Genomic DNA, 102,035 nt, shown 5'->3' with positions numbered 1-102,035 from the left:
GACCAGGGCACCTTAGTCCCCGTTCAAAAGTGGGATCTGACAACCTTCGCGCGCAATGGAAAAAGGGGGAGAGAAAGCTCAGACAACGGAACCGCCTCCCTCCTAGCGTGCGCGCGCGTTGGGGAGGAGCTTGGCAACTTTTCTAGGCTAGGCGGCCACGGGCTGACTAATTACGAGGCTGCAAGCGATCAGTGGCTGCCTGGAGTAATGCCAACTCCAGGCCGGGAAATTCCTGAAGATTTGGGTTGACACCAGGGAGAGCAAGGGGGGGTGCTCAGCAGGGACTCCATAGCTGCCTGTGGACAGCTCCTTGCTGAGAGTAATAATAAAAACAGCCACAACCACCTTCATCTCCATCACACAGGCTGATTTCTCCACATTCACACGTCCCCAAGATGGATTCTGTTTTCATCTCTCCTCAGCCTCACAATGTAACACATCAATGCTACGGACCAAGTACAATTCTGAAACGTGTTTATTATCACTTGTGGAAGATGCACAAAACACAGCAGTGATGCTCATTCTGCCCCAGGGCTTACAATTGCTGCCAGCAGACAGAACAGGGTTTTGCAAATTAGGCAGAGGTAATCTTCCTGACAATGTCAGGATTCCTCGCTGGCTCTCCTCCATAACCCACTCTATAAACACTGCACCCAGCTGGCTCTTTCATACAGTGGGCCTTTGGGGGAAACCGGTCGCAGGGTGCACCTGCCTCAGTCCATATGGAAAGAGTCAGTGAAGGCCCAGGACTCGTGCAGTGTTCTCAGCAGTCAGGGGAAGGGTCATACACAAGCAGGAGACTGCCCCTGATCACCCCCAAGAAGATCAGTGAAGAAGCCCTCCATCCCACGCACAGTTCCTACTCCTGCTGTGGTCAGAACAGAGGAAGAAATGGCAGGGCAGCTGTGTGTTAGGGAAGAATCACTCCCTTTCCTTTTGCAGAGCCAGCGCGCCAATTCCCCTCCTGCAACCCACGGTCTTCTGCAAGGAATATGTAGCACGGCCCAATGGATTTCTTCGGTCTTCTACACAAAGTCTTCTACACGGAGGCCAAATATCCTGTTATATAACCACTGCCCTTCACCAGAGACTCCCCGAACAGAGGCAGCAATTGGGGTGGAGGGATAGGATGAGGAACAGACATACAAAAACAGTCTTTCAGTAGAGCGTGACCATCCCTGAGTCCAACCCACTCCCATTATAGCACTACACACAACAGAGTCTCGAGCACCCCACCCCGCAGGGCAGGGGTACTATCACACATAGCATGGGATTGGGGGGGGCAGGGAGCCTTTTCATCTGTGACCAGTTTTAACTCTATCCTCTCTTCAAAGGGATCTGAGGCCAGACCCCAAAAAAACGCGGCTGCAGCAGTCCCAGTTTACTCCAGTTTCTGTGGGGAGAAGAGAGGCCTGTGAGGCTCAGTTGATGTTGTAAGAAGAACAAAGCAGAATGTCTCCCTGGTTTTCTGAAAAGGGGTCTGGCTGTATCCCAACCCATCAATCAAAGCCTATGGTACTGGACACATCTGACACATAGACAGAAGCCCCCTGGATTCAGACAACCACTGGGGAGACACACAGAAAAGCTGCCTGGCCTCTGGTCTGAGGGGCTGGGACCATTCAGGAACTGCAGCAATAGACAGGAACTCCTGGCCACCCAACTGCTCCCCCTGGAGCCACCAAGAGGGATTGGCCTGTGAAGAGGCAAAGCTACCTCACAGCAACAGCTTAGGGTGGCCTCCTCTAACCACCAGCAGCTCTTTCGGGCCTTTCCCATCCCAGGGCCATTGGAGATGCCACCGGAACAGATGTAAGGGCCTTCTGTGCCCAAAGCAGGGTCCCCCCCCCACCACCATGAAGCTGGGCCCAGATCTCTAAAACACCTCTCTTTCATCCCAGAAAACCTTCTGGAGAATTTGTAGGAGGGATTCTAAGAGCTAGGCTTCAAGAGCTGGACCAAAGGAAGACGGCAGACTGGTCAGGCACGAAGGCTTAACTGCGGGCCCCGGGGCTGACCCAAGAACTTACCTGAGTTTTGGTTGTGTCGACAGCGACTGTAAAAGGAAAAAAAAGGGAAAGATTAAACGGGCCCAATGGGAGTTGGGGAACCGATGAACGGAACCTGTCTGCAAGGGAATAGCTTACTGCGCCTGAAGATCAGCCTCAGAATCCCGTACAGCACAAAGGCCACCAAGAAGAGCCCTATCGCGTCTTCCACAGAGGGTCCAGAGGAGCCTTGAGAGAAGGGAGAAACAGAGGGGAAATGTGAGAGGCAGCCAGCACGCCCCTCCCCCCACACACATACTTACCCCTTCCCTCCCTATGACAGCTCTGTGAGGATGGTTCAGCTGAGAGACAGTGCCTGGCCCAATGCTCACACTGTAAGGTGGGGCTTTGGACTGGTTCTCCCCAGTCCCGGCCCAACCTTTAGCCCTTCCATCACACTGCCTCCTTTTAAAGCCAATAATGCTTTCAATGCTCCCCCTGGGACCTCTGAACTGCTTTCCTCTGCTTCTGACTGACCTCTGGCCAGCTGTACCTCACCCCACCTTTGTGCTTATTCCTTTGCTTGCTCTCCCTAAGGCCTCCCTCAGCAACTGAAAGCAGAAAATCACAGCTGAGCTGGACTCAGCGGAGATCTCAGCTGATCTGCCGCACCACTTGTTAGGTTCAAATTATGTCTTCCCAGAAAGACAGACTGCGATGGTACCAAAACCCAAACGATGCTAATTTTGCACAAGTGTGTGTAAGCAAACAAAATACCTAAATGCAACCCCAAAAGCCTGCCAGGGAAGGTCACATCTTGCAGCAATGCCTAAGCATCTGTGCACATGGGCTAAAAAGAGTTCTGTGACCACTCAAATGATGACCCTGTCATACCTCCCCAAGCCACTGAACTGCAAGTCAAGACCCCCCAAGACAGCACCCCTTCTTTCTTTCTTTATTACTTTTATCCACTCTTTCTGCAAGCGAACTCAGAGCAGAGCACAACATGACAGTAAACATAAAGAGAAAAACAGTGGTAGCAGTTACAATTATATTAAAACATCGTAAAACAGCCACTCAGTGCAGGAAGCGAGGGTCATGACTTTTTGTAATTTATTTACATTTACATGACCCTCACTCCCTGCACCCTCTCCCCCCTCCCCTCACCACCTATATATCTCTGGTCAGTTTCTTCATACCATCCATGCATCTGACGAAGAGAGCTGTGGCTCTCGAAAGCTTAAGGTACAATAAAGTTGGTTAGTCTTAAAGCTGCTACTGGACTCTTCAGAATTTCTCATGTCTCCTCCTAAGTGAGGCTGAGCCATGAACAAAGGATTTCGCACTGGAACCTTGAGTTCTCCACCATTCAGCCCCCTGCTTAGCACAAGCTTGGGGGCTTCAGCCACTTGCAGGTATAGCCACCTCTCCCCACAGCAGCACTTACCTGCCACATGGAGCTTCACGGCCTTTTGCAACCCAGCAGCCCCCAGCCCAATGTGGGCCACATGACAGCTGTAAGAGGCACCATGGTCTTCGGGCTGAACAGCTCCCAGGCGGGCAAAACTGGTGAGGCTGAAGGTGCCATCAGGTGACTGCCTGTGCCCAGACTCCCAGGTGTCAAGGAGCACTTCTTGAAGAGTCCCTGGGCTCTGTCGCTTCCAGCTCACAGACACCCCCAGTGGGTAATAGCCAGATATCTCACAGGCCAGCTCGGCCTGGCTGCTGGGGGACACCAAGAGGGGGATGGGGCGGAGGGTCACCAGCGGAGGCTCTGTGGGGAGAAAGACTGGTGTTACCAGAAAGCAGAGCTAGCCCTCCCCCACCCCCCTTCATGTGAAAAAGAAAGAACTGGTAAGCCCAGCACTCAGTCCTGGGGGTTCCCACGTGGCCGAGCCATCCCTACACCAGCCACAGAGCAGAGGTGGGGCTGACTTGAGGGCACCATCGAGGTCAGGGGCTGACTGGTCAGTGGAGCCCCTGCCTTGGAAGGGGCCACCCGTTGAACATTTGATCTCAGCAGAAGACAGAGCCAAGCAGAGGGCTGTTAGAAAATGTGGCTTATTCACATGAACGCATAGGCTTGTGTGGTTCCTTCTGCTGCTGCTGAAGCTACCAATACAGCGCAGCTGCAATGGGGCTTCCACCTGGCAGGTTTCCCCATTATTTTCCTGCCCCCTTCCCATGGAAGAGGACAACCCCCCCCCCACAGGACTTTTTTTTAAAAAAAACAGCCAGCTGGGTGGCCATGGGTTAGTCACAGCTCTCTTAGAGCTCTCTCAGCCCCACCCACCTCACCGGGTGATTGTTGTGGGGATAATAATAACATACTTCATAAACTGCTCTGAGTTGGCGTTGTTCTGAAAAGCGCTATATAATTCAAATGTTATTATTATTATTCTATCACTATAACAGTGTAATAATCTCTGTTCCGGGACAGGGAAAATCCAAATTTTTCCATTCACGTGGCAGCCATCCAGGCTTTGCCAAAATCTTTCCCAACATGTGGCAGCGAAGCAGAACTGGGAAAGATCAGGGGAAAGTCAGGGAAGCCTTGGGAGCTGCATAAATGCACCATGATGCTGTGGAGAAGAGGGACAACCTGCCCCCCACCATCCAAACTGCACTGAACCCAGGGGAAATCACCAGTGTGGAAACCACCACAGGAAAACTCCCTTCTTCTGAGCCACAACACTGGTCTCTGAAGGTCAGGGCTGCCTCTTGTGTGTGGCTCTCCAGGGCCTCAGGCAGCAAAGCGAGGGGGTCACTTTCCCTCCTAACTGAGCTGGAAATGTTGTGGGTTGAACTCAGAACCGTCTGCAGGCAAAGCACTGCTGAGCCACGGCCTCTCTCTAGTGTCTACTTCAGAGCATTTCTGCTTTCGAAGAACAGCAATTTCCAACTCAAAGCCCCATAGAAAAGGCAGCTGCCTCCCGGGGAAGCCCTCTCAACCTTGCCCGAACCTCTGGCTCTGGCCATGCAGAGCTGGCACATCAAGTTTCAGCAGCAGATCTTCCTCACATCTGAGAAAAGTAAACTGCAGCCTTACCCTGCCCCTTCTTTACTTACGCAGCTGTGTGTGAAAAGAGGCTCACTATGCGGACGGGTCAGTTTCAAATCACATTAAATCAGTGAAGCTGCAGTCCACCGAATCAGACCCCCAAGTCCACCCTTCTCAGGTTTTTCTCCTCAGATTGGCAGTGGCTTCCCGCAGATCTTTCCTAGCATCCACTGACTGCCTGAGACATGATGATGAGGCTGGCCTGAACTGGGGAGTTTCTGGCTTTTTTCAGGGGTAGGGGTATGGGGTTTCCCCATGGCTTCAAAGTTTCCAGAAATGTGACATTTTTATGCACAGCAGAGCAGCAGCCAATAAACCTCCTTTGATTCTCGCAAGGGGGACGCTGGCACCAGTCACTCACCCACCGTCTTCAGCTCCAAGGCCTGCTGGGCGTGCAAGTGGGGCAGGTAGACAGTGCAGATGTAGGTGCCCTCCCGGTGGACCCCAACGTTGCGCAGGCACAGGGAGATGTTGTTACTCTCGGGGTCCAGGAACAGCTCCACCCCCTTCTCCGACACAGAGATCCGCTCAGCAGCCCCGTCATATGCCAGTATCACTCGTCCTGCCCCGCGGTGCTGATGGCGCCACTCCACCGAGAAGGGGGCAGCTGGTGCAGAGAATCCGCAATCCAGAACTACATCCTGACCCAGGCGGGACTGCACTTGCGGGGTCCGAGTGAACACAGACAGGACTGCTGGCAAAAGGAGAGGGAAAGAGATGAGGAAGCAGTGGTTGGAACGTGAAAACTGGCCTCTTCCCACAAACATCTGACCACACCGGGCGAGGGCCAGAAACTGGCCAATCTCCTCACCATTGCCCAGAGAGATTTCTGCTACACATGGCACTTGCGGGCACCCCTGTCTTGCAGGCCACATTTCCTTATATGAGCATGTATGCCATCTTGGAAACACATTGGTCATGGGTGGGGTGGGGGGCTCATAACCCCCACACACAGCAGGCTCAGTGTAATGGCTTACATACCGGGGGGGGGGGAGATGCAGCTGGCCTACTACATATTTGAATAGAGTGTGGTTGCTCCAGGCTTCAACTCCCCCTTGTCCCCAAATTCCAGAATCCCCCCCTCATACATATTTGCCTCAAGGAGGAGTCACAAGCTGTAGCTTCCACCAAACTTGTTACTACAGAAGGTCAGAAAAAAACCCTCCGCTCAGCCATCTGGTGGTTCCTTCGAGGCCTTTGGTGTGATTGGCTCCAGCAGCCCTCCACCGTCGCCTCTGGACCTGTTGAAAGGGCCCAACCCAACAGGTAGTGCTGTCAATGCAAGAAAAATCTTGGTGCTTGCCTAGGCATGGTTACTTAAGAGCAAATCCCACAAGGGCTCACTCCCGGGTGAGCTTGCCTCAGATTGCAGCATGCCTCTCTTAACTATCATCCGAGTGCTACTGGGGCTGGCCCCTGTACTGTTGATGGGCGCATGCAACAGAGGAAGTAAATAGCACACTCCTCCAGAGATGAGAAACAGGCACAGCCATGGCAGAGACCAGATCTCCTCCTGCTATTGTGTTTGCATGCAAGGGAGGAGGGGGAAGCTCTATTCAGTGGGTACCCTGCCAGAGACAGTTTTTGGTAACATTTGTCATTTACATGCAAAAAGAAAGTCATTTTTTAAGTGTTGTCTAATGAGTGGTGGCACCTTTTTTGTAGGTCAAAAGGCTTTCAAGTGATCAATCCACCTGCTTCTTTGACTTCAAGCACAATCCTGTGCATATTCACTCAGAAGTAAAACTCACAACATTCAGTTGAGTTTATTCTGGGCACCAAATGGTCCAGGTAGCCTGCTCTCGTCAGATTTTGGAAGCTTAGCAAGGTTGGCCCTAATCAGTATTTGGATGGGAGATGATCAAGGAAGCCAGAGTTGCTACACAGAGGCAGGCAATGGCAAACCCCCTCTGAATGTCTCTTGACTTGAAATCCCTGTGGGGTTACGGAAAGTTAATGGTAAAAAAAAGAGCATGCTTAGAATTGCAACCTAAATTGTGGTTGTTGTGGGTTTTCTGGGCTGTATTGCCGTGGTCTTGGCATTGTAGTTCCTGACGTGACACTGAGAGATCTCTGTCTTTTGGTGCTACACCTCTGAAGATGCCAGCCACAGCTGCTGGCGAAACGTCAGGAACTACAAAGCCAAGACAACGGCAATACAGCCCGGAAAACCCACAACAACCATCGTTCTCCGGCCGTGAAAGCCTTCGACAATACAACCTAAATTGTATTCATTTTACCAGCCTTTTCTAAAAAACTGGAAACAAGTGTTTACATTTCCATTGCTTGTAGGCTGATGAAGATTTTGAGAGAGGCTGTCCCTTTGGGTACCTGCTGCCGTAGTGATGCTGCTGGCTGCCGCCTCCTGTTTCCAAGGCAACTGCTCTTCTTCATGAAGGATGCTGCTGACCCCATAACCTGCTTCTGGGTTCTGGATGGTTGTGATGAACCATTTTCCTTTCTCCAAGGAGCGAGGGCAGCCCTCCTCGCCCACCAGCCCTGCCGCCCAGGAGACGTGAGCCTCTTGTGGAGAGTAAGCGTTGATCTCGCAGGAGACTTGGTCAGGGTCTGCCCCTAGCCAGAGTGGGGCAGTGCTGGATTCGCTCCCTCCCCAGAGGATCCCAGAGGGATCTGCAGAGACAGAAATTGGGAAAAGATGGACTGATGAGACCGTCATAGGGGTGATCAGAACCAGATCTGCCTTTGTCTGGTGCCTGAAGTCCCACTCCTGGCCCTTGCTGAGGGCAGCCTCTGTTCCCTCCTGAATTTGCCATCCCCTTCTCCCCCCCCACCCCCCGCCACTCCGCCTGGAATGGCCTGTCTATTGAGGTCAGGAAAAGTCTCTCAACCTCTTGGCTTTCCATAAATTATGCAAAATTCATGAGGGCTTTTAACACAAACAACAGGGCTATTCATTCAGAACAAAGCTTGGGGTAAACAGGGACTGTGGGTTATACAGCTGTATACAGTTAGTACTATCTGTTGCTGTCAGTAGGTTTTCTGCTATGTAACTGCTGCATCATTTAATGTGTCACGTTAAAACTTATGCTTCGCTTCACCACTGTTTCTGCTCCCCAGGAGGTTCCAGATTTCCTCCAGCCCAGATGTATTGCACTGTCTATTGGATGCCCCACCCTGTTGATTGTATTGTTGTATTCTGTGAAATCTGCCTGTGTGACTGGCCCAAGTTCACCCAGCGAGCTTCCATGGCAGAGTGCGGATTCGGACCTGGTTCTTCCAAGCCCCTAACCTGACGCTCTAACCACTTCGCAACACTGCCAAGAAGCAACGAGGGATACCCACATGTATGTGTGGGTGGTGGGGGAGGGTACCAAGGAGGGGGGGGGGAAAGAGTACCAAGGATCTGGAAGGCCAAGCCCGGCTCCACCTCGACTGGCACCTCTGGCTCCAGCCTTTCGTCCATTCGTCTCCCCGGCGGGGGTAGGAGCAACAGGGCCCGGCGCTGGCTCAAGGCGCTGGGCATCACCGAGCCGCCACCTCCGGTTTCCTCCACGAACCAGCAGGCCACCCTTGCCGCGGGGGGGCCCGGAGAAGAAGCGGAGCTCAGCGCCACACCTAGACAACCGAGAGAACTGCGGGTGAGGGGGAAGGCAAGCTGGGCCCGCCCGATGCCCCCTCTGCAAGGTGCCCCGAGCACCCTGGGCATTTTTGCATTTATTTATACCCCGCCAAACTGGAGGAGGCCCGGAGGCGCCGATCCCCACCCCCACCCCGGCACTCGCGGCCTGTGCAACAGGCAAAGCTCCCCTCCCTCCCCCCCGCAGAACCCAGGCGTCCGGGGGGCCTCCATCTCCGCCCCTTCGCGGGACACTGCGCGAGTGCCGGACAAGGACCCGGGCCTCTGGGGGACCCAGGCATCCGGCTCACCCAGGAGGAGAAGAGTAGGGGGGCCCATCGTCTTCGGAAAGCCCAGCGGCCGCCTCGCTTCCACTTTTGCTTTCGGACCGGAGGAGGAAGCGGGGCGGGCTGTCTGGTGGGTGCGCCTCTAGGCATGCGGAGCGGGGCCGGGGCGGGCGCCTCCTCCTGGCCCGCAAAGCCGTCCCGCCGTGGTTCCGAGACTCCCACCGGGCCGTAGGCGAGGAAGGGGAGCCCGGCCGGGGGTCGCTGGTGGTACGGGGGTAGGTGGCTGAGAACCCAGCGAAGAAGACCCCTGGCAAGGCCCCGGTGCATGTCTTTGGCTGCCGCGCGCTCACACGGGCCGTTTCCCGGTTCCGATCCCGCTCCAGCACCGCAGCCTCCGAGCCCAGCCAGTCGTTCGTCCTGCCTTGTGCGTTTGCCGGGAGGGAGGGAGGGAAAGGCGTGGAGCTCCGAGCCCTCCTGACGGCTCTTGTCAGGTCCTTCCTGTCGTCTGTGACCAGTCTCTTCGCAGTGCCCGGGAATTGACTAATTGTTCCAATTTTACGCTGTCCGCTCCGCCTTGAGTCTCGGTGAGAAAGGCGGACTGTAAATCAAGCAAATTGACCTCATATATGTTTCTCCCTGTGGATGCTCCTCTGCCTCTTGTAATGGCTGGACCGTTTCCAAGCATTGTGATTTGCAGAAAGGCTTGGCCAGCTGCTATAAGCAGAAAAGGTGTTGTGAGTGGAGGCTTCCTGAGGGCATCTGGCCAGCTGCTGCTGGCCAGTGAGGGCTGAGCCAGGTGGCCCTTTGGGGCTTGTTCTAGCCAGGTGAATCCTCTCTCTGCCTGCCCCCCTGTTACCTTTTTGGTACCCCCTGGATAAAGCCATGTGCTTCCAACACTCCCTTCGCCTGACACCCCCCTCAAGGAAAGCGGCCACTGGGATGGGGAAGGGCCTGGAAGTCCCACATATTCCTCATATCCCACCCGCCCCATCGCAGAGCTCAAATAGCCAAGGGGCTTGATTGTTCCTAGGCGTCTTGAGTCTCATCTCTGTTCCATGGACCAGGGATCAGCATCAACAGCATCTCTAGCAGGATCAGGCCAGGCCCCATGGAAAACCTGCTTCCATCCCCAAATGGAACGAGGGAGGAAAAGGACTTTGCCTCTTCTTCAGACCTGAGGAGTGGGCTAGGCACAGGCTCAGAGGAACACCAGGAAAAATTCATTCTGAGGCAGCATCAGCTGTCCCTGGACAGAAGCAATAACGACTGGTCCCTTTTGGAAAGATGTTCTTTCAGGTCAGAGCCTGAAAGAAAGTGCAACAGTTTGCAAGCATTGGGTATATTTGTAATTTTTTCCTATAGAAAACTAAGCAATCTAAGTAAGTTACAGACTTATGCATTTTATGGTTCCATGTGGCTAAAGATGCCATGTTAATTAATCACACTTTATTTCAGAAAAGTTTGTTTGGTATAGTGGTTAAGAGCGTGGGACTCTAATCTGGAGAAACAGGTTTGATTCCTTATTCCTCCACTTGAAGCCAGCTGGGTGACCTTGGGTCAGTCACAGCTTCTAGGTGCTCTCTCCCACCCACCTCGCAGGGTGTTTGTTGTTGTGGGGATAATAATGGCATACATTGTAAACTGCTCTGAGTGGGTGTTAAGTCATCCTGAAGGGCGGTATATAAATCAAATATTGTTGTCGTCACCACCACCTGTGTTCAGCTTTATGCCAGTTGTCAAATTTTCTGCTACCATACTCTATTGCATCTGTTTTCTCTGAAAGTTCTGTTGATCATACTGTATTTTGCTCAGTGAATGCCCTAGCTATTGATTATATTGTATTCACTTGCAATGTGTAATCCGCCTTGGAGCTCAGTGAGAAAGGCCTTTAATAATCTGGATGTCTCAGACAGAGAGGGTTATAGGAAGGTGAAGGCAGCCATCTTGAGAGGGGATGTCCTGAGCCGGGAGAAGCAGCGTCAGCAGTTCAGGCATTTATGCTACCAGGAGGCCGAGGGCCCACGGGGGCGCTTACAGCTGATTGCGGAAGATGTGCCGTGGGTAGCTGAGAATAGAGAACCACAGCAAGGAGCAGATCCTGAAGCTCTTGATCCTGGAGCAGCTGCTGACTGTCCTGCCCCCGGAGATCCAGAGGCATGTGAGGAAAAATGGCCCTGAGAGCTGCTTCCAGGCAGTGGCCCTTGTAGAAGAGTTCCTGCTAAGGCAGCGAGAGTCTGAGAGACAGGAGTAAAGCAACCCTATAAAACTGCACAAAAGTGACAGTGAAAAGCTTCTTCGAGGAAGTATATTCTGTGATTTTGTGGCTACAACTGAAAAGGCCCTGCTCTTGATCAAAACTAGCACTTTAAAGTATGGTCAACAATAAACTTGTATACGGTGTAGACATTTCACAACGTTTTACAGAGAATGAGACTGTGAATGTTTGGTTGAGAGGCAGTGAGGTTGGGCTTCTGTCTCTGACAGTGTCCTTCTCAAGAACTACCACTCCCAGAGTTCTTTGTGCCTAGGTTATTGATTCCCAGGGAGTGTGGGGGCAAGTGTGAACTGTGAGTAGGATAACAAGTCCAGGGGCACCTAGAGAGGGAATGCCATAAATAGGGTGCATCACGACGGCACTTTCCACCACCACAAAAACGACACACTAGACAAGTTTACCAGTCAAGAAGTCTACAAACAGTATCAAGGACATTTCCATACAGTGTCAAAAAATTTCCATAAACAATGTCATAGGATTTTACAAAGACATAGCATTAGCAAGGATCCAATACAAAGTCAAAGACTTGCCGAAACATAGCGTAATCAGTTCTAGGACTGACATAGATAACATGAAGCATAGGTAGAAATACATATTCAGAGCAACAAATAATATGCAAGGCAACATAGTGGTGAAGTCTATGGACCCTAACTGATTAGCGAAGCATGGGAGACCCCCTCCCTATAATACTTCCCTCCTATCTGAGTAAAAAGCCTTTTTGAATAATTCAGTTTCACATTGTTTGCGGAAAGCCAGGAGAGTGGGCAGACTGCTGTTGATTTTGCCCATGTGTAGGCTGGCAGCTACAAGAGACCCTGTTCAGATGAGCAAAGCTGCTGAGGAGGGACATAGGGAGGGAGGCGGTCCCAGAGGTATGCTGGGCCAAGGCCATGAAGAGCTTTGTATGTAATAACCAATACCTTGAATTGAGCACAGTAACTGATAGGTAGTGACTGTAGGATGGGAGTGATTTTCTTCCCAACTTTGACTGAGTCACAGCATATTTATAACCTCTTAACACTCAAAATATCGTAAGTTAGAGAGGCCATGTGAAGATAGGTGCTGAAATGGGGGCAGGCAGTGTTTCTGCATATTTGGTGGCCTCTTGTGGTACGCAGAAGAATGTTTGTGAGATGAATGAAAAGATACCCTCACCCCATAGAAGAACCTAATGGGGGCTGAGTTTAGTTGAGCATTGTTTAAGGGAATAAATGGAAACAGAAAAAGAGAGGTTGCCCAGCCCTGATTCCTGTTCGCACACACATGCATACACGCTCTAACCCAGGATATTACAAGCATTTCAGGGCTTTCACAACTTTGTCCTCATGATTCCTTCCCCTCCCTGTCCCAGGACTCTTCCTGGTAAAGTGGACAGAGACACTTGTTATCCTTAGCTGGAGGGAGGTAACTTTTAAAGTTTTAGGGGAAATGAACCCCACCACAACACTCATACCTCCTGGGCAGACAGATGGCATTTAAAAAAACCCTCTAAACCCAGCATTTTCATCTGTTTCATTGTCCATTTGTGTAGAGGGATTTTCCCTCCTAACTTCCCCTCAGGCCCTCTCAGCTGCACCTTCCTCACAGAGTTGTTGTTAAGAGGCTGAAATGGAGGGTGGGAAACTTTTATCTCTACATCTCATTGCCAGTTTGAGGACCTGAGAAGATAACAGGCTCAGCGGAGAGTGGTTTATAGATTGTTAAATAATAATCCTGCTTCTTTTTCTTTATTTCCCAAATAATTAGAGATTTTTAAAGAGTTGTATTGTCGAAGGCTTTCACGGCCGGAGAACGATGGTTGTTGTGGGTTTTCCGGGCTGTATTGCCGTGGTCTTGGCTTTGTAGTTCCTGACGTTTCGCCAGCAGCTGTGGCTGGCATCTTCAGAGGTGTAGCACCAAAAGACAGAGATCTCTCAGTGTCACAGTGTGGAAAAGATGTAGGTCATTTGTATCTACTCAGGAGGGGTGGGGTTGAGCTGAGTCATCCTGTGAGAGTTTCCCAGGGTGTGGAAATATACGGTATACTCCTGCAGCTGTGGACAAGTTTACATCGGGACCACAAAGCGTAGCATCCAGACAAGAATAAAAGAACATGAAAGACACTACAGACTTGGACAACCTGAAAAATCAGCAGTGGCTGAACATAGCCTAACTCAAACAGGGCACAGTATCTTATTCCAGGACACCAAAATACTGGACAACACTTCCAACTACTTTGTCAGACTGCACAGGGAAGCCATTGAAATTCACAAGCATAAGCAAAACTTCAACAGGAAAGAAGAAACCTTAAGAATGAACAGAGCATGGTTTCCAGTTCTGAAAAACACCAGGCCAACAAAACATTCTATCCCCGACAATAGCCCTGCAGAGAAGATTAGCACATCAAGCACCTATCCAGATGCAAAAGAACCTCCTCAGGATACAGTGACGCCTCCCTCCATTAGCATTCCACACCCTGGGAAACTCTCACAGGATGACTCCGCTCAACCCCACCCCTCCTGAGTAGATAAAAATGACCTACATCTTTTCCACACTGTGACACTGAGAGATCTCTGTCTTTTGGTGCTACACCTCTGAAGATGCCAGCCACAGCTGCTGGCGAAACGTCAGGAACTACAATGCCAAGACCACGGCAATACAGCCCGGAAAACCCACAACAACCATCATTTTAAAGAGTTAATTCAATGAGCAAAGGATTATTCCAGTGTAAGTGTGCTGTGTATTTTTTTTCCATTTTGTTCGAAACAACAGAAATGCCACACCACTCAACCAAGGCCATTCTCATAAGAGACTGTGTGGAGCAGTGGCTTAGGGCTGCAGACGCCCCGATTCAGGTGCGCCACTTGCTTTCTTGAAGCCTAACTTACCTTGGAGCGCTGCTGCAAAAATAAATGAAGCATCAGACAGCCATATGTCCTTCCCTGAGCTTCTTGGAGAAAAGTAGGATAAAATATAATTAGCTGATAACTCTTAATAAATATTTCCTATTAGAACTTGATTTTTAATAACTAAGTATATAATGAGTTTTTGGAAGCTAGTTTTGTGCTCCATTGCAGCCTGCAATAGGGAGAGGCATCCCTTTTTCTGCGTCCTCCAAGCAATGCCTCTGAGCATGAACAGACTTCCTTGCTACTGAGTAACCACAAGAAGACCTTTCACCGCTGGGATTAGAAAGCAGAGTTTCCTAGTGGGGGCGGAAAGAAAGGTGCCTTTCCCCCAGCTTCCTTTAAAAAATTAAGCCATATTCATTAAAATAGGATTTCTTTTTGCCTTCAAGGATTAGAAAGGGTTAAAGTGACAGAGTTGCGTCTTCTGGACGGAATGCATTAGAAGGGTGGGGGTGGGGAAATACTGACTTCCTTCGCCTTTGGGGATCGAGGTTTGCTTGCAGGAGAGCTGAAAGACTGAGGCTGGAACCGAACTGGGGGACGCCTGGAAAGGTAAAGAGCGGCAGGGAAGGGATGGAGAAGCTCCCACAGGCAGGGGATTTCTTGGTGTCTCGAGGGCAGAGCAGGGCCGAGAAGGAGTGGGTCGGGCTGGCAGCGTCTCTCTTTCTCGATGAAGGCTTTTAAAAAATCATTTATTTATACCACAGCCTGTCTATCTGTCACCCTGCCTGACTTGGAGGGGGGGATGATAGGGGGGTGTTATTTGTTTTAATTTTTATAGTCTGTCTCACAGACTCAAGGCAAGTTCCATAATGTAGGTCACTGCCACCAATATTTCTTTCTGTCAATCAAGAAACTCCCTCACCCAGCTTGTTTCTTGATCTTTTCAACCACTTTGGTTCTGGGTCTCGCTAATTTATTTATGTCATTTATAATCTGTGGAGACTCAGGGCAGATTACATGCTGTGAGATTAGTACAGTCGATACTCCATGCTGCAGGACATTGCAATAAACAATGCAATATTCTCTGGGGGGAAATGCAAATTTGCAAAGATATAACATCAGTAAAAATCCAATATAGAGTAGAAGAAATGCTGAAACAGCATAAGCAATTCTGTGACATGTTAAACAACATAGAACTACCCAGAGGGACTATATTTAAAGTAACAGATAGTACATTGTATCACATCCTTAAAGCAACAGATAGGACATGAGACAACAGAGAGATGCAGGTAGATAAACTCCCACTTAACGTGGGGGAAAGAGAACACTTTTTTTCTTATAGGAGGCTGAGGAAGGGATAGTACTGTCAGTTCCCAGCCAGATTAGAGGAGGAGTTGGTGCCACAGGTGTTAAATCTTAACGGTTTCAGGAAAAGGCCGTTAGGGATGCTTGCATTGGCATTCCATCTCATTAATGCATGGCATTATAGGAGTAGCGTGATTGATTCTTCCTCCACCTGTGAAGTCAGGCAGCTGCAATGCATGTTGCCACAGGTTAAGCCCTTTTCTGATTGGTCTAGCTGGTGAGGCCACATTGCTGGAGGTGATGGTGAGTGCGCATAGCTGTTGGCCTTAAAAAGTTGTGTCTGAGGGCCAAACTACAAGTGACGAATGACACAGTTTGGACACTTGTCAGCTTCCCTCAAGTTTTGATGGGAAATGTAGGCAGCTTGGCGGAATGTTGGACAAGTGACAGTTGAAAAGTCCATTGGACAGCAGTCAGAGAGCCAAGCTGCAAGACCAGGACGCCTACATTTCCCATCAAAACTTGAGGGAAGCTGACAAGTGTCCAACCTGTGTAATTTGTCACTTGCAGCTTGGCTCTGAGTCTAACTTTGAGGCCTGTTTGGATTACAACATTGTTTTGCTGCCTTGGACTCTGAAACTTGTTGCTGTCCAAGAATGCTGTGTAACACTGGCAAGGTATTGTCATGGCAAAGGCTCTGCCTTTTATGTGTAGGGCTAACGCTAGTTAAATCTTCATGGTTTTATCTGTTCTTTTTGTACACTTTCCAATTATAATCTTTCATGCACAAATGTAAATAAAATATTCTTCATATCTGTATGATGTTTCCTTGGTCCTTAGTTTCAACCTAAACCAGTGCTCAAGCCACATTTGGCTCAGCTACCTTCATAATGTTTTGGGTGGCAACTCAGCAGTGCTGATTCTCGTGTAAAGTCCAGTAAACCAAAGGGCTTGTTTTCACCAGCCTCTGTGCCAGGGCTTACTGGGGGGGGGGGGGGAAATGGTGGCATCTTATTAACTCTCCCTCCCCTTGTAGGATTGGGATTTTAACCCCGTTTTGCTGAATTTCCTGGACCTACTTGGCCCCCTTTTACTTTGTTTTCTCTATACCATGTAAGCATTTTCAACTTTGCTTTGTGAATGTTGGGTTTATACTCTGTGAATACTCAGGGTCTAAGCTCAAAGTGCCTTTACCTAGTCAAAAGAAAGTGCCAGCTCTCCCCCCGCCCCTTCCTCAATTCAATTCCTTCCAAGTTCCAGTTAGCAAAGTCTTGTGGCTGGAGAGAACAGCAAGAAGGTGGCAACTCAGTATGCATAATGGGCCCTTCAACCTCAAAGTGACCAAATGATTTTAGTTTTTTTTCTTTTCCTGCCTCAACATGTTTGCTGAGTTGACATCTCGCTCCCTTGGAAATCCACCTCAAAGATTCTGTGACAATTTCATGAGACCTCTTTTTCGTCTGTGACAATTTCAAATTAAATCCCCTCAAGGATATAATCTTCTGCTGCCCACTTATAAGGTGCTCTGTGTCCTCTCCCACAAAATGGAAGAGTCGTCTTGGGTCATTGAAAGATCTTTTGGAGGGTTGGTAGAGCTCTTGAGAAGGGCCTTTGGTTGCCTTGAAAGATAGTTGTGGAAGTTTTGTGCTCCCCCCACCCCCAATTTAATTTAATTCTGTCATTTTTCAACCTGTGAGGATTTTTAAAATTGTTGTTTACCCATCTTTGGCCCCAGTTACCTGGGAGAAAGGAGGGCTTAAAAATCATGTGTGCGTGCACATGCGCACGGACATACATGCTTTGTTTAAGTCTAGTATAGATGATGCAGCCATCATGAGCAGCTTTCTGTGTTATAAATGAGGAGTGAGCACAAGTGTTCTGGCACCTCCCCTGCCTGGGCACAGTCACCAGAGGGTGAGCCCAACATCCACACAGAAATCCTTCTCCATGACTAAGAATGTATTTAAAAAGCAGTGGGGACAGAAGAACTTATGTGCTCACCCTTGCTATGAACTGATTCAAGGAAGGTGAGGAGTGGGGTCAGTGCACTGAAGCCTGCTGACTAGGCAAATATTGGCATATGTAGAAGTCTCATCTCCTGAAGGATCGGCAGCTTCAGGCTACATGTGGCACCTTCTTCAGTGCTGTTATCTCTGCTGGAGGTGGATGGATTGTGATGAAGGAATTTATAGCTCAATGGCAGAGCCCATGGATTGCATGCAGGAGGTCCTAAGTCCCTGGCATCTGCACCCAAAGCCAACCCTAATAACATGTTCAGGAAAAGCTCCAGAGAACCAGTGCCAGTTGGAGTAGATAGCCCAAAGGTCTGAATAATAATAATACTTGCTTTATATACCGCCCTTCAGGATGACTTAACACCCACATAGAGCAGTTTACAAAGTATGTTACTGTTCTCTCTCTTTTTCTGTTTTTTTCCAGGGAGACTCCAAGTATAGAACATAATTTTCTATAGGAAAAACATCACTGAACAATCGCCAGGAACAAAAATGTATGGGCAGAACACCATTATACAGAAGGCGTCAGAGGGGATGTCTGTTCTCCAGGCTGGGAGTATTGAGAAATGCCTATAAAGGAGACCAGGAGATCCAATGGATCAGCAAACAGAAAAAGGTTCCCTTTCCCTTGCACGGTGGGAAGCTCAGTGGCAGGAGTTCCTCAGAACAGTGGAAAACCCTCACTCTGGATGGGGAATCCCACATTTGCCAGGTAAACCTTCACCGTGGGAGGATGCTAAGGCCTTTCTGGTCTCCTTTGAGCAAGTAGCCGAAGCCTGTGAGTGGCCCAAGGAAGAGTGGGTGAACCGACTCCTGCCAGCCCTCAGCGGAGAAGCCGAGCAGGCCTTTAATAGTCTGGATGGCAAAGACAGAGAGGATTATGGGAAGGTGAAGGCAGCCATTTTGCGAGGGGATGCCCTGAGCCGAGAGAAGCAGCGTGAAGCATTTAGGCATTTCTGCTATCAGGAAGCCGAGGGGCCAAGAGGGGCTTACAGCCAACTCCAAGAAATGTGCCGTGGGTGGCTGAGAGTGGAGAAGCACAGCAAGGAGCAGATCCTGGAGCTCTTGATCCTGGAACAGCTGCTGAACATCCTACCCCTGGAGATCCAGCGCTGGGTGAGGGAAACCGGCCCTGAGAGCTGCTCCCAGGCCGTGGCCCTGGCCGAGGAGTTCCTCTTAAGGCAGCAAGAGGCCAAGAGGCAGGAGAAGCAGGTGAGGCCCTTTTGCTGTGTGGGTCCTGAGTGTGGGAGGGCCTGGGGTGGAACAGGGGTGAGAACTCTTTCCATTTAGAGATGCGAAGGGGAATGCCATGGGATAATGTGTTGATCTATTCCCTCCTTTTCTTGGATGCTCAGCCTAGATAAGAATAAATTGAGGGAACAGTCTAGGAGTAGGAGAACCCGTTGCCTTGAATGGGGCCCAACCTCCACTAAAAGAGCAGGTCCTTAGATTGTTTTGTACTGCAGTTATTTTTTTGAAGTTAGAGGAAGCTAGGGAAACACATGATAAATTAACCAGACAGAAAAATAGTTTGCAGTATCTTTCTCCTTAGCTTGTGGATTAGGCCAATTCCTAGTTTCTTTATCGTCTTTTTGTTTTACAACTATGGGCCCCAATATGAGAGCCAGTTTGGTGTAGTGGTTAAGAGCACGGGACTCTAATCTGAAGAGCCGGGTTTGATTCCCCACTCCTCCACTTGAAGCCAGCTGGGTGACCTTGGGCTAGTCACAGCTGTCTGGAGCTCTCTCAGCCCCACCCACCTTGTTGTGGGGATAATAATGACATACTTTATAAGCCGCTCTGAGTGGGCATTAAGTTGTCCTGAAGGGTGGTATGTAAATCCAACGTTATTATTATTGTTAATATGTGTTCCGTAACAGTTTTGTTCATTAAGGAAACCTTGTCCTCCTTTCTCTTTCTTACGTAGCAGTGGGCTGCTAAGCTCAAGCTGGAGTAGAGAACCCTCCTCTCTATTTTGTGTGTGTGTGTGTGTGTGTGTGCGCGCGCGCGTACGTACGTATGTAATTTATATTCTGCTTTTATCACTGAGACTCAAGGCGGATTATGTAGTGTGAGATTAGTATAATCAGCAGCAAGGACAAGGGCAGGCATTTCCATACAGTGTCAAGAACATTTCCATAAATAATGTCATAGGGTAAACGAATACAAGTTTGCAAAGACATAGTATTAGCAAGAATCCACTATGGGGTTGAAGAATTGCTGAAACAGAACCTAATCAATTCTAGGACTAACATTAAACAACATAATGCACAGGTAGTATATAGGAGTACATATTTAAAGCAACAGATAATATGTAAGGCAACATAATGGTGAAATCTATGGTTCTTAACTCATTAGTGAAACATCTGGGACCACTTTCCTACAATATTCCTCTATTAGTTGAGAAAAAAATCTTTTTGAATAATTCAGTTTTGCATTGCTTGCAGAAAGCCAGGTGTGTGGGGGCTCTCCTGACGTCCTCAGGCAGGCAGATCCATAGGGTAGGGGCCACTACAGAGAAAGCCCGTGTATGGGCTGCTATTGATTTTGCCCATGTACTGGCTGGCAGCTGCAAGAGACCCTGTTCAGATGAGCGAAACTGCTGTGGAGGGACATAGGGAGGGAGGCAGTCCTGTAGGTATGCTGGACCGAGGCTGTGAAGAGCATTGTATGTAATAACCAATACCTTTCCTGTTCATCTCTGTCACTCTACCCTGAAAGGGTCCCTCTCTGCTATTGCAGGTGCCCTTGGAGGAGGCATCTGGGAGTGTCTCTGAAGCAGGCCAGGATCTGTCTGAGATCGAGTGGAGGCATCTGTTGAGGGGCATCAAGGAAGAGGAAGAGGAGACAAGCCTACTAGGTCAGGAGAGAGGGAGGTCTTCTGGGGCCTGAAATCTGGGAGGTTTGGAAGCTCCTTCTGTGGCTGAGCTCAACTGTGGCTCCTGAACTCCCTTCTGGGGCTACTTTGCCCTTAGATTGTCCCGACTGTTACACGTTCTGGGGAAAAGACTTTGAATAGAAAGATCAAGGAAAGAACCCTCCCAAAGTTAGGTATTCAGAAGAGCCATCCTGGATGAGATCTGAGGCTCATCCACTCTCACATCCTTTTTCCCACACTGGTCAGGAAGATGCCTCCTGGTGGAAGCTGTGAAGCCGAGCTAGAAGGCTGCAGCCCTTCTGGCTTGTTTTTTTTACCTCCTGCTCCCAAACCCTACATCTGGTATTTGTTGTCATTCTGCTGCTGAACATGTAGGTTCCATTCAGGCATCATCTGCTCAACTCCGTCACTTCTAAGCAAGACTGGCAGCTGCTCTGGTGGCTGGGAGGAGTGATGTCCTGACTTCCTCAGGAGCTGACCTGGACCATCAGGCATGCTGACACCCCCTCCCCACACACACACACATGGGGACTGTGAGACGGGTCAGGATCCACCCAGGTCCCTGATGCTGATTGGACCCACCACAGTACTGAAATGGCCATTGGTGGGTACATGGGGGCTGATGAGGTCATGCTGGCCAATCTCTCCCCAACCTGGAGGATGCTGAACCCCACCCCTTCTCCCTTTCAAGGCCCTGAAAGCTTGCAGAGTGCAGCATGGGCCAGCACGGTAGCAGGACACACATCTCCCACCACCGCGTCCTTCACAGTTAGAATGTTGGACAACATTCTGTGGCCCCACCCTGGCAGTGATCATTTGCCAGGCAAGACCACGTATCTTCTCCCCCATAAGGTGGCCTGCTTGAGAAGACACAGATAGGCTTCTAGTCCAGAAGTGGGCACCCCACCCCTGGTTCAGACAGAGGGAGAGGAAATTCCATGAGATGGAACTGGACCCTTCTCACAGGATAGGGAATTTGGTGGGGGTAGGGAACCAGCAGCCTGAGACTGAAAAAGAACACTTTAGGGCTCCTTCTGTCCACTGAGGAAGTCATACCAAGACATAGTTAAAACAACCTGTAGAGAAGATGAAGACATGACCTTCCTTCCTTTCCAACATGAGGCCTCAGAAGTGTGTAATTCTTCCCCCCTCCCCCAGGTACAGGATTCCAAGTCCCTCAACAGCTGGCGTCAACATATTGACTTTGTGCCATTCTGTCTCTCTCTGCACAATTTGATAGTCTTAGACTATAATTTATTTATTTATATTTTATTTATATTTAATGTATACTCCGCCCTCCCCACATCAGTGGGCTCAGGGCATATTACATCATATACATTATAAAAAACGTTAACATTTCAACTTTAAAAACAATAGACAATAATATATAATTTAAAATCTAAAATACAGAGTACAAAAAGCAGCAGCACAGAAACTATACATATAATCCTTCATCCAACTGCCCCTAAAAGAATATCACAAAAGGTCGGGTGGTAGCTATTTCCTGATAGGGAGGGACAGTCCCCTCTGTTCAACCAGTGGGAGGCCCTGCCCAGCGTCAACCATACGCCTGGTGGAACAGCTCTGTCTTACAGGCCCTGCGAAAGGATAGCAAGTTCTGCCGGGCCCTGGTCTCATCAGACAGAGCATTCCACCAGGTTGGAGCCAGGACCGAAAAGGCCCTGGCTCTGGTCGACGCTAGGCAGGCCTCCCTGGGACCAGAGACCACTAATAGCTGTTTTTCACTGGCACAAAAGATCCTCCAGGGCTCATATGGGGAGAGGCGGTCCCGCAGATATGCTAGTCCCAGTCCGCATAGGGCTTTATAGGTTAAAACCAGAAACTTGAATCTGATTTGGTACTCAACCGGTAACCAATGCAGCTGGCACAATACTGGTGTTATATGTGCATTTCCCGGCACTCCAGTGATGTCCTGCGCCGCCACATTTTGGACCAGTTACAACCGCCGGATCAGACTCAAGGGAAGCCCTGCATAGAGCGTGTTACAGTAGTCTAACCTAGAGGTGACCATTGCTTGGACCACTGTAGTTAAATCACAGGTCGACAGATAGGGAGCAAACTGCCTGGTCTGACAAAGATGGACAAACAAGGACCTGGCAACTGCAGCAACATGGGCCTCCATTCCCAGGGAGGCATCCAGGATCACCCCCAGACTCTTCACCCTCGGGGTTGGTGTAAGCACCGCCCCATCAAGAGTAGGAAGTTGGAGTCGCAAATCCATGTTCCCATGACTCAAGTACAGGGTCTCCGTCTTTGTGGGATTTAACTTCATCTGACTCTGCTTCAACCATCCAGTCCATCAGCAGGTATAACTGGTGTCATCTGCATACTAATGACACCCAAGTCCAAAACTTCGCACCAACTGGGCGAGGGGGCACATATAAATGTTAAACAATAACGGGGAAAGCACTGCCCCCTGCGGCACACCACAGACCAGTGGGTGCCAGGATGACAGTTCTTCCCCTAGTGCCACCCTCTGTCCCCGACCATGGAGAAAGGAGACAAGCCACTGTAGTGCCATCCCCTGTATCCCCACGTCGGCAAGGCAGTGGGTCAGAAGACCGTGGTCAACCGCATTGAACGCTGCTGAAAGGTCTAATAATATCAGCAGTGCTAATCCGCCTCGATCCAGGTGTCTGCAAAGATCGTCCGTGAGGACAACCAGCAATGTCTCCGTCCTGTGGCCCGGGCAAAAACCGGACTGGAAGGGATCTAAGGCTGAGGTCTCCTTCAGGAAACTGCAGCTATTTTTCCACCGCTCACTCAATCACTTTACCCAGAAACGGAAGATTTGAAACTGGGCGGTAACAGAGCGGGTCCACGGGATCTAATGTAGGTTTCTTTAAAAGGGGCCTCACCCCCTTTTGAAGTGTTGTATTTTAATACATGTTTGAAGTGTTGTATTTTAATAAATAATAATACAAATGTGTGGTTGCCCTTTGAATTGTGGGTTCATTAGAGGGAAGTACCCTCTTACGATCATGTATGTCTTGTTCAAAGACTTGAAAAAAATGCTACTCGTGGTTTGTATCTAAGGTTTGGGGAAAAATTGTGTCAGCTGCAGGTCCTGATCAGGCTGCAGTTTATGACAATGTTTCGTATTGAACCATGAACACCAGAGAACAAAACCATGCATGACATCTCAGGTGTGGAGGGTGGAAAGAGGAATCTTTACCATCACCCCATTTTACCATCACCCCATATTTGTTTTAAATAAATATGGGAGTGTTCTCAGATCAAGGAGGGGAAAGAAAGGGAGAGTTTACAGCTTGTTCCTTGGTAGGGCATAGTTGGGTAAAAAGTGTGACCACCCACACACTTGATGCAGGGGACAAGTTCTCCCAAAGGAAATAAAATGCATACAGATCAGTTAAGAGGGAGCAATTTGGGACTTGGCTTCTTGCAAGGGAGGTAACTGGGGATCTCTGTGCCTTTGTTCAAGCAGGTGATGTGAAACAGAATGAAAATGATGAGAGACTCCAGGCATTGTCATTGGACGACGTCAAGAATGAAAACTTAAAAGAAAATGTCCAGAATCAAGATGGACAAAAGAGGCAAGAAGGAAGCCACATGGTGGAGGGGAGGAATAAACCTATTCCTTGCCAAGGTGGGGAATTCCAGGAAATCTCAGCCCAAGGAGAAAAGGCAGCTGGAGAGAGGAGAAATAAGGGCCCCAGTGCTCAGGTGAGAATCCATACTGGGGAAAAACAAAAAGATAATGTGGAGTTTGAGAAGAGCTTCAGTCAGAGCATGAACCTTACTTCTCATCAACAAATTCACCCGGTAGGGAAAGCATATAGTTGCTCAGAGTGCAGAGAGAGCTTCAGTAGGAAAACAACTCTTACTTCCCATCAAAGAATTCATGCAAGGGAAGAGCTAAAAAAAAATCCAGAGAACAGCTACAGTTGGAGATCACAGCAACGACACCAGATGACCCATACAGGAGAGAAACTAGATCCACGCTCAGAGGTTGAACAGACTGTCAGTAGCCATGTAAGCCTTACTGTGCAACAAAAAAAACACACAGAAGAGAAACGGTATAAGTGCTCAGAGTGTGGAAAGAGGTTTAGGAGCGCATCACACCTTCGGCAGCATCAGACACTCCACACCGGGGAGAAACCATATCAGTGCTCAGAGTGCGGTAAGAAGTTTACTCGAACATCATCCCTGCGCCAGCATCAGAGAATCCACACTGGAGAGAAACCTTATGAGTGTTCGGAGTGTGGACAGAGATTTGGTTTCAGTTCCCTCCTTCAACGACACGAAAAGATCCACACAGGAGAGAAACCATATCGATGCGCAGAGTGTGGGAAGGCTTTCCGTCTCCGCTTAAGCCTCATTGTGCATCAAAGAGCACACACAGGGGAGAGACCTTACAAATGCTCAGAGTGTGGAAAGACATTTAGCCAGACATCATCTTTGCAAAAACATCAAAGAACACACACAGGGGAAAAACCTTATGAGTGCCCTGAGTGTGGGAAGAGATACAGTTGCCAATCCCACCTTCAGCGGCATCAGAAGATCCACACAGGGGAGAAACCATATCAGTGTTTAGAGTGTGGAAAGAAATTCAGTTTAAGTTCCCATCTTCTACGCCATCAAACAATTCACACAGGGGAGAAACCGTATCAGTGTTTAGAGTGTGGAAAGAAATTCAGTTTAAATTCCCTTCTTCTACGCCATCAAATGATTCACACAGGGGAGAAACCGTATCAGTGTTTAGAGTGTGGAAAGAAATTCAGTTTAAATTCCCTTCTTCTACGCCATCAAAGGATCCACACAGGGGAGAAACCATATCAGTGTTCAGAATGTGGAAAGAGGTATATTCAGACATCAGATCTTCGGCAGCATCAAAGAATCCATGCGCCAAAAACCACATAGCTGCTCAGTTTTCAAAACTGGCTGACAGCTTCAGGATTAGTAGCAGTGCCAAAAAAACAAACAACCTGGACCAGGTTCTCTCCAGGACATTCTTGTGTTATTTGCAGGGGAAGTGACAGTTTACACACTAAAAGCCAGGAAGGTGGAGGCAACACCACCTGAGAGCGTGGAAAATATCCCCTCCTTTACAAAACAAACATTCAGACAAGTTTACCAGTCAAGAAGTCTTCTTAAGGATAATACTAACTGGAATAAAACTCCAGAGGAAGCCGTGGTTGTGCAGTCATCTTAAACATTATGAAATCTCTTTGCTACAAGTGTTTGTGGTTATCCTCTGTGGAACGTAGTTAAGGAGCACCTCTCAAAAGGTGTTTTGAAACAAGCCAGAATAAAAAATCTAGCTATGAAAATGACACATAATGATGTAATAGAGCACTTGCCATGATTGACAATTGTACAGTAACCGCAGGTGGCCCGCATTTGAAAACAATTGGTCTTCCTGAACCACAGAGGGATGATGGTTGTATCCCATGCCACTTGCTGAGACGTTTGCCAAGTATATGCAGGGTTTAAGGGATGCGCTTTGGACTGGTTTAAATAATTTCTTACAGGCAGGACTCAAAGGGTTGCTGCTGGTGACCAGTTGTCATCAGTATGGGACTTGCCTTGTGGGATTCTTCAAGGCTCCATTTAGACCCCCGTGCTATTCATCTGCCCTGATCTGGATGGCCCAGGCTCGGTCTTAGAAGCTCACTGTAAGCTAATGCACTCTTATGTCATCTATGTTGGTCTTTTCTGTAGGATGCATACTAGTTAATAAACATCGTTTCTTCTAAGGTGGTTTGGCTGAAGAAGGCCCTTATTCATTTGCCTAATTTTTCGGATATGCTTAAACACGTGCACATATATGCCACCGAGGCTCAAGCACTAGTTGGGACGGTTGGGGAAGCAGAGATTTCAGGGTACCATGAACGGTGGCCATTTCTATCAGGGATCCCAAAACCTGAGGAGGGGGCTTGGAGAGGGTTTTCCAAATAGGGATTGGGGTTTCTGACAAGCTCGCACCTCAACCACTCACTGACTTAAAGCAAGTGATGCGGGGGGGGGGGGGGCGGGGGGGAACAACACCTCCAAGGGGAACATGATAACTCCAATCTGATGGAGGTGTTCAGGAGGGCCCCCATATTTCTATCATTTTCGCAGAATATGCAAAACGAAATGTTCAGGAGGGCATTTTTAAAGTAGGAATTTGAACGATAATATAATGGAACAGCTCAGGAGTTCACTTTCTCTAAGGGATAGTGTTGGGGTCTATTGCAGTGTTTATTTTACGTATCACTATCCCCTTTATTGCCTTATACATTTGTAACCCACTTTCTTCATTATGATCTGTCATAGTCTGGTTTTTGTTCGCTACAGTGCTCTTTATTGGAAGTCCTTGCTGTCTGATTGAACTGGATTTTATATTTTGTAGCCGATGTTGAGCCTCCGTGAGAAAGGCAGGGAATAACTATAGTTAAATAACAATAACGACAGAATAGGATTGCTAACTCCAGTTTGGGAAATTCCTGGAGATTTAGAGATGTGCCTGGAGAGGGACCCCAGAGGAGATGTCATGTCATGGAGTTGAGGGAGTGGGGCTTGTGGATTTCATTAAAGGCTCTCCTTTTCCCTCAAGAGACAGAAAATCCCAAGGGCTGAGGCACTGAGTGAAGAGTTTTTCCCTGACAAGCAGGATGTCCTGCACTAGTCCAGGGTCGGGGGTTAGGGAGATTTTCCAGGGGAGCAATCAAAGTGGTTTCACCTGGAACAGAATGGATTACACACTATCGATACCTTGAATTCTGAGGGAAAGAAGTTGGTGGTTACGTTTGTATCATCTTCAACTGAAGTATGGTGCACTAAAAACCTTCATGGTCCAAATCCTATCCATTTGGCGCTGAAAGGGGTGGGGGTGGGGTATTTCTGCATATTTGGTGGTCTCTTGCAAGAAAATGTTGTTGGCTAAAAAGGATCCCAAATGAGAGCAGTTGATCATTGAGGAAACGAAGAAGAGAGGGTGCCCTGAATGAGCATCCTCTGGCCCTTTCACCCCTTTCAGAGCTAGGATTTTATGATCTTTTCAGGTCCTTTTCTGGTCCTATCTGGCTGATCAGTCCCAGAAGTGGGTCTAGGGGACCCCTGTTTGACACATGTCACATCTCTCCCTCCCTCAAACAAGAGCCTAGCGCCATGGTTTAGCCCAGATCTGGAAAAATTACCGAGAAAGACTAAGCAGAGGCACACACTTCTAAACCTTTGGAAGCGCACGCTGGGTTGGATTGCCAGGTTTAAAGGGCACATTTAATATTTTCCTCAATTCGAAAAAAAAAATCTTTTTTTTGCTCTCTGTCTTCAAGTGCTAGGAAAGGGTTAAGAGGCAGAAAGCGAGATAGTTCCTAGAGAGGATATCAAGGGAGAAATAGTAAAGACCTCCAACTTCCTGTTTGGGGGGGGAATCGTTCTTTGCTTGCAGGAGAGCGGGAGGACTGAGGCTGGAGGCGGACTGGGGGATTCCTGGAAGGGTAAAGAGCGGCGGGGAGGGGAGGGAGAAGCTCCCCAAGGCTGGGAGGCCTGCAGGGGATATCGCTGTCTGGGCCCTACGAACAGTGCAGGGCCAGTGACGGAAAGGAGGGGGTCCGGTTGCTCCTTTCTTTCCCGAGGAGGATTGCCGTCTCTGATGAATATGCAGCTGGGAGCAGAAGGGGATCCGGTTTCCACCCAGGATGGGAACAGATTCCTGTATGGATCTCTGCAGATCGAAATCCTCTGCTAATAGCTCTGCGGTGTGGTGGGCTGGTTTGGTTGACAGCTCTCGTGCAAAGAGCGTTTGGGAAGGCACCAAATCTGGCATGTCGGGCATTGGACTTTGACAGGTGTGTGTAGAGCTCCCCTCCGAGTCTGAAAGAGAGGAGGGCGCCTGAACTTCTCAGGTCTGCATTTTTACTGAGATCCTGCAAGTGACTAAAAGCAAATTAAAAGCCCCATGGAGTCCAGAGGCAGGTATCACACTTGTTGGTTCCATCGTCTTCCGCTCTCTGTTATGGCAAATGGGATTCATTAGAGCAGCAGCAGGGAGGTGTGGAAAGGCAACCCAGGTGTTCGAGACACAGCACACTTTGGCCAGGTGCATGTGTGTGCACGTGCATGTGTTTATTTCAACGAGATTCCTGCCCAGCGCCGTTTTCCCAGCCAACCCTGGCCCTCCAGTTTAGCAGGGGCTTGCTCATCTTTCCCCCTCCGTCTGAGCAATTCTTAGCCTTCTACATGTGGCCCTAAGCATGCTGGATCAACATACCTCATAACAGAAGCACATGAGCGTGCTGGCTCCTGCCTCACCTATGCAAAACCATGTCCTGAGCACCTTGCGCCTCTACTGTAGGATCCTTCTTTGAGTGAGAAAGTTAAAAAGCAGAGTTCCCAATTACAGGGAGGGAATCTACATGTGTGTATTTGTTATGCGCATAGACATTGTGTTCAGGAACCAATGATGGCGAGAGGTGAGGCCAGCACAGTTACATGATGCTTGGATGGGAATGAAAAGGGTTCTGTGGGGTGGAGGTGAGGCTGGCTCACAGTTCTGTGGTTAAAAACACGTATTGAATCCAAGAGCTCCCTCATTCCATCCCAGGCACATCAACATCCAAAGCCAGCCCAAATAAGATGGTTGGAAAAGGCTCCAGAAACCATTGCAGACCGAGGGTGGAGTAGGTTGCCCAAAGGTCTGACTCGATATAAGGCAGCTGCATGCGAATCTCCGTGGAGAGAGAATGTGCTTATTGATATGACGACTTCACTGCACTTCAGAAGAGCAATGTGGTCATACAGGAGAGACCAGGTGTGAAAGTTCGGAATCCAATCTTTAAAAGAAATTCTGTACATTTTAATAAGAATGTCAATGTATGCATTTAATAAAGAACTAGCAACAAAGCCCGTCGTGGGGGAAAAATACAACGGGCTCTAGAATGGGGAGGGCGGGCAGGCAGGCAGGCAGGCATTTGCTCCTCCTCCATCACTGATTCTAGATAGTGAAGGGGGGGCATCTGCTCCATGCCTGATTTGCCTGATCTTGGCTATGTGACGGGGTGGTGGGCTTTGCTACCTGCTCAATGCTTGATACCTGCCGGGTAAAGGGGGAACATTGCCTCCTGTTCTGTGCCTAACTGGGTGAAGGGGGCAAGGCATTGCCGCCTGCTCTGAGCCTGATCCCAGCTGAGTGAAGGGAGGAACAGGCATTGCCTCCTGCTCCGTGCCTGATGCTGACAGGTGATGGTGGGTGACGGGCTTTACTACCTGCTCTGCTCCTGATCCCTGTTGGGTGAAGGGGTGCGGGCATTGCCACCTGCTCTGCTCCTGATTCTGGCACGTTGAAGGGGGGGGCAGGCATTGCTGCATGCTTGGCTCCTGACTCCGGCAGGGTGAAGACAGGGTGGGCATTGCCACCTGTTCAGTAGCTTATTCCAATAGGTTGAAGAGGGTGTGCATTGCCACCTGCTCTGCTCCTTATCCCGGCTGGGTGAAGGGAAGGAAGGCATTGCCTCCTGCTCTGCGCCTGATCCCAAATGGGTGATGGCGGGAGGCGGGCATTGCCATCTGCTCCACCACTAACACCAGCTGGGTTAAGACAGGGGAGGGCATTGCCACCTGCTCCATTTCTAATACCAGCTGTGTTAAGGTGGGGGTGGACATTACCATCTGCTCCGTTCCTAATACCAGCTGGGTTAAGGCAGGGGAAGGCATTGCCACCAGCTCCATTCCTAATACCAGCTGTGTTAAGGTGGGGGTGGACATTACCACCTGCTCCGTTCCTAATACCAGCTGCTTTAAGGCACAGGTGGACATTGCCACCTGCTCCACCACTAGTACCAGCTGGGTTAAGGCAGGGGAGGGCATTGCCACCTGCTCCACTCCTAATATTGTCTGGGTTAAGCGGGGGATGGGCATTGCCATCAGATCAGCTCCTAATACCAGCTGGGTTAAGGCAGGGGGCAGGCATTGCCTCCGGCTCTGCTCCTGTCCTGATCCCAGCTGGGTGAAGGTGGGATGCGGGCATTGCCATCTACTCCCATCCTGATCCTGGCCTGGGCTTCCCACCACCATGGCACGTTTTCTGGAGGGACATGGTGACTTGCCTAGGCTTCCCTCCATGGCAGTGCCCTCTGGTTGTCTGAAATACGCTTACTCAATTATATAGTAAGATTCTGTATATAAAATCATAGGAGTTAGCCGTGTTAGTCTGTAGTTGCAAAATATTAAAGTCCAGTAGCACCTTTAAGACTAACCAACTTTATTGTAGCATAAGCTTTTGAGAACAGCAGCTCTCTTCATCTGACGTATGGAGTATATGAAGAAACGGGCCAGAGATCTCTGGCCCATTTTTTCATACCTTCCATGCATCTGACGAAGAAGGCTGTAGTTCTCGAAAGCTTATGCTACAATAAAATTGATTAACCTTAAAGGTGCTACTGTATATAAAATCACACTGATGTCTTTTAACCTGTAACTTACGTATCTGACTAGAAATTCTAATAGAGGATAAAATATCACTTTTATCTGTTCTTTTTCCTGTTTCTGTCTCTTTTCTCCAGGGAGAAACCGAATCTAGAACATTGTAAATCATGGCCACAGTTTTCCATCGGAACAATATCACGGAGCGATCACCCCATATGAAAATGGAGGGGCAAAGCACCACAGCAGGGGAAGCACCAGAGGGGATAGCAAAATCTCTTCGCATCCTCTGGGACGGGAGCATCGGGAAATTCCTTCAGAGGAGACCAGGAGTTCAGGCACATCAGGAAGCAGGGGACGGTTCCCTTTCCCTTGCCCAGTGGGAAGCCCAGTGGGAGGAGTTCCTCAGGACAATGGAAAACCCTCACTCAGGATGGGGAATCCCACATTTGTCGGGTAAGCCATCACCCTGGGAGGATGCCAAGGCCTTCCTGGCCTCCTTCGAGCAAGTGGCTGAAGCCTGTCAGTGGCGCAAGGAAGAGTGGGTGACCCGACTCCGGCCAGCCCTTAGTGGAGAAGCTGAGCAGGCCTTAAACAGTCTGGATGTCAGAGACAGAGAGGATTATGGGAAGGTGAAGGCAGCCATCTTGAGAGGGGATGCCCTAAGCCGGGAGAAGCAGCGTCAGCAGTTCAGGCGTTTCTGCTACCAGGAGGCTGAGGGCCCACGGGGGGCTTACAGCCAACTCCAAGAAATGTGCCGTGCGTGGCTGAGAGTGGAGAACCACAGCAAGGAGCAGATCCTGGAGCTCTTGATCCTGGAGCAGCTGCTGATCATCTTACCCCAAGAGATCCAGAGCTGGGTGAGGGAAAACAGCCCTGAGAGCTGCTCCCAGGCAGTGGCCCTGGCCGAGGAGTTCCTCTTAAGGCAGGAAAAGCAGGTGAGGCTCTTCTGCTATGTGGGTCTTGAGTGTGGGAGGGCCTGGTGTGGAGGAAGGGCTGAGATTTCTCTTCATCTCAGAAGGGCAAAGGAGATCACTGTAGAGCGCTATGCTGGGTCTGGGACCTCCATTATCTGGAAACTCAAATGTGGTTAAGCTTGGATTTTCTTTGGGGTGGAGATCCATCTTTTAATCTAGGCGTCAGTTGGTTTGTCCTGGAGGGGTCCCCCTGCTTATCAAAGGGCACTTCTGGAGTTTCTGGATGCTCCTGTTTGTAGTGTTCCCTGTATTTTTCAGCAAATTCCCCATTTCCTAGATGATAGAGAGCTTGTCTCCATCATGCATGCTTTGGTGACCTATAGACTGGACTGCTGTCATGCACTCTCTATGGAGCTGCCCTTGGAAAGTATTTGCAGATTTGAGTGTTGATTTGAAGTCTAAGGATAGATGTTTTATACACACCCTGGGTGTGTATAAAACATTGATACTTACACAGTTGCTTGGGAGCCAGATGTGGCTCTTTGCCATACCACCAGTTGCTCTTCTGAACACTATGCCCCCGCGTGGTAGCTGCCCTGTTACAGGAAAGTGGGCAAGGTCCTTGGCCGGTGAGTCTTGTGGTTGGCACGTGGCTCTCACCATGAAACATCTGCCACTGGAGTAATGGGTAAGCTTCGAATCTCCCTGGGGTGCTGGCCTCATGCCAGGAATGGAAGTAAATGCGGCTCTTTTGGTTGAAGGTCATTAGTTCAAACATTACGCGTTTTTGGTATAGAGTATTGGTAACAATTCAGTTTAGCAATCTATTAAATTACTAGAGGTGTGCCCACTTGCTCTACTCAAGATACCTAATTGTCATCTGAATACCGAATGAACAAATGCACCTACTTTTGCCATCCTCCAGGTGGGGGCTGGAGATGTCCCAAATTACAACTGATTTCTGTTCCCTTGAAGGAGATGGATGAACACCATGGCATTATATTCTACTGAGGTCACTCGCGTCCCCAAACGCTGCCCTCCCTAGGCTCCACCTCAACATCTCCAAGAATTTTCTAACCTGGAGTTGACAACCTTAACTCTGCCTCATGACAAAAGAGTTGCAGCAATACTGGATGAAGCAACAGCTGCAGAGGTCATCCTTTCCTAGCAAACCGTAGAAAAATCTAAATTGATAATGAATGTCATACCCCGCCTTTCTCTCCCATGGGAGCCCAAAATGGGTTTACACGGTTCCATCTTCCATTTATCCCTACAACAACCCTGTCAGGTAGGTTAGGCTGAAAATGTGTGCCTGGCCCAAGGTCAGCCAGCAATCTTCTGTGGCAGAGTGGTGATTAGAACCTGGACCTCCTAGATCCTTCTCAGACACTCTACCTACTAAGCCACAGAAGCGACGTTATCTCAAGAGGCTCTTAAACCCCCTTGGTTTTGTAAAAGGGGATATTTTCCACCCTCCCTGTCTGTGTTGCCTTTCTCCCCAACGGGGACACAAAGTGGCTTATACTGTTCTCCTCCATTTTATCTTCACAAAAACCCTGTTAGGTACGCCTGGCTGGGCATGTGAGACTGCACCAGCTTTCTTCCATGGCAGAGTGGGGATTCGAACCTGTACGTCCTTGGTCCTAGTCCTGCATTCTAACTACTACCCCACACAGGCTCTGACATGACAGCAGAATTGTTAACCCCTGTGTGTGTTTTACAGAGGGGATATCCATTATAACTACATAGATCATTAAAGGAGAGCAATTACGTGAGTCCAAGAAAGTATCTTACCCAAAGATTAGCAGGTTACAGGCAAAGGACCCCCTTCTAGGAAGATGCTTCTGATTAATTCAGCTTCTCGTATTTATACGGTTTCAGAACCGTCTCTTAACAATAACCAGCTGTCCCACTTCAAAGGGCTCACATTCTTGGCTCCCTGATTATCTGACAACTTCAAACACCCAACAAGGTTATCTATATTTGAAACAGAGGAGTTAGCCGTGTTAGTCTAGTAGCAAAATCAAAAAGAGTCCAGTAGCATTTTTAAGACTAACCAACTTTATTGTAGCATAAGTTTTCGAGAATCACAGTTCTCTTCGTCAGATGCATGGAGGGCAAGAAGAAACTGGTCAGATATATAGGTGGAGAGGGGAGGGAGGAGTAGATGCAAACAGTAGCTTCTGATATGGAGATCAGTTTGCTTCTGTTAAGGAAGCCAGTTACTTCTGATAATGAGATAACCATTCATAGTCTCTATTCAATCCCAGCCTGACTAAGTCAAATTTACATATTGAAACATCTTCTTAAAGTATATACAAGTTGATACTTATTTTTGCTGCACATTAACTTAACAAAGCCTATGGAAAATTAGTGATTACAAGTTTTTCACACAAATGAATATCAGCCAATACACCCGTCCTTGATTCTGTCTCCAGCTTCTGTAAAGTCAGACACTCCTGTCATTCTCAGACACTCTCTGCACCTCGGCCTCAATACATAATATCTATTAGGATGGGTTAGACTGCTCTTCAGAACTACACAAGGCCACTGTGCCCCTTTTCTCTTTCATGCCCCTCTCCAAGGATGGTTTTAGGCCTCTAAACTTCCTCTGTGACGTGTCTAGCTATGGAGCAAAGCTAGGCCTGTTCCTGTGTACAAAAACATTTTCTATCATTTACCTCATCAAATCGAGCCACAGTTCTATATTTCTGTCTGTTGCACATTGCTCCTTATGGGTGTTCTGAGTCCTTTCATGTTTAGCAGAGCAACTCCCACAAGCATCCTGAAGCCAGTGAACAATTTTGAGGCTCCTAGGTTAATTTTTGGAGGAGTGACAATTGTGACAGTGTATTAAAGAGGCATTTGTACCCAAATGGGGACCATGCTTAGTGTACATCATCATTCTCTTCTGTTTTGCCCTCACAACAACCCTGTGAGATATGTTTGGCTGAGTGTGTGTGGCCCAAAGTCACCCAGTGAGCTTCCATGGCCTACTGGGGGTTTGAACCTGGGCCTCCCAGATCTTAGTCCGGCACTCTAACCACTGTGGCATGCTACCTTTTGTATTATATATATATATAATTTATATAATAATGTAGTTTATAAAATATGTCTGGAGAAAGTTTGGAAACCTGGATATAAATTACCCAAAGAGATTGCCCTGTGTGTGAACTGCCTACCAAACCCTTTTTCCTCCTGGGTTGTCTAATTCCTGGTTTATTTTTGTTTCTTGCGATTTAAAATTCTGTCCACAAGAAGATGTTCCTCAAAAGTGTCCACATTCCTTTAGGAAAGTCTGTACTAATTTTCCCTAATCCTACTATATAAAAGATTGTGTCCAGACAACTTACTTCCTAACCTGGTGTGCCACCAGAGGGTGCTGCTATGGCAGGATACCCAGGTCAGGATCAGGAGCAGAGTAGATGACAATGACCATCCTCTGCTTTCACCTGGCAGGGATTAGGAGCGGAGCAGGAGGCAATGCCCGCCTGCCACCTTCACCCACCCGGGATCATAAGCGGAGCAGGTGGCAATGCCCACCTGCTGCCTTCACATGGCCAGGACGAAGAACAGAGCAGATGGCAATGTCAGCCCCCCCCCCCCCGTCTTCACCCGGCCGGAATTGAAGCAGAGCAGGTGCCAATGCCAGTCCCCTGCGTTCAGCCAGCCGAGATCAGGAGCGGAGCATGTGGCAATACCCATCCCCTGACCTTCACCCAGCTGTGACCAGGAGCGGAGCCAGTGGCAATGCCTGCTCCCCTCCCACCTTCACCCGGCCAGGATCAGAAGCAGAGAAGGTAGCATTGCCCTCCCTCCCTCCCTCCCTGGCCGAGATCATGCATGAAGCAGATGGCAATGCCCTGCCACTGCCTTCATCAGGCCAGGAGCAGAAGAGGAGCAGGTGGCAATGCCCACCCCCACCTTCATCTGGCAGGGATCAGGAGCACAGCAGGTGCTATGCCAGCTCCCCTGCCTTCACCCAGCAGGGATCAAGAGCAGAGTAGGTGGCAATGCCTGCCACCTGCCTTTACCAGGGTGGGATCAGGAGTGTAGCAGGTAGCAATGCCCGCCTTCCCTTCACCCAGCCGAAATTGCGTTGAGCAGGTGGCAATGCCCACCCCCACCTTCATCTGGCCGGGATCAGGAGTGCAGCAGGTGTCAATGCCTGCCATCCACCAGCTCATTGACTGAGGAAAGAACTTGGTTGTGATTATATGCTGGATAAAAACTGAAATGATTATTATCCCCCGAGAAAGTGGTTACATGAAACAGGCAAGAAGCTAGCATCCTGTCAGTATGAATCGGTTTGATTGGATCACTCCATAATACTTCAGGTCCAGAGGAATGACTTTTCTACAGTACCTTGGAGTCACAATTGGTGTTGCCTGTGGAGTAGGAGAAATATGTTGTAACAGCAGTGAAATCCTCATTGGTGAGATAAGATATCCTTCTCTTGATATATTGAAGAAATTTATCTGAAGAGATATTCCCACTACTCACCACTACCGTTCTGCCGTGGTTGAACTTTGATATACAGAGTGCAGCCTTGTGCCATAAATATCTATTTTTGTAACACTGTCTTAGGATATTGGTTATTCTTACATTGACAGTCAATGAGTTTTGAGAATGCGATTTATTGTATGGTTCATTTATTGTCACTTGACAAATCTTCTCTGGCACGTAGGATTATTGGTTGATGCCAGTGGCTGTAATTTATATGCCAGTTATTTAAGTTATATATTCATTGATATTCATGCACTGACCACTTTAACATAAAATTATAAAAAGTATAAAAATTACATTTGAATTTGTTTTTGTGTATTGTAGGACAACTGGTATATTGCAGGGACTTTTTTCTGTATTGTTGCACTGATTACCTGTGATTAGCCTTTTTTGTTGTTAGGGATCAAGTGGCAATGCCCGCCCCCCACCTTCCTCATGTCATGATCAGGAGCGGAGCAGGTGGCAATGCCCGCCCCTTGCCTTCATCCGACCGGGATCAGGAGGCAATGCCTGCCCCAGCCTTCACCTGACCAGGATCAGGAGTGGAGCAGGTGGCAATGCCTTCCCCCCACCTTCCTCACGTTATGATCAGGAGTGGAGCAGGTGGCAATGCCCGCCACCCACTTTCACCTAGTCGGGATCAGGAGCAGAGCAGGTGCCAATGCCAGCTCCCCGCCTTCATCTGGTCAGGATCAAGAGTCAAGTAGGTGGCCATGCCCACCTCTCTGCCTTCACCCAGCCAGGATCAGGAGAGGAGCAGGTAGCAATGCCGCCCCCTGCCTTCACGCAGTGGATATCAGGTGCAGAGCAGGTGGCAACGCCCGCCCTTTGCCTTCACCTGACTGGAATCAGGAGTGGATCAGGTGCCTGCCCCAGCCTTCACCTGACCGGGATCAGGAGTGGAGCAGGAGGCAATACCCTCCCCCCTTTCACATGGCAGGGATCAGGTGGCAATGCCGCCCCTCATCTTCATCTTGCCAGGATCCAGAGTGCAGCTGGCAGCAATGCCCACCTCTTCTTCACTCGGCCAGGATCAAGTACAGAGCAAGTGGCAATGCCTGTCCCTTCACCTGATCAGGATCAAGAGGGGATCAGGTGGCAATGCCCACCCCTTGCCTTCACCTGGCTGGGATCAGGTGCCAAGGAGAAGGCAATGCCCCCCTGCCCCCCTCCCCTTTCTAGAGTCCATTGTATTTCCCCCCACAACAGGCTTTGTTGCTAGGACATATCAATAAATTTGCTAAGTTCAGGATGGAACACAGAATACTCCCCTTCCACCCACCCATCTTTGTTGCTCTGGCCTGAAAGAATCCCTCTCTGCTGTTGCAGGTGCTCTTGGAGGACGCATCTGGGAGTACCTGTGAGGCAGGACAAGATCTGCCTGAAAGCAAGTGGAGGCAGTTCTTGATGGGCATCAAGGAAGAGGATGATGGAGAAGCCAGCTTGCTGGGTAAGAAGGGAAGGTGCGAGGCCTTTTGGAGCCTGAGATCTGGGAGACTCAGAAGCTCTTTCTAGGGCTGAGCCCATTGGTAGTTTTTTAATCTCTTTAGTGGCTGCAATATTCTTAGATGCCAGATGTTACAGGGGAAAGGACTGGTAAGTGAAGAATAAACCTGCCAGAGCTGGCTAATGGCCCATCGACTGTTCCTACAGTGGTCACCGAGATGCCTCCATGACATGCCTCCTTCCCTCAACAAACCATGGAGGTCTGCTTTGAACTCTGGGGTTCGCTTGGCAAGCTCCTGGCTCCATACACACGCACACAAGTAAACTTGAGGTTTCGAAATGCTGAAAACCAACTCCGTATAGCTCTTATCTCAACTAGAAGGAAACTCTCTGGTCATTGCCGGATTGAGTATTTTGATAATTTATCGTATATAATCATCAATACCAGAGAATCAAAAGACCTGCAGAGCAAATCAAATGTGAAGAATGAAGGAAGGATTCTTTTTGAATTTTTCCCATAAGGTACATGTGAGGAGGGGGAGGGATAGGCAGAATATAAAAATCACTCACCTGGAGAGCCTGGCCAAGGAACTGGGTCAACCAGCTGCTCGGTTTAGGATAAAAGTTCTGTCAAAGGAAATGCATACCCATTGATTAGAAATAACTGATAGGTGGCTTGGCTTCCTGCCTGTGTGCTGATTGTGTCTCTCTCTTTTCATTCCATCAGGAGATGTAGAGGAGACGGCTAGGAAATTCCAGGGGTTTTCACTGGAAAAAATCAAGAGCAAAGAAGCTGAACAAATCTGTAGAGATCAAGACAGATGAGGGAGGCAGGAGGGAAGCCATGCAGAAAAGATGAGGGAAAACCCCATTCCTTGCAAAGGAGAGGGCTTGCATGAAACCCCAGTCGAAGAAGAAAGCTCAGCCCAAGAAAGAAGGAATAAAGGCCTCTGTGCTAACCAGAGAATCCAGTCCAAGAAAAATAAAAATGAAAGTGTGGCATTTGGAAGGACTTTCAGTCAGAGCATGAATGTTATTTTTCAGCAAAAGGTTTGCACAGGACAGAAAGTCTATAATTACTTAGAGTGTGGAAAGAGACAATTTGGTGTAGTGGTTAAGAGCGTAGGACTCTAATCTGGAGAGCTGGGTTGGATTCCCCACTCCTACACTTGAAGCCAGCTGGGTAACCTTGGGTCAGTTACAGCTTCCAGAAGCTCTCTCAGCCCCACCCACCTCACAGGGTGATTATTGTTGTGGAGATAATGATAACATACTTTGTAAACCACTCTGAGTGGGCCTTAAGTTGTTCTGAAGGGTAGTATATAAATCGAATGTTGTTGTTGTTGTTATTACTATTACTTCCCACCAAAGATTTCACTCAGGTGAGGAGCTGTATAGATGTGCAAGTTACTCTGATACAGCAGGCTTTGATGAACATTTAAATGGTCCATTAATGAACACATCAAAGTACAGCAGGAAGAACCCACTGAAAGGTTCTGAGTGTAGAGAGAACTTCCTGTGCAGGTGAGGCCTCTTTTCGTGGGTGCTAATGGGGGTCTCTCTCTTTATTCCCACAGGGGTTGATCAGGAGAATGAGGAGGACAAGGAACAGCATCAGGTATCACCAGATGAAGCCAAGAATCAAGAGATGAAAGGAAGTTTCATGACTCTCAGTGGACCCAAGAAGCAGAAAGGAAGCCAGATAGTGGAGAAGGGGGATGAACCCATTGCTTGCCAAGGAGGGAATTTACATGAAGAAATTCACATGTATGAATGCTTGGAGTGTGGAATGAACTTTTCAGATCAATCCCATTATAATATCCATTTGCAAAAGCACAGTGGAAGGAAGACCCGTCAATACTCAGAAGGGGGAAGGAGCTTCATTCGCACATCAGAGCTCCTTAGACATGAAAGAATCCATACAGGAGAGAAACCATATAGCTGCTCAGACTGTGGAAAGAGCTTCTTACAGAAAGCAAATCTTATTCAGCATCAAAAGATTCATTCAGAAGAGAAACCATTGATCTGTTCAGAGGTGGGAAATACTTCCTCTGAGGGAAAAAAGGCCAATGTACACTTTCCCAAGCATAGTGTGATAGAGCCACATAAATGTTTTCTATGTGGAAAGTGTTTCAGATACAAATCAAAGCTCCTTGCACACCAAAGAATCCACACAGGTGAGAAACCTTTTGAATGTTCTGAGTGTGGAAAGAAATTCAGTCGGAGATGCCATCTTCAGCAGCATCAGAGAATCCATACAGGAGAAAAACCTTTTCAATGCTCCGAGTGTGGAAAGAAATTCAGTCAGATTATGAATCTTCAACAGCATCAGAGAATCCACACAGGAGAGAAACCTTTTGAATGCTCTGAGTGTGGAAAGAAGTTCAATCAGATGACAAATCGTAAGCAGCATGAAAGAATCCACACAGGGGAGAAACCATTTGAATGTTCTGAGTGTGGAAAGAAATTCAGTCGGAGTTGCCATCTCCAACAGCATCAAAGAACTCACTCAAGGGAGAAACCTTTCAAATGCTCAGAGTGTGGGAAAAGCTTCAAGTGGAGTGTCAGTCTTCAGTGGCATCAGAGAATCCATACAGGTGAGAAACCTTTTGAATGCTCAGAGTGTGGAAAGAGCTTCAATTGCAGTCGTGACATTCAACGGCATCTAAGAACCCACACAGGTGAGAAACCATTTGAATGCTCGAACTGTGGAAAGAATTTCAGTCAGAAATCCTCCCTTCGAAAGCATCAAAGAATTCACATAAGGGGAAACCATGTAACTGATTAGCCTATGACCAGAGCTCGTCTTGTATTTCAGACTTTAAAAACCACAGAGAGAGACACAGTTGAAATCATATAAATCTTTGTAAAGATCTTGCGTCTGCACCGAAACATTACTGTAACCATAGAAGGCAAACAAAGAAAAATCATTTTGAGGAGAAACAGTATAAATGCTCAGAATGTGGAAAGAGGTTAAATTGGAGTAGTACTGTTCAACAGCATCAGATAATATACATAGGAGAGAAAAAGTATAAATGTTCTGATTATGAGAAGAGCTTTAATCCTGATTGACACCTCAAATACATTTCACAGGGAAGAAAGCAAAGATTTCACAGGGAAGAAAGCAAACATGACTCTGCCTTCCTCAGAGTCATGTTTCACAAGTTGCTGTGTAACAAAGAGAAGAATCTAGAAGAATACTTGTATACAAACAACATATTTTGCAAAAGAGAACATCCTGTACACAGCAAACATATGACTTGTAAGCCTGCCTTTGAATTAAGTTAGAGCGTTCCACTTCTCCTTTCCTTTCATGCGGCTCAGTCTCCCTGGGTAACTCCAGAGATATGCATGTCTTTACTTCTATCGTCCCGGTTAAATCCTCATTCAGATCAATTACACTTGTTGCTTAAAGCAACCAATACCTTTAAATGAAGGGTGTATAATCTACCTCACTATTGAGACCATAAGGTGCATAAGTTTTATACTCATGTATAAATTGCATTTCTTTTTGTAACAATACCTTTTTATATCCTTTAGATTGTAGGGATCAGGGTCATATTTGTAAATTACAAAATATCTCACGTCTTCAGAAACGTGTTGCTTGTCTAAGAAATGCTGAACCAAGGGAGCCTCTCAAACTTGATTTTTTTAAAACCTGGATGCCTGTTCCAACATCCTCACTTTAATTTTTCTAGTACTGTTGCCTAAATAATGGAGGCTCCCTGCTGGGCCATCCTGCCCCTTGTTGGGTGCTGGGGACAGATGACAGGCGGGTGCCCTTCCTAATTTCGGTGGTGAGCATCAGGGAAGCGCGCCCTCCCTCCCTCCAGCCTGGCCAGGGCTTGACAGGCATGAAGGTACCTGGCTGCAGCCGATCTGCAGTGAACAACAGAGAAGCACCCGCCCTCCCTTCAGCCCAGCTGGGGCTTGACAGGCACAAAGGGGTCTCGCAGCCGCGGAGCCCAGCAGTGAACAACAGGGAAGCGCCCCCGCCCTTCCTGCAGCCCGGCTGGGGTTTGACAGGCGCCGGGGGCACATCGCCACCACCGATCCCAGCAGCGAGCAGCAGGGAAGTGTGTCCGTCCCTCCTGTAGCCTGGCAGCGGTTTGGGGGCTTGACAGGCACGGGCGAACCTCGCCACCACCGATCCTGACAGCGAGCAGCAAGGAAGCATGCCTGCCCCTCTGCAACCCAGCCAGGACTTGACAGGCCATGGGGCCCCTCGCCGCTGCTGGTCCCACCTACGAGCAGCAGGGTAGTGCACCTGTCCCTCCTGTAGCCCAGCAGGGGCTTGGGGGCTTGACAGGTGTGAGGGTGCCTCGCTGCTCAGGTCCCAACAGCAAACAGCAAGGAAGCCGCCCTCCCTCCCTCCCTGTAGCCTCTTTTCCCTCCTAGGGGTGCACGAGAGCACACCTGTGCAGTGGAATCAATCTGAGTTGTCACTTGTCAGCAATATGCTTTCTCAATTATGTTACAGGATAGTGCAGAGTGGTAAGCTGCAGTACTGCAGCCCAAGCTCTGCTCAGGACCTGAGTTCAATCTTGACAAAGCTGGGTTCAAGTAGCCAGCTCAAGATTGACTCAGCGTTCCATCCTTCCAAGGTCGGTAAAATGAGTTGGGTTCAGTGAGGCTCCTCTTTGCCCAGGCGTCAAAGATTGTGAAAGTTCTTACACAAAGAAATTGCCCTTCTATGTGAAACTCACTACTTAAGGCCACCTGTCAACTTAACGCTTTCTGATATTTGGAAAACTGGCAAAAACATTTATATTTTCTAAATCCTGTGAAGAAACAGACAAGATGGGGAGAGTAAATATCTACAGTTTTTCTGCTAGAGGTGTAAATGTAAGAGGAATAGCCAACATCTCTAATTTACAAACAGTTTTATCTGACCAGAAGTTCTAAAGAGGTATCACCCACCAACCCTAAGTCTCCCCCACCAGCCCTTTCTGCTGCAAGCTTTCCAGGGTCTCCCCATTGTGAAGCCCAAAAGTTCTGGCAGTAGAATTGACTGCCTCCAAATTCAAAGTGGTCAGACCCCCTAACACCATACAATGTTGTGGAAATGGGTGGATATCCTTGGAAATGGTAGGTGAACATTGTGAGACACTAATTCCCCAATTCCATTTGACCCTCATCCCCATATTCTCCTCGAGAGCATCAGGAAGGAGAATTAAAACTCCCTCCTGCTCTGTACCCCCCCCCGGACTCCATACGTGGGAAATTACTGGGTGTTAACCCTGGGGGAGGAGGCCAGCTTTCTCACCTGGTGATTTATTTTAGGGCCAGGATTTTCCCACCTCTGACTTCTCACCTGACCCTTGAATTCCTCTATGGAGATTGTGCCTTTGTTGAATCGACTGAGCAAATTCTCTTTTCATCTCTCTAGTTTAGTTTGGAAAGGTATCTAGCTGAGGGTTGCTAAGGATTCAGAGGGTGGGGGGAATATATCCTGCCCCTTTCATAGAGGCTTAGTATGTGGAAATGGACAGCTGAACTTTTCCTGGCCTGGAGGTAAATAACGTCCCATGAATCCTCTTTTTTCTCTCCAAGCAGTTGGTGAAACCTTCATCGGGTGTTTTACCGTCTGAGAAAACAAAAGTCAGCTAATGAAGGGTTACATTGAGGCAATCAAAGTTTTTATAAATTACTCCAGATTGTGTGTTTTCTTCTTTGTGCTTTGTGGGATTTTTATTAGTTGGACTTAATTAAATGTTTAAAAGGTTAGTCTAATGTAAGTCAGTGGTGAATCTTTTTAAATGTATATAAATATGTAGAATTAAATCATCTTGCATAAACTAGAGAAGGGCAACTTGTATTACGACAGATCTCTGGGACCGAACACTTTACCCATATTCATGATGTGAGTCAGCTACGTTCAAGAGCCAAAGTGTTGGGTTATGACTGTGTGGATCTGGGTTCAAATCCACAGTTGGCCTGTAAACTCATTGGATGACTCTCAGCCAATCACATTTTCAGACTAACATACTTAGCAGGACTGTTGGAAAGATTATATCTTAGGATGGAGATGAGAAACCTTCTTGGAAGAAATGTATTTGATAGGTACAGAAATCTCACTACTTTGTTGCAGGGTGGATTTGATTTAAATCAAACTGATTTAAATCACGATTTAAATCACTAGTCATTAAGGCTTGATTTAAATCATAGTTTTCTACATAAAGACTAATTCTTGCTGGTATAACTTTAATATGCAAGTAGATGCCTGCCTTACGGATAGGTAAAGAAACTTCATTAAAGTATTCCCAAACTGGGTCTCTTTTACGGCCTGCTGCCATTATAGGTTTTTTCCTCCAAGGAAAGAATGTGATAAACCTCAGGTCATACACACAAAAGATCCAAAGACTTGTGCAGTATTGTGCTCAAAAAGTTTCAATTTCATTTTGTACTGCTTGCCCCTCCCTCCTCACACTTAGTTTCTTCTTGTGCAGATCTATTCCACTCCAAACAATCAGAAAAATAATTGTTTCTGTTCACTGAACTTCTTGAAACTTAGCACTGGAGGGGCTGATTCTGTCTTCATAGGTTTGTAGAACAATAGGATTAAGGTCTTTTTCTCAACTCTGTTCATGTTATAACATTTTTGCTGTGAAGAAGAGGCATGTGATCTCTGCTGAGCTGACACATATTCAGTTTTGAGAACTGCAAAACCAAGCATCTGTGATAATATCTTGTAGGCAGAGAAACTGCCCAATAATCTTACAAAAACCTCTGGAAGAGCATGACATTGTGAATGGATTAATGGAATTTATTTACCAAAAAAATTAAACATATACAGCCTTATTCTACATAATTAAAAACTAATCTTTATTTCATGATGGAATAACCTCAAAAAGCATTTTATTTAAAAAAATCCAATTTAAATAAAAAAAATCCGATTTAAATTTAAAAAATCCGATTTTTAAATTTTTTTTAAAAAAATCATTGATTTTTATCCACCCTGCTTTGTTGGTAAATGGTACCTCTTGGATCGGTTCTGTGCCAAGTACTAATTGTTATTGTGAGAACACCAAAGTCAAACTTCTGAATTGTTTTTATAGAGAGGTGTATAAATCTCCCATTTATAAGATTAAAAAAATATATTAAAGAGATAACTGGCATCAACTACTAGGCTTAAAACCCTGGATGCGGCTTCCTTACCAACCTATAATTCAGGCAGGATTTGAGAACTGTAAACATGAAATTCCTCCGTCCCTCATTCTGTGCATGCCTAAATTGAACTTTTTTTTAGGAGGCTCTTACAGGGGTTCTAAAAGATGACAGTCGGTCACCTTTGTTGATGTCATTGTTCAGGCAGCCACCCCTCCACATGGTAATCTCCCAAAGAGAGTTTCCCCCTCTGTGCCAAGACTTTTTAAAAATCTTTTTGCTTACCCCCCCACCCCCGGTCAAAGAAGTCTTTCCTGACATCTCCAGGAGGATACATGATAGCCTCTTTCACCTCCTGTCCTTTTCTAGCTGTCAGGTTCTAGGTGGAGGTGTGAGATGATTAGCATTTCTAGAGCATTACTGGGTACAGCTAGAGACCAATTGCCTTCCCCTCCTCCTGTCTTTTCTCTGCTATGAGACAGGAAATCTTTTTGAAATTAAAGGGGAAAGTTTTGTATAGGCCAGACTTCTAAATTACAACTTATCTTTCCACAGCCTGTAAGGAAGACCCTCTGAGAAAGAAAGAGGGGTTGGAGAGTGTCCCAGCTTGCTCTCCATCAGTAGCTTAGATGGCAGCATCCTCTGTCAAATAACAAAGATGGTAGTTGGGGGCATCACCCTCTGGTGATTCTGGTCTTATTTGGCTGAGCAGCCTCAGAAGTAGGGCTGAGGCATCCCTGCTTGACATCAACCATGTCGTCGCAGAGAGCTCCATCTTGTCTTCCATGCTTTGGATTCTGGAAAATTCTGGGGGACTTCGAGAATCCCAGAGTTATATCTGCTGGAGTCTCTGTTCCAGTCTAGAATGAGAGACTTTTTGAGGTATTGGATGGGATTTCTCTCCAGGGTCCTCTTCCTCCTTCAAACAAGAGCCTGGCTCCTTGGTTTACTCCAGACATGGAAAAATTACTGAGCAACAGTAATTGCACAGTTCAAGAAAGTTGAGAGCAAAGTGGTGGAGTGGGCAAATTTCCGGTGCTTTATTTTTCTGCTAGAAAGCTTCAGTTTCTAAAGATTTCTTGTTTCATAAAGGGAATAGTGAATGAGTGCTAATACAATATTAAGTCAGTCTGGAAATTCCAAAATTATAATGACAGGGCACATTTTGAGGGGGAACGTGCAGGAACCCAGTTCCGGCAGTTCCCCAAAGAGGTCACGTGACAGGTGGCCCTGCCATTTTGTGCCCGTTTCAGCCTGAATTGGGGCTGAAATGGCCCGGATTGGGCCTCTGATGGTTGGTTGTAATTTGAGAGTTGCTCGGGAACCCCAAAGAACAGTGCTAAGACATTCATACCTTAGTTCATTCACTGCTATTTTATGGAGGGATTGGTATCTTTCATAAGCAGTGGGTGAATGTTACTCATTTTACAGGGCAAATTGTTTTACTCCCTTTTGTTTTCAGCCTATTTTTCCATTGGCTGACAATGCCTCTGAGCATAAGCAGAGTGCCTTGCTGGTCCCACTGAGCTACCACAGCCAGACTTTTTATGCCTGTGGAATTCGAAAAGATTTTCCTGGCCAGGTTTAAAAGGCACATTTAATATTTTCCTGAATTCGGGAAAAAATCATTAGAATGGTCTTTTCTTCGCTTTCTGTCCTCAAGAGCTAGGAAAGGGTTAAAAAGAAGACAGAGATGGGGTTCCTAGAGAGGATATCAAGCGAGGAATAGTAAAGTCCTCCAGTTTCCTGGTTTTTTGGGCTCCCTTGCTTGCCCGAGAGCAGGAGGACTGAAGCTGGAGGCGGACTGGGGGACGGGTAAAGAGCGGCGGAGGGAGGGGCGGGGGGCAGAAGCTCTCCAAGTCTAAGCCGCCCTGCAAGAGGGTCTCTCTGGACCTCAGGAACAGAGCAGGGCCGGAAAGGAGGAATCCGGTTGTCCCCTTCTCTCTTTCCCGAAGAGTGCAGCAGGGAGCAGGGGGGCATCCGGTTTCCCCCCTGGGCGGGAACAGATTCCAGTATGGATCTCTGCATATCGAAGTCCCCTGCTAAAAGCTCTGGGTCGTAGCGGGCTGCATTGGTTGGCAGCTCTCGTGCAAAGAGCGTTTGGGATGGACGAAATCTGGTGTATTGGGGAATGTACTTTGACGGGGGCTTAGAGCTCTCGCCCCATTCTGAAAGAGAGGAGAGCGCCTGAAACTCCCCGAGTTCCACTTTGACTGATCCTGCAGGTGTCTAAAAGCAAATCAAAACCCCAGCGGAGTCCAGAGGCTGTATCATACTTGCTGTTTTCATGGTCTAGAGCAGAACCACAAGTGACAAAAGGCACAGATTGGACACTTGTCAGCTTCCCTCAAGTTTTGATGGGAAATGTAGGCAGCTTGGCGGAATGTTGGACAAGTGACAGTTGAAAAGTCCATTGGACAGCAGTTAGAGAGCCAAGCTTCAAGACTAGGATGCCTACATTTCCCATCAAAACTTGAGGGAAGCTGACAAGTGTCCAATCTGTGCCTTTTGTCACTTGTGGATCTGCTAATCTATGTTACGGGATTCCTTTGAAGCAGCAGTAGGGAGGCGTGGGAAGGCAGCCGAGGTGTGCAAGACACAGTAGCCCCTTCCTTGCCCAGATGCGTGTGCGTACAGGCATCCGCGTGCTATTAGAGGAGATTGCTGTATAGAGGGAAGAGAAGTTTTCCCAGCTAATCGTGGCCCACGTCCGCATCCATCTGAGCAATTCTAAGCCTTCTACCCGTGGTCCTAAGCATGCTGGATCAACATGCCTCGAGGGAGAAGTGGGCACGACTGGGCTGGCTTCTGCCCCACCTGTGCATCATCATGTGGCTGTGAGCACAGTGCCTCGACTGCAAGATCCTCTCTGTGATTGAGAAAATTAAAAAAGCAGAGTTTCCAATTACAGGGAGGGAATCTGCATTTGATATGCACATAGACATTGTGCTCATGAACCAGCGATGTCAAGAGGTGAGACCAGAACAGACACGTGGTGCTTCAGTAGGGATGAAGGGGTTTCTGAGGAGTGGAAGTGAGGCTGAGCCACAGTTCTGTGGTTAAGAACTCTCCTTAAGACCAGGAATTTGCCTGTTCCATCCCAGGTGCCACCATCCAAAGCCAGCCAAATAAGATGGTTAGAAATGGCTCCAGAAATCTTTTCAGATAACAGAGGAGTAGGAGACCCAAAGGTGTGACTTGATACAAGAATGATGAGGTCATGCAGGAGAGACCAGGCATGAAATCCTGATTTCAACCTTTTAAAGAAATTCTAAACATTTTAATGAGAATGTCAATGTATGCATTTAATAAACAATTCTGTATAGAAAATCATACTGACGTCATTTAACCTGTAACTTATGTATCTGATCAGTAGAAAGCCAAATAAAGGACACTCACTTTTATCTGTTCTTTCCCTCTCTTGTTTCTATCTATTACTTCTAGGGTGAAGCCGAACCTAGAACATTGTAAAACATGGCCACAGTTTTCCATCGGAACAATATCACGGAGCGATCACCCCATATGAAAACGGAGGGGCAAAGCACCACAGCAGGGGAGGCACCAGAGGGGACAGCAAAATCTCTTCGCGTCCTCCAGGACGGGAGCATCAGGAAATTCCTTCAGAGGAGACCAGGAGTTCAGGCGCATCAGGAAGCAGGGGACGGTCCCCTTTCCCTTGCCCAGTGGGAAGCCCAGTGGCAGGAGTTCCTCAGAACAATGGAAAACCCTCACTCTGGATGGGGAATCCCACATTTGTCGGGTAAGCCATCACCCTGGGAGGATGCCAAGGCCTTCCTGGCCTCCTTTGAGCAAGTGGCTGAAGCCTGTCAGTGGCGCAAGGAAGAGTGGGTGACCCGACTCCTGCCAGCCCTCAGCGGAGAAGCCCAAGAGGCCTTTAACAGTCTGGATCTTAGAGACAGAGAGGATTATGGGAAGGTAAAAACAGCCATCTTGCGAGCTGATGCAATGAGCCAGGAGAAGCAACGCCAGCAGTTCAGGCATTACTGTTATCAGGAGGCTGAAGGGCCACGGGGGGCTTACAGCCACCTCCAGGAAATGTGCCGTGGGTGGCTGAGAGTGGAGAATCACAACAAGGAGCAGATCCTGGAGCTCTTGATCCTTGAGCAGCTGCTGACCATCCTACCCCCAGAGATCCAGAGCTGGGTGAGGGAAAACAATCCCGAGAATTGCTCCCAGGCAGTGGCCCTGGCCGAGGAGTTCCTCTTAAGGCAGGAGAAGCAGGTGAGGCCCTTCTGTTATGTGGTTCCTGAGTGTGCGAGGGCCTGGTGTGGAGCAGGGGCTGAGATCCCTCTCTATCTCAAGAGGCCAAAGGGGATGACCGTAGGGTGATAGGCAGGGTCAGTTGTCTCCATTACCTGGAAAACCAAAAGTTGGCAAAGTTGGATTTTCTTTTGGGCGAGGATTGTCTTTCAAACTGGGCATCAGTTGGTTTGTCCGAGATAATTACCCCTTTCCGTCAAAGAGCACTGTTGGACGTTCTGGATACTTCTGTTTCCTACCCTGTTTGCAATGTTCTCCGTGGTTTTCTGCAGCTTTTCCATTTCCTAGATGATAGACAGCTTGTCTCCATCATACACGCTTCAGTAACCTGTAGATTGGACTGCTCTCACATGCTCTCAGTGGTGCAGCCCTTGGAAACTATTTGCAGATTTGAGTGTTGACTTGAAGTTACTGCAGGGTGTGTCTAAAACAGTGATAGTAGCTTGGGAGCTGCATATGCTCTCTGCCATCCCACCTGTAGGTTTTCAGAACACTGTTCCACAGAGTGGCATGTGTCTCATATTTCAGGAAAGTGAGCAAGGCCTGTGACCAGTGGGCTTGTGGTTGGCAGGTGGCTGCCATCTTGAACCAGCCACCACTGGAACTCTGGGTAAGTTGCAAGCCTCCCTCAAATTTCACCATGAGACAACAGACATTACAATCCCCACATTGAAAATGGCCTGTGGGAGCCAATCTAGGTAGACTACTAGCGGAATTCTCCTGTCTAAATTCCGAGCGGGTTAGTATATCTTTAAGGCACCTGGTCCGGCGAAAACCGATAGCAGAACTATCCTCACACCCCAATGTTTCCATACAATCTTACAAATTGGAGTAGCAAGGGCAGTGTAATCTATAGCCCATTTCATTTGACTACCCCCCGTGTGAGCTTTAAGCATAAGTAGTTCTTCACGTGGGGTCCTGGCTGCTCTGTTTCTAGCCGAAGAAATGGCTAGCGAAAGCTCCCCCGGGTCGGGTACAGCTTGCCCAAAAGTCCCCATCACTAAAGGAGTTCCGCTTGAGCCTAAGAAACTGACCTACTGGGATATTATATTTCAGCCGTCTCGGATGAAAGGAGGTGAAATGGAGGTAGGAGCATCTATCCGTTGTCTTTTTAAAGGGGCGCACTCCTAATTTTTTATCATTAAGTCTATAGCTGGTCACATCCAAGTAGTTGATACATTCACTACTCCCCTGCCATGTAAATTTGATGTCCATGCTGATCCTGTTAATCCACTGGCCAAATGGTTCAGCTATGTCTTGGGTCCTAAGAATCGTGATGACATCATCTATGTAGTGACGGTAGTATACAATGTCATCAGTGAAGGGATTCTGATCCCCATTCAAGATGTATTCCCTTTCCAGTTGCACCATAAAGAGATTGGCGATACTGGGGGCGGCGGCGCAACCCATCGCCACCCCTTTCGTTTAGTAATAATAGTCACCATCAAATTTGAAATAATTGCGCTCTAATATAATATCTAGGATATTAAGAAGGAACGGAGTGGAGGGGCACTGAAACCTTCTAGTCAATAGGGCTGATTCCAAATATTGCAAGAATCCAAATATTGCAATAATAGTTGTAAAAAGGAATTTGTACCTGAGATAATGGATCTACCTGGTGATGGGAAGCATTATTTGTATATTTTAGACAGCACATAAAACACAAGGATCCTAGGATACTGACTTATTAGCCCCTTGAGGAATACTGATATGTTCAGACAAGAACTCTCTATACTGTCATGACTTATCAAAAACTTAGAGGCAGGTTCATCAATCCAGACGAGTTAGCCATGTTAGTATGTAGTCGCAAAATAGTAGCGTCCAATAGCACCTTTAAGACTAACCAACTTTATTGTAGCGTACAATATGACCCAAAATACAATATGACCCAAAATGCAAACTTCATCAACTACCATATGTATTAAACATAAAATAAGTTTCATAGGATCCTTTGCAATGGCAACAACAGGTATGGCAACAACAGGTATGCTGAACCGCTCTATAATAATCCTCTGTATCTGTTAAGACTATATCCCCACCCTTATTAGCCTCTTTAATTACAATGGATTCATCCCCAGCCAAATCTTCATAATTTCACATTGACAATTTATTCCATCAATGCTTTAAGGAATTCTCAGGTCTAATTAAGTCTCATATAGCTAATTGTTCAAATACTTGTATGGATGGGCTGTTAGACACAAGTATAAACATTGATTTTGGACAAAATTTATTTCTTTTTTGGGTTTCAGTATTAGCAAAAGAGGGTCATAATTTCAATTGTCCAAGCAGTCGAAATAAGTCAGTATGAGTTTGGAAGGAATCATATTTTGGGGTGCGTATAAAGCTCAAACCCAAATTCTGTATTGATTAACTGTGTGTGTGTTATGTGCCATCAAGTTGCCTCCGACCTAAGGTGACCCCATGAATAAAAAACCTCCAAAACGTCCTACCATTAACAGGCTTGCTCAGATCCTGCAAACTGGAGGACATGGCTTCTTTTATTGAGTCCAGTCATCTTGTTTTTCGTCTTCCTCTTTTCCTAGTATTATTGACTTTTCCAGAGGATCTTATCTTCTCATGATGTGACCAAAGTACGGTAGCCTCAGTTTTGTCATTTTAGCTTCTAGGGAGAAGATTGCCTAACTAGAGTAATATTATTACATCATCTGGAGATAATGTGTGCTTGACCACTGAAGAAAGCCATAGGGCTGAAACATGTTCGGTTAGAGTCGCCTAAGGTTTTTGTTTGAGATTTCTGTAAGATTTTAATCTGTACATAGCCCGAAATATTTTTAAACTCTTTTGTAATAAGTACATGTATTTTTGTATATTGATATACATTTATGTTTTTATATTGAGCCCTACAATCTGGATTTATTTAACGTTTGAGGTTCTTAACTCATTTTGCAGAGTTAAGTTTCCTTCCCCGCTTTTTTGTCTTTTTCTGATTTTCTTTATTACATACCAATAAATCCAGAGGAGTTAGCCGTATTAGTCTGTAGTAGCAAAATCAAAAAGAGTCCAGTAGCACCTTTAAGACTAACCAATTTTATTGTAGCATGAGCTTTCGAGAATCAAGTTCTCTTCGTCAGATGCATAGTACCAGTTTCTGTACTATGCATCTGACGAAGAGAACTTGATTCTCGAAAGCTTATGCTACAATAAAATTGGTTAGTCTTAAAGGTGCTACTGGACTCTTTTTGATTTTGATACCAATAAATGTCTAAGTTCAGGATGGGGCACAGAATCCTCCCCTCTGTACCTCCCCCTGACTGCCTCAATAGGATCCCTCTCTCTGCTGTTGCAGGTGCTCTTGGAGGATGCATCTGGGGGACAAGATCTACCTGAGAGCAAGTGGAGGCTGGTGTTGATGGGCATCAAGGAAGAAGAGAACACAGAGACCAGCCTGCTGGGTGAGAAAGGAGGGTGGAAGACCTTCTGGAGCCTGAGATCTGGGAGGCTTGGAAGCTCCTTCTGGAGCTGAGCTCACCTTGGCTGCAGTATCCTTAGATATCCGGTATTACAGGGAAAGGGGCTGGTCACTGAAGAATAACCCTGCTGGATCAGACCAAAGACCCATTGACTATTTCCTATAGTGGTAACCTACGTGCCTCCAGACATGCCTCTACTGCAACAAACCATGGAGGTCCTCTTTGAGCAAGGGAGTTCACTTGATGAGGTCCTCTCCTCAAAAAACCCTATATTAAATTAACACTAGATTAAATTTGTTTGTATTCTAAAAGGTTCTCCTTGTCTTCTAGTCTGGAAGTATAGCTAAGATATCTCTGGGCTTCTTAGTTTCTGATTTTTTGTGTGCTCCCACTTGGAAAGCCGTGGTGATCAAGGGGGCTTCTCCCTTTTTGAGTTGCAAGTGCTGTGCTAGCCATGACGCTAGAAAAGAGGGAAGATCTGCATTTAAAGTTGTTCGCTCTTCAGAATTTCTAAATTTAAGCGTTGATTGTTTTGTCGAGATCTCCATGTTTAAAATTCTTTGTTGAAGTTATTTGTTCTCCTGTTGTAACTCAGATAGAAAAGACTGCAGCAACATGCTTAATTCCAGTGTTCGTTTAGTGTTTTGTGCTGCTTTATCTGAAGTTGTTTCTATTTCTGTTAGTTCTATTATCAGCTGGAGCAAGATTGACATTTTGTGTATTATTTTTTGTCCCTTATGGGCTAGTAATTTGATAAGCGTCAGATCGGCAGTGATCTTACCCCTGCTGTTTTCATCCGCCATTTTGATCACTTCGCATTCTCTCTCTGCTGCTTGCTGCAAGATCGGGAAGAAGTCCTGCGGTCCTTTAGAGACATTTGACTTTGTTTTTCCCCCCTTTTTTGTGTTTTGTTTGCCCATAGTCTTTTCTTTAGTTTCTTTTTATTTTCATTTCTGTTACGACTATTTACAATGAGGAATTAGGGTGGGGAGGAACAGAGCTCTCTTCCCAAGCATGCTTCCCAAGCATCACTTTTCCTCATAAAATACCGATGGGGAGGGGACGGGTAGGCAGAATATAGAAACCGCTCACCTGGAGGGCCTGGCAAAGAAATTGGGTCAACCAGCTACCGAGTTTAGGAGGAGATGTTCTGAAAAAGAAACTGCATACCCTATGATTAGAATTGCCTGATAGGTGGCTTGGCTTCTTGCCCGTGTGGTGATTGCATCTCTCTTTATTCCAGCAGAAGATGTAGAGGAGACGGCCAGGGAATTCCGGGGGTTCTCACTGGAAAAAACAAAGGGCAAAGAGTCTGAAGAAATCTTTAGGGATCAAGACAGACCAGAGAAGAAGGAGGGAAGTCATGCAGAAAAGATAAGGGAAAAATTCAAAGGAGAGGGCTTGAATGAAATCTCAGTCCAAGAAGAAAGCTCAGCCCAAGACAGAAAGAACAAAGTCCTCTGTGATAACCAGAGGAGCCAGTGCTGGGAAAATGAAAATGAAACTGTGGCATTTGGAAGCACCTTCAGTCAGAGCATGAACGTTATTTTCCAGGAAAAAGTTGACTCAGGGGAGAATGTGTATAATTACTTGGAGTGTGAAAATACCCTTCCTTCCCAGCAAAGATTTCACTCAGGTGAGGAGCTGTATAGATGTGCAAGAGTTGAATGTTTTTCTCTGATGGATCAGGCTTTGATTAACATTTAAACGGTCCATTAATGGACACCTCAAGTTAAAGCAGGAAAAACCCACTGAAAGGTTCTGAGTGTAGAGAGAACTTCCTGTGCAGGTGAGGCCTCTTTTCGTGGGTGCTAATGGGGGTCTCTCTCTTTATTCCCACAGGGGTTGATCAGGAGAATGAGGAGGACAAGGAACTGCATCAGGTATCACCAGATGAAGCCAAGAATCAAGAGCTGAAAGGAAGTTTCATGACTCTCAGTGGACCCAAGAAGCAGAAAGGAAGCCAGATGGTGGAGAAGGGGGATGAACCCATTGCTTGCCAAGGAGGGAATTTACATGAAGAAATTCATATGTATGAGTGCTTGGAGTGTGGAATGAACTTTTCAGATCAATCCCATTATAATATCCATTTGCAAAAGCACAGTGGAAGGAAGACCCACCAATACTCAGAGGGGGGAAGGAGCATTCACACATCAGAGCTCCTTAGATATGAAAGAATCCATACAGGAGAGAAACCATATAGCTGCTCAGACTGTGGGAAGAGCTTCTTACAGAAAGCAAATCTTATTCAGCATCAAAAGATTCATTCGGAAGAGAAGCCATCGATCTGTTCAGAGGCAGGAAATACTTTCTCTGATGGAAGAAAGTCCAATGTACACTTTCCAAAGCGTATTGTGATAAAGCCACATAAATGTTTTCCATGTGGAAAGTGTTTCAGATACAAATCAGAGCTCCTTGCACACCAAAGAATCCACACAGGTGAGAAACGTTTTGAATGCTCCGAGTGTAGGAAGGACTTCAACTGGAGTAGCGACCTTCAACGGCATCTAAGAACCCACACAGGAAAGAAACCTTTTGAATGCTCCGAGTGTGGAAAGAAATTCAGTCAAAATTCTCATCTTCAACAGCATCTAAGAATCCACAAAGATAACAAAGCTTTTCAGTGCTCCGAGTGTGGAAAGAACTTCAACTGGAGTGGTGATCTTCAGCGGCATCTAAGAACCCATAGAGGGGAGAAATTTGAATGCTCCATTTGTGGAAAGAAATTCAGTCAGAGTTGCTATCTTCTACAGCATCGAAGAACCCACACAGGCGAGAAACCTTTTGAATGCTCCAAGTGTGGAAAGAAATTCAGTCAGAATTACTGTCTTCAGCAGCACCAAAGAACCCACACAGGTGAGAAACCATTTGAATGTTCCGAGTGTGGAAAAAAATTCAGTCAGAATTCTCATCTTCAACAGCATCTAAGAATTCACAAAGATGACAAAGCTTTTCAGTGCTCTGAGTGTGGAAAGAACTTCAACTGGAGCGGTGATCTTCAACGGCATCTAAAAACCCATAGAGGGGAGAAATTTGAGTGCCCCATTTGTGGAAAGAAATTCAGTCAGAGTTGCTCTCTTCCACGGCATCTAAAAACCCACAGGGGGAGAAACCTTTTGAATGGTCGAACTGCTGAAGGAAATTCAGTCAGAAATCTGCCCTTCAACAGCATCAAAGAATACACAGAAGGGGAAACCATGTAGTTACTTAGCCTATGACTCAAGCTTGTCTTGTATTTCTTACCTTAAAGACCATAGAGTTCAGAGTTGAAACCATATATATTCTTTTAAAGATTTTGCATCTGCTCAGAAACCTTACTGTAACCGTAGAAGAGAAAGAAATAAAAATCAAATTCGGGAGAAAATGTATAAATGCTCAGATTGGGGGAAGAGTTTTAACCATAATTGAAGCCTCAAATACATATCATGGGGGAGACAGCAAGGAAGTGCTGTCAGGGTTAAAGGAACTTCAAGGCTAGCTCTGCCCTCCTTAACCATCAAGGAATCCACACAATGCCAAGACCACGGCTATACAGCCTGGAAAACCCACAACAACCAATAATATACAACGTGCCACAAAAACTGTACCAAAATAATAAATTTTTAAATAACATGTTACAGCTACCGTTAACTTACCCATGTTCATTGTAATGAAAAGCTCAGTGACACCACCCAATCAGCATAGAAAGGCTCCAGCGTGTTATGGAAAGTGGTTAGGTGTTTATATATCACTACTAATTACCTTAAAGCTAAAGTACAAATAAAGTTGTAGTTTAGCCCAACAGCCCCTTCAAAGACAGATCGCTATTCAGACCTTTAGGCACTTAGAGCCAAGATGTTTCCCAGATAAAGAGACAGTTTATCACAAAAAACAGTTCAAAGACAGGTCGTTAATCAGACCTCGGGGCACCATTGTGTCCAAAGAATGTATCCACATTGCTTCTTTCCTCAACAGATCACATTGGTATCCTGTTCTTTTGGGTGTGGCATAAAGTCCCACAACCCGCAAATCCACTGGGTCATGCTTGAATTCTAAATAGTGCTGCGTGAGAGGTGCTTCTAATACTCTGTTTCTTATCCTAGAAGCATGTTCTAATAGTCTTACACACAAGGGGCGGATGGTGCTGCCCACATACAACTTGGGACAGGGGCACGTAATTAAATATACAACCCCAACTGTCTGACAAGTGATGAAATGTTTAAGGAACAATTTTCTGTTCAGACCAGGCAAATCTAAAGAGTCACCCGGCAGGATGAACTGACATGCTGCACAATGTCCGCAGCTGTGTGTGTCACGAGGGGCGGGGGGGAAGCAGTTCCCTGATACTGGCAGTCTTCCTATAACCTATAGTCGGAGAAAGCTCACAGCCCGTGATCTCCGACACCACAGACCAATGTTTGTTAATTATTTTCTGTACTGCCTTAGATAAGGGCGTATAATCAATCGCCCATCTAATTCTGTTCTCCTGTTGGCGATGCCTTACCGTAAGAAGAGATTCTCTGGCAACCCTATCCACCCTTGTCCTAGCCCTATGAAGGACCTCTCTGGGATATCCCCTGTTCAAGAACGCCCTCCCTATTTCTGCACATTCTCTCTGATAGTCCCCAGCAGCTGATGAGTTCCTCTTCAACCTCAACATTTGGCCATACGGTATGTTGTTTCTGAGATGGGGAGGATGGAATGATTGATAATCAAGGTATGAATGGCGGTCCGTTGGTTTGTGAAAGGGACGAATTAGCAAAGTGCCTTCACTACCTCTGTACACAGTGACATCAAGGAAGTCAATAGCGTTACAATCGTAACGCCAGGTGAATTGGATGTTAGGATCACAACTATTCAGCCAAATACAGAAGTCCCTAACCACCTCCTTACCCCGGAACAAGAAAAAAAAGATCATCAATGTACCTAGGAAAGATACAAATATGATTTGCAAATGGGTTCTCATGACTTGCAATATATTTCTCTTCCCATCTGGCCATAAACAGGTTGGCAATACTTGGGGCCGCGGCGCAGGCCATGGCCACCCCTTTTGTCTGCAGGAAAAACTCCTCTAAAAACTTGAAGTAATTCTTCTCCAATACTAAATCTGCGAGTTGCATAAGGAACTCAGTGGGGGGGGGGGGTTTGGTCCGTTCTTTTCAATAAAGTTGATTCAATCACGTCTCTGGCCTCTTCATGGGGAATGGACGTGTACAAAGAATTCACGTCCATTGTTAGCAAGATTTGATCCGTCCCTAAAGGTATGCCCTCAACCGTCTCAATAAAGGCGCCAATATCTTTTATGTATGATGGAACCTTAGACACCTCTGGCTGTAAGAAATAATCCAAAAAAATGGATAGTGGCTCAAGGACGGAACCACAACCCGATATGATTGAATGGTTGGCAATGAAGAGCAAGGTTTCCTATTTTGGTTTTATTATGCTGTATTAGATTTTAAAATAATTTTCATGTGATATTTTACTATACTGGTTTACTGCCCTATTGATTTATTTACCCATATGTTTTGCTATTTATTGTATTGTGCTTGCTGGTCTATGACCGTAATAATAAATTTGTTGGCTGTTGTGGGTTTTCCGGGCTGTATTGCCGTGGTCTTGGCATTGTAATTCCTGACGCTTCGCCAGCAGCTGTGGCTGGCATCTTCAGAGGTGTAGCACCAAAAGACCAAAAAGGTCTTTTGGTGCTACACCTCTGAAGATGCCAGCCACAGCTGCTGGCGAAACGTCAGGAACTACAATGCCAAGACCACGGCAATACAGCCCGGAAAACCCACAACAGCCATCGTTCTCCGGCCGTGAAAGCCTTCGACAATACAACAATAAATTTGTTGCTGTTGTTGTTGGAGCAGAGGGATCTCTGCTTGACATCAACCATGTGGTCCCAAAGGGCTCCATCTTGTCTTCCATGCTTTCGATTCTGAAAAGTTCTGGGAGACTTCAAGAATCTCAGTGGTGTCTCTGCCGGAGTCTCTGTTCAGGGCTAGAATGTGAGGCTTTGGGGGGTATTGGATGGGATTTCTCTCCAGGGTCCTCTCCCTCTTTCAAACAAGAGCCTGGCTCCTTAGTTTACCCCGGATCTAGAAAAATTAGCAATGCTGAGCAGAGTCTCACGTTTCTGAACCCCTGGAAGCACACTTCCTTTTGGACTGCACAGTTCAAGAAGGTTGAGAGCAAAAATGTACAGTGGGAAAATTTCTGGAGCTTTATTTTTCTGCCAGAAAGTTTCTATTTCTAAAGATTTATTCTTTCATAAAATGAATAGTGAATGAGTGCAATTGCCAATACAATATTAGTTGAGTCTGGAAATGTGACAGTGTCCTTTATTTGGATTTCTACTGGTCAGATACATAAGTTACAGGTTAAATGATGTCAGTATGATTTTCTATACAGAATTGTTTATTAAATGCATACATTGACATTCTCATTAAAATGTTTAGAATTTCTTTAAAAGGTTGAAATCAGGATTTCATGCCTGGTCTCTCCTGCATGACCTCATCATTCTTGTATCAAGTCACACCTTTGGGTCTCCTACTCCTCTGTTATCTGAAAAGATTTCTGGAACCATTTCTAACCATCTTATTTGGCTGGCTTTGGATGGTGGTGCCTGGGATGGATCAGGCAAATTCCTGGTCTTATGGAGTTTTCTTAACCACAGAACTGTGGCTCAGCCTCACTTCCACTCCTCAGAAACCCCTTCATCCCTACTGAAGCACCATGTGTCTGTTCTGGTCTCACCTCTTGACATCGCTGGTTCATGAGCACAATGTCTATGTGCATATCAAATGCAGATTCCCTCCCTGTAATTGGAAACTCTGCTTTTTTAATTTTCTCAGTCACAGAGAGGATCTTGCAGTGAGGCACAGTGCTCACAGCCACATGATGATGCACAGGTGGGGCAGAAGCTAGCCCAGTCGTGCCCACTTCTCCCTCGAGGCACGAATTGTTTTACTCCCTTTTGTTTTCAGCCTAGTATTTCATTGGCTGACAATACCTCTGAGCATGAGCAGAGTGCCTTGCTGGCCCCACTGAGGTACCACAGCCAGACTTTACACCTGTGGAATTAGAGAGGATTATCCTGGCCAGGTTTAAAAGGCACATTTAATATTTTCCTGAATTCGGGAAAAAATCATTAGAATGGTCTTTTCTTCGCTTTCTGTCCTCAAGAGCTAGGAAAGGGTTAAAAAGCAGACAGAGATGCGGTTCCTAGAGAGGATATCAAGGGAGGAATAGTAAAGTCCTCCAACTTCCTGTTTTGGGGGGGTGGGGTTCCTTCTTTGCTTCCCCGAGAGCGGGAGGACTGAAGCTGGAGGCGGACTGGAGGAAGGGTAAAGAGCGGCGGGGAAGGAGGGAGAAGCTCCCTGAGTCAGGACAGTCCTGCAAGGGGGTCTCTCTGGGCCCCACGGGCAGAGCAGGGCCGGGCAGAAGGGGATCGTGTTGCCCCCTTCTCTCTTTCCCGAGGAGGGCTGCTTACTCTTCTGCGAATGGATGTGCAGCAGGGGGCATGAGTGCGCTAGCTCCTCCCCCAACCATGCATGATCATGTGGCTGTGGGCACAGTGCCTTGACTGCAAGATCCTCTCTGTAAGTGAGAAAGTTAAAAAAAGCAGAGTTCCCAGTTACAGGCAGGTAATATACAAGCGTGCATTTGTTACTGTGCTCATGAACCTGTGATGGTGAGAGGTGAGGTCAGTACAGTTACGTGGAACTTGGACAGGGATGAAGGGATTTCTGTGGGGCGGAAGTGAAGCTCGGCCACAGTTCTGTGGTTAAGAACATGCCGTGAGTCCAGGAATTCCCCCTGTTCCATCCCAGGCTCCACCATCCAAAGCCAACCCAAATAAGATGGTGGGAAATGGCTCAGGAAATCGTTGCAGACAACAGGGGAGTAGGTGGCCCAAACATCTGACTTGATATAAGGCAGCTTCAGGCGAATCTTCATGGAGAGAGAATGTGCTCCTTGATATGACAACTGCGCTGCTTCTTACAAGAGCGATATGGCCATGCAGTAGAGACAAGACGTGAAATCCTGATTCCAACCTTTAAAAGAAATTCTAAACATTTTAATGAGAATGGCAATCAATGTATTTAATAAACAATTCTGTATATAAAATCATACTGACATCCTTTAATCTGTAACTTAAGTATCTGACCAGTAGAAAGCCAAATAAAGGACACTGTCACTTTTATCTGTTCTTTCCCTCTCTTGTTTCTATCTATTACTTCTAGGGTGAAGCCGAATCTAGAACATTGTAATTCATGGTCATAGTTTTCCATCGGAACAATATCATGGAGCAATCACCCCATATGAAAATGGAGGGGCAAAGCACCACAACGGGGGAGGCACCAGAGGGGATAGCAAAATCTCTTCACCTCCTCCAGGACGGGAGCGTCGGGAAATTCCTTCAGAGGAGACCAGGAGTTCAGGCGCATCAGGAAGCAGGGGACGGTTCCCTTTCCCTTGCCCAGTGGGAAGCCCAGTGGCAGGAGTTCCTCAGGACAATGGAAAACCCTCACTCTGGTTGGGGAATCCCACATTTGTCGGGTAAGCCATCACACTGGGAGGATGCCAAGGCCTTTCTGGCCTCCTTCGAGCAAGTGGCTGAAGCCTGTCAGTGGTGCAAGGAAGAGTGGGTGACCCGACTCCGGCCAGCCCTCAGCGGAGAAGCCCAAGAGGCCTTTAACAGTCTGCATCTCAGAGACAGAGAGGATTATGGGAAGGTGAAGGCAGCCATCTTGCGAGCCGATGCCATGAGCCGGGAGAAGCAGCGCCAGCAGTTCAGGCATTATTGTTACCAGGAGGCCGAGGGGCCGTGGGGGGCTTACAGCCAACTCCGGGAAATGTGCCGAGGGTGGCTGAGAGTAGAGAAGCACAGCAAGGAGCAGATCCTGGAGCTCTTGATCCTTGAGCAGCTGCTGACCATCCTACCCCCAGAGATCCAGAGCTGGGTGAGGGAAAACGGTCCCAAGAATTGCTCCCAGGCAGTGGCCCTGGCCGAGGAGTTCCTCTTAAGGCAGGAGAAGCAGGTGAGACCCTTCTGTTGTGTGGTTCTTGAGTGTGGGAGGGCCTGGTGTGGAGCAGGGGCTGAGATCCCTCTCCATCTCAAGAGGCCAAAGGGGATGACCGTAGGGTGATAGGCAGAGTCTGTTGTCTCCGTTATCTGGAAAACCAAATGTTGGCAAAGTTGGATTTTCTTCGGGGTGGAGATTGCCTTTCAAACTGGGCGTCAGTTGGTTTGCCCGAGATAGGTCCCCCTTCCCGTCAGAGAGCACTGTTGGAGGTTCTGAATACTTCTATTTCCTACCCTGTTTGCAATATTCTCCATGGATGTCTGCAGCTTTTCCATTTCCTAGATGATAGAGAGCTTGTCTCTATCATACAAGCTTCAGTAACCTGTAGATTGGACTGCTCTCACACGCTCAGGATCTTGGGAGCTGTCAGCGATATTCAGTATCTTGGGAGCAGCATGTGCTGTCTGCCATCCCACCTGCAGGTTTTCACAACATTATTCCTCAGGGTGGCACGTGCCCCATGTTTCAGGAAAGTGAGCAAGGCCCTGGCTGGTGGGCTTGTGGTTGGCGGGTGGCTGCCATCTTGAACCAGCCACCACTGGAACTCTGGGTAGGTTGCAAGCCTCCCTGCGGTGTCGGCCTCATGCCAGGAATGGAAGTAAATGTGGCTTTTTTCTTTGGAGGTCATTACTTCAAGTAATACATATCTTTTATAACAATTCAAGTTTAATTATTAATTTAAGTATGCACACTCGCTCAAGGTATTTAATGGTTGTTTGTATACTGAATGAGCAGCTGTGTGTATACTTGCCATCCTCCAGGTAGGGCCTGGAGATATCCCCAATTTACTACTGATGTCTGTACTGTACTTCCCCTGAAGGCGATGACTGAACACTATGGCCAGCTTTTTCTGTTGATGGACGGCCGGCCAGACACGGCCCCAGACAATCTGGCCAGAGCTTTGGAGGCTGTGACGGCATGGTTGAAACAGAGTAGGCTGAAATTGAACCCAGTGAAGACGGAGGTCCTGCAGCTGGGACGGGGGCTGCCAGATGTTGGGATCCAGCTCCCTGCCCTGGATGGGACACCACTGGCAACTTTGCCAGTGGTAAAGAGTCTGGGCGTGCTCCTGGATGCCTCCCTATCGATGGAGGCCCAGGTCACGGCGGTTGCCAAGTCTGCATTTTTCCATCTTCGTCAGATCAGGCAACTTGCCCCCTACCTGACGCCCCAGGACCTGGCTACAGTGATCCATGCAACGGTCACCTCCAGGCTAGATTACTGTAACTCACTCTACGCTGGGCTACCCCTGGGCCTTATCCGGAAACTACAACAGGTCCAGAATGCGGCGGCACGGGTCCTGACTGGTATACCTTACCAGTTACACATTACACCTGTCCTGCGCCAGCTGCACTGGCTTCCGGTTGAATTCCGAATCAGGTTCAAAGTGCTGGTTCTTACCTTTAAAGCCCTGAGTGGGTTGGGACCAGCATATCTTCGGGACCGCCTCTCCCTGTACGTTCCCCGGAGATCGCTCCGATCAGCGAATAAATATTTACTTGTGGTCCCTGGCCCTAAGGAAGCCCGCCTCGCTTCAACCAGGGCCAGGGCCTTTTCAGTCCTGGCCCCAGCCTGGTGGAGCGCTCTGTCAATGGAAACCCGGGCCCAGCGGGACATATTGTCGTTCCACCGGGCCTGTAAGACAGAGCTGTTCCGCCAGGCGTTTGGTGATTGAAGGGGGAGGTGCCATGTCGGCCTCCCACCTTTGGGGTGGGGAAGGTTCTCCCCACCACTGCACCTTGTTAATTTGTTTTATTATTTGTATATTGATTTTAGTTTTTGTTTTTATCGATTTTAATTGTTCACCGCCCAGAGCCCCTGGGGATGGGCGGTATATAAATTGAATAAATAAATAAATTATATTCTGCTGAGATCACTCCCCTCCCCAAACCCTGCCCTCTCTAGGCTCTGCCCCCAAATCTCCAATAATTTTCTAACCTGGAGTTGACAGCCTTAACTCTGCCTCATGACAAAGGAGTACGACTAACAAAAAACAAAAAATCACTGTGATTATATGGCTGCTATTTTATAATGAAATAATATATAATCCTTACAGGTTACATGAATAACAGCAAATTATCACAAAAATATTACAATCTTGCATCACAAAATTAGAAAAGTCCCATTCTTGTGATGTAGTGGAACAACTTTTGTAATGAGTAGTAATAAGACGAGTATCTAGATGTAAGCCTGTTTTGTTGTTGACCTCCCTGAATTCTTAGTAGATGTTCCTCAGAAGTTCTTTCGAAATTGATCATAATCATTATGACACAAGGAGTACCACACAGCTGAATGGAACCTTAGTAGTAGAAAGAAGTGTAACTGACCTCTTGTGTTTACATAAGAAACCAGCCGTAAAAATAGACATTCCTTAATCAGGTGGAAAGGTACTGCTCTAATACTAGCCAGCAACATGCTCTCTAAACATACTAACAGCATACCTTTCTTAAGACAAACTATCCTCTGCAATTCCATGCAGCTGTGTGTGAAACTACACATCCTTAAAGGTACAGATCACAATTATAACCATAATCAGTTATTGTGAAGTTAATAAATTATTAATATAACATTTCAACAATTCAGACCAGTGCATGGGACAGAGACGGCATTAGTGGCTTAGAGGTAGGTTCATCAATATGACCGAAAATACAAGCTTCATCAAGTACTGTATGCATTAAACATAAAATAAAATTTGTAGGATCCATTGCAATTGCAGCATAACAAGTATGGACTTCTGATGCTGAACTTCTCTATAATACAATTTATTCCAGCAATGCTTAAAGGAATTCTCAGGTTTAGTTGAATCATAGAGCAGAACCACAAGTGACAAAAGGCACAGATTGGACACTTGTCCGCTTCCCTCAAGATTTGATGGGAAATGTAGGCATCCTAGTCTTGCAGCTTGGCTCTCTGACTGATGTCCAATGGACTTTTCAACTGTCACTTGTCCAACATTCCGCTGCCTACATTTCCCATCAAAACTTGAGGGAAGTGGACAAGTGTCCAATCCGTGCCTTTTGTCACTTGTGGTTCTGCTCTCATATAACTAATTGTTCAAATACATGTATACGTAGATGGGCTATTAGAAACAAGTATAAACATTGATTTTGGACAAAATTTATTTATTTTTTTGGTTTCTGTATTAGCAAAAGAGGTTCATAATTTCAATTGTCCTAGCAGTTGATATAAGTTAATACGAGTTTGGAAGGAATCATATTTTGGGGTGTGTATAAAGCTCAAACCCAAATTCTGTATTAACTAACTGTGTGTGTGTTATGTGCCATCAAGTTGCCTCCGACCTAAGGTGACCCCATGAATAAAAACCCTCCAAAATGTCCTACCATTAACAGGCTTGCTCAGATCCTGCAAACTGGAGGACATGGCTTCTTTTATTGAGTCCAGTCATCTTGATTTTCGACTTCCTCTTTTGCTACTGCCTTCCACTTTTCCTAGTATTATTGACTTTTCCAGAGGATCTTATCTTCTCATGATGTGACCAAAGTACAAAAGCCTCAGTTTTGTTATTTTAGTTTCCAATGAGAAGATTGACTAACTATTGTAATATTATTACATCGTCTGGTGATAATGTGTGCTTGACCACTGAAAAAAGCCATAGGGCCGAAACACATTTGGTCAGGGTCGCATAAGGTATTTTGTTTGAGATTTCGGTAAGATTTTAATCTGTACATAGCCTGAAATATTTTAAACCATTTTGTAATAAATTCATGTATTTTGTGTGTGTGTGTGTGTGTGGATTAATTTTATATTAATCTGTACATAGCCTGAAATATTTTTAAACTCTTTTGTAATAAGTACATATATTTTTGTATATTGATATACATTTATGTTTTTATATTGAGCCCTACAATCTGGATTTATTTAACGTTTGAGGTTCTTAACTCATTTTGCAGAGTTAAGTTTCCTTTTGCCCCTTTTTTGTCTTTTTCTGATTTTCTCTATTACATACCAATAAATTTCTAAGTTCAGGAAGGGGCACAGAATCCTCCCCTCTGTACCTCCCCCTGACTTCCTCAATAGGATCCCTTTCTCTGCTGTTGCAGGTGCTCTTGGAGGATGCATCTGGGGAACAAGATCTACCTGAGAGCAAGTGGAGGCAAGTGTTGATGGGCATCAAGGAAGAAGAGGACAGAGAGACCAGCCTGCTGGGTGAGAAAGGAGGGTGGAAGACCTCCTGAGGCCTGAGATCTGGGAGGCTTGGAAGCTCCTTCTGGAGCTGAGCTCACCTGTGGTTCTTGGCTGCAGTATCCTTAGATATCCGGTATTATAGGGAAAGGGGCTGGTCACTGAAGAATAACTCTGGTGGATCAGACCAAAGACCCATTCCTATAGTGGTAACCTATGTGCCTCCAGACATGCCTCCACTGCAACAAACCTCTTTGACTTGGTTGGTTCACTTGGTGAGGTCCCCCCCCCCAACAAAAAACCTATATTTTTGTAAGGTTGAAAACTAGCTCCTTATGGCTCTCATCACAACTAGAAGGAAACTCTCTGGCCAGTTGCGGGACTGGACATTTTGGTAACTTAATGTATGTAACCCTCAGTATCAAAAGACCTGCAGATCAAGACAAACATGTAGAGCAAATCAAACGTGAACGGTGAGGGAAAGATTCTTTATCACTTTTCCTTATAAAATACCTATGGGGAGACCTGCGGGGTGATGGGCAGAATATAGAAACCATTCACCTGGAGAGCCTGGCCAAGAAATTTGGTCAACCAGCTGCTCAATTTAGAAGATAAGTTTTGAAAAAGAAACTGCACACCCATTGATTAGAAATGCCGGATAGGTGGCTTGACTTCTTGCCTGTGTGTTGATTGAATCTCTCTCTCTTTTTATTCCAACAGAAGATGAAGAGGAGACCGCCAGGGAATTCCAGGGGTTCTCACTGGAAAAAACAAAGAGGGAAGAAGCTGAACAAATTTTTAGGGATCAAGGTGGATCAGAGAGGCAGCAGGGAAGGCATGCTGAAAAGATGAGGGAAAAATTCATTCCTTGCAAAGGAGAGGGCTTGCATGAAACCCCAGTCCAAGAAGAAAACTCAACCCCAAAAAGAAGGAACAAAGACCTCTGTGCTAAACAGAGGATCCAGTGCTTGAAAAATGAAACTGTGGCATTTGGAAGCACCTTCAGTCAGAGCATGAACGTTATTTTCCAGGAAAAAGTTGACTCAGGGGAGAATGTGTATAATTACTTGGAGTGTGAAAATACCCTTCCTTCCCAGCAAAAATTTCACTCAGGTGAGGAGCTATATAGATGTGCAAGAGTTGATTGGTTTTCTTTGATGGATCAGGCTTTGATTAACATTTAAATGAGCCATTAATGGACATCTCAAGTTAAAGCAGGAAAAACCCACTGAAAGGTTCTGAGTGTAGAGAGAACTTCCTGTGCAGGTGAGGCCTCTTTTCGTGGGTGCTAATGGGGTCTCTCTCTTTATTCCCACAGGGGTTGATCAGGAGAATGAGGAGGACAAGGAACAGCATCAGGTATCACCAGATGAAGCCAAGAATCAAGAGCTGAAAGGAAGTTTCATGACTCTCAGTGGACCCAAGAAGCAGAAAGGAAGCCAGATGGTGGAGAAGGGGGAGGAACCCATTGCTTGCCAAGGAGGGAATTTACATGAAGAAATTCACATGTATGAATGCTTGGAGTGTGGAATGAACTTTTCAGATCAAGCCCATTATAATATCCATTTGCAAAAGCACAGTGGAAGGAAGATCCATCAATACTCAGAGGGGGAAAAGAGCTTCATTCACACATCAGAGCTCCTTAGATATGAAAGAATCCATACAGGAGAGAAACCATATAGCTGCTCAGACTGTGGGAAGAGCTTCTTACAGAAAGCAAATCTTATTCAGCATCAAAAGATTCATTCAGAAGAGAAGCCATCGATCTGTTCAGAGGCGGGAAATACTTTCTCTGATGGAAAAAAGGTCAATGTACACTTTCCCAAGCGTATTGTGATAAAGTCACATAAATGTTTTCCATGTGGAAAGTGTTTCAGATACAAATCAGAGCTCCTTGCACACCAAAGAATCCATACAGGTGAAAAACGTTTTGAATGCTCGGAGTGTAGAAAAGACTTCAACTGGAGTAGCGACCTTCAACGGCATCTAAGAATTCACACAGGTGAGAAACCTTTTGAATGCTCTGATTGTGGAAGAAAATTCACTCAGAGTTATCATCTTCAACAGCATCGAAGAAGCCACACAGGCGAGAAACCTTTTGACTGCTCCGAGTGTGGAAAGAAATTCAGTAAGAATTTCCATCTTCAACAACATTTAAGAATCCACAAAGATAACAAAGCTTTTCAGTGCTCTGAGTGTGGAAAGAACTTTAACTGGAGTGGAGATCTTCAACGGCATCTAAGAACCCATAGAGGGGAGAAATTTGAATGCTCCATTTGTGGAAAGAAATTCAGTCAGAGTTGCTATCTTCCACGGCATCGAAGAACCCACACAGGCGAGAAACCTTTTGAATGCTCAGAGTGTGGAAAGAACTTCAAATGGAGTCGTGATCTTCAACAGCATCTAAAAACCCACAGAGGGGAGAAACCTTTTGAATGCTCCAATTGCTGAAGGAAATTCAGTCAGAAATCTGTCCTTCAACAGCATCAAAGAATACACATAAGGGGAAACCATGACTTGAGCTTGTTTCATATTTCTTACTTTAAGGACCATAGAGTTCACACAAAGTTGAAACCATATAAATTCTTGTAAAGATTTTGCATCTCAAATGTCCTACCACAAGCTTTCTCCAAGATCAATTTACTTTCATAAACTTTTTCTAGGTTTTTACTTTATAAACTATTTAATGTAACGTGCTCTGTGCTCTTATTGTGCAAAACAAACAAGTTAATAAATATCACATTTCAATATAGTTTACAGTAATATTTACAACCAGTTCACAAAGTTATAATCCTCTTATATGTGTCACTTGTCACAATCACATTCAAATAAATATGCAACCATAAACATGTAAGTAATATCAATTTCTAAGAAGTCCGGTAATTCTTTCAAAGTGCAGTCTTTTGAGCTACAGTTCTCTTCAATGTGGTGCTTCTAATTTCAAACAGTTCCAACACACATTTTGCCGATTGCACTTGCCCGTGATTTCCTTCTTTTGAGAGTTGCTGGATTAAACAGAGCTTCATTGCTCTAAATTTCCTCTTCGAGCCCTCTTATCTCCACGGAGGGATGCAAAATCTGCCGGACAAACTGCTAGCTTTTTGGTTTGTTTCACCTGCGTCCACATGCAAGCTTTTTCAGGGGCAATTAAAGTACAGAGTTCACTTTCTCTAATGACCGTATAAATTGTTCAAACGGTTGCAACGTCTTTCTGAAATTTGGAAAACTGGCAAAAACATATTTTCCAAACCCTTTATTGAAAATAATTCTTCCAAACAAATAAAAAGACAGCAAAAACCCCTTCCAACAACAGATACCTACCAAAAAGATTGGCCCTTTGTTGAACAGACTGAGAAAATTCTCTTTTCATCTCTCTAATTTGAAAAGATATCTAGCTGAGGGTTACTAATGGGCCTGAAAGGGGGGGGATATGGCCTTGAAGGTAAATGACATCACTTCAAGCCTCTGTTAAAGGGACAGGACTTTTTTTTCTCCAGGCAGTTGGTGAAGCCTTCATTGGGTGTTTCTTTATCAATCTAAGAAAACAAAATGGAGCTAAGGAAGGGTTATATTGAGACAATATTTTTATAAGTTATTCTAGATTGGTTGTTGTGGCTTTTCCGGGCTGTATTGCCGTGGTCTTGGCATTGTAGTTCCTGACGTTTCGCCAGCAGCTGTGGCTGGCATCTTCAGAGGTGTAGCACCTCAGACACTGAGAGATCTCTGTCTTTTGGTGCTACACCTCTGAAGATGCCAGCCACAGCTGCTGGCGAAACGTCAGGAACTACAATGCCAAGACCACGGCAATACAGCCCGGAAAAGCCACAACAACCATCGTTCTCCAGCCGTGAAAGCCTTCGACAATACATTATTCTAGATTGTATGTTTTCTTCTTTGTGCTTTGTGGGATTTTTATTAGTTGGACTTAATTAAATGTTTAAAAGATTAGTCTAATGTAAATCAGTGGTGAATCTTTTTAAATTGTATATAAATATGTAGAACTAAATCCTATTGCAGAAACTACAGATAACTTATACTATGAGGAATCCCTGGGACTGACCCCAAACCACTTTGCCCACATTCATGAAGTGGGTCAACTAAGTTCTAGAGCCAGAGGGTTGGATTGTGACTGTGTGGATCTCAGTTCAAATCCACAGTTGGCCTGTAAACTCGTTAGATGATCCTCAGCCAATCACATTTTCAGACTAACGTACTTTACAGGATTGTTAGATGGATTACATTTTAGGCTTGGGGTGGAAACCCTTCTTGGAAGAAATGTGTTTGATAGGTGTGGAAATCTCGCTCATTGTTGGTAAATGGTACATCTTGGATTGGTTCTGTGCCAAGTGTAAATTATTTGTTATTGTGAGAACACCACTTGCCTCTCCACACGGTAATCAGCCAAAGAGCGCTTCCCCCTCTTTGCCAAGAGGTTTTATGATCTCTGCTTGCTCACCCGCCCCCCCCCCGCCCCCGTTGGTCAATGAAATCCTTCATGACATCTCCAGGATACGTGGCCGCCTCTTTGACCTCCTAAGTCCCTATCCTATTCTAGGTGTCAGGTTATACTGGAGCTGTGAGCTGGTTAGCATTTCTAGAGCATTCCTAGGTGCAGCTAGAGACCAATTGCTTCTCCCTCCCCTCCTCTGCCTGTTCCCTGTTGACAGGAAATCTTTTTAAAATAAAAGGAAAGGTTTTGTATGGCCCAGACAACTACAAGTGATCTTTCCACAGGATGTAAGGGAAGACTTCCTCTGTAAAAGAAAGAGGGTTTGGAGGAGTGTTCCAGCTTGCTCTCCATCAATACCTTAGTTGGTGGCATCCTGTGTCAAGTAGCAAAGATGGTGTTAGAGGGCATCACCCTCTGGTGGTTCTGGTCCCATCTGTCTGAGGGACCTCTGCTTGACATCAACTGTGTGGTCCCTGAGGGTTCATCTTATTCCTCCATGCTCTGGATTCTGGAAAGTTCTGGGAGACCTCGAGAACCTCAGTGGTATCTCTGCTGAAGTTTCTGGTCGGGGCTAGAATGTGAGTCTTTTTGAGGTATTGGATGGGATTTCTCTCGAGGGTCCTCTCCCTCATTCAGACAAGAGCCTGGCTCCTTGGTTTACCTCAGATAAAGAAAAATTACTGAGCAAGGCTAAGCAGTCACGTTTCTAAACCCTTGGAAGCACACTCTCCTTTGGACTGCAGAGTTCAAGAAGGTTGAGAGCAAAAATGTGGAGTGAGAAAATTTCTGGTGCTTTATTTTCATGCTAGAAAGTTTCAATTTCGAAAGATTTATTGTTTCATAAAGTGAATAGTGAATGAGTGCCAATACAATTTTAGGTCAGTCAGCAAATTCCAGAATTCTAATGACTTGTTCTGGTGAAATGTGGGTTGCCATTTGGGGGTTGCGCTGAAACCCCAAGGAACAGGGCTAAAAGATTCATACCTTAGTTCATTCACTGCTATTTCCTGGAGGGATTGGTGTCTTTCGAAAGCTGTGGGCGAATGTTCCTGATTTTACTGGGCGAATTGTTTTACTCCCTTTTGTTTTCAGCCTAGTTTTCCATTGGATGCCTCTGAGCATAAGCAAAGTGCATTGCCAGCTGAGCAACCACAGCCAGACTTTACACCTGTGGAATTTGTGATTTTCCTGGCCAGGTTTAAAAGCCATATTTAATATTTTCCTGAATTCGGAAAAAAATTGATTAAAATCGTCTTTTCCCCCTTTCTGTCCTCAAGAAATAGGAAAGGGTTAAGAGGCAGATAGAGATGGGATTCCTAGAGAGGCTAACGAGGGAGAAATAGTAAAGTCCTCCAGCTTCCTGTTTTTTCGGCTCCTTCTTCGCTTGCAGGAGAGCGGGAGGACTGAGGCTGGAGGCGGACTGGGGGATGCCTGGAAGGGTAAAGAGCGGCGGGAGGGGGGGGGGGAGGGAGAAGCTCCCCAAGTCTGGGTCGTCCTGCAATGGGGGCTTTCTGGGCTCAACGAACAGAGCAGGGCCGGAAAGGAGGGATCCGGTTGCCCCCTTCTCTTTTTCCCGAGGAGGGCTGCGAACTCTTCGGAGGATGGATGTGCAGCAGGGAGCAGGAGGGGATCCGGTTTTCCCCCTGGGCGGGAACAGATTCTCTCTGTTCCCCCTGGGCGGGAACAGATCTCTGCATATCGAAATCCTCTGCTAAAAGCTCTGGGTCGTAGCGGGCTGCATTGGTTGGCAGCTCTCGTGCAAAGAGCGTTTGGAATGGACGAAATCTGACGTATTGGGGAATGTACTTTGACGGGGGCTTAGAGCTTCCGCCCCAGTCTGAAAGAGGAGTGCGCTTGAATCTCTCAGGTCTCCACTTTTGCAGAGATCCTGCAGGTGGCTGAAAGGAAATTAAAAGCCGCGTGGAATCCAGAGGCTGCATTATACTTTCTGGTATCATCGTCTTTCCCCTTGTTTTAGGATTCCTTTGGAGCGGCAGGAGGGAGGTGTGTGAAGGCAGCGCGAGTGTGCAACACACAGCAGCCCGTTACTTGACAGGGGAGTGTGTGAGCGTACACGGATACGCGGGTAGTTCGAAGAGATTCCTGCCCAGAGGGAAGAGCAGGTTTTCCAGCCGTCCTTGGTCCTCCAGTGTGTCAGGGGCTTGCCCTAAGCATGCTGGATCAACATACCTCAAGGGGAAACCGGGGGGGGGCATGACCGGGCTGGCTTCTGCCCCACCCATACAAAATCATGTGGCTGTGGGCACAGTGCCTCGACTGCAAGATCCTCTCTGTAAGTGAGAAAGTTAAAAAAAGCAGAGTTCCCAATTACAGGGGGGGAATATACAGGCGTGCATTTGTTACTGTGCTCATGAACCAGTGATGTCGAGAGGTGAGGCCTGCACAGTTACATGGAACTTGGATAGGGATGAAGGGATTTCTGTGGGGTGGAAATGAGGGAAGCACATAGTTCTGTGCTTAAGAACACGCCTTGAAACCTGGGTTCCTTCCCAGGCACCTCCATCCAAAGTAAGCAAAAATAAGATGGATGGAAATGGCTCTAATTCATTGCAGACAATGGGGGAGTTGGTGACCCAAACGTCTGACTCGATATAAGGCAGCTTCATGCAAGTCTACGTGGAGAGAGAATGTACTCCTAGATATGAGGTCTTCACTGCTTTTCACAACAGTGATGTGGTCATACAGGAGAGACCAAGCATGAAAGTCCTGATTCCAGCCTTTAAAAGAAATTCTAAAAATTTTAATGAGAATGTCAATGTATGCATTTAATAAATAATTCTGTATATAAAATCATACTGACGTCATTTAACCTGTAACTTATGTATCTGACCAGTAGAAAGCCAATTAAAGGACACTGTCACTTTTATCTGTTCTTTCCCTCTCTTGTTTTTGTCTCTTACTTCTAGGGTGAAGCCGAATCTAGAACATTGTAAAACATGGCCACAGTATTCCATCGGAACAATATCATGGAGCAATCACCCCATATGAAAACGGAGGGGCAAAGCACCACAGCAGGGGAGGCACCAGAGGGGAGAGCAAAATCTCTTCACCTCCTCCAGGACGGGAGCATCGGGAAATTCCTTCAGAGGAGATCAGGAGTTCAGGCGCATCAGGAAGCAGGGGATGGTTCCCTTTCCCTTGCGCAGTGGGAAGCCCAGTGGCAGGAGTTCCTCAGGACAATGGAAAACCCTCACTCTGGATGGGGAAGCCCACATTTGTCGGGTAAGCCATCACACTGGGAGGATGCCAAGGCCTTCCTGGCCTCCTTCGAGCAAGTAGCTGAAGCCTGTCAGTGGCCCCAGGAAGAGTGGGTGACCCGACTCCTGCCAGCCCTCAGCGGAGAAGCCCAAGAGGCCTTTAACAGTCTGCATCTCAGAGACAGAGAGGATTATGGGAAGGTGAAGGCAGCCATCTTGCGAGCCGATGCCATGAGCCAAGAGAAGCAGCGCCAGCATTTCAGGCATTATTGTTACCAGGAGGCCGAGGGGCCGCGGGGGGCTTACAGCCAACTCCAGGAAATGTGCCGGGGGTGGCTGAGAATGGAGAAGCACAGCAAGGAGCAGATTCTGGAGCTCTTGATCCTTGAGCAGCTGCTGAACATCCTACCCCCAGAGATCCAGAGCTGGGTGAGGGAAAACGGTCCTGAGAATTGCTCCCAGGCAGTGGCCCTGGCCGAGGAGGTCCTCTTAAGGCAGGAGAAGCAGGTGAGGCCCTTCTGCTGTGTGATTCCTGAGTGGGAGGGCTTGGTGTGGAAAAGGAACCGAGATCCCTCTCTATTTCACGAGGGCAAAGGGGATCGCTGTAGGGTGATAGTAAGGGTCTGTTGTCTCCATTATCTGGAAAATCAAATGTTGTCAGAGTTGTATTTTCTTTGGGGTGGCAATTGTCTTTCAATCTGGGCATCAGTTGGTTTGTCCAAGATAGGTCCCCCTTACCATCAAAGAGCACTTTTGGAGGTTCTAGATACTTCTGTTTCGTGCCCTATTTGCAATGTTCTCAGTGGTTGTCTGCAGCTTTTCCATTTCCTAGATGATAGAGAGCTTGTCTCCATCATACATGCTTCAGTAATCTGTAGATTGGACTGCTATCACACACTCTCTGTGGGGCAGCCCTTGGAAACTATTTGCAGATTTGAGTGTTGACTTGAAGTGACTGCAAGGTGTGTATAAAACAGCGTTACTCACTCAGTAGCTTGGGAGCAGCACGTGCCCCATGTTTCAGGAAAGTGAGCAAGGCCTGTGGCCAGTGGGCTTGTGGTTGGTGGGTGGCTGCCATCTTGAACCAGCCACCACAGGATCTCTGGGTAAGTTGCAAGCCTCCCTGCAATGCCAGTAGTTGAAGTAAATGTGGCTCTTTTCTTTGAAGGTCATGTTGTCAGGGCTTGCTGCGGCTGCCGCTGGGCATGGCACTGGGTGGTCTGCTCCTGACATTACAGGGGGGCCAGGGACTCTGCAGGACCCTGCTCTGTGGAAGGAGGGGCGGTATACCTTACCCAGACTCTCTCTCAGTCCACTCGCTGGCCTGCTCAACCTGGCCTGCTTACCCTCTGTGTCCTCCATCTCCTCCTTCCAGAAGTTTCCTCCAAGCCTCCACCCTTGCATCCTACTGCTTTCACTCCACATCATCACTCCTCACTCACACCCACCACCTCAGAGCTCTTCCCAGCCACCTTATATAGGGTTTCCTTTCCCCGCCCCGCCCTCCTTCTAGGCTTGTTCCCGCTCCTGACTTGGCCCAGCTGTGCCTTCCCTCAGGTGTTTCCCTCCTACCACTAATCCCTTCTTGGCTTCCTTGCCTTGCTGGCAGGGTGGGATTGAATGCGAGCCATCCCCAGCTGAGGTCTCCTTGGCCTTGCTCACGAGGAGCTGCCCCAGCCGGCTTCTGTGCTGCTGAGCCTGTCTGGCCTTGCTCGCGAGGAATTGCCCTGGCCAGCTTCTGGGCTGCCTGCTCATTGATGCTGGGCGGGGCTACCCATCTCCTCCCCCAGAATGCCTGTGGCAGCTCCACCTGGAGGGGCTTGGCTCCTAGCACCTGAGCCAGGCTGCTGTCCTCTAACCAGGGTGTGGCTCTGGGCTGTAGTGGCTGCTTCTCCTCCTTGGAAGGTAAGGGCTCTGTTTGGGCTGTTGCTGTATCCCTATTCCCCTTGCCTTGGCCCTTTTCCTCTAACCTGCTTAGCCCCCTCTCTTCCCCATGGGGGGTAGGACTAGCTGGCTTCTCCCTGCTCCCTCCAGCCTTCTGAGGCTTTGGCCTTTCGCCCCTTCCCCCTGGAGTAGGCAAGTTCTGGCTCTGTTTACCAGACAGAGTGGTTGAACTGCTGTCTCCCGGCTGCCCCCTGCCGCTGTCTGTCAGCAAGTCCAGGGGCTGGGCTGCTGACCCCAGACACATGTCTTCAAGTAATACACATCTTTTATAACAATTCAGTTTAATAATCTATTAATTTACTAGAAGCATAGGTGTAAACTACGGGGGGGCTGAGGGGCTCGAGCCCCCCCCGATTTGACCAGGGGGGGCTGAACCCCCCCCAGGCAGCCAGTGAACTACATGGTGGCTAAGGGGCTCAAGCCCCCTCAGATCTCACCTGAGGGTCTCAGTTACACTAGCCGATAAAGCACAGGATTGTCCCCCCTTCATGTTATATCATATTATAATTTCTGTGATTCTTTGGGGCTTTGTTCCTGTTTTTTGCTTGTATGTATTAGTGTGTTTATTAAGAATTTATCATTTTTAAAGGAATTGCGGTTTGTATAAACAATTTACAAATAAATGTTATAGAAGAATTAAGAGACTCTGATAGAAGATATTCGATTTTGAAAATCAGGCTCCTGGAAGGCAAGATTTACACACTAGCAACAATATATGCACCAAACAATGCAAGAGAAAGTTTTTATGAAAATGTTTTCCAATCCATTTTCAATTTTCAAGAAGATAATGATCTTCAGAGACATGAATGTGGTAATGGATCTAAGAAAAAGATAGGTGTGTGTGGGGGGGGAAACAGAGAAGGCAAACTTCCCCAAAATGTGCTCTCTCTCCTCCTATCAAGAAACTATTTTTTGAAGTAATATCTTAAATAGTATATGATGGCTTCAGTGGGTTAAATGTCTAAAAGATTTTTGATCCTATAAAGGGAACACAAAGCTTACAAACTATCCACCAAGCTTGTGTCTCTTTTACATTGTGGGCAACTGAAACAGTTTACATAAATAAAAGAAAGGACTAGAGAGCATATGAGATTTTGACAGCCATAAATCCAGAGAGCATTTACCTCTTCACATCCCCCGATCTTCTCCAAAATGTGTTTAATTATACGGAAATGTTACAATTGGAAGATGCTTGTAGGATAAATAAATCTGAATATTGGAGACTATACTTTCTTTTCTGACAGACACCAAACACATTCAAGGATTGCTATGTGCTGGATATAAAAAACATGAGTTATTGATATTGTTTGTTATATTATGTTTACTCTTTTTCTTTTGACATAATTATAATTGTGCTATTGTTTTTATTTTCTTTTTTCTGTTCTGCTTATATTTATAAAAATAAATTGTATATAAAAAAGAATTTATACACTGCCTTAAAATACCTTTGACTATGACACACTACCCTTGGCTGGCTCCACCTATTTTCAATGTAGCAACAGTCAGATTGCAAGACCTCTGTTGGATACAGGGCTTTTTTTCAGTGGGAATGCAGTAGAACGGAGTTCCTGAACCTCTTGAAAACATTCACATGGCTGGTGGCCCTACTCCCTGATCTCCAAACAGAGGGGAGTTTAGATTTCCCTCTGCACCACCAAGTAGTGCAGAGGACAATCTAAACTCCCCTCTGTATGGAAATCAGGGGGCAGGGCCACCAGCCATGTGAACATTTTCTCCAAGGGCAACCCACTGAGTTCCACCACCTCTTTTCCCAGAAAAAAAGCCCTGGTTGGATATAAGTGCAATATAAGTGCATGGCTACAATTTACATTCAGGGAATGTTAGAAGATTCCACTTCTAACGCTGTCCATTTCCTCAGGTTTCAGAGGGGGAGAAACCAGAGAGTTAGAAAGATAGACAGATCAGAGAATCTGTTTATTGTTTATTCCTTTACTGCCCTTTGATGTGTAGATTACTACTCAGGAGTAGATATGGGCACAAACCTAAATATGACCCCAAAAACACCGCGAACCAGGGTTCATGGAAGCTCCTTTCCAGGGAACTTCCACGAACTGTATGCTGGTTTGTTGGGTCATATTTACAGGGGCAGTTTAAATGGCCATTTCCCCAGTTAAATGGCCATTTAAACTGCCCCTTTAAGGGCCCTGTTACAGCAGGTTCTCTCCCCCCACCCCCTGGCCACCTGCTAGCTGATAGTTTAAAGGGACCTGCCTGGCAGGGCCCTTTAAACTGCCCAAACCCCAGTGGCCTTCCTGCCCTTCAAGAGACTGAAAATGGCCTTCCAGCCCTTCAAATGGCTGCTGGGGTTCGGGCAGTTTAAAGGGCCCTGCCAGGCAGGCAGGGCCCTTTAAACTATCAGCTGGCAGACTGCGGAGGGGGGAATCCCCCCTGCTGCCTGCCAGCTGATAGTTTAAAGGGACCTGCCGCTTGCAAGGCAGGAAAAGGCCCTTTAAACTGTTAAATGCCCCTTTCCCTGCCACTGTTAAGGCCAGAAAGGGGACATTTAAATCCCATGAACCACAAAGTGGTTCGTAACTGGTCCAGTTAGTGGTTCGTGAAACCCACGAATCACGAACCTGCTGGTATGTTGGGGTTTTTTGTTCCATGTCCATGTCTACTCATGAGGCCTTCCTCCTCAGAACAGATCTGTAGGTAGGAAGCTCTCTTCACTTTCCTATCAAAGTATGGAGTTTCTGAAATAAAGAACTCTGACTTCTTTTTTAAAACTAATTTTTTTCTTAAACTGCTTCCCTTTTAAAACTTACACACTCACACCAGCCAGCGTGCTCCAGCCACCCATCATCATGTTTTCTCTGCAGTCAATGCTACTCTGTTAAGGACCAGTTTCTGTTCCTTTTAACAGGGAAAAAGTGAGTATCTATTTTACTTTCCAGTAAAATTACATTGTGTTTTGGAAATGGAACACTGGGAAAGGGTAGGCCTTATGTTTCCTTGTTGAAATAGCTTTGTTTGTTTGTGGCTTTTTTTTTGATGGGTGTGGGAGAACAGTTAGTTTTTTTTCATGGTAATGTATGGGGGGGGGGGCGCTGCTTTAGCCATTCCTAAATTCCTCTTTCAATTTCCATTCCATGTTTAAATGGAGAGGTGGTATCTATTGCAGAAAAGGACAATTCCTAAAAATGAGTGCTGTCTCTCTGAAGCAATGAGAAGCCCTATCTGCATGAACAAGATTGGAAAAGGGGGTGCAGATCAGAGGCCTTTTAAATATTTCCTTTTGCCCTGTGTCCAGGCTGTGATTTGGTTAATAATGTTTTTTAAGGTGGAGTATAAGCAGTGTACTAAGAAAGCAAGGTATATAAAATCCTAGGTAGTATAACTGCGAGTTTTCTTTGGGGTCATGACTAGCACTGTTCTGAATTGCCTCAAAATGTGCTTGTACTCACTTATAGGATATGAGTTTGAAGTGAGAAGATGGGAGTTTGCTAGTACTTTGCACTCTGTACACTGCTCAGAAATCGAGTGCACGGCAACTGTTTTGTATTCTGCCCTGGTTCAGACTTCAACCATGCACTTACCAAACGAAGGCATCTGCAATGCCATAATTTAGTAAATTTCAATACTAAGTCACCCTTATGAATAAGGCAGAATCAAGACTCCTGTAAACGAACGTCCAGGAAAACTTAAAAAATGTTCCCTTACAGGCTTTTCTGTGTTGCCTTTCTTAGTGTCAAATTTGTGACTATTAGTTTGTCCTATACACATGGTATGTATTAATTATAGATCATAAAGTGACTATCCTAAAAGTGAATTTCAAAAACAGGACACAGCAAGAGATTGCTGAGATAGCACTATAACCACTGAGCAACTCCCACATTTTCCTAGGTTTGGCCCAGCCCAGGGGGATTGTTAGGGGGGTCCCCATGGGTGCAGAGCCCCTCCCTAAATCTCCCATGTCCCCACCTCCATAGATGGTGGCAATGGAAGCCCCTCCCTGCGATGTCATTGGCTGCCCCCTGTGATGTCACTGGTGTAGCAATACCTCTGGCCTGGCCCCAGCCCCTCCCCCCGGGAAATTGGAAAATCTATGCCCCTGACTAGAAGTATGCACACTCACTCCACTCAAGATATTTAATGGTTGTTTGAATACTGAATGAGCAGCTCTGCCTACAGTTGCCATCCTCCAGGTAGGACCACCACAAACAATTCCCCTCTAAACTATCACTAAACAGTACAGTGATTATCAAAACTAGTAAACCATTTAATCAAATTCAAATAAAGGAAATTAACATCTAAACAGTATAGTCACTAGTTGCCAATCAATCAGTAATATACGTCGTAGAGAAATAGCACCAGAACCCAGGGTCAAAATAAATATCTGAACCAATCTCTCAGGAACCATATGCAGTATCTTAACAACAAAATTTCAAGGTCAAAATGTTCATGACAACTAATTAAAGCTGAGTTGCAGCCAGATGTTCCTTCCACGGGAGACCAACGTGGAGTTGCCTGTAGTGCAAACATTGGTCTACTCCGTTCTGGAGGTAGCTGGCAAATTTCTTAGCCCGACACACAGCTAGCTAGCAATAGAATGTTTTGCCATGGAGGCTTTCTCAGGGGCTACCACATAAATAATGAAACATTTTCATGCTCTAGAGAAAGTCTGGTCTGGTCTCGTTTCCACAGCATCAGTGTCTTCACAGACAAAATTTATTTCTTTTTTGGGTTTCTGTATTGGCAAAAGAGATTCATAATTTCAATTGTCCAAGCAGTCGAAATAAGTCAATATGAGTTTGGAAGGAATCATATTTTGGGGTGCGTATAAAGCTCAAACCCAAATTCTGTATTGATTAACTGTGTGTGTGTTATGTGCCATCAAGTTGCCTCCGACCTAAGGTGACCCCATGAATAAAAAACCTCCAAAACGTCCTACCATTAACAGGCTTGCTCAGATCCTGCAAAGTGGAGGACGTGGCTTCTTTTATTGAGTCCAGTCATCTTGTTTTTCGTCCTTCCTCTTTTCCTACTGCCTTCCACTTTTCCTAGTATTATTGACTTTTCCAGAGGATCTTATCTTCTCATGAGGTGACCAAAGTACCTTAGTTTTGTCATTTTAGCTTCTAGGGAGAAGATTGCCTAACTATAGTAATATTGATGTATTGTCGAAGGCTTTCACGGCCGGAGAACGATGGTTGTTGGGGGTTTTCCGGGCTGTCTTGCCGTGGTCTTGGCATTGTAGTTCCTGACGTTTCGCCAGCAGCTGTGGCTGGCATCTTCAGAGGTGTAGCACCAAAAGTCAGAGATCTCTCAGTGTCACAGTGTGGAAAAGATGTAGGTCATTTGTATCTACTCAGGAGGGGTGGGGTTGAGCTGAGTCATTCTGTAAGAGTTTCCCAGGGTGTGGAATGCTAATGGCGGGAGGCTTCACTGTATCCTGAGGCGGTTCTTTTGCATATGGATTGGTGCTTGATGTGCTAATCTTCTCTGCAGGGCTATTGTCGGGTGTGGAGTGTTTTGTTGGCCTGGTGTTTTTCAGAACTGGAGCCCATGCTCTGTTCATTCTTAAGGTTTCTTCTTTCCTGTTGAAGTTTTGCTTATGCTTGTGAATTTCAATGGCTTCCCTGTGCAGCTGATAAAGGCAATGCTACAGTGATCATGAAAACGGAGGAATACAAAAAGAAGATTAAGGAACTCCTGGACCCCTCCACCTACAAAAAACTAAAACGAGATCCCACTTGCAAAATCACCAGGCTAACAAATGCGCTGATCAAGAATTCCTCACTACATCCCGACACGCACAGCAAACTATGCAAGACAGAAGCACAGCCACCTAGACTATATGGACTCCCCAAAATACATAAAGATTCAGTCCCACTCCGACCCATTGTGAGTGCCATTGGTTCACCGACATATGAATTAGCTAGACATCTGGCAGATCTCCTGCAGGACCACATCGGGAAAACCTCGTCTTACATCAAAGATTCAGCAGATTTCATCAACAAAATCAGTTCTCTGAAACTCAATCCACAAGACATACTTGTCAGTTTTGATGTTGTATCCCTGTTTACCAAGGTTCCAGTAAAAGACACTATTGCACTGATTAATCAGATTTCCCAGAGGATGTAACAGCCTTATTCCATCATTGTCTGACAACCAGTTACTTCCAATGGGACAACGAATTCTATGAACAGATGGATGGGGTGGCCATGGGGAGCCCACTCAGCCCAGTTATAGCAAACTTCTACATGGAACATTTTGAAAAAACAGCTCTAGAATCAGCACCCCACAAACCCAGTGTATGGTTCCGGTTTGTGGATGATACATTCATCATTTGGAGCCATGGGGAGGAAGAATTGAGGGAGTTTTTGAATCATCTCAACAACATCCACCTGAACATACAATTCACAATGGAGAAAGAAAGTGAGGGAAAACTCTCATTCCTGGATACCTTGGTCATCCGCAAAGCAAACTTTCAGTTAGGTCACAAGGTCTACAGGAAACCAACTCACACTGATCGGTACTTACACAAAAACTCCAATCACCACCCCCGACAGAAAAGAGGCATAATGAAAACATTAGTGGATCGTGCAAGACGGATATGTGAGCCGCGCTTTCTCAATGAGGAAATTAATCATCTAAACCACGCACTTCAGGCAAATGGCTACTCCAGAAATGAAATCCGAAGAGCAATCAAACCCAGGATGAATCAAACAACCAAAGAAAAACAGTCTCCCACAGGAAAAGTGTTTTTGCCATATATCAAAGGAATTACTGATCAGATGGGAAAGCTTATGAAAAAGCATAACCTTCAAGCAGTATTCAGACCCACCCGAAAAATACAACAGATGCTACGATCAGCAAAAGACAGCAGAGATCCCCTCACCTCTGCAGGAGTATACCGTATACCCTGCAGCTGTGGACAAGTTTACATCGGGACCACAAAGCGTAGCATCCAGACAAGAATAAAAGAACATGAAAGACACTGCAGACTTGGACAGCCTGAAAAATCAGCAGTGGCTGAACATAGCCTAACTCAAACAGGGCACAGTATCTTATTCCAGGACACCAAAATACTGGACAACACTTCCAACTACTTTGTCAGACTGCACAGGGAAGCCATTGAAATTCACAAGCATAAGCAAAACTTCAACAGGAAAGAAGAAACCTTAAGAATGAACAGAGCATGGGCTCCAGTTCTGAAAAACACCAGGCCAACAAAACACTCCACACCCGACAATAGCCCTGCAGAGAAGATTAGCACATCAAGCACCAATCCATATGCAAAAGAACCGCCTCAGGATACAGTGAAGCCTCCCGCCATTAGCATTCCACACCCTGGGAAACTCTTACAGAATGACTCAGCTCAACCCCACCCCTCCTGAGTAGATACAAATGACCTACATCTTTTCCACACTGTGACACTGAGAGATCTCTGACTTTTGGTGCTACACCTCTGAAGATGCCAGCCACAGCTGCTGGCGAAACGTCAGGAACTACAATGCCAAGACCACGGCAAGACAGCCCGGAAAACCCCCAACAACTATAGTAATATTATTACATCATCTGGAGATAATGTGTGCTTGACTACTGAAGAAAGCCATAGGGCTGAAACATGTTCGGTTAGAGTCGCCTAAGGTTTTTTTTTAGATTTCTGTAAGATTTTAATCTGTATATAACCTGAAATAATTTTAAACTCTTTTGTAATAAGTACATGTATTTTTGTATATTGATATACATTTATGTTTTTATATTGAGCCCTACAATCTGGATTTATTTAACGTTTGAGGTTCTTAACTCGTTTTGCAAGTTAAGTTTCCTTTTGCCCCTTTTTTGTCTTTTTCTGATTTTCTCTATTACATACCAATAAATTTCTAACTTCAAGATGGGGCACAGAATCCTCCCCTCTGTACCTCCCCCTGACTTCCTCAATAGGATCCCTCTCTCTGCTGTTGCAGGTGCTCTTGGAGGATGCATCTGGGAGACAAGATCTACCTGAGAGCAAGCAGAGGCAGGTGTTGATGGGCGTCAAGGAAGAAGAGGACAGAGAGACCAGCCTGCTGGGTGAGAAAGGAGGGTGGAAGACCTCCTGAGGCCTGAGATCTGGGAGGCTTGGAAGCTCCTTCTGGAGCTGAGCTCACCTGTGGTTCTTGGCTGCAGTATCCTTAGATATCCGGTATTATAGGGAAAGGGGCTGGTCACTGAAGAATAACCCTGCTGGATCAGACCAAAGACCCATTCCTATAATGGTAACCTACGTGCCTCCAGACATGCCTCCACTGCAACAAACCATGGAGGTCCTCTTTGACTTGGGTGGTTCACTTGGTGAGGTCCCCCCCCACAAAAAAACCCTATATTTTTGTAAGGTTGAAAACCAGTTCCTTATGGCTTTCACCACAACTAGAAGGAAACTCTCTGGTCAGTTGCAGGACTGGACTTTTTGGTAACTTTTTTAAAATAGTTTTTTTATTTAGATTAAGCCTTAATAAACAGTTACAAATATAACAACGATAGTTATTATACAATGATATCAAATAAATTTTCTATTTCACATATTAGGGATAATTTTCATACAATGATATTATTAATATATCAAATAATTTTTATATTAAATGAGTGTTACCTTCTTTAGATTTTAAGTAAATTTTAATATTTATAAACTTATAAAAATATTTTTTTCTTGAGTGATATCTAAAGACCTGACACTACTATTGAGAAATCTTTATGTGAATATGCTTTTTTAAAAATTATTTTTATTAATTTTTCATGAACAAACAACATATTAAACGGTGAATGTAGTAAAAATAACAGATTATTAATTTTGTGATAGTACAATATTAGTGATCAGTTCCTATTAAACTTGATAGATTAGTTATACTAGCAGTATAACGATTGCTTAGTTTTTCAAAAGATACTAGAAGCCAGATTAACAGCGCAATCCTATGGCCGGCCCCAACGCCGACGCGGCTGCACTGGTGGTGTGGCGGCGGCGCCGGGCCGGATCCTGTGCCAGCAAAGTGTGGCCGCAGCGGCGCCCGCAGCGGCGCAGAGATGCAATTTTGGAGAACCAGAAAGTGTTGTGGGCGGGTCTGACCCACGGCCGCCGCCAGGCGCAGCCAAAGGGCGCTGTTCCTGACAAGCGTCAGGGGGAGGGGCCAGGAAAGGCGCAGCCTATGGGCAGCACGCGATCCCGGCCAGGCCCCAGAGCAGCAGGCAAACCGCGCCCATGCTGGCAGACTGCCTCGGCTCGTGTGTCGGGCGGGGCTCGCAGTCGGGAAGGAGAGGGGTGGGCGTAGTCTGAGAAGCCTTTCCCCCGTTTGCCCAATGTAGCACCAAGTCCCTGGCGGCCGCGTCCAGAGAGGTTGGCATGGGACTGGCAGGCGCCCTGCCATGAGGAATCCAGGGCAGCAGCCAGTCTCTGGCAGCAGGGGACAGCCCCCCAGTGGCGCCGAAGGGGAGGGCTGGCCTGAGGCCGCCACCAAGAGGCAGACACAGCGGGCCTGCCCCCTCGTCCCCATCCCAAGGCAAAGAACACAGACACCCATTGCACAGAAATCAGCCTTTATTATTATATCATCCCACCTCCCCCAGCAGACGTGAGGAAGGGGAGGCGTGTAGGAGAGCCGTCTGTGCAGCAAAACACCCCACCCCACCCCCAAGGCGGCAGCGGCGGTCACCGGCGAGGCCGGCGGCCGGACCCCCTTGGCCGTCCACGGGCCCGGCCTCTCGCACGCAACTGGGCCCGAGGGAGGGGTGCCTCTGGGGCGGGTGGAGCTGCTGCAGCGGGTGGGGCCGGAGGGTCGAGGATGGTGACGAGCCGCCCGAGCAGGGCTTCGGCACGGACTTGAGAGGCACGGACCCCTTCCCCCACTTCCAGTACCGCAGCCATGAACTCCCGGCCGCGGTTGTTCGCCTCCTCCCATGCAGCGTGCACCTCTAGCCGCTCCCTCTCGATCGCCGCCCACATTGCGGCTAGTGTCGGGGGAAGCCGCTGGGCAGGGCGGGGGCCGCGAGCCCGTGCGCCTGGAAGGATCCCCTCCATGGGCCCCTCCCCCTCAGAGGCGGAGCCAGGTCCTTCCCGCACACGGCCCATGGCACCCGGGGGCGGGGGGGCTGGAGGGGATGGTGCTGCAGGCTGGGACAGCTCCTCGAGCGGCTCTGTCGATGAGGTGTCCTGAACCGGCGGAGTCCCAGGGCCACCTTCACCCTCCACCGACACAGGGAAGCCGAGCGACTGCAGGAGAGCCGCTCCGGCAGCAGAGGTCCTCCGGGAGGGTGGCAACTCGCGCAGCTGGGCAATCACCTCCCCGCCTATCTCCAGGCGCATGGTCCCTGCTGGAGCGAGACATGGGTGGGAAGAGGCCCCAGGGAGGGAAGAGCAGCGGCCCAACATGGGCTGCCACAGGCCACCGAGCCGGGCCAAGCACACCCATTCCAACTGCGGCCGCAGCCCCTCGTCTTGAGACCGGTCGGTGCCATGAGTGGCCTTGGATGTGTGGCCGAGGCCGGCGGCCGAGCCGGTCCCTGGCCCCACCAGCAGCAGGGCCACAGATACATACCGTGCTCCGGATCCATGCCCCCCGACGGGCCCGGTTGAGGCTCCTCGTCGCTGGCAGCAGGGGCTTGCTGTGGCGGTGGAAGGGCTGCCTGTTCCTGGGCCCCGCTCTCTGCCAGGGGGGGCACAGACTCCGCTGCCTCTGCCTCCGCCTGGCTTGGGTCTGGACCCTCAGGGGCCGTGCCTACTCACGGGAGAGGCCCTGTCACACATGTGCCACGATCCATACGTCCCCCCCTCGCCTCCCTGAATCCACAAATACTAACCGGGCAGGACCTCAATGCCCAGGCCGCCCACCACCGCCTCCGGGATGACCGCTCGCATGACCGCCTCTGGGCCTGGGAGCCCCTCGTCAAGGGCCCGCTCATAAGGAACCCCCTGAGACATGAGGAGGCGCACTCGTTTGCGCGCGGGCCCGAAAGAATCATTCCAGCGCTTCATTGCCGAGTGAGCAGTGCGGGGCGCGTTGCCCACAGCCGAGACCCTGTCAGCTGCCATCTGCCAGAATGCCCGTCATCGAGACCGGGACGAGGCGCCCCTGTGCGTGCTCAGGGCGACCTCCGCATTCTCCACCACGAGCCCAAAAAGCAGCACTCTCTCGGCCTCTGTCCAGTTTGCCTGGCGCTGGATTCCGCCGCCACTAGTGCTCTCAGCAGACATGGGGGTAGTGCCCGCTGGAATGTCCGGTCCCCGAGATAAGTGGTGGGAACCAGCCACCTAGTCATGTGCTCACCCATCCCCTCGGCAAGATGGAGGAGGGCACAGGGGGTGCAGGACCGGGAAGGGTGGCTGGGACGGCCCATGCAGCGGACAGAGGACCTGCTCCTGAGCACCACTTGCAACGGGCCGCTGAGACCGGTAGGCCTGCTGCTGTGCGTGGGGGGGGGGGTTCAGGGTGCTGAAACTCAACCTGCGTTCCTTCCAGGCAGGACCTTGATCATCCCCGCCTGGTGCCCGCCACTGCCGCCGCGGCTCCCAGCCATCCGGACCAGCCACCTCCTGCCAGCCGTGTTTGTCCGAGCGGCCCTCAGGCGGCGCCGCCTCAGACGCCGCCGCCGGTTCCAGGCCAGGGTGCCATCCCTGCTCCTGGGCGACATGACTTGCCTGGACCGCTTCCGCCTGGACAGGGCAGCCATACAGGCTCTGTGCGAGGAGCTCGCGCCCGCCCTTCAGGGGCAAGCTGCGGCTCCCCGGGGCATCCCCGTCCTCCAGAGGGTCCTGCTGTCCCTCCGCTACCTTGCGACCGGCTCCTTCCAGGGAGTCATGGCTGAGGCCTTGGAGGTCTCCCAGTCATCCGCCAGCCGCTGCCTGCATGCCTTCCTGGACGCCCTAGTTGGTCGGATCCGCGAGCACATCCACTTTCCCACCTCGGAGGCAGAGTTGGCACCCATCCGGGCTGGCTTCTCCTCCTTTGCAGGCTTCCCCAATGTGATTGGAGCAGTCGACTGCACGCATGTGGCCATATGCGCTCCCAGAGAGGAGCCGCAGGTCTACAGGAATCGGCACCGGTTCTACAGTATCAACGTCCAGGCAGCCTGTGACCACCAGGGGATCTTCACGGACCTCGTTGCCAAGTTCCCGGGAAGCGTCCACGACGCACAGATCTTCACCACCTCCGGCCTGAACAGGCTCCTGTCATCATGGCCTGAGGGGAGAGGCTGGCTCCTAGGTCAGGAGTTGGTGGGGGAGCTGTGAGGGGACGGGGATGGGAAGGGAGATCCTAACTCCGCCTCCCCTTGCAGGTGACCGTGGCTATCCATTGCTGCCTTACCTCCTGACGCCATACCCTGCGGATGAGCCCGCCGACAGAGCCAACTACAACCAGGCCCACCGGCGCACGAGGATGGTGATCGAACGTGCTTTCGGTCAGCTAAAAATGCGCTTCAGATGCCTCCATCACACGGGCGGCCGCCTGGCCATGCAGCCGTTCACCGTCGCCAAGCTCGTGGCTGCCTGTGTCATGCTGCACAATATTGCCGTGCGCCAGCAGCTCCCCTTGCCAGCCACAGAGGGCCCAGGCGAGGACCCCTGGCTGCCGCCCGCCGGTCGCCTTTCTCCTGACGCCCCTGCAGAGCCCCAGGAGCATGACCGAGCTGTGCGAGACAGGGTCGCGGAGCACCTGTGGCATGCTGCGCGCTGAGGGCCATGCCTGGCCATGGGGGCCTCGGCCGGCCAAACACTCGCCCTTTACGCCCCTATGGTGTCCCAGGCGGCCCCTCCGAGTCCCCGCTCCCTCAACCCCTGCATGTAGAGAGCATGGGAAAGCCGCCCCGGCCAGCAGCCACCGCCCCCCATGGACGGGCTGCACGGGAAAAGCGGTTAATGAACTTGGCTTTATTCCCAATCGATTCCAGGGCTGCATCAGGCGCCCAGAGAGCAGCTTGCCAACCCAGAACCCCGGCCTCAGCAGCCAGGAGGGTGAGGGCTAGGTAGCGCGTCGGAGCAGGGGGAGGCCAGCGGCCCCGCCACGGCATCCCCGTTACAGAGCAGGGGCCCGGCTGGGGTCCAAGATGCCTGTGCCTGGGATGGCATATCGGCAGCTGCCCGGCCGTCTGCGGGGACGGGCTCCAGCTTCGGCCGCTTCCTGCCAGGCCCCTCCACTGGGTCACCCTCTGGGTCTTCAGCGGGTGGCGGGTAGCGGGGTGGAGACCAGGCGGTGAAGCCCCTCCCAAGTTCCTCCTCATCTGGCGAGGGGCTCCGGGCGGGCGCCGCTGTGGGGGCAAGAGGTGGGGGATGGGAGCGTCAGGGCCCCTGTGGGCTCTGGGGTTGTTGTCGCGGCCGCAGGCCGCCCCACCCCACATGCCCGTGCCCCTCCTGTTGGCGAGACTCACATGGTGCCGCTGCCCGCGCCTGCTGGAATGCCCCGTGAACCCGGTCCATGGCAGCCATCCACCGGTCATTGATGGTCCCTGCAGAGGGGGGAGAGAGGGAGGGGGGGCACCCGTTGGTGGCAGCCCGGCATCTGCTGCAAGCACCTGCAACCTGCGCCTCGACGGAAGTGGCTGGGACGCCTCCGGGCCCTTATGGCCTGCCCTCTGTGGCAGCGGAGGAGGCTCCCTGGATGGCGCCGAGGACCCTGACTTACTGCGCGCAGGGCCCGCAGCCACCTCCTCTTCCAGGAGGTCATGCTCCACCTCGCACAGCGCCGTGTCTAGCCACGCTCGTATGAGGTGGGCCTCCTCCGCACGGCCAGGGAAGAGCTCCTCCAGGTAAACTGGCCGCGCAGTCATCGCACCCTCATCTGCCAGGAGGTCATTCCCGGCAGCCTTGGCAATGAGCTGGGCCCCGAGCCTGGCCGCCCACTGCTCCCGCCACCCGTCGCCCTCCATGCAGCCGGGACCGCTGTGGGTATAGTGTTTCTGTGCTGCCCACCGAACTACACCGCCCGCCGGCATGACCTTGGAGGGTCTGAGATGTAACAATTCCCTATCTTCTGTCTGGCAGCTGCATAGTTCATGGATAGGTTCAGCACAGGCCCCCCCCCGTCTCAGACCTGTGGGTTGGAGGGGAGGGGGCCGTGGTGGTTGGCTTCCTATGGCCCCAGGGCCCTCTTCCCTTGCGGGGATGCTGTGCTGCTCAAGTGCATCCTTGCGGGACGTGAACCCTTGGGCCTGGCTGTACGTTGCGCCGTGGGACTGGGAATAAAGCTCATCTACACATGGACCCGTGTCTGCCTGCGATACTTTGGTGAACTGCCAGCCATATCCTGCCCTGGCACCATGAGCGCATGACCAGGCCCGCGGTGACAGCGCATCCCTTCCAAGGGGGGGGGGGGCTTAGGATGCACAAGGACTGGCCAGGGGCCGCTCTGGCATGTCTTCCATATTGCCCTAACGCACCTGCCCTGCCTGGCATGCCGCCCTGAGCTGGGGCAGTCACGCAACCTGCCATCGGGGGGCCCTCCCGGGCCTGGGGTGGCCACCCAGCCTGCATGGCCCGGCCGGGGAAGGGGCACGCTGTGGCAGCCAGCCGGGAGGCCTCGGGCTCCCGCATTTTAGCCACTTTGCGCAGCTGATGCGCTCTTCCACTGCCCCTGTGGGCGGGGCCAGCGGCCTTCCCTGCAGGATTGGCGGGGCTGGCAGCCTCGGAGTGGTTCCCCCCCCCCGGCAGGGCAACGCGAGTGGCCACAATTGCTGAACGCAGGAGACGGCGCCGAGCCAGGGCGGAGCCACGCGCAGCCTCGGACACACCCCACCCCTCCCAACAACCATGGCCTGTTGGCGTGGGAGGCTGGCAACTGCTCCACGGGATTGGATGCGAGGCAGGACGCCCTGGGGTGGAATGACCAATGGGGCTGCTGCAGACGCCCGAGGGGCTGGACCCACTCTGGGAGGCGGCCGCTCATGGGACTGTGTTGCTGGGGCTGCGGCTGCGATGGGGGCGACCCTCCCCAGGCGCGCGAGACCTCCTGCCCGGGATATGGCATCCGCCTGCCACCACCCTGGATTCTCCATTGGTGGGGGCTAGGATTCCAGCGAGCGGACCGTTTCCCCTGCCATCTCCCGCTCCCTTGCAGCGGCAGCTCGCACCACCCTCTCCCTTGCTTATCGGGTGCCAGCTATTCTCCCCACCGGGGATTGATCCCCCTCCCCGCTCACATGCCCCGCCCCAACCCTCTACCTGGCCATAGATGCAGGGGGGTTAGCCGTGTTAGCCTGTGGTAGCGAATTCAAAAAGGGTCCCATAGCACCTTTAAAACTATCCAATTTTATTGTGGCATAGGCTTCTGAGAATCAAGTTCTCTTCGGCAGATGGGTGGTACAGACACTGGTCAAATACAGAGGAGGAGGGGGGGAGGAGGAGGGAGGAAGGGGGCGGGGAGGCAAGACGGGGTGTGTCGGATACATTTGTGGCAATGTGCAGGTGGGGAGATGTGACGGGAGTGTTGGGGGAGGGGCGGAGGACGAAGTCAGACTCGCAGACACAGAAAACAGTTGTTGTACATCTCGTTTTATTGCACTGGAAAGAGCGGGCTTGCGTTTAGGCTGGCGAGGGAGCTGGAGCATTCCACACAGCCCTCCTTCCCGCTCGGAGGGGCGGGGCTGGGATGCAGGCCGCGGCGCGACGGTGCTTCCTGGGCTGCAGCCAACCGTCCGTCAGAGATGTTTGGGGAGGGCGGGGCGCGGGGGAGCAGCCATGCCCTGGACGTGCCTGTGGGGGAAAAAGACACGTGTGGGCTTTGCCTCGTTCCACTGGCAAGGCAAGCCCCACACTCCGCCATCCGGGGGGGGGGTTGCACATGGTCGAGGGCAGCAGCTGATGCATGACGGTCTGGTGAGGATGCACTCGGCCTTGGCAAGCCTTTACCTTTAAGGGAGAGAATGAGCTGGTCACAACAAACACCTGGCCACATGTGGTTTTCGAGGCGCCTGCCTCTGAGGCAGCCAGGGGCGGGCATGGTTGCCCCCCACCCCTGCTGGGCCTCACCCAAAGCGGCAAGTGAGCGGGTGGGTTCAGGTGAATGGGCGGTTTGCACTAATCTGCGGAATGCCCCCCCACCTCCTCCTTACCTGTCAGCGCTCTGTCGGTCATCACCAGGTGGGAGCGCAAGAGTCAGGGCACCTGCAAGGAAACGGGAGAGCATGCGGTTAATTTGCAAAGTGTCATTCCCTTCTGCCACGGAAGGGTTAGTTTGTTTGTGCTTAGTTAGAAGCAACTAGCATGCATCAGTTAGCTGTGGAGTCATTCTTTCTATCACGGTAGAAAGAGAGTTAGGCAGTTAGGCACCTCTTCCCCTTTATGCGAAGTTCCCCCAGTTTTTCGCAAAGTCCCCTGAGTGCATTCTGCGCCTGCCAATGTGAATGCCCTCAGCCCGTTTCGGTTTTCAAAGGGGCAATGCCACTCAGCAGACGGGCAGAGCCTCCGGCCGAGTGCTCACTTACCTGGGGGTTTGGGCGGCGCTGGCCGGATGTTTTGTAGGGCGCGGTCGCAGGTGATTGGGTGCAGAGAGGGGGGCTCGTCCATGCCGGGCGCGCACGCTGATTGGTCCCCGGGATAGTTCTCATCCTATGCTCCTTCGGGCCATAGGGGCGGGGCGAGGCGCTCAGAGAGGGGGCTGATTTTTCGCCGTTCCATGGACGCCTATGGGCTACGCCTTCTTTTTCCGTGGCGTAGCTTTTTTGCGCCGCTGTGGGCGTTCCCGCTTCTGGAGGAGCTTAGGGAGCGGACTAACTCCGACCCCGCCTTGCTCCCCGCCCCCCCCTGCGTCGGCGTAGGGCTCTACGCCACTTCTGCGCCGCCGCCCGGGCGCCTGTGGCTTGCACCGGTGCTGGCCCGCCGGCGGGCCAGCGCCGCGTCCCAGCGCGAGCGGAAGGCCACTTACGCGGGCGTACGGGCTAGATGCGCCCTCGCAAGCCTTAGTTCGGTTCCTGTTCACTTTCCGTGCCCTTCTTAGGATTGGGCTGCCCATAACTGAGTAATACAATTAGCAACAGTGCAACATTTAATAGGGCTTATAAAGTTGTGACTATCTCTAGTCCTATGAAAAAGGAATTTCTACGTTCTTACAAAAACCCTTTAAAAAGAAATCTATCTATAAAATAACAGTGAAAATTTTACCCCCTACCCACCACCCATCTAAAAGGCTATATATTATTAATAACGATATGTTTATACCTCCCTCCCCCCGTTTCATCCCACAAAAACGATTGAACTCAAATTAACAACCAATTGCAAGCGATTTACATACCAAATGCTAAACCTAAAAATATGATATATGTACAGCCTCTGAGAGACCCTATGGGAAGTATCCTCCTTTGGGTCTGTTGAACAGAAGTACAAGGGGCTGTCATTGTTGGGAGCAAGAGAAAACTGGCTCCCCCCACCCCCCAAAAACCTCAATACTGCTGGTTAGCACAAACTGCTTGTTACATTTTAAACTATGATTTCTAAGTTTTGATTGTTCCCCCTTCCCCGCTTATACAGTTTTTAAGGAAAGAAAAAAAAAATCAGTGTTTCTTGACTCTGGAATGCTTTCCATTTTGTGGCTCAGTTGTTTCTAACTGGAATTTTGCTTCCTTTATGAGGAGTAGGTGGCTGAATGAGTTTTCTTTTTTGTGCAGATTTTGATAGGTCAGTTGAGGTAATGTCCAGTTTCTGCAGTAAAGCTTCTCCTGATTTATTGTCGAAGGCTTTCACGGCCGGAGAACGATGGTTGTTGGGGGTTTTCCGGGCTGTATTGCCGTGGTCTTGGCATTGTAGTTCCTGACGTTTCGCCAGCAGCTGTGGCTGGCATCTTCAGAGGTGTAGCACCAAAAGACAGAGATCTCTCTGGTGCTGTTTTTTCAAAATGTTCCATGTTTCTCAATGAGGAAATTAATCATCTAAACCACGCACTTCAGGCAAATGGCTACTCCAGAAATGAAATCCGAAGAGCAATCAAAATACTGGACAACACTTCCAACTACTTTGTCAGACTGCACAGGGAAGCCATTGAAATTCACAAGCATAAGCAAAACTTCAACAGGAAAGAAGAAACCTTAAGAATGAACAGAGCATGGGCTCCAGTTCTGAAAAACACCAGGCCAACAAAACATTCCACACCCGACAATAGCCCTGCAGAGAAGATTAGCACATCAAGCACCAATCCATATGCAAAAGAACCTCCTCAGGATACAATGAAGCCTCCCGCCATTAGCATTCCACACCCTGGGAAACTCTTACAGAATGACTCAGCTCAACCCCACCCCTCCTGAGTAGATACAAATGACCTACATCTTTTCCACACTGTGACACTGAGAGATCTCTGTCTTTTGGTGCTACACCTCTGAAGATGCCAGCCACAGCTGCTGGCGAAACGTCAGGAACTACAATGCCAAGACCACGGCAATACAGCCCGGAAAACCCCCAACAACCATCGTTCTCCGGCCGTGAAAGCCTTCGACAATACATCGAACACCTCTACGGGGAGGAAACATTCCAACAGACCCGAAGATTGGAAACACTTGGAAAAAGAAAGCACATCTACTCTGTTCTTTGACCTTTCTTCTACGCTGCAGGGACACAAGAACCATTCCATCTTTTCTCACAACTAAAAGAATCTTCAAAACCACACAGGCGAACCGCATTTATGACCGTCTAGAACAGGCCCTCTTACGTGAGAGAATCCACACTACCCGCAGAGAACTTGCTGCCACAGACAAGGAGCTATTTTGCTTGCATATCAACACCAGCCATAAAATGAGAAGTCAGGATTGGGACAAGGTCGATAATCTCACCTACAGGAAGATGGAACAAGTGTTTACCAACCACACATCCAGACAGAAGCAGAAGTTTAACAAACTACAGGAAAAAAGACAGACAAGCCCAATGCTCGACAATGCACGCATTGTCATCAATCTGACAGACCGTCAACTCTCACCAGAAGAAACCTCCATCTTGGCAAAGGGAGGAAACTTTGCAGTCACCCCCACCAGAATTCCTGTGGAAGACATCATTGCAAATGTAGAAGCTGCCATCCGTCATCTACCTGAAGAGGAAGCTGAGGAAATAAGAGGAGAGACAGCCAGGATTCTACGAAAGGCAAAGCTTCCCACCAGCAATATAACACGCAAGGAGAGAAATGCCATCAAGACCCTCAATGCAGATCCAGACATCATCATTCTACCAGCTGATAAAGGCAATGCTACAGTGATCTTGAAAACGGAGGAATACAAAAAGAATATTAAGGAACTCCTGGACCCCTCCACCTACAAAAAACTAAAACGAGATCCCACTTGCAAAATCACCAGGCTAACAAATGCGCTGATCAAGAATTCCTCACTACATCCCGACACGCACAGCAAACTATGCAAGACTGAAGCACAGCCACCTAGACTATATGGACTCCCCAAAATACATAAAGACTCAGTCCCACTCCGACCCATTGTGAGTGCCATTGGTTCACCGACATATGAATTAGCTAGACATCCGGCAGATCTCCTGCAGGACCACATCGGGAAAACCTCGTCTTACATCAAAGATTCAGCAGATTTCATCAACAAAATCAGTTCTCTGAAACTCAATCCACAAGACATACTTGTCAGTTTTGATGTTGTATCCCTGTTTACCAAGGTTCCAGTAAAAGACACTATTGCACTGATTAATCAGATTTTCCCAGAGGATGTAACAGCCTTATTCCATCATTGTCTGACAACCAGTTACTTCCAATGGGACAACGAATTCTATGAACAGATGGATGGGGTGGCCATGGGGAGCCCACTCAGCCCAGTTATAGCAAACTTCTACATGGAACATTTTGAAAAAACAGCTCTAGAATCAGCACCCCACAAACCCAGTGTATGGTTCCGGTTTGTGGATGATACATTCATCATTTGGAGCCATGGGGAGGAAGAATTGATGGAGTTTTTGAATCATCTCAACAACATCCACCTGAACATACAATTCACAATGGAGAAAGAAAGTGAGGGAAAACTCTCATTCCTGGATACCTTGGTCATCCGCAAAGCAAACTTTCAGTTAGGTCACAAGGTCTACAGGAAACCAACTCACACTGATCGGTACTTACACAAAAACTCCAATCACCACCCCCGACAGAAAAGAGGCATAATGAAAACATTAGTGGATCGTGCAAGACGGATATGTGAGCCGCGCTTTCTCAATGAGGAAATTAATCATCTAAACCACGCACTTCAGGCAAATGGCTACTCCAGAAATGAAATCCGAAGAGCAATCAAACCCAGGATGAATCAAACAACCAAGGAAAAACAGTCACCTACAGGAAAAGTGTTTTTGCCATATATCAAAGGAATTACTGATCAGATGGGAAAGCTTATGAAAAAGCATAACCTTCAAGCAGTATTCAGACCCACCCGAAAAATACAACAGATGCTACGATCAGCAAAAGACAGCAGAGACCCCCTCACCTCTGCAGGAGTATACCGGATACCCTGCAGCTGTGGACAAGTTTACATCGGGACCACAAAGCGTAGCATCCAGACAAGAATAAAAGAACATGAAAGACACTGCAGACTTGGACAGCCTGAAAAATCAGCAGTGGCTGAACATAGCCTAACTCAAACAGGGCACAGTATCTTATTCCAGGACACCAAAATACTGGACAACACTTCCAACTACTTTGTCAGACTGCACAGGGAAGCCATTGAAATTCACAAGCATAAGCAAAACTTCAACAGGAAAGAAGAAACCTTAAGAATGAACAGAGCATGGGCTCCAGTTCTGAAAAACACCAGGCCAACAAAACATTCCACACCCGACAATAGCCCTGCAGAGAAGATTAGCACATCAAGCACCAATCCATATGCAAAAGAACCTCCTCAGGATACAATGAAGCCTCCCGCCATTAGCATTCCACACCCTGGGAAACTCTTACAGAATGACTCAGCTCAACCCCACCCCTCCTGAGTAGATACAAATGACCTACATCTTTTCCACACTGTGACACTGAGAGATCTCTGTCTTTTGGTGCTACACCTCTGAAGATGCCAGCCACAGCTGCTGGCGAAACGTCAGGAACTACAATGCCAAGACCACGGCAATACAGCCCGGAAAACCCCCAACAACCATCCTTCTCCTGATTCATGGTCTGATGCATAAAGACGTTTGTCTTTAAATTGGACTCAAAATGTAGAGTATTTGATCCATTTATCTTTTTATTTTTGCTGCACGTAATGCTTCGGTAGTCAGTTTGAGATCTCTTCTCTTGTTTAATATCTCCTTGGGAAGATCTGTAAAAATCTGGATTTGAGCTTCATTACACTTAAGCATTTTTTGTTCTCTTGCAATCTCCAGAATTCTTTTTCTTGTTTCCCAATCTGGGAACGTAGCTATAATATCCCTTGGAGTTTTCCTGTTTGCTTTTAGGGGTCCCACAGGTTAAGCTTTGGAAATTACTGGAGCACTTTGGTTTGGCAGCAAAAAACTGGCTAGCCATTTAGCTAGGAACGAAGATAGATTTAGTTTTGATGTAAATACCTCATTCACCCCCCTTAATTTAAGATTCTGCTGGCGCACTATTAGTTCCAGGCTTATAATTCTTTCATGCATCTCTTCTTTCTCTTGTTGCATAGTGCATATTTCAGATTGCAAAGAGAACTATCTAGTGCATTATCAGTCTTTTGAATAACATTATTCATTTTTGCTTAGAGAGTGGCTTTATAAGATCTGTCATTTTATTTAAGATACTAAGTTCCATGCTTGCAAACAAAGTTGCTAGATCAGAGTCAGGAGGGGTATTCATTAGAGCTCCTACCTCGTTTCCCATCAGCTGCATTTTGCTTGTGTTGCTTCCTTTGCTTGCAATTGCTTGCTCAGTCTGGGTTGGAGGGAAAAAGTTCTGCAGATGCTTTGCAACTGTGACATTCTGCTTCTTAGTCTTCTCATTGTGCTTCCCCATGTCTGGGGGTGATTTTCATTAAGTTAAGATGTGGATTTTAGAGGAATTTGGAGCAGGATGGGACAGAGCTTAGCTCTCAGGCATCCATCTTCTCAGACGTCGATGCCACGCCACGCCCCCCTCCCCGGTGAATATGCTTTGATATAAGGTTGTATTTCTTTTTTGATGGTAATCAGGTTATTGATAAAGATGATACTTAGAATTAGATTCTTTTAAAGAAGTGATTAAATTAGGATTGTTATAATGTCAAATTTTTAGCAATAGTGATACCAATAGTTACCAACAGTGATACGAAAAACCAAGATTTTGTAACCATTATTGGAACTCTTGTTAACTTTACTGGAATAATCCCTCCTTCCCTTTCCCCGCCCTCTTAACGCTATTCCCTCTTCTTTCCCTGATACTAATATCTAGGTTGATTGTTAATAGGTATTTTTACTTCTTAAATAAGATATAATCAAGATTAAATTAAGTTTGTATGATAAACAGTTCTCTATATCTCAAGAGTAACATCCTATATATTGGTATTTATTTATACCAAACGTGAAGAACTGTAAAAAAATAACTAGGGGCCCTATGTGAGTTCTGCCCCCTCCCCACCATACTTCTATTTTTATATAAGATTTATGCATTATTACATTTTTACAAATTATTTTGTTTTGCTCTTAGCTTGCATTTTTACATCTCATTTTGTTTGTTCTTGGCTTACTAGTTGTATCTGACTGGGATCTTACTTCCCTTGCGTGGTGATAGGAGGTTGGGCATTTTTCTTTTCTGCGAGATTCTATCGCAGGTCAATGCCAAGGTCCTGCAGGAGTAGCCTTCCAGATTCCTGGTCTGTAGCTTGGTAAATGGTGTCTTGCATTTTTACTTGCAGTTTCGTATAGTTGGTCCATTTATATTTTATTTGAGCTCCGAGTGTTGATCTAATTTCTCTTTTTTAAACTATAGATGGCAAGTCTGTAGGAACGACACGACAGGGTTGAAGATTCTGAGCATCAGTCTGCGAAGGCTAGTCTCTCTCTAGCCAGGCAGTGGCTCTTTTATTTAGGCACAGCATGCATACACAAGGACTGATGACCAAGGAAATAATGTTTATCTGTGCTGGCATCCAGTTAACCAGTTACTGACAGGGACGGCTGAAACTGCACGTTGCATTGTTAAGCATTTACGAGAAGAGGGGAGCAGAGTGCCCTTTCGATCAGGGTAGGCTTGCCTGTCCGCTGACCTAAGGACCCACACTCCACTCTTTTTCTTTATTAGGAGCAGGAATCAATTTACAATAAGCAGTCCTGTTCAGTATCTGACTCTAGATTGGATCCAACATCAGATGCATGCAGTTTGTAATACCGCAGTTGTTTGGCTAAAGTTTTGGCCTGAGGGGCCATTAATGGATACACGTGAGTCCTTTAGAGACATTTGACTTTGTTTTTGTCCTTTTTTGTGTTTTGTTTGCCCATAGTCTTTTCCTTAGTTTCCTTTTGATTTTCATTTCTGTTATGACTATTTACAATGAGGAATTAGGGTGGGGAGGAACAGAGATCTCTTTCCAAGCATCCTTCTAGCTCAGAGCTGGCGCCATGCCCCCCCCGACATTTTGGTAACTTAATGTATGTAATCCTCAGTAGCAGAGAATTAAAAGACCTGCAGAGCAAGTCAAACATGTGGAGCAAAACATACATGAAGGGTGCGGGAAGGATTCTTTATCACTTTCCCTCATAAAATAACTACGGGGAGACCTGGGGAGGGAAGGGGTAGGCAGAATATAGAAACCACTCACCTGGAAGGCCTGGCGAAGAAATTGGGTCAACCAGCTACTCAGTTTAGGAGACAATAAGTTCTGAAAAAGAAACTGCATACCCTGTGATTAGAAAAGCCTGAGAGGTGGCTTGGTTTATTGCCTGTATGTTGACTGAATCTCTCTCTATTTATTCCAGCAGAAAATATAGCGGGGTCAGCCAGGGAATTCCAGTGGTTCTCAGTGGAAAAAACCAAGAGCAAAGAAGCTGAAGAAGTCTTTGGGGATCAAGACAGACCAGAGAGGCAGGAGGGAAGTCATGCAGAAAAGATAAGGGAAAAACTCAAAGGAGAGGGCTTGAATGAAATCTCAGTCCAAGAAGAAAGCTCAGCCCAAGACAGAAAGAACAAAGTCCTCTGTGATAACCAGAGGAGCCAGTGCTGGAAAAATGAAAATGAAACTGTGGCATTTGGAAGCACCTTCAGTCAGAGCATGAATGTTATTTTCCAGGAAAAAGTTGACTCAGAAGAGAACGTGTATAATTACTTGGAGTGTGAAAATACCCTTCCTTCCCAGCAAAGATTTCAGTCAGGTGAGGAGCTGTATAGATGTGCAAGAGCTGAATGTTTTTCTCTCAGGCTTTCATTAACATTTAAATGGTCCATTAATGGACACCTCAAGTTAAAGCAGGAAAAACCCACTGAAATGTTCTGAGTGTAGAGAGAACTTCCTGTGCAGGTGAGGCCTCTTTTCGTGGGTGCTAATGGGGTCTCTCTCTTTATTCCCACAGGGGTTGATCAGGAGAATGAGGAGGACAAGGAACAGCATCAGGTATCACCAGACGAAGCCAAGAACGAAGAGCTGACAGGAAGTTTCATGACTCTCAGTGGACCCAAGAAGCAGAAAGGAAGCCAGATGGTGGAGAAGGGGGATGAACCCATTGCTTGCCAAGGAGGGAATTTACATGAAGAAATTCACATGTATGAATGCTTGGAGTGTGGAATGAACTTTTCAGTTCAAGCCCATTATAATATCCATTTAGAAAAGCACAGTGGAAGGAAGACCCATCAATACTCAGAGGGGGAAAGGAGCTTCATTCGCACATCAGAGCTCCTTAGACATGAAAGAATCCATACAGGAGAGAAACCATATAGCTGCTCAGACTGTGGGAAGAGCTTCTTACAGAAAGCAAACCTTATTCAGCATCAAAAGATTCATTCAGAAGAGAAGCCATCGATCTGTTCAGAGGCAGGAAATACTTTCTCTGATGGAAAAAAGGCCGCTGTACACTTTCCCAAGCGTATTGTGGTAAAGCCACATAAATGTTTTCCATGTGGAAAGTGTTTCAGATACAAATCAGAGCTCCTTGCACACCAAAGAATCCACACAGGTGAGAAACGTTTTGAATGCTCCGAGTGTAGGAGGGACTTCAACTGGAGTAGTGACCTTCAACGGCATCTAAGAACCCACACTGGCGAGAAACCTTTTGAATGCTCAGAGTGTGGAAAGAAATTCAGTCAGAGTTACTGTCTTCAGCAGCATCAAAGAACCCATGCAGGTGAGAAACCATTTGAATGTTCCGAGTGTGGAAAGAAATTCAGTCAGAATTCCCATCTTCAACAGCATCTAAGAATCCACAAAGATAACAAAGCTTTTCAGTGCTCCGAGTGTGGCAAGAACTTCAACTGGAGTGGTGATCTTCAGCGGCATCTAAGAACCCATAGAGGGGAGAAATTTGAATGCTCCATTTGTGGAAAGAAATTCAGTCAGAGTTGCTATCTTCCACGGCATCGAAGAACCCACACAGGCGAGAAACCTTTTGAATGCTCAGAGTGTGGAAAGAACTTCAAATGGAGTCGTGATCTTCAGCGGCATCTAAAAACCCACTGAGTGGAGGAACCGTTTGAATGCTCCAACTGCTGAAGGAAATTCAGTCAGAAATCTGTCTTCTAACAGCATCAAAGAATACACAGAAGGGGAAACCATGTAGCTACTTAAGCTATGACTTGAGCTTGTCTCGTATTTTTTAACTTAAAGATCATAGAGTTCACACAGATTTGAAACCATATAAATTCTTGTAAAGATTTTCCATCTGCCCAGAAACCTTACTGTGTAACCATAAAAGAGAAAGAAAAATCAAATTGGGGAGAAAGTGTATTAATGCTTGGATTGTGGGAAGAGCTTTAACCATAATTGAAGCCTCAAACACATATCGGGGGGAGAAAGCAAGGAAGTGCTGTCAGGGTTACAGGAACTTCAAAGCTAGCTCTGCCCTCTTTAACCATCAAGGAATCCACACAGGGAGAAAATTCATAAATGTTCAATGCAACGCAAGACCATGAAGCAGAGATCAGACCTTCATGATCTCCAGAGAATCCACAGAAGGGTACAGTGTTCCCTAGAACTACCCTATAGTTGGGTACAGTGAGGCTCCTCTTTCCCAGGCATCGAAAGTTGAAAAAGTTCTTAGGGCCTTTTTAGTGGTTGCCCTTCTCTGTGAAATTTGCTGCTTAAGAACATCTGCCAACCTAACTCTTGCTGAAATTTGGAAAACTGGCAAAACATTTATATTTTCCATTTTTTTTATTGAAAATAATTCTTCCAGACAGCAAAAAACCCTTCCAACAACAGATACCTACCAAAAAGACTGGACCTTTGTTGAACAGGCTGAGAAAATTCTCTTCATTTCTCTAGTTTAATTTGAAAAGATATGTAGCTGAGGGTTGCTAATGGGCCTGAGAGGGGGGATATCCTATCCCTTTCATACAGGCTTAGTGTGTGGAAATGGAAAGGGGAAGTTTTCCTGGCCTTGGAGGTAAATGACATCACTTCAAGCCTCTGTTAAAGGGACAGGACTTTTTTTCTCTCCAAGCAGTTGGCGAACCCTTCATTGGGTGTTTCTTTCTTTATCAATCTAAGAAAACAAAATGCAGCTAAGGAAGGGTTATATTGAGGCAATTAATATTTTTATGTAATTCCAGATTGTATGATTTCTTCTGTATGCTTTCTGGGATTTTTATGAGTTGGACTTAATTAAATGTTTAAAATGTTAGTCAAATGTAAGTCAGTGGTGAATCTTTTTAAATTGTATATAAATATGTAGAACTCAGTCCTCTTGCAGAACCTAGGGACAGGTAACTTATAATACGATGGATCCCTGGAACTGAACCCAAACCACTTTGCCCACATTCACAAAGTGGGTCAACTAAGTTCTAGAGCCAGAGTGTTGGGTTGTGACTGTATGGATCTGGGTTCAAATCCATGGCCTGTAAACTCGTTGGACGACATTCAACCTA

The 102,035-nt window shown here is 47.6% G+C and overlaps 5 protein-coding genes across 7 annotated transcripts; 4 read left to right on the top strand and 1 right to left on the bottom strand.

Annotated features, from left to right (window-relative positions):
- Window positions 1-457: 457 nt before the first annotated feature.
- Window positions 458-9,046, bottom strand: LOC129328742 (tapasin-like). The gene is made up of 8 exons (XM_054978010.1): window positions 8,938-9,046; window positions 8,407-8,625; window positions 7,381-7,680; window positions 5,411-5,743; window positions 3,436-3,762; window positions 2,148-2,237; window positions 2,031-2,056; window positions 458-1,393 (listed from the first exon to the last, which is right to left on the bottom strand). Exons 1-8 carry the CDS (start codon window positions 8,963-8,965, stop codon window positions 1,382-1,384), a joined length of 1,335 nt encoding a protein of 444 aa, XP_054833985.1. The 5' UTR covers window positions 8,966-9,046; the 3' UTR covers window positions 458-1,381.
- A 5,504-nt stretch (window positions 9,047-14,550) lies between these two features.
- LOC129327808 (zinc finger protein 850-like) lies at window positions 14,551-43,179 on the top strand. Its single transcript, XM_054976563.1, has 8 exons — window positions 14,551-14,628; window positions 17,764-18,551; window positions 20,061-20,199; window positions 23,684-25,118; window positions 25,438-25,487; window positions 30,787-31,544; window positions 37,359-37,479; window positions 39,053-43,179. Exons 2-8 carry the CDS (start codon window positions 17,934-17,936, stop codon window positions 40,261-40,263), a joined length of 4,332 nt encoding a protein of 1,443 aa, XP_054832538.1. The 5' UTR covers window positions 14,551-14,628; window positions 17,764-17,933; the 3' UTR covers window positions 40,264-43,179.
- Window positions 43,180-48,033: 4,854 nt separating this feature from the next.
- On the top strand, window positions 48,034-55,858 carry LOC129328673 (zinc finger protein 420-like). Of its 2 annotated transcripts, none has more exons than XM_054977896.1 (4): window positions 48,034-48,824; window positions 52,171-52,276; window positions 53,541-53,930; window positions 54,137-55,858. In XM_054977896.1, exons 1-4 carry the CDS (start codon window positions 48,057-48,059, stop codon window positions 55,495-55,497), a joined length of 2,625 nt encoding a protein of 874 aa, XP_054833871.1. In that variant the 5' UTR covers window positions 48,034-48,056; the 3' UTR covers window positions 55,498-55,858. The 2 variants fall into 2 exon arrangements, with proteins under 2 accessions (XP_054833871.1, XP_054833870.1); XM_054977895.1 differs by having other exon boundaries at window positions 53,538-53,930.
- A 4,723-nt stretch (window positions 55,859-60,581) lies between these two features.
- On the top strand, window positions 60,582-68,253 carry LOC129328603 (zinc finger and SCAN domain-containing protein 2-like). The gene is made up of 4 exons (XM_054977776.1): window positions 60,582-61,317; window positions 65,424-65,529; window positions 66,226-66,618; window positions 66,824-68,253. The coding sequence occupies exons 1-4, from the start codon at window positions 60,598-60,600 to the stop codon at window positions 67,954-67,956; spliced, it is 2,352 nt and encodes a 783-aa protein (XP_054833751.1). The 5' UTR covers window positions 60,582-60,597; the 3' UTR covers window positions 67,957-68,253.
- Window positions 68,254-71,317: 3,064 nt separating this feature from the next.
- LOC129326957 (zinc finger and SCAN domain-containing protein 2-like) lies at window positions 71,318-101,762 on the top strand. Of its 2 annotated transcripts, none has more exons than XM_054975291.1 (5): window positions 71,318-71,394; window positions 72,883-73,680; window positions 83,052-83,157; window positions 98,942-99,331; window positions 99,530-101,762. In XM_054975291.1, the coding sequence occupies exons 2-5, from the start codon at window positions 72,913-72,915 to the stop codon at window positions 100,627-100,629; spliced, it is 2,364 nt and encodes a 787-aa protein (XP_054831266.1). In that variant the 5' UTR covers window positions 71,318-71,394; window positions 72,883-72,912; the 3' UTR covers window positions 100,630-101,762. The 2 variants fall into 2 exon arrangements, with proteins under 2 accessions (XP_054831266.1, XP_054831264.1); XM_054975289.1 differs by having other exon boundaries at window positions 98,939-99,331.
- Window positions 101,763-102,035: the final 273 nt, after the last annotated feature.

This window comes from Eublepharis macularius, chromosome 4 (genome assembly GCF_028583425.1).
Source record: "Eublepharis macularius isolate TG4126 chromosome 4, MPM_Emac_v1.0, whole genome shotgun sequence".
Classification (NCBI taxonomy): Eukaryota; Metazoa; Chordata; class Lepidosauria; order Squamata; family Eublepharidae; genus Eublepharis; species Eublepharis macularius.
Note: the sequence above shows the minus strand (reverse complement) of the source record. Positions and strands in the feature narration are given on the sequence as shown.

Excerpts from the sequence above, each read along its gene's own strand:
- LOC129328603 (XM_054977776.1), top strand. The coding sequence starts at position 60,598 with ATGAAAATGGAGGGGCAAAGCACCACAACGGGGGAGGCACCAGAGGGG. Across the intron at positions 61,318-65,423 it reads TCTTAAGGCAGGAGAAGCAG|GTGCTCTTGGAGGATGCATC; the intron begins GTGAGACCCTTC and ends CTGCTGTTGCAG. Across the intron at positions 65,530-66,225 it reads CAGAGAGACCAGCCTGCTGG|AAGATGAAGAGGAGACCGCC; the intron begins GTGAGAAAGGAG and ends TTATTCCAACAG.
- LOC129327808 (XM_054976563.1), top strand. The coding sequence starts at position 17,934 with ATGGATCAGCAAACAGAAAAAGGTTCCCTTTCCCTTGCACGGTGGGAA. Across the intron at positions 25,119-25,437 it reads CATGCGCCAAAAACCACATA|TGTTTGTGGTTATCCTCTGT; the intron begins GCTGCTCAGTTT and ends CTTTGCTACAAG. Across the intron at positions 37,480-39,052 it reads TGGAGAAGCCAGCTTGCTGG|GGGTTGATCAGGAGAATGAG; the intron begins GTAAGAAGGGAA and ends TTATTCCCACAG.
- LOC129328742 (XM_054978010.1), bottom strand. The coding sequence starts at position 8,965 with ATGGGCCCCCCTACTCTTCTCCTCCTGG. Across the intron at positions 8,626-8,937 it reads CCCTACTCTTCTCCTCCTGG|GTGTGGCGCTGAGCTCCGCT; the intron begins GTGAGCCGGATG and ends TCGGTTGTCTAG. Across the intron at positions 2,057-2,147 it reads GAGGCTGATCTTCAGGCGCA|TCGCTGTCGACACAACCAAA; the intron begins GTAAGCTATTCC and ends TTCCTTTTACAG.
- LOC129328673 (XM_054977895.1), top strand. The coding sequence starts at position 48,057 with ATGGCCACAGTTTTCCATCGGAACAATATCACGGAGCGATCACCCCAT. Across the intron at positions 48,825-52,170 it reads TCTTAAGGCAGGAGAAGCAG|GTGCTCTTGGAGGATGCATC; the intron begins GTGAGGCCCTTC and ends CTGCTGTTGCAG. Across the intron at positions 53,931-54,136 it reads CCAGCAAAGATTTCACTCAG|GGGTTGATCAGGAGAATGAG; the intron begins GTGAGGAGCTGT and ends TTATTCCCACAG.
- LOC129326957 (XM_054975289.1), top strand. The coding sequence starts at position 72,913 with ATGGCCACAGTATTCCATCGGAACAATATCATGGAGCAATCACCCCAT. Across the intron at positions 73,681-83,051 it reads TCTTAAGGCAGGAGAAGCAG|GTGCTCTTGGAGGATGCATC; the intron begins GTGAGGCCCTTC and ends CTGCTGTTGCAG. Across the intron at positions 83,158-98,938 it reads CAGAGAGACCAGCCTGCTGG|CAGAAAATATAGCGGGGTCA; the intron begins GTGAGAAAGGAG and ends TATTTATTCCAG.